This window comes from Triturus cristatus, chromosome 6 (assembly GCF_964204655.1).
Source record: "Triturus cristatus chromosome 6, aTriCri1.1, whole genome shotgun sequence".
Taxonomy (NCBI): domain Eukaryota; kingdom Metazoa; phylum Chordata; class Amphibia; order Caudata; family Salamandridae; genus Triturus; species Triturus cristatus.
Window position 1 is genome coordinate 1,910,856,583 of NC_140589.1, and position 144,179 is coordinate 1,911,000,761.

Consider the following 144,179-nt stretch of genomic DNA (forward strand, 5'->3'; position numbering starts at 1 on the left):
TCACTGCCCGTACCAGTACTATCTCTCTCAACAGTACTGCTGCCAGTGCTGCAAGCTTCGCTGTCACTACTCCTGCTGCCAAAGGCATCACTGCCAGTACCAATTCCTTTCCAATCTCTCTTAACAGTACTACCGCCAGTACTGCAACTATTGCTGTCACTACCCTTGCTGCCAAAAGCGTCACTGCCAGTACCATTACGGTATCTCCCAACAGTACTGCCGCCAGTGCTGCAAGCATCGCTGTCACTACTCTTGCTGCCAAAAGCAACACTACCCGTACCACTGCCCTTACGATCTCTCCCAACAGTACTGCCGCCAGTGCTGCAAACAACGCTGTCACTACTCTTGCTGTGAAAAGCGTCACTTCCAGTACCATTACGATCTCTCTCAACTGTACTGCTGCCAGTTCTGCAAGCATCGCTGTCACTACTATTGCTGCCAAAAGCAACACTACCCGTACCACTGCCCCTACGATCTCTCACAACAGTACTGCCGCCAGTGCTGCAAACAACGCTGTCACTACTCTTGCTGCCAAAAGCAACACTACCCGTACTACTGCCCTTACGATCTCTCCCAACAGTACTGCCGCCAGTGCTGCAAGCATCGCTGTCACTACTCTTGCTGCAAAAAGCATCACTGCCAGTACCACTGCCCCTACGATCTCTCCCAACAGTACTGCCGCCAGTGCTGCAAACAACGCTGTCACTACTCTTGCTGCCAAAAGCAACACTACCCGTACCACTGCCCTTACGATCTCTCCCAACAGTACTGCCGCCAGTGCTGCAAGCATCGCTGTCACTATTCTTGCTGCAAAAAGCGTCACTTCCAGTACCATTACAATCTCTCTCAACTGTACTGCTGCCAGTTCTGCAAGCATCGCTGTCACTACTATTGCTGCCAAAAGCATCATGGCCAGTACCATGACGATCCCTCTCAACAGTACTGCCGCCAGTGCTGCAAGCATCGCTGTCACTACTCTTGCTGCCAAAAGCGTCACCTCCAGTACCATTACGATCTCTCTCAACTGTACTGCCGCCAGTGCTGCAAGCATCGCTGTCACTACTCTTGCTGCCAAAAGCGTCACTGCCAGTACCACTGCCCCTACGATCTCTCTCAACAGAACTGCCGCCAGTGCTGCAAGCAACGCTGTCACTACTCTTGCTGCCAAAAGCGTCACTGCCCGTACCACTGCCCTTACCATCTGTATCAGCAGTGCTACTGCCACCAGCATGCAGGCACCACTACTACTAATCTCGCTGCCAAAAGCATCACTGCCCGTACGAATGCCCTTACGATCTCTCTCAACTGTACTTCCGCCAGTGCTGCAAGCATCGCAGTCACTACTCTTGCAGCCAAAAGCATCACTACCAGTACCGCTGCCCTTACGACCTCTCTCAACATTACTGCCGCCAGTGTTGCAAGCATCGCTGTCAGCATTCTTGCTGCCAAAAGAGTTACTGCCCGTAAAACTGCCCTTACGATCTCTCTCAACAGTACTGCCGCCAGTGCTGCAAGCATCGCTGTCACTACTCTTGCTGCCAAAAGCGTCACTGCCAGTACCATTACGATCTCTCTCAACAGTACTGCTGCCAGTTCTGCAAACATTGCTGTCACTACTCTTGCTTAAAAGTGTCACTGCCCGTACCATTACGATCTCTCTCAACAGTACTGCCGCCAGTGCTGCAAGCTTCGCTGTCACTACTCTTGCTGCCAAAAGCGTCACCGCCAGTACCATTCCGATCTCTCTCAGCAGTACTGCCGCCAGTGATGCAAGCATCGCTCTCACTACTCCTGGTGCAAAAGGCGTCACTGCCCGGAAAAATGCCCTTACGATCTCTCTCAACAGTACTGCTGCCAGTGCTGCAAACATTGCTGTCACTACTCTTGCTGCCAAAAGCGTCACTGCCCGTACCACTGCCCTTACCATCTGTATCAGCAGTGCTACTTCGGGGGCCGGAGCCCAGACCGAAGAGCAGGGGTGAACAATATCGCTTGGATTAAACGTGAAAGGAGTGTTGGTTGACAGAGCGTCTGGTACCAGAGAGGCTACTTTCTTAGCCTTTTTCTTTGGGGGATGTTCCTCATCTGAGGCATCAGTGTCTGTGGTATCGGTATCAGCGTATACCCTCTGCTTACTATCTACCTACGTTATCCGTGGAGTAGTCATGTTCTTGCGCCTTGTCCTGCGGCATAGCTGCCAAACCATCCGCATGAGGCCATTGCCTCATCTTTGCCCTACTTTTATCTGTAGGTGTAGCAAGCTTGGGGTCTATTAGGCCGTAGCCATGGCGCTTAGCAAACTTTTCATGTTGTTTGGTTATGGGTTTTAATGCGGCCACCAAAGATTGTTGCACAGTGCCTGGGACTGTGCTCTCTATAGCCTTATTTACGGACTGCTGGACGGAGGCATCCAGAGCCTCCACAATATTGTCCTTCAGGACAGTCTCTTCTTGTCCCTCATAGTAGGGTTCCTCCTCGTCTTCATACGTCATCCAATCCTCCATGTTAGCTTTGTGAGGATGAGCAACAAAAATAATAATACTGAGGGTAGGTAACAGAGGGTAAGGGGGGCTAGCCCACGTGCACACTTACTGAAGTTGTCCTGCCAAGTACCAAGCCCCCTCCGCCAAGCTGTGATCCATGATTATTGCAGCACCCACAAGGGCGTAAGAGCCAAAACACCTGTTTATGGAGCGTGTGCACACTCCTGTGTATATATAGTTTATTGCAGCCGATCAGGCGTCATGCATGGGGAAGCTCCGTGACTTTCCCCATAATTGCTGCCGAAATCGAAACTCCCAAGGCATTCTCGACATGCGCAGCCCAAAGAGAGCCCAAAAGTAACCCAATTGGGCTACGCACGTCGAACGCTAAGGCTCAGCCTTGCCGGGCGTACAAGGGAAGCTGCGACAGAGCGCATGCGACCGTAGAATGGTCCACAACCAAAGCATATGCAGTGCAGTACTCAGCCCTCCTTCCAGAAGCCGCACGGGCAGCTCTACTCTCGCTGCAATGCGCGTATGCCTTGGGCGCGAAGCGCTCCACTAGTGTAAGTCAATCGCTGATCTACAGCTCACATATAAAATACGGGCGCACAACGCTCCACAGCTAAAATTGCTCAACATTTATTAATACAATTATATATAACATTCAAATAATCATCGTCACTATGCGTATGCACATCAACCAGTACACAAGTAATTAATGCGAAGAGAAATCAAAGAGCACTTAACTCTGCTGTGAGCAGCAAGGAAAGAGACTCATGGGATCGTGTTGATGGCTCTTATTGGGGCTGATGGGACATTAATGGTGCAAGAGCATCATGGGAAATGTAGTTTTTGTACACACATAAAATGTTTTCATTGGCTGCTGTGTTGACAGTAAAGAAAAGAGGAAGCATAATCCGAACCCTCCGGTCCTGTAATAGAATTCACAAGACTTAATTCGCTAATTTATTTCTAAATCCAATTTACTTGGGGTGGGGGAGGGTTGAAACAGACACGAGATAATGCCGGGTTAAAGTGATTGAAAGCAGGCGGCCATGCTGCTTAAAAAAACACAAGCGGTTTCAGCTGAAGCAGCGCATGTTTGGCCTGCAGTAAGAGAAACTCAATAAAGTAAATAAGGCTCACAGACTAAATAACAGGTCCCGTGTAACAACCGAAGTAAAAAGGCCAGTCGCCATGGGAGGGAGCAAATGAAGACAAGGCCGTACTCAGGAGGGACTAACAAGCCTATTAACCAATCCGAAGGCAGCATTTACGAAAGACAATGACACAAGCCAATGAAAAATATGGGAGGAGAGAGGGCGCAGCTTCTCTCTAATACTCTGCTACAGTAGTCTTTTAGCGCGAGCAGTGTGTGCGTGCTGCCGCTAGGCTCGACCTAAAAAACAATGTTTCCTTCAAACTCATTTTCCATTTATTAGATGTTGCCATATGAACTGCTGCATTGTTGGTACACAATGAAAAATCCTTATAAGCTGCAGCTGTGTTGTTGTCTCAGGGTATCTTGTGTTTTTGGAAAACCTAGAACCCCTATATATCCCTGCAAAAAGTAGGCTCTGATAGATTTGATATTATATTGCTTTTATAAATCGGCCATAGTGCTAAAAAAAATGACAGATGAAAACATTGTCACCAAGTGTTTATATTTTTTTTTAAACTTATTTTCAATATATTTTTAACTCAACAATTAGTTTCTTTGGGAAAGCTTTGAGGGATCTACACAATGACCCCTTTCTGAATTAAGAATTTTGTCAGCTTGGGGTCCTGGCCACGACCGCTACCAAGATGGCCGCACACTTGTGAGGCTCCAGCTCAGCGTTTCCCTACTGGCTGTTTGCTGCTGCCGAAACCCTTACATATCAGCATGAACAACTAGCTGGGAAGCCAGGGACCAGAGGACCGTGGAAATGGTGCCCGGTCGAAGGAATAAAGCCCGCATTTGAAGGAGGGGGGAAAGGCAGTCCTGTGGAGCCGACACAGCCTCGGAGGCCCCGCGGCGACAGGTGCGGCTGGTGAGCCTGAGGCAGAGGTCACCCAACCTCGTCGGTTACTGGCATCCTCCCTACCTTCATCTATACTTCGAGCTGCAGGAATGGGCAGCCCCTCCCTGGGGGCACAAGAACTGCCCTCTCGAGACCCCGAGGTAGGAGACAGCCGCGGCCTACCGGGAGATGCAGCCAGATTCAACCGGGTCCTGTGTGGGAGTGTTGGGCTAACACCAGCCAGAATTTGAATGAAGCCAAGACCCACTCCCTGTCGATGCACCAGGCCACAGAGAGACCGCTTGGTGGACAGAGCCCCACACCTATAAAATTGGTGTGAGTGTTCTGCCGCACACAGGCACAAATCAGACTACGCAACTGCCCAGCGCCATTGGGTGTGGCAGGGATAAGATCGCGGCGGACTGAAACTACCTGCAGAGGCCCGACCAGTGCTACAAGGCCCTTACGGCCCTGGCAACCATGCTGCAGCACTGGCTGCAAGTGTAACTTTCTGCTGCCCCCGCTGTCTCAACCATATGACCACGTGCAATACATGCTGCATCTACCTACTGCCACTCTCCATTAACACCCCCCAACTGGGGGGACAAGATAGTTGAACCCCCGGGCAGGATAGCATCTCATCAGAGTTGCACTCCTTTGAACATCGGGGGCTAGGCTCATGGCCTGGCCCCCCATTTTTTTTTTTTGCGCAGGCAGGGGAGGAGAGTAAAAACCTGACACTACCCATGGGCCGTTGCCTGTACTGTGAGGGCGCTGCTTTGTTGGGACCCCAGAATTCACCGCTCAGACCGTAAACAGAGAAGGGTCACTTTTGACTACGTGGGCATTGCCGGAAACCGGTGTTGCCAGTCTGAGTCTGAAGAGGCTCATAGCCGTGACACTGAAGAGGCCCATGTGTGATATATCTGCAGTAATGACTGAACTAAGGGCTGGCTTTGGTGCCATTGAAGCACGGTTTGACACATTAGCGGGCTGCATGGATAGGATGGGTGAGCGGGTGAACAGAGAGGGGGGCCGTATCGATGCAGCAGAAGAAAGACTTTCCAACCTGGAAGATAACACCACAAAAATGCCTAGATAAAATGGAGTGGATACTGAAACAGGTGGCAATCAAAAATGAAGATTTGGAGGCCCGCTCCAGAAGGAACAATATCCGTATCTGTGGTATAGCGGAAACTACCAACATGGGACGACTAGAGGACTTTGTAGAGCGATTCCTAACTACCCTCTGCAAGCACTCTAGCTTCTCAGCAACCTTTGTCGTAGAGTGGGCGCATCGCTCCTTGGGGCAGCGTCCCCCTGAAGGAGCACCTCCAAGATATCTTATATCCTGCCTCCTAAAGTATAGAGACAGAGATATCGCACTCCGGATGGCCTGGGAAAAGGAGCCCTTGCAGTACCAGGGCTTAAACATCTCTAAGTTACCAGACTTCACCCCAACTGTACAAGGAGCTAGGAGGATAGGAGGAAATACAACAAAGAGAAATGCACTTCGCATGCAAGGTGTACACTATTCCATGCTCTAACCGGCTCGCTTGAGGGTGGAACATGAGGGGCATGTTAAGATCCTTGATATCTCCAGCAGCTGCAGAGACTTTCTGTGAATCTATTCGTGCTAGATACCCCACAACCAGTGTCTGTGATGGACCCGAGAGATGTGAGAGCCCTCCATCGACCTCTCGATATGAAGCTACAAGAAACGGCCTGACTCTATTTTGAGAAACGGGACATGTTGAAGATATAGGCATGAGTGCAGGACACTGTTGCTCACGATATTGACCCCAGCCAAAGTTAACGTACCCTACAACGGCGACTACAGTATAACTGTTCTTTTTGGGACTGCTGATGTCCGTGTTGTCACCACGACTTCATGATGTTTACCAACTCTTACTACCTGGGGTTATGATTTCTTTTTTCTAACTGGTTAAATGGGATTCACTGGATGTTCTTAAATCTGTTGCGGGTGGGGAACTGTTAGAGGGTTACTTCATTGGGTTTGAAAAGTTAACTGATGATGCACATCACTTTTTTATACACAATGCCCTCAACGCCACATATTGCTCGGGCTTAAGGCCTGAGATACATCTCTATAAATCTGCTTTATAGTATGGCTAAAACAATTGACTTATCAGTCATCTCATGGAGCACACATGGTATCAATAACCAGCGAAAACGGTAGCAAGTACTGTCCTATCTTAATAGACAGTCCATTAAAATTGCCTTTCTCCAGGACACACATCTTCTCCAAGTCTCTCAGCACACCTTCGCCAAGAATTAGGGCACACCCTGCTATTTTTCATGTTCTAGCTCATACTCCCGAGGTACCTGTATTCTATTCCACAGAACAATACCATTCCTCTGTCATTCCCACTACTCAGAACCAGCAGGCCGATATTTGTTATTGCAGGGAACACTCGGAGACAAAAGGATTTTGTTCGTAAACATTTATGCTCCAAACACTGATGACCCCGATTTTTTTCCAGAGACCTCTATACCCGACTGGATGGTTTCGAAGTGAACCATCTAATAATAGACGGGGACCTTAATATGCCACACCGCCTGCGAACTGACTCCATTAGCACACAACCAACAGATAAACCTCGGGCTAGGGAGGTATTTAGGCATATCTTTGATACTTATGCACTATGTGACATATGGCGGACCCATCACCCTACTACCCCCAGCTTCACATTTTACTCAGCGCCCAATCGGTTTAGTCATGGTTAGATTAGTGGTTCCTGTCGGCCACTGCCCACATGTGGGTGTCTGAGATCACAGTGCTTCCCCGGACATTTCGGACCACAACTCTGTCCTTTTGAAACTCCGGATCCCACATGGCTGCTGCCTTGAGTACAGCTGGCGATTCCATGGCGATGCGCTCTGGGACCAGGTGTTCCATAGCGAACTGCAAAGCTCCATCCTTGAATACAGCTGGTGATTCCATGGCGATGCGCTCTGGGACCAGGTGTTCCATAGCGAACTGCAAAGCTTCATCCTTGAATACAGCTGGTGATTCCATGGCGATGCGCTCTGGGACCAGGTGTTCCATAGCAAACTGCAAAGCTCCATCCTTGAATACAGCTGGCGATTCCATGGCGATGCGCTCTGGTACCAGGTGTTTCATAGTGAACTGCAAAGCTCCATCCTTGAATACAGCTGGCGATTCCATGGCGATGCGCTCTGGGACCAGGTGTTCCATAGCGAACTGCAAAGCTCCATCCTTGAATACAGCTGGCGATTCCATGGCGATGCGCTCTGGGACCAGGTGTTCCATAGTGAACTGCAAAGCTCCATCCTTGAATACTTTGAGATTAACGCTGGAACTGTGTCCACACAGGTCACCCTGTGGGAGGCCTTCAGCGCATATGTCCGCGGGGAGGGGGGGTATGTTTTTCCAAGCATGTGGGTATCCTAAGGGATCAACGGAGTTCCGATGCGACCGGACTAGGTATGGAGGTGGGTCCCTGATCTTGATGCAAGTGTGACAATAGGTCTGGCCCCCACACGGAACTTTTGGGGCATTTTCCAGAGATTTTCTGAGAATGCGCCGCTAGTGGAAACCATCCTCTATCACTTAAACGCACCTTAGCGAGTGCGCCACATAGATGGTCTCAAATGCACTAATTTTTAGAGCACCTTTTTAATTCACACACACATAAGTTTCTGAAGACAGCCAGCCTAATAGAGAGAATCTGGCTGAAACATGTCGACCACGAAGGATATCGGAGCCTAATTACCTCTACGTATATCCACCTCTCGTTTTTAATTACTGCCAGGGGTCCACACATTAAAAATAGCCTTTTGTTGTTAACTGGGACCCCGTGGACACCTTTTTAAAATCACATTCATTTTACTTCACTGCACACTCACTGCACAAAACCAGCTCCATTGTATCCAGGCGTTGTAGCACACCCAAGGTACACTCTGTGCCTGGGGTGAGACCCAATGATGAAGCATGTCACCAACTAGGTTGGTGAGTGAGGGTCTTCTTACAAAACAATTGTTTTGTCCCGCAAACACACACTAGGAAGTCCTTGCGAGTAGCTAGTTCTCTGATATTTGTATTTATCCCTGGGGAAGCGAACTGGCTCCAACCTCTTCCTCTCTCTCCACTATTGATTTTGATCTTTATCCTAAGGGATATCCACACACAACTCAGCTGAGTTCAGGGGAGAAATATGGGACCTGGAGCTTAATGCAATAGCCGACGGGGATCACCAGTTGCATAAATGGGTGGAGCTCCTGGCCAAATACTGGGACTTTACAATAAGCAAATGATCACAATAGCAACAATTTAAAAAAAGAAGTATCCGCATTCACGGGACAAAACTCACATTAAATGCAAAAAATGCAATTTATTATCAAAATGGTTGGCAATGAATGCAATTATTATTCAAATCATTGATCACATAAGGCAACTCAGTTGCTCATATATCTGGAAACATCGTCATATTTATAGTGCTCTTGGGGTAGGAAGGGGGAGAGGTAAGTGGGTTCTGGGTTCAAGTGAGTGAGGGTGGTGGACAGGGAAGAGCTAGCGTGACCTATATACATCAATTATACAAGGTATGACCTTTCCGGCCTATATCGGGTCAACTGCTCCCATATGTACACATAGCAATGAAGGACATCAAATAATGAGGATTTTGTAGTCACAGCTTGTCAGATGTGTATAGTCAACGTTTCAACCCCTGGAATGCAGGGTGTGTTCAGTCCTCAGGGTGGGGTCTTCATCAGGACAAAACGCATACTCATTCCTGAGCCGGAGTTCCACGACGGAGTGAATACAATTTTTCGACTGTGAGGGATATTGTGACCCACAGTCTTGTTAACGGATGAGGATGCGTGCATTGTTGGCCGTGTTGGTTCCTGTTCATTAGAACCCACTTCTTTTGACTGCACAGCCCAGTCCACGTGCTGTTGACCAGAGTGCTCTTCTCAGTTTTGTCCTGATGAAGAGATCACAAACCTCTACGAGTGCCTTTAAGCTAAAAAATCAATCACAACCCGGGGCATTGCTCCAACCCGTGGTTACATCCATGTTAAAAACGGTCCTCCATGTAACCAGGCGACCAGCGTGTAAATGTCAGCCTCGCTGTATGCCTGAGTGCAAAGAATACAGAACGGTCATACAGTTCCTTGTGATGAATCCCCGTGCTATACAAGGCACTCCCCCCGCGTGCAGGAATGAGAGGCGTGTAGATGCCATTTGGAAATCTGAACTAAAGAGTCTTACCTGATTAAGCAGATATGCCATGTCGGGGAGGGCCGCAGATGTCAGCCGGTCGTGATGGAGGAGGGCAGTGATGCATCTTTCTCCCCCGCAGAAGATTCTGCAATGAGTCAATTGCCGGAGCGCACGTGCTTCTTGCTAATTAGGAAGCCACGCTAAAAGGCCTGTGTGGAGTGACGTGTCACCGTCCATTGCGGTATGGGGATGGGATAAATTCTATCCAGAACCCAGAATGAAGGAAGCATAGAAAAATGAGTAGAGTTTATAGTAAAGTCTTGAGCCATAAGACAATATTTGTACAAGAGAGAGGTTTTTTGGGATAGACGGAGGTATGATAGAATAATAGGGGGATGAGGGGGTACATTATGTCTAATAAAAACAAAAACGTTTAGTTCTAGATTACAAAACATTTAAATGTTTAAAACATCATCATTAAGTTTTCATATGATGATGAAAGCCAGTGTGTTTGCGTAATCAGAATTTTGCATATTTCAAATACTTGGGTAGGTTTGTTTATAAGCAGGTTGTATACAGTTAGTATTTGTTATGCTTATCAGATGGTGAATCTTCTGTTACAATATTGTGTTCACAGCCTGTGACCAGAGAAGACTTATCATGATGCTGTTGTCATAATTTACATATTGCACATATCAGAGTAGAGCTATTTTTAGGCAGGTTGTGCACACTAAGTAGGAGCCGAACTTATCAGATCGTAAATCTTCTGCCATTTTGTTGGATCCATATCAGGGAAGAGGGGATGAAAAAGGGGGGAAAAGGGAGAGAGAGAAGGGGAGGTACATGATGATTTGGAATTGTCCATCTGGTAAGTGTATCTAATTGTTCAGAGTTGTCACAAAACCACACCATTCTTCAACAGTATTGATTCCACAGTGTATTGCCTTGCCCACTTGCGTAATCTAAACTTACGCACACCACTTACTCACACAGAAACTCCGACACTCCTCTGGAGGTAAAATGAGCTTTATTAGTATCGTGGACAAGGGCAATAAGTCACTAAAGCTAGTAGGTTCTTAGGCACCAAGTGAAACAATGAATACACCACACTATATATATTGTAATACATACAAATAGGAGGTCTTGAATATAGATATATATACAGTTAATGTACAAAGCACCTCACCAGATGCGTCTGCACCGGAGTCTTCAACATCCCTGGCCAAGCACCGAAAACACCAAGTCGGGAACCCTGTAGAGACTAGGGCAAAGGAAGTAATCTCTCCGGGTCCAAGACTGAGTTCCTGAGCTCCACCCCACAGACACCGCTTTTTATAGTTAAATCAACACGTTCGAGAACCCTCTAGTAGGCGCCCATCTATCCATCATAGGTGCTGGCCGCATCTCTGCGTCAGATCCACCCATACAGACCTGGCCAGATTCTGTCTGGGTGCGCCGAGGCAAAAGACATTCCTTTCCCTATCTCCGGCCTTGGAGAGCCTTGCACAGCGCATCCACCCTCTGTCCTAGAGATAAGCATAGTATGCACAAAAACAAGCTTAAGGTACAAAATAACTTCACAAGATATGTCTCGCACCAGCCTGTACTGGTTTACGTGAAAAACATGTTTATGTTACTGCTGAAGTGTAACTACAGGGCAAAGCAGTACAAAATGGAAATGCAATGCAACAAAATGGAAGACCAGAGCATCACATGGAATCGAGGTCAATATGCAGTTTAGCACGTGTAAAATGCCAATGCAGTACACACGGGTAATAGAATCCACGTGTTCTATCCAGCGGAATTCTATTCTTGGGGAATCTCAGTAATATTACCACCTCAATCTGGTATGGTGGCAACGTCAATCACCTGCCATTTGATGTCATCAGCAGTGTGGCCCATTGTCTGAAAGTGTGTGACCAAGGGTGCGTTCAGTTCTCCGCATCTTATTCTGCTGCCACGTTGACTGATCCTCATCTTGATTGGCTGCGAAGTCTGACCAATATACATCAAATCACAAGGACACCAAATGCAATAAATTACATTTTGAGAGTTACAATTAGAGAAAAAATCAAGTTCCTGTTTCTTGTTAGCATACTCATTGACCCTTTTATCAAATGAAAAAAATACAAGCTGTACAATGTCCATATTTGATGTGACCCTTTATTTGTGGGAGGCCCCATGTACTTTCTATAGTTCTCATCTTGTTCCCGGATGCACTTGATGTTGATGAGTGTACCAGAAGATCTTCAATGTTTTTGCCACATTTGAAGGCAAAAAGAGGGTTTTCCATAGAGGGATCAATGTTCGTCATCAAGTGCCAGTTTTGGTTAAAGTGCTTGCGCACTTTGTTGGTATGGGGGCCAAAGGTGGTAATACAAATTAGTTTGCTACATGGGGTCTTTTCTTTGGTGGCCAACAGTTCTTACCTAGGGCAAAACCGTGCAGGTTTCATAGAGTTCCTCACTCTTTTGTTTGGGTAGCCTCTACTGATCAATTTTGTTTTCAGAACTATTGCTTCTTGCATATAGTCATTTCTAGAGCAGTTTCTGCATAGCCTTAAAAACTGATCAAAAGGTAGCTCATCACATAGTGCTCTGGGATGGTTGCTTTTATACGAGCGAAGGGTATTCCTTTCGGTTGGTTTTCTATGAAGGCTTTACTCCTCATGTCTGATGGATAAGTCAAGGAAAGCAATTTCAGATATTTTTATGGTGGCAGTAAAGGTGAGGTGTTTTTGGACGTTGTTGATGTACAGCACGAAGTCGTGAGAAACGGCTTCACTCCCAGACCAAATCAGGAAAACATCATCTATATACCCCTTCCACAGAGAATTTGGAACAATATCTATTCTGATGAGAAAGGGCATATCTGTGTTCAACAAGATCCATGTGAATATTCGCTAAGTTTGGAGCATAAACTGCCCCCATCGGGGGGCGTGGCTTGGACGGCAGTGGAAATGGCCACCTGATCCTGTTGCTCCGTGCTAGGAGGAGCGATATGTGTGTCATCCTGCAACCACAGTGAGGGTATGACGGAGGGAGCACAGGATTCTCACCCATAAAAGGATGCGGCGTTCGATAGGACTTGGGGAACTTGTGCCTATAGCCCAGTCTGCCTGAATATCCAAGTTGAAGACAGCGGGGCCCTCCAGGCTCGAACCCACCAAAATGGCAGCGACCGGGACGGCTGAGAGCTGAAAGGAAATGAGGCTGTGTTGTTGAGACTTCTCCCCGGCTTCACCACACAACAATCCCGGACTCTGAAGGTGGGTGTATATACCTATCGATGCACACCTTGCTGGCACGAAGAGTCTAATTTGAGCAGCCAATGCGACCGAATTCGATCTGACTGACCCTGTAATGGCGCATGTATGACCCACTCAACTTCCTGCTAACATTGACCAGCGACGCCCTCAACAGAGGTAAAATCCACGGGTGACCTCATTATTCCTTGTGGTGCGTGTGCTGCGTAAACTGTCTACTCAGTGCCCCACTCAAACCTGACCAAGTACTGCCATTTTAGTTGCTTTTATTCACCTGCTCACTGTGAGTGGTAACGTTCCTTGCTGACCGACCCCAGTTTGGTAGTCGTATTGCTATCTTCCTGCCTGCAGACGCCGGTCTACTTCTACCACAGATCCTTTACACCGGTGTAAGATGGCACACAAGGAGTCCAGAGCTCAATTCAAAAAGTGTAAAGCCAAACCGACGATCTCGGACTCTCCAATAAAAGTCAAATCGGATATAAACAGCACAATGGACATGATCTTAAAGAAATCGGCCGATGTACATGACCTGCCAAAGTCTACTAAACAAAACACTGACTCCATGCAGCTGGAATTTACTGCCATCCGGGTAGACATGAGCACAATTAACTAAAAAATCACTGACGCAGAACAGAGGATAAGTGATATTGAAGATGTAGCCTCTCAAACCAGCAAAGAACTTAAGTATCTCCGAGACACCACCAGCGAGCTTAAAAGACCTATAATATGCAAACCATTGCAATATAACACACGGAGGCCATCCTTAACTTTGCTAGGAAAAACCATCAGGTCTCCTGGGAAGGCCTACGAATAACTTTCATGCAGGTCTATTCAAAAACAACGGTGGATACAAGGAAGGGGTTCCTGTCACTAAGGGATAAATTGAGAGAAAAAACCATCCAATTTTCCTTTGCAGGCGCAGCAAAGTTCAGTATCTTTGAAAATGGCAAGCCGCACTTCTTCATAAATCCCAAAGATCTGGCAAAGCACTTAGAAGCATCGCCAGTACAAGAAATGGAACTCTCTGCAGGGGCCTAGAATAAATGGAAGACATGATAGCCTTTGGTTTTCTGTAATGTTTCACTCTGCTCTTACATTCTTATATTCGTAAATGTAAATGTTCTACAAGCGTTCTATGGTTGCTGATATAGCCTGGCACTGTTATCACAGGCGTAAATGTAAATGTTACACAAGTGCCTCGATTATACTATACATAGGCGGGTTGTGGCTCGTCGTACTTTGGCTAATTTTCACGCTGGTCACAGGTTATGAGTGCGAGTAGTACTTCGTTCACCACTTCTATGAGTGAATCTGCATCTTAGTTCGATGGTTTTATGCATAACTTGCACGTAATTGATGCAGCAATCAGGCACAAATGTTTGTTTCAATAGACCATGTTCTTCATGAAAATTACAGATACTCTATACTCTGATATTTTAGTTCCCTGGACAGGGCCTAATTCTGTCTTTACTGGTTAACAAGACATATTGACCCTAATTGACCCTAGTGGCTAAATATTACATACACTAATAGCGGTAACTGATACCTACTGAGTATAAGCCGCAATTACTATTATTGTTACACAAGTAATGGATCTGTGCTAACTCAGTTTGAGTTACTCCAGGTTAGAATCAATACAGGTTAATACCCTCCCGCCTGCCAATTGACGGACCTGCCGTTGCAGCTCCTACATCCAAATCTCTCAGGTAGGGGTGGGAGGGAGGGGTGGGGGGAGGAGAGAATGTGGGTAAAAATATATGTGGTTGTTTTCATTCTTTTGTATGTTTCCTTTATCTTTTTTCATATTTATCTTGAAATTACAGTTATGCTCTACTCTTGTTAGAATGTCAAGGACAGGACCCTTGTGGGACAAAAGAGAGACGTTCCTACCAGCTGTCGTCATTTATGAAACTAAATACATTATTGTGGGATTTGCAAGTGGTGTTTCACGCCTACTATATGGGTATAGCTGATTCTGTAACCATCAATAGATCAGTCGACGTCTCAAGTTAAAAATATTGCAGAGGACCTCAATATAGTCTCCCTAAATATCATGGGGCTCAACCACCCAGTTAAACGTAGGAAAACCTTCGACTACTTGGCTAAAACCAAAGGTGACATCATACTCCTTCAGGAAACGAAACTCTCAAAGGAGGATGTTGGTTTTATCAATCACAACTGGATCTCCCAGATCTCCTGCTCTTCAGCAGACCATAAGAAAAAAGGAGTTATTACCCTTAAAACCAGAAATTCCAATATCACCACTGTCTCACACACACATGATGATGAAGGGAGGTGGTTAGTCACACACCTGAATAAAGGGGATGACTCAATCCATGTTCTCAATATTTATGGCCCCAATTCCTATGAACCCAACTTCTGGGAAACGATCTCAGATACTATAGGAAGCTTTCCCCAAGATGATCTCATCATAGTGGGCAGTGACTTCAATCTGACTCTAGACCCCCTAATCGACCGTCAATCCAAGTGAAGATATCAAACCACTCGCTCCCATGAGGTTGTCCATAAAATCTGCTCCAAGTTCAACCTAAGGACTCATGGCGCCTTCAACACCCGGACACACGCGACTATATATTTTATTCAGCCACGCACAATTCATGCACTAGGATTGACTATATCTTAATATCAGGATCCTATACATATCTTATCGACCAAACGGACATTGCTCCTAAACTAGTGTCAGACCACTCTTGCATTAATACCAAACTAGCAGGTACTCATTCCACACTTCCTCCTAAAAGGTGGCGATTTAATGAGGAGCTCCTCTCCGATCCAGTAGACAAAGAAAAGATTGAGAATGCTATCCAGGACTACATTATATATATATAGATCTCCCAGATACAGACACTTTCCCCCTATGGGACGCGCTAAAGGCAACCATAAGGGGGAGTAATCATAGGGATTAAAGCAAACATCAATAAAAAATTAAACTCGGAATTATGTTGTTATGTTATAACAATTTTTATAGCGCACTAATACCCGTAGGTGTCTAGGCGCTGCGGACATCATACTGTAGAAGGAGACTAGTTTCTAAAGAGCCATGTTTCGAGATGTTTCCTAAACTCAAGTAATGAGGGAGTCCTCCGAAGCTCAAGCGGAAGTGAGGTCCACAGCCTAATGGTGCTAAGTCTGAAACTCCTCCCACCCCAGTTCATCGTCCAGACTCTAGAGGTGGGCATCAGAAAGGCATTGGTTGAACGTAACAGTCTGGTAGGGGAGTACCAGCTGAAACAGTGCCATAGAAAAAGTGGACCTTGTCTATAGAGTGCTTTATGTGCTATACAAAGAGCCTTAAATTTAACGCGTTTGGCAACTGGCAGCCAGTGCAATTCTCGAATCCCGTCCCTAATAGATTGATATTTAGGGACGTCCAGCACCACTCTAGCAGCAGCGTTCTGTACCGCTTGTAGTCTTCCGAGTTGGTTCCGCTGTAGATTTATATATAAAGAATTACAGTAGTCCAACTTAGATAGAACCAAAGAGGACAGAACAATTTTCCTCGTGTTTTTCGGGATGAAAGGAAGAATTTTTCCTAATGGTCAGGAACGCGAAAGACACCACGTTTGAGACCTGGGATTTGAAATTAAGTTTTTCATCTATTATAACTCCCAAGTTTTTAGCCTTTTCTACTGGTGTGGGAAGGGAGCCCAATGAACTTGGCCACCAAACAGGGGACCAAAGAGGGGAAAGCTTTCCAAATAGTACCACCCTGGTTTTGTTCGAGTAGAGCTTCAAGCAATGCCTGCTCATCCAATTGCTTAGAGCGACCATGCAATCATGCAGTTTGCTGGAGTGGTCAACATCTTTGTCTATAGATGAAATGACCAATTGGGTGTCGTCGGCATACGAGGTTGAAGTGAGGTCAAAGCTTCTAATCAAAGGGGCTAGCTCGGATACATATATGTTAAAAAGCGTGGGACTCAATGAAGAGCCCTGTGGGACCCCAAAAGGCGTAGAAAAAGATGTATATTTAAAATTGCCTAGTTGCACTGTCTGTGTTCTGTCTGTTAAAAAAGATGTTAGCAACGATAAGGCTTTTCCTCCTTGACCAATGGCCCTCAGACGTTCGATCAGTAAAGTGTGGTCCACGGTGTCAAACGCTGTGGTCCGGTCCAGGAGGATAAGGGCTGCTGATCCCCCACCATCCAATGCCGTGCGGATTTCCTCAGTTGTTTTTATAAGAGCTGTCTCTGTACTATGACAGGACCGGAAGCCAAATTGACTGTGATCTAGGGTATTGTTATCTAAAATGTAGGTGGAAAGTTCCTTATTAACAATTTTCTCTAGTATTTTTGTAGGGAGCGGGAGCCTTGCAATCGGTCTGTAGTTTGCTGGATCTGCTGCATCAAGGCTGTTTTTCTTTTAATATCGGTAGTATGCAGGCTTGTTTCCACCCTTTTGGAAAAATTCCTTCTAACAGCATCTGATTGAAAATGCCAGATAATTGGGGATTGATGATATGTGCATTGGAAAAAGAAATTAAGCTCCTAGAAACCTCACATGCCAAGGCACTAGAAAGTAACGATATCCTTGACCAACTAGTAAAGAAAAAATACAAATAGGATAAAATTGTGAGTAAGCGGGCGGGAGTGTGGGTCAACAAATTTAAGGCCCTCAAACACTGCAAAGGCAACAGAGCGGGCAAACTATTTGCCTCTTACCTCAAAAATAAGCAGAGACAGTTCACTATCTCTTCAATAAAAGACCCCAATAATAATATCCAAACTAAACAAAGAGAGATACTGAACGCCTTTAAATTCTTCTATGAGGACCTATACAAAAGCAAACAAACATTACACTCGGAAGAGTGTGCCAGATACTTAGAATCACTAAACCTACCAACCCTATCGGAGACAGAAAGTGCAGCGCTATGTAAACCCATTTCTGATACGGAATTAGCCAACTCTATCAGATCCTTAAAAAGTAAGGAGGCTCCGGGCCCAGACGGTTTCTCAGCTTCCTTCTATAAGGCATTCGGGGTGTCTCTACTACCAACCATGTTAAAAGTTTTTAATACCATAGCCAGGGAGGGACGCACATCCAATTCAATGAAAGAAGCCAATATTATCGTTATACCTAAGGAGGGGAAGGATCCCTTATTACCTAAAAATTATAGACCAATCTCACTGATCAATGTGGACTGTAAAATCTATGCAAATATTCTAGCCACAAGACTGAATGGGGTTCTTCCAAAGCTTATCAGTAATTACCAAGTTGGATTCCTCAAAAACCGAATGTCTAATGATAATACTCGCTTATTATGTCACATACTTGAGCAAGCAAAGATGAAGCCTGACCCATCTGTAGCCATCACCCTAGACGCAGAAAAGGCGTTTGACAGAGTTTCGTGGTCATTTTGGAACACTGTATGTTGTCTTTTAATCTAAGTAGTCCGTACATCAACATGGTTAATGCTATGTATTCAGCACCTACATCCCGCATAGCAATCAATGGAAATCTTTTGGATGCCTTTACACTCGAGCAAGGAACTAGACAGGGTTGTCCTCTTTCCCCTTCCCTCATTCTCCTAGCCCTAGAGCCACTAATTCAGGACATTAAATGTAGCAAAGAGATAAAAGGTATACAATTTTAGGGACTCTCAGGTTAAAATGGCCACTTATGCGGATGATATTCTTATTATTACGGAGGATCGGAGCTCCTACATTAAGGGTCTAATGCGATCTATAGAAGTTTATTCATCCCATTCCGGATAGAAGCTAAACAGGGATAAATCTGAAGTTAAGCCCCTTAACATTCACTGCACCAGGGAGGTACAGGGCGAATCAGGCCTTGCATGGAGTTCGGCAATAATATCCTTGAGTCTCTTCAACAGAATGAATCAGTCACCCTGGGAAAAATTAAAAATCTCCTAGACGCATGGTCCCCATGATTCATCACGTGATCGGGTAGAATTGAAACCATCAAGATGATGATCGCACCCTTAGAGAATTACCTAATAACTATGCTCCCTCTATTACTGTATGAGCATTTCCACCGTAAATTAGATATAATCTTATCCAAATTTCTATGGCTTGGTAAAAAGGCCAGAATTGGACTGAAACAAACTTAGATTAGACAAATCCCTTTGGGGGCGGGGGGGTCAACCTAGCAGACTTAACTTTAACAAACAGCATTCTTGGCTAAACAGAGATCATATTGGTTCATAACACACGCGGATATACCCCAGTTTGGCTAGAAATGGAAAAATCCTTGCTCAATAATACAGCCCCAGCAACCCTTCTTACCTCCAAATTCACGAATGTCAGCTGCTCAAAATCCATATTTAGAAACAGAAAACCTGCCCTACTGAAATTGGATAACAAATTAGATATCAGCATAAGACGATCTAACTTGGAGTCCCTATGGGACAACGATAATATTTTATATAAAGGGAGGACTCTACATAATGAGGCATGGATTGATAGAGGTATCTTGTTCCCGCACCAACTGGTCGACTCAGCATACCCCATTACCTTCAAAGACCTACAGTCCAAATATAATCTGGACACCCTGGAATTTTACAACTTTTTAAAGGTTTCGGCGGCACTAACGAAAGCTAAACTACTGCCCTCACCCCCTTCCCTTTCACAATACACAGAGAGAATAAATAAGTTGGGTCACCGAGTTTCTTGGATTTACAAACTTCTCCGCCCAAAACAATCTGCCTTGAATAAGAATCTTATCTCTTTTTGGGATTCACACTCCTCTTCCCTGATCTCCAAAGCTGAATGGTCCAAAACGTGGAGCTCTGTCTCCAGGAATAAAATCTCCCCAGCCCTTTCACAGACAAAATTCTGGCTCCTACATAAGGCTTATTGGGCACCAGCCCGGCTACTCCTATACAAGATTTGTGAGGACCCTAGCTGCTGGAACTGTAAGGAGGGAATAGGGGACCTCGCCCATCTGATACTATACTGCAAATGTGAGGAACCTTTTTGGGACAGGGTATTCGGCTTCATCTCTACACTATTCTCCTGTTCTCTTAAAAGGGAACTTTCCACACTAACATTCGTCTTCTTCAGAGTGGATTCATTAAACTATAAGGATAGTGCCCTACTGGACCTACTCCTGACAGCAGCGGTTAAAGCTATCCTAAATAACTGGAAGGACACACAAAAAAGAGCCTTTTAACTGCTGTCTAAACTGGGTCTCCCATCTTAGGGGCGCTGACAACATAGCTCTCCAAAATTCACCATGGAAACCCCCCCTTAGACATATGTGGGATAGCCTTGATCTATATTTAAAATCACATAAGCCGCCATGAACCGCAAATCTCAGTGAGGAGGGTAGGTCCTCCGTCTGACCACACCCTGTTATTATCTGCTCGGCTAAATATTCCCTCAAAAGGGACGCATTTGAACAATGTTGACGTATAATATTGATAGATGCATTCTGTCTATTTATAATATGTTTTATAATATGTATTGGTGTATTCTTATTCATTATGTATTTTGCGTAATGTGGTTTAGTATATATCATGAGACTAGTTTTGAGGTGGTCTCTACAGCCCTTCATGTACCCTACAAAAGGGGTTGTCACAGTTCGAAGAACGCAACGCTTAGAATGGATTGCTACCACCACACCTACCAGGGTAATATGTCCTTTTTTATGGTTTTTCATGTCGTATTTTGTTTTTATCTGATTTTGGTATTTGTATTAATTTTTATGAAAACAACCAATTAAAACTTTTGAACATCATAAAAAAAAAAATGCCCCCATCGAAGTGCCAGAACATTGTTGATAAAACTGGCCTTCGGAAAGAATATAGTTGTGTTGAAGTGCTATCGTTAATAATTATATGATAAAGTTTGTTGGCACTTGTGCGAGTTGTGTGCACGTGTCTAGTAAATTCTTTATTAGCATGGTGCTCTCCTCCTGTGGTGTGTTTGTGTACAATGAAGTGATATCCTACGTAGCAAGCCCATCTGTGTCGATGCTGAAGGGCATATCTTCAACCAGGTTTCTCATAAATGTGCTGTCTTTCACATAGGTTTCTTGTATAGGTACAGAGTCTTTGAGAATGAAATAGATGTATTGGCCAATTGGTTCGAGAGCTGACCCACAGCCTGATAGTATTGGGCGACCTGGTGGATTGGTGAAATTTTTATGTATTTTGGGTAAGTTGTATAAGACTGGGGTACAGGGTGTCTCAATGTTGAGGTATTCAAATTCTTTCTTTAAGAATCCCTGTTCTTTGCCCTCAGTGGTCACTTTCAAAATTTCATTTTTAATAGTTGAGTAGGGATTTGATGTCAATTTCCGGTAATGTTTGGGGTCTGCAATCCGTGTCATACTCTGTACGATCTTGGATAGCGAACCCACCCCCTTTATCTGCTTGTTTTAGATTTCTTGACTGGTCTTTTTTTTAAAATTTTTTAGTCCTTCTCTTTCGGCTAAAGAAATATTGCTAGGAATGAAGCTTTGTTCAGATTTTAGTTTATCTATACCGCTGAGAATCATTTTCTCGAAAGTTATTATTTTCGGTGGCATCATGGCATTGGTAGGGTAAAAGGTGGATGGTGGTTTTAAACCAGAGACCGAGTCTTGTTTAGATTAATCGTTATCCATAAAGTAAAGTCTTAGCTTTTGGAAAAATAAGCCATTCACAATGCCTCCTTCCCCTTATTGCTGTTTTGGCAGTTCAAGTAACTTTCCCTGATCACTTTATTCCAGGTGTTCCATATCATAAGGTGCAGATGAGACCCCCTCATTGCTCGTGGCATCAAAACGTCGTCAACACACTCTACAAACAAACCACCTTCACAGACTCTTAGCATTGTTCTAGAGGACTGATTGATGATCTGAACATATTGTATTGTGGTCGTTTGTTGTACATAGAAACCTTCTTACCACTCAGTCACACCCATTTCAATTATGAGGTTCTATTTCACTTGGGATACCGCACACTTATGTACATTTTTTGAGAAAAATATCACTCAGTAAAACAGTCTGTTTTAATAACTATATCAGTATGTGACTGATTCCCCTTCTGACATTCACCGCCCGCAGAAATATTTGCCATTGGGTGTCCTACCTATAAAGTATCGGATTGCAGAACAAATCAAAACATTCACCCCCAGTCAAGAGATCGGGGTTAAATCCATCATTCTTTTGCTCACCATGCCACCCCAGTTTAGACCCGGCCATATGCAAATCCGTCTTGACCCTGCGCCCAATGGGAAGAGTCCAGTCCGAACTGCCAGGCCAGGTGCTCCCTGGACTGGAAACAAGCATCCTAGGACCGGTTTGGGGCTTTCAGTCCTCATCAGCCAGGATGGCGCTGAGCAGGTGTGAGTGTAGCTTAATCTAAGGCTAGTGGGACTACTCAAAAGGCCAGGTCTTCAGTTTCTGCAGAATAAAAGTGAGGAGGCTCTTATGTGCAGTGGAAGGTCGTTCCACTCTTCAGGAGGGAGGTAGGATCTTTGATAGGATCTTTGGGGCCCGCTACATTGGCCTGTCGAGATGGGTGCTCTCCCTCGGCCTTCCAGCCATGTCCGTAACTTGGGCGTAACTATTGACGACTCATTGACCATGCACCATCAAGCAGTCAAGGTTACTGCCATTTGTTTCACCATCCTGAAATGGCTTAGGAAGATCATCTGGATGCTGCCAGATGCCATCCAGAAAACAGTGGTCCAAGCCTTTATCACCTCACGGCTTGACTATGGAAACGTCCTATATCTTGGCTCCAACAAGGCGGTGACCCGTAGACTGCAGCTGGTACAGAACTCTGCAGAAAGACTACTCTGCAGGGTTCCCAGAGCCACTTCCATTTCCAGCCACCTCCGTGACCTACATTGGCTCAGGGTGGAGAACCGTATTAAGTTCAAAGCCCTGAGCTTTATGTTCAAAATCAAAACAGGCACGGCACCACAGTATCTGCAATCTCTTGTTTGCCCTTACGCTCCCACTCGCCATCTCCGGTCAGCAACTCACAAAAACTTCACGGTACCCAGGTGCAAACATTCCAGGATGGGTAGAAGATCTTTTGCCTATCTCGGCCCTTCCCTCTGGAACTCTCTTCCCCTTACTATTCGCAAAGAAACTATTTACACCCGTTTCCGCAGATCCCTGAAGACCTGGTTATTCAACCAATAATCTGAACCCACTGCCGCTCTGTTTCTCACCCAGTCCATCCTGGCGCCGGGAAACCCTTTTTGTGTAGCTGTTGCGCCTTAAAAATTCAATAAATAAATAAAATAAATAAATAGGAGAAGGATCTACCACCAGATCTGGTTTTCTGTATGCATGGGATGTGGACAAGTTGGAGGCCATACAAGCAGAAGTGTCTGGAAAGTTTGTGAGGTATGCTTGATCAGTGTTATGCAGTGCCTAGAAAGTGTGGGTGAGGAGGTTAAAGTGTGATTTTTTGTGTATTGAGACCCAGTAAAACTCCTTCAGGTGTTGTGTGATGTGATTTCAACGTGGGAGGTTGAGAATGATTTTGGCCACTAAGTTTTAAATGGTATGGAGCCTTCTAGTGAGGTTTTTGTTGATCCCGGCATAGAGGGTATTTCCATAGTCCAGCTTGCTTGTGACGAGGGCGTGCATGATATTTTTCCATGTGCTGATTGGGAGCCATTTGAAAATCTTACCCAGCATCTTCGGTGTATGGAAGTATGAGGTGTTGACGGCATTGACTTGGTCAGTCATGTCGAGTCTGGTGTCAATGTCGAGTCTGGTGTCGATGATGATCCGAGGTGCTTGGTGTTATCGGTCCTGGCTCTGTTGGCTACTGGGTGGAATCCCACAGTGAAGTGCTCTTCCTGAAGATTACAATTTCGGTCTTGTCAGTGTTCGGCTTTAGACAGATGGTCTGCATCCAGTGGGCAATTTCAATCATGCGGGCATTGAACTTGATTGGGGACTGGGAGTCTTGTCCATAAGGGAGAGAATGAGTTGGTAGTAGGAGAGGATGTTGACGTTGTGAGATGATGCTGGCTAGAGGGATCATGCATGCGTTGAAGAGAGTCTGGTTCATGGAGGATCCATGTGGATCCCTGCAGATGAGGTCATGGATGTTCAAGATGTATAGTGCCAGGCTGATATTTGAGCAGGTTCGTCTCACCCGAAGAGCCAAGTCTTGAGGCTCTTCCTGAAAGCTTGCAGTGTGGGGGTTCATCTAATGCTGAGTGGGAGTTCGTTCCAGGTCTTGGCTGCGATATAGGAGAAGGATTGCCCCCCTTCCCCACTCTGCGGATGTGTGTGATTTCAGCAGGGCACGCTCGGCAGAGCAGTGGCTACTATTGGGTGTGTAGAAGGAGATTCTTTTGTTGCGGTATTGTGGTCCAATGTTGTGGAGGAATTTGTTGGCATGAGTGAGGAGCTTGAAGGTCACTCTCTTTTCGACAGGGACCCAGTGGAGTGCTCGTAGGTGCTGGGTGATGTGGTGTTGTCGTGGGATGCCGAGGACCAGTCTAGCTGCGGCGTTCTGGATTGTCTGGAGTTTGAGGAGTAGAGATTTGTTTATTCTGGCATAGAGGGCTTTCCCATAGCCCAGTCTGTTGGTTATGAGTGAGTGGGTGGTGACCTTTCTGGATTCGGGGGGATCCATTTGAAGTTCTAGCGGAGAATGCAGAGGGTGTTGAAGCATGCAGAAGATATGGCATTGATCTGTCGGTTCATGGGGAGGGTGGAGTTGAGTATAATGCTGAGGTTGTGAGTGTGGTCTGTGGATGGGTTGCCAAAGGTGGTGAGACACCAGGTGTTGCCCCATGCAGAGTGGGTGGATCTGAGGATGAGGACTTCTGTTTTCTCTGAGTTGAGCTTTAGGCAGCTGTTGCTCATCCAGGAGGCGATGTCTTTCATACCTTCCTGGTAGCTGTGTTTGGTGCTTTCGTATTCGTTGGTGAGGGAGAGGATGAGTTGGGTGTCATTGGTGTAAGATACAATGCGGAGTCCGTATTTTCTGACGATGGTGGTGAGAGGAGCCATGTAGAAGTTGAAAAGCATGGGGCTGAGTGAGCATCCTTGGGGTACTCCGCAGCGGATATCTGTGGGTTCGGAGAGGAAGGGCGGAGTCTGATTCTTTGGGTTCGGCTGGCGAGGAAGGAGCGGAACCAGTCGAGGGCAGTTCCCCGGATGCCGACTTTGTGGAGTCTGGCAGTTAGTGTGCGGTGGGAGACAGTGTTGAAGGCTGCTGAAAGGTTTAGTAGGATGAGGGCAGCCGTGTGGCACAGTTCGAAGAGGGTGCAGATGTCGTCCGTGGCGGCTAGGAGGCCAGTCTCGGTGCTGTGATTGGTGCGGAATCCGGATTTTGCTGTGTTGTAGTAAAACATACTCCACTTTCCACAGGGGACACAACCTTAAAGATAATTGCAGTGTCCACAATCTGTTGGGGTGTAATTGAGATTCAGAACAAACAAAATCTGTTATTTTATTTCTCTTGAAATCATTCCCGAGCCAACCCTGCCCACTTTTTCAGTATTTTATGTTTGCGCACTGAAGACCGACCCAAAATGCCATGTGTCAAGGTATTTTCAAGATGCCAAAAGTCTTCAGCCTAAACCAGGGCCGCGAGGCTGGGGGTGTGACTGGGGAATTATCTGTGGTATTTCTAGTGTCTTCCCACATGTAAACACTAAAATCCAGTTTTAAGCAGGCACTGTGCTCACAACAAACCTACAGACAGAAGTCTGGTAGTACAAAAAGCAGGGGTCTTCAGCAACCAAGCAGGGGCTCCACAAAAATTGTCTTGGCATCCACTTCTGTCACTTTGAAGTGCACTCCGAGTGTTACTGATAGTACAACAGATCTGCCAAGCAGGATTTGACACTAAGCTGTCAAGTCAATAGGTCCAGGTGGCCACTGCAGGTTTACACTGCAGCAGTAAGGTTACATGGTGTAGGCCTGTAGCGATGTTCACTGCCATGTTAGTAGATGGCACAATGTGTGCTCCAGTCCACATATGCCACTTACCTTCCAGGCCCTGAGTGCAATTTTCTACATCATACACTAGTGACTCACAGGCAAGTTAAATGTGCCAATTGGGAATAAGCCAATCTAACCAAGGTTAAGGGGGGAGCCTACTGGTTTCGAGGGTATTGTGCACAGAGTTCTAAATCCAACAAAGATATAGAGTCCGGCAAAAGGTAAAAAACTCCAGGGTGATCATGCAATAAAGGCAAATTGCCTTCCAAGGCCTATTAGCTCACCCATGTAAAGTTCCTCTTCTTTGTGGTTACCCAGTCCTTCATGCTAACATTGTGAGTGTATTAAATGTGCTGTTTATGTGCCCAGTGTAGCACATGAATGCTGTGCGTGAGTGAGCCAGAGAAATGGAGGGTAGCGGTATCAGTCTTGAATGCTCCTGGTCTTGCACAAGATGGAATTGTGAGTTCTCTGGTCCCAGACAGCAGAAGTGTATTGCTCACACCCCTGTATCTTGGGTGAGGAGACTGTAGTATCCTGTGTGCTGTTTTTCCCGGTGTCTGAACTGGTTTCTGGAAAGCTAAGAGTGGAATACCTAGACAGAATGTTGGTGTGTGGTCTGCAGTGGCAGCTGCGGGGATAGGCACAGTTGGTGAGGGATCGAGCCCTAACTGGACCTGCTAGTTAGCAACAACCTAGTTGTCTTGTTTCTCTGTTTGGTATGAGGTGTCTTAGTCTGTCACACATTTTATACAAAGGCCATTTGTTGTTGAGGAATCCATTTTGATTTGGTTAGGAGTCCATTTTGCAAATGACTTGCTCTGTGATACTCAATGATGGCAGGACATGCAGAACGTGTGCAAAAGGCAAGGGACCTTCAGTGAGCCCTTGTACCCTTTTGTTATAAACAGCTTATACGCAAGGCTAGCTCGGAAAATTAAACTTATGACACACCGCATTTAGAGAGCCTAGCACCAGCTATCAGTGTTGCACCATAGACTATGTTTAACATTCCTCCCTGATTGGGTAAAAGAATGTGGCACAATATGCTATTTTTAAAATACTTTGGAAAGTACAGGTCTGAATCATTGAGCATGTGGAAATCACGAAGGCCACCATCTTGTAGCATGCCGGTGGCACAAGCCATTGCCTTTCTCTGATTGGTTATGTTCTTGATAATCATGCGGAACTATTCTCCTGATCAACAGCATAAGATGCAATTGTGCATGATATGTAGAAATGCTCCTTGTGACTGTTTGTTCATTGGATGTATATTAAAATGCCCTTTGTGGTTTACAACAATAAAAGACCGCACTGGACTTCTGCAAACTGGGTTGCTTAGCCTATGGCCCCGTGTACATGTATATAAAATGTATTGATAAAGTCTAGGTCTATTTTTATTCCAGCGTCTACATTGTCATGGAGTGTCTTCGTGGGTACTGCAGAGTTTTAGAGATTGGTGTTGGGTGAATGTGTAAACGAGACATGTTGGAGATGGAGTGGTTGTAAATGATCATTAGAGTTGCTTTTATGCAATGGAATAGCTGTTTTTTGTTTTGTTAGTAATGAAGAGAGGTCTGTTGTATCCTCTGCTCCCATTCCCTGTATGGCTGATCCGGTGTGTGGAATATGTGGCGTATCCTGTATGCTCCCATTTTCTTTATGCCTTATCTGGGGTCATGAATGTATGTTGTATCCTGTACTCCTATTCCCTGTATGGCTGAGCTGGTGTCTAGAATGTGTGTCGTATCCTGTGCTCCCATTCTATGACCTTGCCATTTTTGGCCACAAGAATTTAAACACAACCAAAAGTGTTAAATATAGGATTGACATTGTTTAACCTTATTTCTGTGGTTTTTACAAAAAGCTTTTATGATTCTTTTTGAATGTATTTGGAGAATTAAGTTTTTGTATGTTTCTGATTGCGTGAATGGGAATAAATGATTGAGATGTATGAATTGAATGTTTGGAGTGAAAGAATGAATGTGCTGGTCTGAAAGTTGTCACAGTATTGTTCATTAAGTGTTTTTTCGAGGTTTCAGATTGATTTACCAATTGGAAGGTTAACAAAATGGAAATTAAAGAATTGATTGATTTATTCGACAAAATATATGGTCTAAGGTTCATTTTGTTGGTTTCAAGATGCCTACTCATAATTGATAGTGAGTTTCAAGGATAGTTGCAGTACTAGCAATTTGTTATTTACCCATTCTATGTATGTCTCAGCTGGTGTCTGAAATGTGTATCATATCCTGTGCTCCCATTCCCTGTATGTCTGAGCTGGTGTCCGGAATGTGTGTTGCATCCTGTGCTCACATTCCCTGTAGGTCTAAGCTGTTGTCTAGAATGTGTGTTGTATCCTGTGTGCTCCCATTCCCTGTATGTCTGAGCTGGTGTCCGGAATGTGTGTTGCATCCTGTGCTCACATTACCTGTACGTCTCAGCTGGTATATAGAATTTGTGACGTATCCTGTGCTCGCATTCACTGTATGTCTGAGCCAGTGTTTGGAATGCGTGCCGCAACCTATGTGTCCATACCATGTATGTGTGAACCAGAGTGTGAAATGTCTTGTATCCTGTGCTCCCTTTCCCTGTATGTCTGAGCAAGTGCCTGGAATGCTGTGAGTGAAGGTTGTAAAAGAATATTGGTGTGTGGTTGTGAGGAAATGGGGTATATTCTATGGTATGGTTGTGTTTCTGTGACCTCACCATGTAATACACCTACCAACCCTTTTAGGATCAGTAGGTTTAGTTTGTTAAACGTTAGCTCAACCGTGGGTAGCTGTGGCTCTTAACAGCAAGGTTTACACAAAGGTACAAGTGTGAAGCATTTAAGAAACCACCAAAATAATTGATGAAGAAATAACTTTTTTTTATATTTTATTATATTTTTTATATATTTCTAGAAACCACATGATGAAAAAGATCCACTGGAGGGATCTGGAATTTACAAGGTACAGTAAATCAGAAAATATCACTTAACCGCAAATAACGGCAAATCTAACGAATTAGGCACTTTTCACCAAAAAGTTGAACTAGTTGTAATGTGGTCAGTTAGAGTTACTTTGGGCAACAAACTTCAGCAGGGAGCCAGTCAAGGGGACCTGCAAGGCGCTCAGAAACCATTCCCTTCACAAAAGAAGCAGTCTTCCGACAGTCCCAGGCACTTTATCCTCGTTGCGATGGATTCCTAAGGCAGTGGTTCTGATGCAAAGGATCCAGCATGCTGAAAATGCTCAAGGGTGGTGTGGATATGATGTGGTTGAAGGAGGTCTTCCTGCAGCTGCTCCCTGGTCTGCAGGTTTGGTGAGGTGATCCTAGCTACATGGTCAATGTCCCTTGAGGTCTTCGCGGGCCTGGCAGAAGTCCTGTTGCCATGAACTGCCAGCTGTCCTGTGTCACTGTCACAGCCAAATCCTTCCCTGGGCTGTAGCTTCTCCGCCAACCTTCCCAGGTCCAGCAGACCCAGATGCAACTTCTGACAGCCAGGTCCTGGTCCTTGGTCCTGCACAGCAATTAGGATCTACGATCAGGGAGATCACTCGCCCTTAGCAGATTTCTTTAACTGTTGTGTTACTATGCTGCGAACAGGAGGTCTGCCAGCTGCTCCTTTGCGTCTCTTGCCTTGGCTGGGCCTGGAAACCAACTTCTCCACTAGCAGGACACAGCAGGCTGCCTTAGGGTGCACCATTCAATCCACTCCCAAAAAGGCACAACCCTTTTCTTGGCGCCCAGAACTCCTTGGCCCAAGGGAGCTAAATTCCCCTGAAAAACTGGTTTGGCAACTGGTTCTCCCTTTCCTGTCTCTAGTGCAAGCCTGTCTATCCAGACAATACAGCAGCCCCTCTCAAATGTGGTTCCCATTTGCCCTTCAAAGGTGGTTTCTGCGTTGAAGCTCGACTTTTGGACCAACATCCTTGCGACTTCCTAGAGGAGGTAGAATACCTACTTCCAGTGAAGGCCCCTATTGTATCCTTTCCTGGGAGTCGTTAACACGTCTCCCATGGAAAGTGGAAAGCTGACTCAATGACAAGACTTCATGTGCAACAGTTAAGGGCACGGGGGATTAAAAGCAACACAGTGGGTTCAGAGCTCCCACATTCTCACTCTAGCAATGATGTCTCTTGCTCTGGATGTGACATTGTATCTCTCAGCAATATTAATATCCTGTGACTTTTAGGTATGTATTCACCCCTAATCACTCTTTAAACACTTCCCACAACGTAGCCACAGAGGTAAGAGAGCCCTGGTTCAAAATGTAGTAGGATAAAATCCCTTGGTGGGTTTCTGTTTAAAGACTGGGTCTAACAGCTCAGATGGTCGCAGCTGCTACATTATAAGTATCCCTGCGTTGCTGGCGATGGTCAAAGCCATCAGAACCGGAGAATGATCGGACAGAGTCCTAGGTAAATGTGTTAGAATTTCAAAGTTGCAAAATCCCCAGCACACAATTAAAATATGGTACAAATGTCTTAGTGCAAAGTGTGAGCACAAATTCGACACCAGTATATGGATTCTTGTTCTCCTTTCTTTTTTATTATTTTCTCAGGTCTTCAAACAGCCAACACGTGTTTCGTCGGGAAATTGTCCCGCGACTTTATCAAGGCTTTGTGGATAAAATGAGAAACATGTTGGGTCACCTAGTGACTTGCTTAATTGTGCAAAGTTGTTCATTTAAAACATCACCCTGTGGTTGGTGATACAACATGTGTATAGTTACAGACATGCACAAGGACTGTACAAAGTGAAGAAGATGAATGTCCAAAATGAAAGAGGGATTAAGAATCCAATCCCAAAGACCACAAGTGGAAATGGTATGAGAGAAGTGAATCCCATGTGGGGAGAAAATAACTATATATAAGAAAAATTATAATGCTCCTAGTGTCCGCACCTGTACGCTGTGCGTGCTATGAGTTAACATCAAGTGAGTTAGTGAGTCCTGATGGCTACGAAGTGACAGTGTTTAGTGGAAGTTTAGATCCCAATGAAGACATTTGTCAGGTCTATATCTGCCTTTCTTCTTCGTTAATCTATCCCTATTGTGAGAAAGACAAGATAGTATCACTATTGTGTCCATACCTTAATCTGCCTCAAAATACCTGCAAAATCATGCAGGCAAGGAAAATTCACCTACGTTGTCTGTGGTGATCCTTCCGACCCACAGAGGGGTGCTGTTATCCTAGAGGTCCGCCGGTGTGAGTTATACGTCTTCCAAAGTTCTGGCTTGACGTCAAAATCTATATTGACATGACAAAATATATTTATGTATAAGTATATCTCTGTGGAAGCGTCATCCTAAGTACCAAGATTGAAGGAACTGACTAACATGAAAAGGCATCTCGGTGTCCCAAATGTGCATAATCTATCAATGCGCTACTCTAATTCCAAAGATTCCAATCTGAAACAAAATGCCTGTATATTAAGGTTATCATAAAGGTGCCCCACATATAAACGCTATCCCTGTGCCAAAATATATGCAATATTGTTATTCTGACATACAACACGGTAAGTTCTTAGTACTATATTGCAGTCCACCCCTTATCAGTGCTGCCAGCGTATAAACAGTACAACTGTGAGCCCTTTAATTCTCCTCATAGCGTCTGGTTTAAAATGTAACAGTCCCACATTGGATCTGAATCGTAAATACCATGACCTCAACATTTGAAGTACAAATTAATTTTCAAAATCCTTACGGTTCCCGTTAAGTATTAACGAAGCATGCCACAATCCGGTCTAGCTCTTACCGTAATTACACATGAATCCTAATCCCCAATCCGCGGACGTCCATACTAGTGCTTTTCCGAGTGCGGAATACTCAAAACCCGTCTCGTTGCTGTGTAGTTAAGCCGGCATCTACTTCCGGGTATTGAAGAGAAGACTGACTAGATCTAAGAGGTTAAGTCCGGAGACCAGTGATCATGGCAGTTTCCTATTGCAAACAAACTAATTTGGCGGCCATCTTAAAGTTAAAACCGCTTTGTGATAAACCTCCCTTGTACAATTATAACGCAGGTTGAATCTTACCCGTCCCGAGTTCAACTTTGCCATATATTGTCGATTGCACATATCCCTAAATCTGCAACTCCAATATTAAATTCTTAGCTTTCAATAATCTCCCCAAATTATACGAGTAAGGTATGTCATTCCTAATAATAGAGGTTAGACGGTTCAAAATTGTGTATAGTAGAGCTCTGTGATATTCATGCAGCGCGCTCGTGTCGCGTCAATAGTGCTGTGTGAATTTCTCTGTAAGAATACTAATTATCATCATTAAAAGTAAATTTATAAGTCATATGATCATGCCTTGATTCATGTTTTTAAGGGTAAACATGCAATTGTCCTTCTCTCATGTATTACTACCAATAATAATATTGCTGATGTGCCAAGCAAAATGGAGAGCACGGCACATGTGAGAATGTGTTCATGATATTAGAGGCATCTATACAGAATGACAAATAAGCAGATCAATGAATATGGCATCACATACGTTTACAGATATGTGCAGTAATATAGGTAGACAGTTTCTCTATATAATTATCTTCCTAAAAAATAATGAAGTTCTGAATCGACATTTAACCCTATCTCTGTGCTGCGCAGTCTGAGAATCCAAAGTCAACACTCTGTTCCCACCCCTGGGATGTCTCTGAATATGTTCTATGCCAAAAAACTCAAATCGTTTATGTAGTGTCTGTGCTTGGCAATGGGTTATATGTGCAGCAATAGGATATCTGACATCACCTTGTTTTACCGCTCTTATGTGTTCCCCCATTCTCTCCCGTAATGTCTTGATTGTACTCCCAACATAACTTTTTTTGCATTTGCATTCAATGATATAAACCACAAATTTCGTCATGCAGTTGATGTTGGTCACTATTTTGTAAATTCTATCACCTGGTCCTGTAAAGTCTGCCTTTTTGTTAATCGCCCAATTGCAGGTGCCACAATGTCCACACCCATAAAAGCCCTTAGATAGGTATGTAAGCCAGGTGACATTCGGCTCGGTCCTAGGATAACTTGGACGTAGCAAATTTCTGAGGGAAACACCTCGTCTATATGTAATAGTTGGTCTGTCAGTGATATGGTCCTTGAATGTTTTGTCAGCCTGGAGCAAGTGCCAATGTCTATTGAGACTCCGTCTCAGGACATTAGACCAATCATTGTAGCCAGTGATCATGCGTATCTTGTCTGGTTTTTGTATTGATACAGTGTATTAATTAAGTGTATCTTGTCTGCTAATCATCTGTATTCTTCGGTCTGCTTTAGACAGAGTAGCACTGTCATAGCCCCTCCTCTTAAAGCGTGCTAATGTTCCTTTTTTAAATTCTTCAAATCAGGTTCAAAACTGCAATTGCGTCTTAACCTGACAAGTTCACCATAAGGTATTGACTTGATCTGGTGGGCGCTAGACGCATGGAGAAATGCGTTGCACAATGTTTTTTTGTGAAAGAGTCTGCTATGCATTTTGTTGTCTCTTATGTACAGCTCAACATCAAGAAAGGAAATCTTATCACAGCTGTGTTCAAAAGTGAACCTAATGTTGCACTCATTGCTATTAAGATATTGGTAAAATCAGGTTAGTTTCTTACGGGTGCCAGTCCAGATCATCAGACAGTCGTCGATGTATCTGCCCCAGTATAAAATGGAATCATTTCAATGTGATCGCCTTGGGCCCCAGATCATCACCTCCTCAAACCAGCCCATAAACAGATTCGCGTATGAGGGTGAAAATCTGGAGCCCATGGCAACTCTCTGTTTCTGTCTGTACCACTGATCATTAAAAAGAAACCTATACTTCCACTAGGCACCGTCACTTCGTAGCCATCACGCCCCACTAACTCACTTGATGTTAACTCATAGCATGCACAGCATATAGGTGCAAACACTAGAGCATTATAATTTTTCTTATATATAGTTATTTTCTCCCCACGTGTGATTCACTTCTCTCATACCATTTCCACTTGTGGTCTTTGGGATTGGATTCTTAATCCCTCTTTCATTTTGGACATTCATCGTCTTCACTTTGTACAGTCCTTGTGCATGTCTGTAACTATACATGTTGTATTACCAACCACAGGGTGATGTTTTAAATGAACAACATGTTTCTCATTTTATCCACACAGCCTTGATAAAGTCGCGGGACAATTTCCCATGTTAGCGGCGAAACACGTGTCAGCTGTTTGAAGACCTGAGGAAATAATAAAAAAGAAATGAGAACAAGAATCCATATACTGGTGTCGAATTTGTGCTCACACTTTGCACTAAGACATTTGTACCATATTTTAATTGTGTGCTGGGGATTTGGTAATTTTGTATTGAAGTGACCCGGATCACTGATTTGGGGAGACGGGTGGTTCTCCCAACCTTGCAGCACAGAGTTCAAGATATTTCTCGATGTAATACCAGTGTTACTCTCCTGAGTGGCGCCACTAGCCCTATCAAACAATACCACTGAAGCTTACTACAACGTGTTAGAATTTCAACCCAGCCCATCGCATCTCTAGATCCTAACCAGAAATCGATTCTGGAAGATATTGCATCCTCTTCGTAATGGAATGTATACAGTCTGGAATAAGGGCATTCAACATAATACAAGTCTAGCAGTTTGCACTGGTGCCTAATATCCCATAGCTCTTCCTGCGCTTAGGTGTGTCAGCTGGACCTGTTGCCGGTGGTAGCCAAATCAGCTTGCAGCATTAAACTATTTTCCATATATTACAAAGCGAGGGGGGGTGAAGCGTCAACAAGCCTGTTTCTAACATTAGTGGGAAAAAAACAAAAAAAGCAGGGTCGAAGTTCGGCCCATATGTACTGATCAGCGTAATGTGTACCGAACCCAACAACCCCTGTACAACCACATACCGGTACTCTTTATCACAGAACATGTCCACAGACCTGAACCATAAGCTTTGTTTAACCAATATAACCACTTCCGTAGTGGAGGAAAGAAATGGAGGTACGAGCTCCAGATTTTGGAGAAATGATTCACCCCCGCATAACCAGCATGCATCTCCGGAACTAATGAAAAATACACACCTTAGGCCTAATGAGGTATGCAGTTACCAGTCGGACCTTGTGATGGTCATTCACCCCTCTCACATTACATAAGAGCAGCCTAGCCTTACATCCAGAGCTTGCTCCAGTCATGTGTGTTGTGTCTGCAATTTTGACCACCCCTCTTTCTTCTAAGCTTTTCTGTCAAATCAGAACTATTTGATTAGAAGTATTTCTCCCATCAAAACACTGTGTCACCTGTGTTCTAGTAAAAGTAGCCCAAACGGCCCTCCCAACTAACCCCTACCCACATTGTAGGAGTAACCTTAGCAGAGCTTTACAGTCTAGCCTCAAGGTGGCTAAACTGGCATCAATCACATTGATGCCCAGACTCATGTGATGCTCCGCAGTGTTAGATTTAACAGCAGTGTTAGAATACTGTCCTTGCATATAAATGAGAGATATAACTTATCTTGACACTGGGTGGATATTTGAGGATTAGTAGCTGGTGAATTGTGGGCGGGGGAGACCTTTTCTAACTCTCACACTCCGCATACTCCAGCAAACTCAAAAACTACTGGCCAATCTCCCTGCTCCCATCCCCAGCGAAGGAAATGGAAAAGATCATCAACAATCAACTCATGACTCACACGGAGCAGAACCAGCTACTTGACGCCTCCCAATCCGACTTCCACATGCAATCACAGCTACGAAACCGTCCTGATCGCAGCCACTGACGACATCCAAACCCTCCTCAACCAAGGGGAAACAGCAGCTTTGATCCTCCTCGACTGCTCAGCAGCCCTTGACATCATATCCCACCACACACTGATCTAAAGATTCCACCACATCGGCATCCAAGGAGACGCTCTCAGATGGATCACCTCCTTCCTCACCGGATGAATCCAGAGGATCCACCTCTCGCCTTTCACCTCTGGACCCGAGGAGGTCACCTGCCGTGTCCCTCAGGGCTCATCCTTCAGCCCAACGCTCTGCAATGCATATATGGCCCCGCTGGTCAACATAGTCAGATCCCATAGTCTCAACATAATTTCCTACGCAGACGACACCCAACTCATTCTCTCACTCAACGATGTCCCTACCACCACCAGAACCAACTTACACATAGGTATGGCAAAAATCGCCGAATGGATGAAGAAAAATTGCCAGCAGCTAAACACAGACAAGACGGAAGTACTGAACTTTGGCAACAGCAGCAACACATGAAATGACTCCTGGTGGAAATCAGACCTAGGACCCGCACCCACTCCTTCCAACCACGCCAGAAACCTTGGAATCATCATGTACAACAACCTCACCACAAATCAACGCCACCTCCTCTGCCTACTTCCACACTCTGTGCATATACAGAAGATGTTCAAGTGGCTACCCCTCCACATGAGGTGCACCGTGACACAGACCCTCATCACCAGCCGACGGGACTATGGCAACGCCCTCTATGTAGGAATTGCCGCACACCTCCTACTGAGACTTTAAACCATACCTAATGCCACAGCCAAACTCATCCTCTGCCTTCCCCGACAAACCCACATCACACCCCTCCTCAGGCAACTCCACTGGCTCCCTGTACAGAAGAGATGACAATTCAAGCTACTGACCCACGCACACAAGGCTCTAAACAACCAAGGACCCATATACATTAACCACTGCCTGAACTTCCACCAACCGTTGACAAGACTACACTCCGCCTCCCTTTCACTTACCCATACTTCCCGCATCGACCCAAGCAGAAGTGGAGGACCCTCCTTCTCACACATTGCATCAAATACCTGGAACAGCCTCTCCACACACGCACCTCCGGACCATCACCTCACTTCTGGAATTCCGAACAGCCCTCAAGACCTGGCTGTTTGAAAAAGCCTACGGGACCTGCAAGTGCCTGGACACCATAACGGGTGATTAGCCATGCTTTATAAATCCTTCTCGACTGAAGCCTTGATCACTGTGGAATTATCAGTTAGCCTTTCATAAACAACTGAAGCAAAGCTTCCAGTTTTTTATAGCCTCTATCCAAATATCAATGTCTTCAGGATGATGAAACACTGACGTATCAATTGCCCCTTCTGTCCATTCAAGTACTGAGGATTTACTTTCGTATACTTCCCACTGTTGCTCTTCGGTCACCAATTAGGCCCATACAGTTCAGTAGTATTATGTTTGTAATAATTGTTACTTGGTGGGAGCCCAGTCGGAGAGGAGCGTGGTATAGAGATATTGCCTTTTTTCATGACAATTTATCATGGTAGACTCTGGAACAGGAAAAGGGCTTTGTCAAGCTGCTTAGTGACTATGAGTCGGTTTTGTAAACAGGACACATCACTGGATGTGTCATCCCGTCACCACAACCAGCAGTGACATCGAAGACCATTTCAATCTAAGTATGCGGGAATAGAGTTGATAAAATTGATACAATGTCTCTTGCGTTTTGTTGCTGGTTTAAAATGTGTATTGTTCTTATATACTTAATCAAAAGAATCACAAATGATAGATGGAATTCGGAATAAATGAAATACTCACCCCCAGTCTGTCGTATAGTTCCTATTTCCCTAAATAGGTTCTGCGCGTCGGGATAACATACACTACAGGTTTGACAGAGGACGGAGTCAGTCTGCCCCTATCGAGAATGCTAACCTTGCTTACCGTGTACCAGCTAGCTCAGAGTCCACTAGAAACTTCTTGACGAAAAGAAGGGAATAGTTTCTGGCAACCACATGAACATGAAAAACCCTGGTCCCTCAGAATCGTGGAAACACTAGATAACGTTTTGCTCAGCTAATCGCGCAAGTTTGGTTTCTCAGAGTTACACAGAAATAACAGACGGGCATTTCAATAAGTATTTATTGAACAGTCAGTTTTCTCGTGTAAGAGATATGAGCTGTTACAATCAGAAGACAGTATGCGAGATATATAATCACAGCGTTATCAACATAAAGAAATAGTATAGTTCTAGCATTGTTCAATACTTATGAATACATTCGTATACATAAAAACATGTGGCTAAAAGTACGGATACTCATGAGATGCGTTCCTAATTCTACCCAAGTGCACCTAACCTAAGTGTAGGACAAGGAGAGAAGTAGGTGCTGTATGCTATAGGCTGATATGCTATAGTATAGGATGCCAAGAGTCCCCTCTAGGTTCTAGTCCGCTCCATACCTTAGAATGAGAGAGTTGTGGAATCTCTTCCCTGGTCTCAAATTCCAACACACCACGAAGGGAGTCAGAACACTGGGAGCTGGATCTCTGCGTGCAGGATGGCAGCGTCTCTGGTCAGTGCGTCAGGCTGGGAAGAATGGGCTCCTCTGAAGTTGAGCTCTCCTCTACTTTGCTTGGGCAAAGGGTGAATATTTATACCCAAAAGGTGCTATTGTTTGTTAGCATTGACGTAATGTTGTGCAGAGGAAGACGTCAGGAATGAACCCTAAGGGATTAGTGGTTCATGCATAATATATGAGTTCTTGTAGAAATCAATAATCCTGTACGGGGGAGAATCCCTGGAGTGTAAGGGTCTGTTTCCAAGAACTAGTTGTCACGTGGAAGGTGGTCGAATATAGGTGAAAGACCATGCCTATACTTGGAGTGCATGGCTCATGCCTAAATAAGGGTTGAGATTTCTAAGCCTAAATAAGGATAATATGAGTTATGCCTATATAAGGGCCTGTTTAGATATTAGGACCCTTATGAGGGATACAACAGCCACTCCTCAATCCAAGAACGATATATACATAAATGCTATACATAAAATAAAGTACCGTACAGGTAAAACGTAACACATGTAAAAGCAGTTTAAAACAATTCTAAAAACCATTTCAAGCATGTAATTTATATTGTAATGCAAACATGTAAAACATTTATCTTCCCAATAATTTATAAACCATTATAAGTGAAACGATGTATAGTTGTTTCTGAATTCTATTAGGAATATTTGTTTCAGTTCATTTTATAAGAATTGTTCTACTGTAAGCAGATAGCTGTGCCATGAAAAAAAAGTTGTTAATTTTGAAAATGTTCCAAGTTTCTGTTCTTTTGTTTTGAGAACATGGAAGCCGAATTCTTTTTTTTTTTTTCCCAGTACACTGTGAGCCAATTCAAAAGTCAGTGTCTGGGCTAGGGGTAAACATGAGATCATCTACTGTTGCAGACATAATATCGTCTACTATTGGTGACAGTTGGAATACCTCGTTTAGTAGGTCAACCACACATAGATGTGAGTCGTTGCTTTCAGCATCGGATGCCTCAGCAAGTTGTGCAGTCGTTGTTACCTGTGTGCCTGTTGATCCATCTCGTACCTCTGCAGCAGGACATGGCATTTGTGAGGTCTCAATGAATGCCATCATCAGTATTGGAAGCCATTGGGAAAACACAGAGCATGGGCCCTAAGCGGGTCCAGCAGAGTATCAACGTCCATTGGCGTGACCGATGGTAATGTCAGACAGATGTCCAGCACGCATTCTATACCACAAAACAGGCAGCAGAATACAGGTATGATGCAATCCTTCATCCTTGGTCAAAAAGTCAGGACGCAGTATTTATTACGCTCCCTTAGTCGAGGTGTTCCCAGCTGGATTGCTATGCGCTTGCGGCACTTCCGTTCCAGGAGAGCTTTCTCCAGGTCGCTGGGAGGGACGCTGTTTGATAGGCCATCCATAGCGTAGCAGTAGGAATAGAATCAGAACCCCTGCAACAATAGCAAGAATTAAGGGCAGTCCACCAAACACCGAATGGACGAAGTTTGGAACGATTCCGAGGACTGTCTGGAAAGTGTTTAATAGTCAGGAAACTATGGTCTTAAATACATGTACAATTCCGCTCGTATCAGAAATGTTGAAGATACGTACCATTATTTGTGCGAAATGTGTAGGGCAGTTTGTACCTATCAGAGCCTGTATCTCAGCCGAAGTCCTTGCGACTTGAAGATCATAAGTTTCTCTGGCGGTGGTCAAAAATATGCTCTGTTGAAAAAGCATGGCTTTCATTCTGCTTAGAGTATCAAAACGTATAAAAGAAGCATTCAGTGAAGGCCATTGTGGTAACTCCCTGACTGTGTTTGTTGGTGGAAACAAAACTTGCATACAACAAGTAACCCTGGAGTTGACGGTCACTAGATATGGGATGCCTGGTAACATGCCACAGCAACCTTGATCATTCAACATGAGGTAACTCCCTTTAGAGAGCAGGCCGAATGCTGGATTAATCACGGCAGCTGGTGCGCCTTGCAGGTGGCAGGACAAGTTTGCCACAGAACCATTATAAGCCCCGTGTAAAACAATGTCTTCACATATAAGTGAACCGCTAAGTGCATTTTTACAGTTGGTACCGCTTAGAAACACTACACGTCCCCCATGCCTACATGTGTAAGTGTAAGGTAAAACCCATAATGTCCTAATGTATTCCTTACCCAACCTTTCATATTTGCCAGCTTGCTTTTGGTTAAGGCAATACTGAAATTGGAAAGTTGTGACCGGTAAATTGATACGGCCATGAATTAGCCATTCAGTAGCTGGGTTTTCTGCTACCGTGAATGGTAATTTTGCCAGTTTTTCAATGCACAGAATTGTATACTTTGCTCCCCTTTGTGCCATTTCGATCTGTTTATCTGTGAGATTGTATTCAGAGAATAGAGATTACGTGTTGATAAAACGCCAAGACACATAGCCTGCACGCAATGATTGCAGCGTCCAGCCTAATGACATTACCGAACGGAACAGGGACTGGCCTTGTTGTAGCATGGCTAAATCCTGTTTGAGTATGTCAATGGCAGAGGATACAATGTTGCCCAGAGAGTAAATTCTGGATGACAGAGTTGTTAAACCATTATCGATCACGGTGAGAGATTTTTCTACATTAATACGATCAAGTTTACGTATTCTCTCTGCGGCCTCTGCCTGTGAAACTTTCCAAACTCTATTATAAGCCGCATAGATGCCAGCATATATGAAACATTTTTTACGTGGTTTTCTTGGACCTAGCAAGAAATCCCTAAGGTCTGCGTCTTCTTTAAGTAAAGATAAGTGTTGTTTCACTTCGTCTAGTGTGGATGTTTGTAACCAATCTAGCCACAATTTCCCTACACTGTATGTTGTAACTACCCCCGGGTGCTGTCGTTGTAAATAACGGGGATCGGCCTGTGGATGGTAAAACCATGTGTTTTATTCAGGAATATTTCCTGACAGCGGTTAGTGTCTGTGGACCAGATTAACCATTTCTCCCAATCGGGGTCTGATCTGTTGTATTGTAATACTGTATCTATGGTAACTGTTCCCGGCGTAGTGCTATTACTCTTGGTATTTGCAGGTGTTGGTACACTAGGCAAGTTCAGGTCTTTGATTTTGGCTAGGCCAAGGCAAGATGTTTGTTGCACAGTGTCATTCAAAAACATTAATTTGCTGTGGGATGATGCAAGCTCTAAATAACGCTTAATTTCCCTGCACTTGCCAGTCTCTAGAACCCCAGACAGATTTTGTATCAACAGTGTCTTTCCAAAAGTCAAACCCTTGTCTAGACAGCAGGCAATAAAGACTGCAGAATAGATCTGTTTGGTATTAGTTAACATATTTTTCTGTGCAGTTTTGTTCACATTCCTATAGTAATAAGAAGCTGGATCTGATGTAATAAATCCTGAAAAATATGGAAACTTATTTACAAAAGGTTTTGAACTGCCCTTAGGTGGTGTTGGACAATGTTCCCATTGATTAAACAAACATTTCCAGGCATTGCAGATCTATGCAAAAAATGAGGACCATAGTGGTTGTGGCAGTACATTTGATCATAGTCTGATGAACCTTCCAAGTTTTCAGACATCAGATTACTGACAGTCTCAAAGTGCCAATCATCAGAATAGGTACTGGAGGTTATAAAATCACTTAATGAAATTTTGAATAAATGTGGAATTTTTCAAAGTTCCGTCGAGCCAAATAAATCAAAATCGACTTTGTCCCAAACTATACCATCTGGTATAGGAACAGCTTTGATGTTCACTGCAGACGAGTCTCTTCTTTCACAATGTGATGATTTCTGTGGTTTTAAAATTAAGTTCACCTTTTCACTTGCAAAGTCTTACGAATGTATTTTCCATTTACAAGCATGCTCATAGTTATTACTAAAACTAGCCAGAAAAGAAAGAAAAATATCCCGGATATTATCCATAGTTTTGTCCATGGTGAAACCAGATACGTCTCTTTCAGAAAGTGAAGAAAGTCTTGAACTTGCTGTTTGTAAGTTGTTTTGGCTGGCGTTGTTTCAGGTTCACTTGGATCCTCGGAAAACGTATCAAAGTCAATGAAATAGCCAGAAGCAGTTCAATCAGTTGTTGGAATTGCAGCTGAATTTGATGACAGTGTCCTTGTTTTTAGGTCTCGCCTACGCAGCGCGCATGCGTTGCTTAGGAAAGAGACCTTTAGTAAATCGGCACAGCTTTCCCAGCACAAACATTCACGCGTTGCATTGCTTCCAATGGCAACGCGTGCACATCTGGCGATTCACTTGCGGGAGCGAGCTGCTGGCGCCATTTGTCATCAATTATCACGCGTTGCTGCTCACTCCCGCAAGGGACTCGCGCAGGCCCCCTCCTCTCTCCCCTCCCCCTGCTACCGTACGAGGCACACGCACTTGTGCTTGTTAAAGTTAACTATTTCCTTTCCTGCTGCCCAGTAACGTTTTACTACCGTATTATGTAAGCAGCTTTTTGACGAGGGTAATAATAATCATGCGCAGCATGAATGGTTGTGACTACATGTTCTTGACATTTACTTCTTATATTGCATTCTTTTGTGGTTTTTTCTATTGCTGAATTTTTGCGCTGCATACCTTCCTTACTGTAATGTGATGTACTGCGGTTGTTGTGATGTGCTCTGTTTTAACTGTTTAATGTTGTGTTTTTTAAATTGCGTTGTTTTGCTGCATTGTGAGTTATTGTGTTATGTTCTCTTTCTTACTTTTAATATGTCTACAAATGATGCTACATTTTCAGTTAGGAGCAGCACATTCATTTATAACTCCACTGACAATTCTATATCTCCATCTAAGGTGATAAGCTGCTCGAGCTCTTCAGCTGTTTAACATACCTGTTAGGCTAATATCGAGCAGAAACCTGTGTTAAATTAGCACTTTCAGGACTTGCTCTGTGTGTTATGCCTCCTACTCCCTAAATAAGGTTCTCCAATTGACCCTCCTTTTAGGCATCAGGAGATTTTCAGAGGCAGTTAATGACTCAGACCTAAGGTTGCCATCAGGAAAGCAGCTAACTACCCACTCTGTGAAAGTGCCATATGCTCCAGTGACAGAAACAAATACAACTGTCTACCCCTGCGGACATTTCTGTAATCACAGGGCAATAGGCTACTTACACACACATATTCCTAAATTGGGAAACTATTAGGGAGGACTTACATCAAGAGAGCTATTGTATTAAGTTCTGTGAAAACATGCGAGGAAGGGGTGGGGCTACTGTGGTGTATGAGGATATACACTGGGATTAGACTGGTGGCATTGGTATTTATTTATATATATATATATATTTAATCTTTATTTCGGCCAATTTGGCCATAAAAGATATACAAAAGAAGCACATATGAACATATAAAACCATCAGAGAAAATAATCAGGAAACACATCAGATAAAAGACCATACAATTAAAATTAGAACTTAAAATTAGGTGGGAGCCTGCGACTTTAAAATACGGGTGCGAATATGCCAGACATTAGTAAGAAATTTGGCTAGTGCAAACACAATTGGACCTGAAACGTCAGTTTTTAAAATTCTATACACCGGGAGGTACTCCCTAGAACCAAGGTTTCTAATGAGTGGTAGGAGCCAATAATTCCTGGCGACCTTGTAAGTTGGACAAAACAAGACCACGTGCAGATCGCTTTCCTCTGCTCCCACACATGCCGGACAAAGCTTAGTAGATGGCAGTGTTGACCAGGAGCAGGTGTAAGTTCGCAGAGGCAATGTGCCATACCTCCATTGGAGAAATAGCTTCCTGGCCAACACAGGAGACATAGCGTCCAGAACCCTCTCCAGCCGGTATGAGTCCTTGCTTTGCGCGAATACAAATGTTAATGACCCCTCATCCTTGCAGTCTAGGGCCATAGATAATTTCTGCTCGTGGTAAGCATTAACCGAAGCTCTTCGTGGGATCCTTAGTGAGGCGTTAGCTGGATCCGACCACAGGTCGGGGAGCCCCAATCCCGTACAGGACTTTTTTATATATTTTATCCACGGGATCTGTAGAGCCTTAGGGTGGGTTAGAAACTCCCTCAGTTCCGCCCTATAAGAAGAAAGTTCTTCGCTGCTCCATAGCCTTCGCCAGAAGACTATGGGTCTGAGACCTAGTTCATCTGCTATTGGTCTCAGCCCCAGGTCCATCCTCAGGGGGAGGAGCGGGGTACTGGACGGGAGTGCTACTATCTGTCTAATGAAGTTGTTCTCAGTAATAGACAAGCTGCAGGAAGCTGTGTGACCCCACATTTCCGCCCCGTACATCAGAGCTCCTCTTGCCTGAGCCTTATATATCTGAATAAGCGGCCCCAGCGGTCGATATGTCGAGCTTTTCATCAACCGGACGATGCCGCCAGTGGCCTGCACTAATTTAAGATTAGCCCTAGTCTGGTGAGTTCCCCACGACATGGTTTCATTCAACGTTACACCTAGATATTCAAAGGTGGAGACGCTCTCTAAACGTGATGCTCCCAGTAAAGGGTTCGGGCGTGATCTTGGTGTTGGGTTCAGGACCATAAACTTGGTTTTGGTAGAATTGATTTCTAACCCCCTATCTGTGCAGAAAGCCACAAAAGAATCAAGGATCCTCTGTATCCCCATAGGGGTTTTGGACAGCAGCAGGGTGTCATCTGCAAACATGATTGCAGGCACCCTGCTGCCATTCAATTTTGGGGCATCAGTGTATTCAGTTCCATTGAGATGGGCGATTACCCCGTTGACGAAGAGGCAGAACAGGGTCGGTGCCAATACACAGCCCTGTCTAACCCCCCTGTCAACGGGGAATCTGTCCGTTGGTTCCCCAAGTTTCCCGCACCTGACCCGGGCATAGTTATTATGGTGCAATCTCTTTAAAATTATCAGGATGTCTGGGGGGACCCCCATCTCAGCCAGAACACTCCAGAGTTTTCCTCTGGGCACGAGGTCAAAGGCAGCCCTCAGATCCACAAATATGGTGTATAAGCTACCCCCTTCCAATATTGCTGCCCTCCAGTAGATAACGTTCAGACGAAAAACCTGATCCACTGTGGAAACTCCCTTTCTAAATCCCGCCTGGTACGGGCTGAGGGCGCCTATTTCCTCCACCCAGTCCTGAAGCCGATTCAGCAGTATCCTGCCAAACAGCTTCTGTGACACGTCAATTAAACTGATTGGTCTGTAGTTGGCTGGGAGCAGGGGCGAGCCCTTTTAAAATATAGGAACCACCTCTGCCCCCAGCCAAGTACTCGGGATTTCCATGCCACGCAAAACTCCATTAAACACAGCAGCCAGCTAGGGGGCCCAGACACCGGGCTCCTGCTTGAACAGGTCCCCGGGCAGGCCATCCAGTCCTGGCGCCTTTCCGCCTTTGAGTCCCAATAATGCTACCTTCACCTCGCCCACTGTTATCAAATCCCCGCCATACTCTGCCAGTCCAGTACCGATGTCAATCTTAGTTACTCCCAGCTCAGAACTGTAGAGAGACTGGAAGTGTGCCTGCCACACCCCTGCTGCAATATTTGGCTCTATTGCCGAAAGGAGGTTCCCCGACCCCCCGTTTACTACTCTCCAAAACATTCGGTGGTCTCTAGCTGCGAGGGAAGTGGTGAGCTCCTCCCACTGCTTCTCCTCCCATTCGGTTTTAGCATGGGTAACCAGTTTTTTATAAGCCCGTCTATTTTATCGCAGCTTCTCTCTGCCTGTACCCTCCTTGATGCTTCTAAGGAGTTCTCCCTTTGCCTTCCTGCAGGCTGCATTATACCATAGGGACTTGTGTTGCTGGGTCCTCCTCTGATTCTGAACCCTGCTAAAAAGCTCAGAGGCCGCTCCCTTTATAAGGTCCTCATGAGCCTGATATAATTTCTCATGGTGGTCTATATTGCCCACGTCATTGGCTAGCTCTCCCACTTTTTCCAAAATAGGGATTAAACCTGCGTAGAGCTTCGAAAGTTTCACTTGGCTCGAAGCTAGTTTATCCCACTTGATTCTTCTCCTGTTATTATCTAATAGTAGTTCAGGTTTGAACTCCTCCATAGTTGTTGTGGAGGCCTTTAGCCCAGGATGGCTAAGATCGAGTTCAAGGGCGTTATGGTCACTATCCAATCTCTCCACAACCCTAAAGTCCAAGATAGAAGACCAGTTCACTATCTGCACAAGGGCATAATCCAAGCGGGACTCTCTTCCCACTCTGTTGTACGTGGTTTTGCTTGGTACATCAGACTTAATACGTCCATTGCAGGCTCTAATTCCATACTTTAAGGTAAGGGCAGTAATCTGCAATGCCACAGGCGTCCATACCTTTGGGGAAGGTGCTACAACAGAGGGTACTGACCACCTGGACTCTTCTTCCATGGGGAATCCCTCTACAAGGCCGACCAGCGGCTCGAAATGGGAATTTAAATCCCCTCCCACTATGTAAGGAATGTCTCTTGGCATTTCCGCTAAGTATACTGAAAGCTCCTCTATAGTGGGAGATTCACGCGAAGCTCCCACTGGCCTGGAGTAAATATTTATCAGGGCAAGTTTCGCTAGGTTTGGCCAGGCTAATAAAACCACTAGGATATCCTCTGATGGCACCGGTAGGCGTGAAGCCTGGCATCCTAAGTGGGATGCCACCCAAGTTGTAAGTCCACCAGAGGGGCGGCCCTTACCCTCCCACCTAGCCGGGATGGAAAATGACTTGTAACCTTGATGGTTGTAATCTTCCCTTGCCCAAGTCTCTTGGAGCATACAAACATCCCCGGACTTGATGTAAGTTATCCAGTCTTGAGTGCCCAGTTTGCTGGCTAGGCCAGCCACATTCCACCAAATTAGTCTCATGTACGCTGGAGAAGCCACAGAACAGATTGCAGAGGTGGAAGAGCCAGCGCCAGAGCCAGAAACTACGCCAATTGCTCTAACAGGGTCATTTTCAGAGGTGGGTTCAGCCGGATCAGGAAGTTTACTGGGACCGTTACCCAAGGTCACAGGATTTGAGTCCGGGTTTGGGGGCAGTCAGTCCACACCATCCAAACCGTTCAGGCAGTTAAAACGATTGTGGTCCAAAAAGGGAGTCTCCGGAGGTCGATAAACTGGACGTGGAGCATATCCCCTATGTCTAGATCTTCGTTCCACCCTTGACCAGTTACCTTGTGGCAAATCATGGTGCATGCGAATGGGAGGGAAAAAGAAGGAAACTGGCAAAGTCTGTATGGTAGAATCCAGTGATCTATTTGACCCAGCACAAATGTGTAATACTGTTCCAGGGTCTCGAAAAGACACAATGATACAGTCCCCTGCTATTGATTTCCCCGACTTCCCCAACCAAGGTACCCTTCTTACCATAATGATCTCATTGTTGAGGTGGACTGGGAGAGGTCTGTTCCAATTCAACCATTTAATGGTTTTCCTCTTGAGTGAGTGAAAGTTCTCATTTTCACCCAGTTCTAAAGAAGGAACACCAGCCAAAACCACCATGAGGCTGTTAGCCTCTGGTAGTAGGTCTGGTCCCCGTGGTCTAGGGGCAGGCTTACCAGGGAATAGAGGGGCAGTACCAGCATTAGGTAAGACCCGAGGGTTTGAGCCAGTATCTGTACTTTGGAAAGCTGGGCCATCTGTCTGTGGTGGTAGGATGTTAGGAATGCTAGAAGGAATTGGAACTGAGATAGCCATAAGTGGCTGTAAAAGAGGAGCGGCAGTGGAACCCAGAGGAGGCCCCGTGTGGATCGGTGCGTTTTGAATATTGGGGAAGGTTCCTATTGGTAGGTTGGACTCGGTGGTTCTACTCTGTTTGTTGTCCGAGGTTTTCAGGGTGGTTAAGGTTGCCTCCAGAGTGGTCAGCCTGAGTTCTATTTTCTGCAAGCTCTTGCTAATGGGCAACAGGAGTGATCTAATTAGGGATTCAATGCTCCCCAAAGAGATGCCAGGAAGTAATGTGTTAAGTGGACTCTTCCCTTTGTCGATGGTAGACGCAGTGGTAATAGTGTTAGTACCCTTAAGGGGAGTAGCCTTGTGCACATTAGCTAATGGCCTATCCAACATAGGTACGGACTTAAGTGACTTTCCAAAATCAGAGTGGGGAGTCTTGGTCTTCCCCTGACCACCCCTCAACTTCCTACTGCGCTTATTTGGTGGTGGGTCATGCACCTCTGCCACCACAGTTTGCTTTGGCTTGTTAGTCCTGGTTTTAGCTCTGGTGTGCGTTTGGGTGAGTAAATCAACTACCGTACTACTGGCAACTAGTAGTGGAGTGGTGTCCGTAGTTTGTTTAGGAAGTGGGCCAGGAATGGAAGAACTATCCCGTAGTAATAGGGGAACATCTTCTTGGGATAAAAGATCCTGGCTAGCATTAAGGGAACCTTCCTCTTGAGAGATAGGATAGGGAGTTATATCACTGAGGGGCCCATTTTTCAGGTGTTCAATCGAGCGACGTCGCTCTGCCCTGCGCGTCTCCAGAGAAGTTTCGTTACCCCCGTCACCCTTTACCGATTTAAAATAATTGTCCAGAGTCCCGGTGTTGCCTCCCCCCTCCTTCGCTGGTGTTCCACCTAGGGCCGATGATGGCATACCCAGAACCTATTTCGCAAACCAAATAGAATCAAGGAAATGCAGGTGAAAGAGAGTGGGCCCAGCCCAGCCTCCTGCGGCCCCTGACGGCCACAGACTGTCCCGCCCTTGTCCCGGGCTTATCCCCGGGCGCTCCCGCAACGCGGAAGTAGCTGTTTAAATTTGTAGGGGGAGGGTTAAGCTGTGAGTGGGGCGGGGCTTGCAGGGAGAGCGGCCAGGTGGCAGGAGGCGCGGGTTAACAGGACTGCTGGGAGACGTAGTCCTGTCCCGCCGCTCGCAGCCCTGCACTCGTCCAGTCCTTCACTGAAACAATCCGCAGGTTTTGCACAAACGGCTCTCACGCCGCACCGGGACCCGCGAAGCGGGTTCCGCAAGGAGTGGTAGAGGGTCCAAAAAAAACGCCAGCAGCAAACAGCAAGTCCACAGGTATCCCGGGGCAGTGGAGCTCAGAAGGGCTTTTTCAGGCTGTGAGTGGGGCGGGGCTTGCAGGGAGAGCAGCCAGGTGGCAGGAGGCGCGGGTTAACAGGACTGCTGGAAGACGTAGTCCTGTCCCGCCGCTCGCAGCCCTGCACTCGTCCAGTCCCTCACTGAAACAATCCGCAGGTTTTGCACAAACTGCTCTCACGCCGCAGCGGGACCTGCGAAGCGGGTTCCGCAAGGAGTGGTAGAGGGTCCAAAGAAAACGCCAGCAGCAAACAGCAAGTCCACAGGTATCCCGGGGCAGTGGAGCTCAGAAGGGCTTTTTCAGGCTGTGAGTGGGGCGGGGCTTGCAGGGAGAGCGGCCAGGTGGCAGGAGGCACGGGTTAACAGGACTGCTGGGAGACGTAGTCCTGTCCCGCGCTCGCAGCCCTGCACTCGTCCAGTCCCTCACTGAAACAATCCACAGGTTTTGCACAAACGGCTCTCACGCCGCAGCGGGACCCGCGAAGCGGGTTCCGCAAGGAGTGGTAGAGGGTCCAAAGAAAACGCCAGCAGCAAGTCCACAGGTATTTATTTATTTTTTGCAGTTTATTATAGCGTGAACTCGACCCGAAGGTATTGAAGCGCTTTACTTGAGTGCCAGTTACATTAAACAAGGACAAAGACTAGGGGAGGGGGCCATGTGCTGTAATCATATTCCAGAATCAAAACTGATGCAGCGTACTGCATTAGAGTTGCCACTGTGTTAAGAACATTGTATCTTCTTCTGTGTGATACTGGAGTGTGCACGTGCCAAGATTTCATTAAAATATGTTCCGGAATTTCACATAGGAGTGGATTTTACTTTCAGGGTAACATAAAAAGGAGGATCATTTGTAAAAAAAAAAATTAAAAAAAAACTGAAATAGTAAATTAAGTGATCAATAAAAATAACTAGTTTTACTTGACACAAGTTCCCTGTTCAGTGTGCACACAAACCTGCATGAGGGAGCCATTTTCGTAATAAGTTGTAACAAGAGATTCCCCAGACTATACATGAAACGCGGCTACTGATGATTTACATCAACAGCGCTACCGTATTAGTTTTGTGAAAATATTTGCATGGTAATGGAGGGGCTACTGTGGTGTCCGGTGACATGTGGCATTGTTTTCACCAAGATCTCAGAGCAAGAGGTTAAAGTTCCACAGTTGTAGTTACTGTGTTTAAAAGTTTATTGTGAAAGCAGCTAGCTACCCATTCAGTGAAAGTGCCATATGCTTCAGTGCAGGGCTTTAAGAGGGATGAACAAGCTGGGGGGTCTCTCAAATGGGCGTGACCGATGAAGTTAAGGGCGTGGCTTAAAAAGACATAAGCTAAAAATGTGTGCTTAGCATAGTGCACCGCCTGACCTGTATTTTGCTGTTTGTCATTGCATCCAGATATATGATACAACTATTCACATCATACCTACAACAAGTCAGGACTATTGGCCTTGTCAATGGTTGTTAGTTGCTTAAAGATAAATTAGCAGCAACTATGGCTTGTATATAATATTGAAAGCTTCCACTTAAAGCTCAGGTGACATCCCAACAATGTTGCTGCTCCTGAGTCTCAAAAAGAGAAGGGAAATCCAGAGAGAAAATGACTCTGTAAATGATTTCCCTTCTTCTACAACTTCAGCGGGCATGACGTCATGCCGTAACTTCCCCACTAGTAAGAAGTGAGCAGTGTGAGCACACGCACATCGATGTGCCTGTCACTGCAGACCAGAAAAATACGGTCTTCCGGTGCCAGGCCCCCTTTAAAAAACTGCTGGTGCTCAGCACCGCTGAGGCCCGGACCACTTAAAGCTCTGCTCCAGTGACAGAACCAAACAATTGTGTTCCCCTACAGACATTTTAAACAAGCATTGGAACTGCAATAGGCCTCGCCTTTGATTAAGTTAAAGCCATTTGCATTGCTAATGGTATTGTATAGCAAAGCAAATGGCTTTAACTTAAGGAAAGGTGAGACCTATTGCATTTTTAATGCTGGTTTCATTTTCTCGCTGAATCAGATTCACTTGTTACATTTGTGGAGACCGGTGTGTCTGGGCGAACGGTTACTTGAGTTTCAAGAGGGAAAAGTTCCATAGCATTGTTGCTTAGTCCTTCATTTCTCACTGGTGACTCTTCGATGGTGATAAGTCTTTCAGTTTGAACCTCTTGGATAGTAGCAAGAGGAGGGCGCCTGCTACTATGTTGGAGACCACGAGGCCCACTATGTAGTATGGGCCACATAGTGTGGTTTGATGAGGTCGATTAACACAAATCTTTCCTTCTTTCTTCCGGCAAGGGCAGGCAGAAGTACTGTTCTTGTTCCATGGATTGCTAGTACAGGTACTGTGTTTCTGTAGGAAGGGACGAACTCCTTATCCGTGATCTTCTCTCAGACTTGATCCCCAACTTTTGGGATCCAGACAGGCCTTGCCGGGACTGCCGATTGTTCCCCAGTGGCGATTGGCTTCAGGTCCACGTTGCTTAGTTTCGAACTTAGTTCATTCAGGTCCTGTAAAACAGCCAAACTATCTTTGATGTCAAAGGGTTTATTATCCGCCACTGTGCCTTCACAGTCTAGATCAGATACCCACATTCTTGACCCAAAAAGAACCTCATATGGAGTGACCCCCCTAGAGAAGCTCTTGGCATGTTGTTAAGTGCATGTTGAACCCCATAAATGTGTTTGACCCAGCCATCTCCCGAACCCAATACCCTAGCTGTTATCGATTGCTTTATGTCCTGGTTTTTCCTTTCCACAACAGAATTTCCCTCAGGATGATATGGAGAGGAGTACCGCAATACCACGCACATTCCTTCCACGGCCTCCTTGTAAGCCCGAGAGCTAAATGCGGGTCCATGGTCAGAATGGATCGTGCCTACTGCGTATGTGTCGATAAAGACTAACAAATCTTTTATAACAGTTTGAGCGTCAGCTGAGCGCTGAGGCCACATCCATAGGAACCTTTGGCACGAGTCCACTGCAACCATTAAGTATTAATAATTGCCATCCCTTTGCAAGGAACCGCAGTGGTCCAGATAAACGCAAGCTAAAGGTTTGTTTGAAATTAACAGGGGCGTCTGCGCAGGATGTTTCACTGTGGAGAATTTCATCTGCTGGCATACATCACATGCCAAGACATAGTTCTTGGTCTGTTTTCTCATGCCTGGCCACCAATATCGTTGTTTTAATAGTGAAACAGTTGCAGAAACACCTGCATGAGCAGAGCCTATCCCCTCGTGTGCTGCTAGGATTAGTCCTAATCTACGTTCCGCGTTTGGAATTACTCTATCCACCACTCCTGGGATTCGAGCAAAAGGAACGTTGTTTGCATTAATTAAATAGGAGTATTTGAGTGGAAATTTCTTTGGTAACATTGTGCCACTGTCTTTGCTTAAAGCATTGACAGCCAACATTATCTCACTATCTATTCTCATTTTTTGAACGAGTGATTGCGGCTTCATCAGCCAATGAATTTCCTGCAACGTGAACGCCATCACGCTGGTGACTCAGTGTATGGATCACGTGAGCCTTTGGTAGTGCGTTTTTCAACAAAGCTACCTGTTCCCAAAGTGTTTTATGCTTAATTGTACCATCTTTGGCATCTTTCAATCCATTTTTAAGACAATTTTGTAAATATTCATGTATGACTGGACACAGTAATATGAATCACACACTATGAGTGTGGGAAATTCTCGATCCGTGCTTACTAGGGCCAATATGAATGCTTTTAGTTCAGCTAACTGAGCTGTGCAGTCACCTAGAGACTGTGTTTTAGTGATCATTGGAGGAAATTTACCATCGCGCATGCGACCTTAAACGATTGCACACACCACTATAGGCTTACTTACTCCCCGTTGGGGTTGCGCTGAGCCGTCACTATAAATTATAAATTCATACCGATCTAGAGGCAGGATTTCAGTGGGCAGAGGATATTCTTGTTTATATTGCAGGAATACTTGCGGTTTCAAATTTGGATCAAATCTGTATTCTACATCCGTTGCAGCAAGAGAATTAACCCATTGTATCCATCTGGGATGTAAGGTTTTTGAATTTGGAATGCAAGCCTTTGTAACAGTCTCTAAGGCTGGTTACGACAATAATATGTTTCTCCTGAGCCAGAGCTCTTTCTCTTGCTACTGCGGTCTGCACTGCTGTCAGAATTTTCTCTGTTGAAGTGAAATGCATTTCTGCTGTTGTGAACAAGTGTGATTTGTATGCAATAGGTACTGTTTCCCCTTCATTGAAAGTTAAATATGTGTACCCGCATTGACCCGGAATTATTCGGATCACCAAATTGCATACATTTACGCGCGTTTTTAAATGATTTGTTGCTAACATGTTAGCTTGAAGTGAACGCAGGATTTCTGTGTGTTCCTGTGTCCAATGATTTGCTGAGAAATCAGATTTAATTTGCTTGTAGAGAGGTTTAACACTTTCTGCGTAATCCAAAATGTATGTTCTGCCAAAATTCAGGAATCTCAGTATTGATTGCAAGTTCTTCAACATTTTTTGTGATTGTAGCAGCGCACACTTTTCTAAAAAGTTAGCTGCCAGGCTCTTGCCTTCACGTGAAAGTTCATATCCTAAAAATAGGACGTTAAGGTGGGTAATTCTTGATTTTTTAAAGTTGAATTTGTAACCCTCAGAGGTGATTCTCAGTATTACGGGGCTCACTCTGTTCAAGTGCCTATTTAAGTCATCGTCTGTTAGGTATATGTCATCGACATATGACAATGCTTCATCATCATAAATTTGTAGTAACTCTGTTATTCTCGCTGAGAATAACCCCGGGCTGTTCTTGAACCCTTGAGGTAAACGACAACATTGACGCGGAGTCCCCATTGTTGAGAATGCTGTTAAGTACCTACTTTCACACGCTATATTTTGGCAACAGAATGCCTTTGAGATATCTAATGTTGTTTTGTATTTTTAGCGCACAATGTTATTCATTAATGCTGCACTGTGTGCATTTGGCAGGCAAGTGTTTAACATGCGTTTAAATCTCTGTAATCCAAAACTAGAAGCTATGTATTGTCTGGTTTTGCCACAGGAAACAAAGGATTGTTCATTGATGAGGTGCAAATTTCAATCACCCCTGGGATTCAAATTGATCTAAGATCTCCCTGACCTGCTTTTTAGCTTCTTGCTTTATTGGGTACTGCCTTTGTGCAGTTGGTTCATTTTTTTAATGATATTATGTGGTGGGATGAATCCTCATCCCATCCAACATGGTTTTTGTATTATGCTAGGGCCTGGGCAATTGCCCATTTCCTGGCATGTGTGTATTTAAGGGAATTGGGATTAGGTCGGAGAAGGCTGGCATAATTATGTCCTCGCCATGTGGGCACTCCTTGACAAATACTGGTGGCCAATCACATTCAGCTAGCAGGATATTATAACCCTTTGATAGTCTTTCCCAGAATACCCCTTTAATTTTCCTGGGCTTTCTCCCTCGATTCGGAGTTTTATTTCATATAACCTTTGTGGAGCAGTAACCCTGGTATCAGCAGTATGTACTGTGACGCATTCATTCAGGTCCACTATCTCCAGAAGTTCCTTCAGGTTCTGGCGAGCTATTGAGATTTCTGCCACACTGTCCAGCCTCGTCTGAGCCCATTCCCCGTTCAGTAGCTGTGTCCTCAGGATTCTCTGCATGTCTGATTTTCAGACCTGCTACCCTTTTCCTGTTGAATTGAGGTTTTGTTTTATTCTCCTGAATGTGCTGTTTGTCTTTTGACTTGGTGTTTTCTCCTTTGTGGTCTGACTTTGCTCCTCTTTCGGATGTCTTTGATGAGATCTCAAAGGAATGAGAAGAACGTGTATCCCTATCCTGATACCTGTCCGGTTTCTTCAAATTATCCCTATTCCTCCAGAGGGCTCCCTTTGAGGAGACCTACCTCGGGATTGAAATCTAATCTTTTTAGTATTTTGTATATAAGTTTCCCACTTCTTTTTAGAAGAAGCAGTATTTTGTTTAAAAATGTCCTTCTCAGGACTTTCTGCCAATTGTGGTTTTGATGCTTTTCCACCCAAATTGTCTCCAGTCTATTGTTCTATAATTCTGGGTAGTTCTTGTGGTTGTTCGATTAAGTCGAACTCCCTTAGGTGTTGGCGGATCCCCACTGATGCTGCTTCTCTTTTAACCCGTTGACCGCGGCGCGAATTCCGCCGTGGTGTGGGTGATTTATGAGTGGGCGTGGTTAAAACGGTCGGGGGCCGTCCGACGCACACGCCCACCGTTACGTCGGACTGCTGTGGGCCGTCCGATGCACGCAAAGGGTTAATATTGGTTAATATTATGGTGGATACCTGGTCAAAATTATTTAGTAATTTCATACCTAAATTCAGGGCAGGTTCTGCCCTGTATTAGTTTTGAATTTGTTTTAGGACATCTGGTATCACTGCTAGAGAGGGTCTACCATGAGTTTTAGTATATATTGCGGCAAAGACTTTTCCCCCAAGTGGTGCAGTCCAGCAGATGTGGTGTGATCCCCATTGGCAAGCAGATTGTTAAAATTCTTAGTTTTTCATAAAGGTTGGTATTTGGAAATACAGTTTCAATCTGTGTAATTTTTTGGACTATTCAGAATGGAATTTGTTCACGTGTTGTGGGGATTTACCCATGACTGAGTGTAAAGTCTGTGGAGTCTTTTTGAGTGTACTCCCATATTGAGGGGCAGCATTTGGTATAACCAATGGTGGCTGAACTGTTAATGTCCTAATGACATATAGTACTATTTGTCTACAGATTTTTATTAATTCTTTAATTTGAATTAGTAATTCACCTGGTGTAATTGTTTCAGTGTCCGGATGTGGTGTGTAGCCGGCTAGAATTGGCCATGTATCCCTGGTCTTCCTAATGGACCGAGCCTTGTTATGTCTTTTGTATGTGTTAGGGTGCCATTAAACCAGGTAAAATGTTCCTGGTATGTAAGTGGAACTTCAATATCCTCGTAAGGAGTATATTCCGCGGGTGCTTCATCCTCTTTGAAGTGATGAAAGCAATGTGTTACTGCATTCGCTGCTGGGAATGTAACCAACAGTAGAATACCTCTGTCTGAAATGCCTCGTGTGTCTCTATCACAAAGACTACTCTACCACCCCTAGATGATAGACCATATTTTATAAGTTTAACCGTGAGGGCTTTTCTTATATTTTGAGGTATTACTTCATACCCATCGTCTCCTTCCTCTAACCTTCTGTCTTGTGCGGCAGCTTGGAGGATGAGATCTCTTTTTTTTTTGTCTCCCGACATTGTGTTTAGTACACAAACTGGGTTTCAAGGAAACAAAGATAAGGTGTACAATTTTTGGAACACTGTGTCCTTCAATATTGATAAAAACCAACAGCCAATACATAGGATTTTCCCACTAAGCTGCGGCGGACCTTTCTTTACCCACTCCAGACGTCTTTGGAGTATGTGAGTAAGGGTCTCTGAGAAAAGCCCGACTGAGCTACCATGTCGTGTAGTTCCTATTTCCCTAAATAGGTTCTGCGCGTCGGGATAACATACACTACAGGTTTGGCAGAGGTATGAGTCAGTCTGCCCCTATCGAGAATGCTAACCTCGCTTACCGTGTACCAGCTAGCTCAGAGTCCACTAGAAACTTCTTGACGACAAGAAGGGAATAGTTTCTGGCAACCACAGGAACATGAAAAACCCTGATCCCTCAGAATCGTGGAAACACTAGATAACGTTTTGCTCAGCTAATCGTGCAAGCTTGGTTTCTCAGAGTTACATGAAAATAACAGACGAGTGTTTCAATAAGTATTTATTGAAGTCAGTTTTCTCGTGTAAAAGATATGAGCTATTACAATCAGAAGACAGTATGCAAGATACAATCAGAAGACAGTATGCAAGATATATAATCACAGCGTGATCAGCATAAAAAAAATAGTATAGCTCTAGCATTGTTCAATACTTATGAATACATTTGTATACATAAAAACATGTAGCTAAAAGTGCGGATGCTCATGAGATGCATTCCTAATTCTACCCAAGTGTACCTAACCTAAGTATAGGACAAGGAGAGAAGTAGGTGCTGTATGCTATAGGATGATATTGTATAGTATAGGATGCCAAGAGTCCCCTCTAGGTTCTAGTCAGCTCCATACCTAGGAATGAGAGAGTTGTGGAATCTCTTCCCTGGTCTCGAACCCCAACACCACGTGAAGGGAGTCAGAACACAGGGAGTTGGATCTCTGCGTGCAGGATGGCAGTGTCTCTGGTCAGTGCATCAGGCCGGAAATAACGGGCTCCTCTGAAGTCGAGCTCTCCTCTAATTTCCTTGGGCAAAGGGTGAATATGTATACCCAAAAGGTGCTATTGTTTGTTAGCATTGACGTAATGTTGTGCAGAGGAAGACGTCAGGAATGAACCCTAAGGGATTAGTGGTTCATGCATGATACATAAGTTCTTGGAGAAATCAATAATCCTGTGCGGGGGAGAATCCCTGGAGTGTAAGTGTCTGATTCCAAGAACTAGTTGTCACGTGGAAAGTGGTCGAATATAGGTGAAAGACCATGCCTATATTTGGAGTGCATGGCTCGTGCCTAAATAAGGATTGGGATTTCTAAGCCTAAATAAGGATAATATGAGTTATGCCTATACAAGGGCATGTTTAGATACAACCTATATTAGGATCCTTATGAGGGATACAACAAGTCAAGAGATCTGGTTTAAATCCATTGTTCTTTTGCTCACCATGCCACACCAGTTAAGACCTAGCCATATGGAAATCATTTTCTTTGCTCCTCATGGGAACAGTCCAGCTCGAACTGCAAAGCCAGGTCCTCCCTTGACCAGAAACAAGCATCCTGGGACTGGTTTCGGGGTATCACCCCTCATCAGTTAGATTGAATCCAGAGCAAAGTGAGCCCGGGACCCACAACTGGGCATACCCATGGCCCTTTATATGGTTGCTCCCCAGGGTGGGCTTTCCTATGGTACATTGGCTGTGCGGTGCCCTTCTAATAAATGCCTTGTCACTTTCTGTACATTCATACAGTTACTTCATTAAGCACACTGTCACATTCTCCAGCAACTTGCCCCGGGTTCTGCAAAGCCATCCCTTGCTTCATCACCCAATTTGCCATAGCCTCCGAACACTATATATTCTTAGCAGATCTCAACTACCACATGGAAGACCTTAGCGATGCCAGCACTGACCACCTAATAGAAAGCATGAGCAACATTGGCCTCATCCAACTCATCATCGACCCAATGCACATCGTAGGGAACATGCTTGACTCCAGCTTCATCTCCAGCAAAACAATAGAGTACCACCATGTCACAGAACTCACCTGGACTGACCACTCCATTGTCCACTTCGCCATCACAGGTCCCAATGCTACAGAAACCAAAGCCAAACCACCCAGCACACCTCAGCGCAACTTGAAAACTGTCTCAGACGAGAACTGAACAACACTCTCCATGCCAACTGACCGGACACAGCTCCAGACCTTAAACAGGCCATCAAGAATTTCACAGCCTGGATCCCAGACTATATAACCCCCCCACTGAGCCGAACAAGATCAGAGAATCCACAAAGTCTGTCAACTTGTTTACCCCAGAACTTCAGACCTCTCAATGAGACTTATTGGCTAGAAAGAAGATGGAGTGCCAGTAAGGATCCAGTGCACTACACCACCTTCAGGACATCGATCAACCACTACCACCTCCTCCTTAAAAAAGAGAGCCCTTACATGCTGCATAGAGATCAGCTCAAACCACAGCAATGAACTCTTCACCATCATTAGGAAATTCAGCCACCCTGCGTCCACCGAGAATATCATAACTCCCTTCTGGGATCGGTGCTACATGCTTGCTGACTACTTCCATTAGAAGATCGCCATCATCTACAGGAACTTTGAATCTCAGCTCTCCGCCAGTGACAGCCTCGACCTCCTCACACACACTGGCACTAACTCTGACCTCCGGCCGTTTCTGGCCGTTTCCTGGGACCTCCTCATCGTACAAGACACCACCTCTATAATTAAGTCGATGCACTCTGGGGTACCCACTGATCCATGCCCCCACCTAATCTTTAACCTTAGGAGCAAGGTGATCAGCTTAGCGCTCACAAAACCACTGAACAGATCCATCGCCATGGCCTCCTTTCCAGGAGAGTGGTAACACGCAGAAGTGCAACCATTCCTAAAAAAACCTTCAGCAGACATAGAGCAGACTGATACCCCTGCTCTGGTTTCCGGAAAAAGTCTTCAAGAGGTCGATCCAGAGGCAGCTGACCAGACTCTTGGAGCACAACAACCTCCTGGACTCCTCCCAGTTTGGCTTCCGAGCAAATCAAAGCACAGAGACCGCCCTGATAGCAGCCATAGATGACACCAGAGCCCTCCTGGACAGCAGTGAGACTGCAGCCCTCATCTTCCTTGACCTCTCAGCTGCCTTCAACATGGTCTCCCACCAGATCCTCATCGACAAGGTCCACCACATCGGAATCCAAAGAAATGACCTCAAATGGATCTGCTCCTACCTCACCAGAAAAACTCAATCTGACTATCGCCCTACTCCTGAATCCAAGGACATCATCTGTGGTGCCCCACAAGGATCCTCCGTTAGTCCCCCCCTTCTTCTACATTTACATGAAACCCCTAGCCAACATTGTCAGTTCGTACGGTCTGAAGGTCATCTTCTACACAGACTAGACCAACCTCACCAACTCCAGACAACTTACATAGGTGCACTGCCAACATCACGACTGGATGAAGCACAACTGCCTAAAACTGAACACAGACAAGACTTCAGTACCCATGCATCACCTTGAAGCAACGCATGGCTCCAGCATTATCATGGACAACAAGCTCTCCATGAAGAAGCAAATCAACATGATCTCCGCCATCTGCTTCCTCACAATGCGCATGCGCCGCAAGATCTTTAGATGGCTCCCCACCAGACACCTGTGTAACGCCCTGAACGTCTCAGGATCGTTTAACAGACACGACAATGAGGACGCAACCACTTGTGAAGGGTTAGTTCTTTTAATGAAGGCAAATAAAATACAAAGAACAAACAAAAGTTATAGTCACTGGAATCCTCCAGGCTAAGTACGTTACCAGCCCACAGCACGGATGGTCCTAACCGTCCTCTGCATATACGCCGATCCCGGCGTATGCCAACAGAGGGCAGAAATGTAATGGCCGACAATGCCAATCGGTAGGCTGTGAGGGGCACGAAGAGTGTTGGGGAGAATCGAGGAGTCAGGGAAACACCCAGCCGGGGTCTCTACCTGAAGGGAGCAGCCGCTCAACCTCTTCCTCAGACTGCACCGGGACGCGGAGTCACCTCCTGGTGATGCGTCACCGATACCCCAATCACAAGCAAGAAGACTGAACCGAGAGCAGCCGCTCGATCGATCCTGTGGACTTCCGAGTCTGTAACGCGGCAAACACCTCCTGGTGTGCGTTACAGCTGGCAGTCCCTGTGTCTCTGGTCGGGCTGGGAGTTACGACTCCAACCAGCAAAAGCGCCACTGCGCTTGGACTCAGCCGAGTCAAAAAGCGAAGCTCAATGGTTGACCGGTAGAGCTTCCGGGTCCTTCACAGGTGACGATGGGGCAAGACACGGCCCAGGGAGTAACGACTCGACCTACCTCCGTTCTTGCCTTACTGGAGCACCACTCCTGAACACTGCTCTTCACGAAGCAGGTACGTCGGTGTAAACACAATATCCGACAGCCTTGTACCTCCCGGTTCCTCCCTTTATAGGGCGTGTTTTCCTTGAGTTATGTAACAGCTCTCCTGTTTACATAAGGCGTGTTTCCCTTGAGTTATGTAACAGCTCTCCTGTTTACATAAGGGCGTGTTTCCCTTGAGTTATGTAACAGCTCTCCTGTTTACATAAGGGCGTGTTTCCCTTGAGTTATGTAACAGCTCTCCTGTTTACATAAGGGCGTGTTTCCCTTGTATGACAGGAATTCTTGACAACCTGCATTCCGCCTCCCTCTTCCTCGCTTAAACTTCTAGAGTCTAAAGCACCTGGCACAGAGGCCACTCTTACTCCCACCTGGCAGCAAAGACCTGGAATGAACTCCTTTGCACCTGAGATCTGCCTCATCACTGAATCTGGAAAGGTCAAGACCTGGCTGTTCAACTGATCGGCCTATCCGGACAACAACACCTCACCCAGCGCCTTGAGAACCTCACTGATGATTTGCCGAGCTTAATACCCATTGATTGATTCTGTACAGTCATATAGATTTTTCTCAGTGGAGACTTTCTGATGCAGTTTTAACTCACACTTGCCAATAAATGCCTTGCTAAATTCAGTGCGGTCTTCAAGGTTGACTTTTGATGTCAAGTTAGCTCTCAATTTATGAGTGCATGGTCACATTCACTACATTTATAGTTTCTTCCCTGTGTGAACATTCTGACATATTACATTTTGTTTTGTCATCGATCCCTTGTCACATTATATTCATTAATAGGGTTTCTCCCTGGTGTGGATTTGTTTATGCTGCATTAGCTTAATTTTCTTGTGGAAGTCTTTATGAAACTCTATACATACATTGGATTTCTTTCCATGTAGATTTTCGGATGTCGCTTCCATTTATTATGAATGCTTTGTGGCATTCAGTACATACATATGTTTTCTCCCCTGTGTGAACTTCCTGATCTTGTATTACATTTTGCTTTGTAATATATCAATCATAGGCTTGTTGAGCGCGACTACTCACCCGTAAGGGTCTCAAGGCGCTGGGGGTAGAGGTTCCAGTCCATCAAGGAGGGGGTCAGTCAAAGAGCCAGGTTTTGAGGTTTCTTGCGAAGATGGGGAGTGATGTCTATCTGAGGTGGAGCGGAAGAGCGTTCCAGGCTTTGGCCACGAGGAAGGCGAAGCAGCGGCCTCCCAATCTGGCCTTTCTGGTGCGGGGGTCCACGGCGTAGGAGAGCTGGGCTGATCATATGGTCCCTTGGGGTGAATGGAATTTGAGTCGGCTGTTCAGATATGCTGGTATGGTGTTGTGGAGGGCCTTGTGTGCATGGGTGAGCATCTTGAAGGTGACTCTAGCCTCGATGGGGAGCCAGTGGAGTGTGTGCAGGTGCTGGGAGATGTGGCAGTGTCTTGGCAGGTGGAGGACCAGTCTTGCAGTAGCTTTCTGGATGTTCTGTAGCTTGCGGGTGAGGTTTTTGTTTATTCTGGCATAAAATGCGTTGCCATAGTCGAGTCTGCTGGTGACCAGGGCGTGAGTGGCGGTCTTTCTGTGTTCGAGGGGGATTCATTTGAAGGTCTTACGTAGAAGGCGGAGGGTGTGGAAGCAGGACGACGAGACGGAGTTGACCTGGCGGTCCATTTTGAGCTCAGAGTCCAGGATGATTCCCAGGTTGCGTGCATGGTCCGTGGGGGTGGGCAGGCTTCAAAGGGCGGGAGGCCACCAGGTGTCATTCTAGGCATCGGGGTTTGGGCCCATGATGAGTACTTCTGTTTTGTTGGCGTTTAGTTGTAGGCAGCTGTTTTTCATCCATTTGGCGACGGCTTCCATGCCTTCTCGAAAGTTGTGTGTGGTGGTGTTGGGTTCATTGGATAGGGAGAGGATGAGTTGGGTGTCATCTGCGTATGACACAATGTTGAGTACGTAGGTTCTGATGATGGGGTGAGTGGAACCATGTAGACGAAGAGCGTAGGGCTGAGGGAGGACTCCTGGGGGACTCCACAGGTGGTTGGTGTAGGGTCAGGGAGGAAAGGGGGGTGGGGAGTCCAACCCACTGCGTTCTTCTGGACAGAAGCGGATCCAGTTGAGGGCCTTGTCCTGGATCCCTGCGTTAGAGAGTCTGCATATTACTGTGCGGTGAGACTGTTGAATGCCGCTGAGAGGTCAAGGGCTACCGTTTCTCCTTTGTCTAGTAGAGTGCGGATGTCTGTTGCGGCGAGGAGGGCGGTTTCCATACTGTGGTGTTTTCTGAAGCCGGATTGGGAGGAATCTAGGTCGTGTACTTCGATGAATGTGGCGACTTGTCTGTCGATTGCTTTCTCAAGGACTTTCGAAAAGGGAAGGGGACTTGGAGATGGGTCTGTAGTTTGAGGTCAGTGGGTCAGCCGAGGGTTTGTTCAGGAGGGGGTTGATCTCTGCATGTTTCCAGTCATCGGGGAACGAGGCGGTTGCCAGGGAGCGGTTGATGGTATGGCGGAGCATGGGTGCGATGGTGTCGGCGGCTCTGTTGAAGATGTGGTGGGAGCAGGGGTCTGTGGGGGCTTCGGAGTGGATTGACTTCATTGTCTTCAGTGGTGAGGGCTGTCCAGTTGTCAATCGCTGACTTTAGGTCGTCGGGGGTGGTTGGTGAGGGTTCAGTGTGTTGGTTCTCCTCGTCGAAGTTGTCATAGATGCTCTTGATTTTGTGGTGGAAAAAGGTGCTGAGTTTGTCGCAGAGGTCTTGTGAGGAAGGGATGTCGGTGGACTCGCTGGTGGGTTGGGCGAACTCCTTGATGATGTTGAAGTATTATTTGCTGTTGTGCGCATGAGTGGAGATTCTGTCTTCAATCACTTTTTTCCTCGTTTTTCTGATGAGTTGGTGGTGGGCATTGTTGGCGGCTCTTAAGTCGTTGTGGACTTCTGTGGATTTGGTGTTCCTCCAGGCCATTTCGAGGCGGCGGCAAGTGCGTCTGGAGTCTCGAAGTTTGATGGTAAACCATCTGGCTTTCTTGGCCTGGGTGTTTTACTTGAGGGGGCTATGGTGATGTATCTGTGCAGTGTTTGAGGTGCGATGTTCGGGTCGTCGTTTTCCACGATGGTTGGGGTGGAGTTGCTGAGTGAGGAGGTGAGCTGGTCGTCTGTGATTCTGGTCCAGTTTCTTTGTGGGAGGAGGAGCTGGTGTCTGTGGATGGTGGGTGTTCTGAAGGTGAAGTGGATGCATCAATGGTCAGTCCAAGGGAGTTCGGTGGTGTGGCTGAAAGTGATGGATGTTCCTGTTGTGAAGAGGTGGTCAAGGGTGTGTCCTGCTGAGTGCGTGGGTTCGGTCACGATCTGGCGGAGTCCGGTGTCACATTCTGTAAATTCATGTGGTTTCTCCCCAGTGTGGACACTGATATTGCTTTAACTCTCCCTTTATAATACCTTGTCACATGCGATGCAGTTGAATTGTCACCCTCCATTTGGAATAAATGTTTTGTCACATTTTGTACAATTATATGGTTTCTTTTATGTGTGAACATTCTGATGTATTTTTAAACTTTGCTTTCTAATAACTGCTAAGTCGCATTCAGTACAGCCATATCATTTCTCACCAGTGTGGAATTTCTGATGTAGTATTTATCTTTGCCTAGTAATAAATGTCTTGTTGCATTATGTACATTCATAGGGTTTCTCTCCTACGTGGACGATCTGATGTCACATAAGATGAGACTTTCTAATAAATGCCTTTGCACATTCAGTGCAGTTGAATGCTCTCTCTCCAGTGGGGATTTTCTAATGCGGTCTATATTTTATAAATGCTTTGCCACCTTCTGTACATGGATATGATTTATCCCCAGTGTGGAATTTCTGATGTAGTATTTATCTTTGTCTAGTAATAAATGTCTTGTTGCATTATGTACATTCATAGGGTTTCTCTCCTACGTGGACGATCTGATGTCACATAAGATGAGACTTTCTAATAAATGCCTTTGCACATTCAGTGCAGTTGAATGCTCTCTCTCCAGTGGGGATTTTCTAATGCGGTCTATATTTTATAAATGCTTTGCCACCTTCTGTACATGGATATGATTTATCCCCAGTGTGGAATTTCTGATGTCGTTTTAGATGTCCATTTGTTACAAATGCTTTGTCACATTCTGTACATTTATATGGTTTCTCCCCAGTGTGGATTCTGCGATGTCGTTTTATGTATTCATTTGTTACAAATGCTTTGTCACATTCTGTACATTTATATGGTTTCTCTCCAGTGTGGATTTTCAGATGTAGCTTTAGTTCTCCATTTGTTATAAATGATTTGTCACATTCTGTACATGGATATGATCTCTCTCCAGTGTGGGATTTCTGATGTCGCTTCATCGCTCCATTTGTTATATATGCTTTGTCACACTCTGTACATTTATACGGTTTCTCCCCAGTGTGTAAGTACTGGTGTCTCATAAGGGTTCCACCAGTAATAAATGCCTGATCACATTCCGTACATTTATATGGTTTCTCCCCAGTGTGGATTCTGTGATGTCGTTTTAGGTATTCATTTGTTACAAATGCTTTGTCACATTCTGTACATTGATGTGGTTTCTCCCCAGTGTGGATTTTCTGATGTCGCTTTAGCTGTCTATTTCTAATAAATGCTTTGTCGCACTCTGTACATTTATACGGTTTCTCCCCAGTGTGTACTTTCTGGTGATTTATTAGGTCTCCACTAGTAATAAATGCCGTGTCACATTCTATACATTTATATGGTTTCTCCCCAGTGTGGATTTTGTGATGTTGTCTTAGGTTTCCATTTGTTACAAATGCTTTGTCACATTCTGTACATTTATATGGTTTCTCCCCAGTGTGGATTCTGTGATGTTGTTTTAGCGTTTCATTTGTTACAAATGCTTTGTCACATTCTGTACATTTAAAAGGTTTCTCTCCAGTGTGGATTTTCTGATGTCGTTTTAGCTGTCCAAGTGTTATAAATGCTTTGTCACATTCTGTACATTTATATGGTTTCTCTCCAGTGTGGATTTTGTGATGTTGTTTTAGCTGGTCATTTCTTACAAATGCTTTGTCACATTCTGTACATTTATGTGATTTCTCCCCAGTGTGGATTTTGTGATGTCGTTTTAGCCGTCCAATTGTTATAAATGCTTTGTCACATTCTGTACATTTATATGGTTTCTCCTCTACGTGGACACTCTGATGCTGCATTAGGTCTTTCTTTGCAAAGAACACTTTTCCAGTCAGTCATTGAAATATGGTTCTTCTCCAGTATGGTTTTCTGATGTTGCACTTGCTCTTTCTCTCCCTAATAAATGTGTTGTCACTTTCTAGATATTCATACGGTTTCTCTTCTGTGTCTTCTTTCTGATCCAGTTTAGCTCTTCCTTCGTAATGAGAACCTTATCAGACTGGCTTCAGTATGTCAGTGTGTTATTTCGTCAATATAGTTCAGGTGATCCCTAAGTGCCAAGTGTAGACCACATTGGGCAGTTTGGGTTTCCTGCAGTAAAATAAGACTTTGGCGAGGCATTAGCCTTCAAGGGAAGACATTTCGAGGTGTACTGTTTTTACATCACTTCCTACACAAGTGTGTTTAAGGCCTTCGCCTTTTTTGTTCATTACTGCATTTATTTCACCTGTTGGAAAAAAGAAAAACACTGGATAAGCTTAAATGCTGGGTCCATCATGAAAATCTATTGCCATTTAATGAGACATTTAATTGACTACATAGACAAGTGCAATGAAGAAATTCTAGATTGCACTTTCAATGTAAAGATGCAATAGGCAGAGCAAGGGCATACGATCCTTCCTTGACGCCCTCCTATCGCGGAGTGTGGAATCAAGGAGTAACCAAGACTCCAGTTGAGTCTTTTATGTAGCACCACAATTCTTCTGACAGCGGTTCTATGTAGATCCATAAGTGTCGGTTTTGATGGGGCCAGAGACTCAGCACTTACGTTTAAATGTGCCTTTGATTTGAGCAAAACTTCAAAGAGTGGTTTTGAAGTGCACCAGTATCTCTTTGAATCCCCGCGCTCACTCCAGACTATCAAAGGGAGTTAACATTGCTTTGTATGGGGTCAGTCTACTACCCCGTGAAGGCTAAGAGTGGGCCTCTTCCTCCCATCTGCCCAGAAAGACCCATCGGGATGCAGATACGTGCAAAATCACACTCCACCCTTGCAGTGTCTGTGGCTTTCTAAAATAGTAATGTTAACTTCGACTTTACCAGGAAAGAGGATTTATCATTACTATAGAAAATATATGAAACATGAAAAGGCTACTCCTTTCCAATCAGGAATTACAGCTTAAAGGTATTCTAAGGAATTCCCAGTTGTAGCCAATGAGAGGAGTGGGCCTTACAGCAGTGAAAAAGTCATTGAGCTGTTTGTCACTACCAGGACATGTAAAACATAGAAGTATATGTTCTGCCTTTTACTCACATAGCGTCCTGTCCTTTGGGTTACCAAGGGCCTTCCTTAGGGGCGACTTATAGGTAATAAAAGAGGAGTTTTAGGCATGGATAGTAGCTTTCAATGCCAAGTCGATGGGGCGGTAAACTTCACACACAAGCACTACAGTGGCAGGCCTGAGACATGGTTTCAGGCTGCATTTGTGGGTGGCAGTCAGTGTTGTAGCCCACTAGCAGCAAATAATTTGCAGGCCCTGGGACATGTAGTGCACTTTACTAGGGACTTATAAGCAAATTAAATAGGCCAACTGAGTATGAGCCCATGTTACCATGTTTAGGGGAGCACTTTAGCACTAGGAGTGGTAACGCGGCTGCAGAGTCCTAAAGCCATAAAAACAAGCACAGAAAATGGAGGGAGGCAGGTAGAAAGTTGGGGAAAGACCGCCCTAAGACTGTCAGGTCTAACAGAGCCTTTTCCAGTGAATGGACCACGCAACACAGAGCATCACAATAACAGTGGGAAACATTATCAATTGCTGCAAGGGAGTCCTTAATACTATCAGAGCCCGTGATAGGACCTGGACAATATTCTGAGCATCTTTCACATAGTGTAACTCCAGAGATCAGAGGCTCTGACCAGAGCTACAGAAGTAAAAGGAGGTTTACAACCACAATAAACACACATTGGCAAAGTCAAGTAGTCTCACTTTTTCGACATATAAGCTTTCCCAATGCTGCACAACATCGAGAAAGAACAAGCATTTGCAATGCAATAGGTCTCGCATTTGTTAGAGTTGGAGCTATAAGTATAAATATAAATATGTTTTACTTATGCGTTTAGTAGTGGATGGATGTGATGGCAATTGTGTGATTTACAATTAATTTATAAGCAAGCGTATCGATTGTGTTTCTGGTGTATGGTGCATACTGGGATACAGTTTAAAGCAATCCTGGATTTGTTTTAGCAAATGAATACTATACAGTTAATAAGGACACGATGAGAATGCTTTACTACATAAAGGGAAATGCTGGGTATGGACATACTGAACCCAAGAGAATAAGTCACCTGATTATTTTATTTGTTGGTTTTTAATAAACGTTAAGCAGTATGATGGTGCTCATTTTACCTGGTTTTTAACACCCCGTTGAATGTCTGCTATGAATCTGGTGCGATTATCCCTAGGGGCCACAACAAGCAGGATAAAGAGAAATTTCAAGGTTGTAACTGGTAGGTTTGTGCACAGACTAATGAAGCATAGCCAGAGGTAGTAAAGATAGGATGAGCATGGAGACAGAACCCTGGGGATGCACTGAATGCATAGGCACGGGGAGCAGAGACACAATGAGCAGGGCTACAGTAGACAATGTGGGCTGAAGCAGAAACAGGAATTACAGGTTATGAAGGCAGCCAAAGGGGGTGCATTTGGGGGGTGGACACACACACATTGGAGCACGCGGTATCAACCAGGCATAAGGTAAGAAGAGGAGTGTTAGAATCCGGGTTCTCTGGTTGGCACAGGTAGGTACTTGTGTCAAGCAGGGAACCTTTCCTCTAGTCAGGGTAAGGGGGTACACTCCAATAATAACCCCTGCTCACTCTCTAGGTAGCTTGGCACGAGCAGACAAGGCGTTCTCAGGGCGTTTAGGTTAAGCATTTGTAAATACCCACACAGTAATACAGTGAACCTCCACAAATGGACTCCACACAGGATATATATCAAAAATACTTTATATAGAATTATCAGGCTTAGCACAAGACCAAAATGACGTTTAAGCAGGCCACAATACTTATTTTCAAAGAATTCTTAAGTTCTAGCGTAATTTTAAAGTTCTGTGCGCTTCGTTCCTGTCCGTACGTGTTAAAAACTGCTTGGGAACGGGTCTCACACGCACTGTAGGCGCTTCGGGATGAAGCATACACCCTACGGTGCGAACAGCCACAGTACCTTTACTTGATGAGTTCGTCATGGATGCTGCGCGGACATCAGGCGCAATGTACGGTGCGTTGTCCTCCTGGTGCGATGCGTACTACGGTACGTTAGACCATGGGCGTGCAGGGCTTCAGGGGACGGTGCATAGGTACAGTGCGTTCAAAGTTCGTCGCGGCGTTCGTGCCGTACCAAGAGATCGGCAATCTTGATTCGAAGCGCAGGATACAAGCGAACAGTACGCTCCGCACAGGGGAGACGTGTGCAACTACCGTACGCGCCGCAGCCTTTCCAAAGCAGGGGAAAGGAACGTATGCCGGCAGTACGGTTCGTAGGGGGTTGCGAGCTGGTACGGTGATGTCCTTCAGTCACGGTGCGAGCTACGGCTCGTAGGGGCAATTACTCGCGTTGCTTGGGCTGGCAGTACCTTCCTTCGCGGTGCGAGCTACAGCTCGTAGAGGGGCAAAAGACACGTTGTTCGTGCCGGACAGCGGGTTATCAGCTCACAGGGAGTACGCTGCGATCAGCAAGATGTACACACCAGTTCGAAGCGAAGATGTGAGGAAAACGGTCCGTTTTCCTCAGCGATTCCACGGCGGTGAAGTCCACTGTTCCTGGGACTTCGTTCAGGGGGCAAGCTCACTCACAAGCCCTTGGAGATCTTAAGCACAAGTCAAATAAAAGTCTTTGGGGTCTTTTCTTCCTCTTCTTCAGCACCAAGGGAACCACTGCAGGCCAATCCCCCAGGTCAGAGACAGTACTCCTCCATGCAGCTTTCCCGGTTCCTCCTCGTCGGACAGAGGTTTCTTCTTGGCAGGACAGGATCTAATTTCTTGGGAGCAGGGCTCCTACATTTATACAGCAATTCTTTTGTTCTGCCAGGCCAGGGGGGCCCTTGCCTAGTCCAGTCCAGTTTCTGAACACTTTGTTTATGCGATGCAGGCTGCTTCTTTCAGGGTGCAGGGCAGAGCCATCAGACGCTCCACAGGGGGCGGAGCCAGCATTGTGATGGCAGAGCACAGCCCTATTCAGAGTCCAGGTGTACTCCTCCCACCCATCTATCTGCCAATCTTCCTATTCACCACCAGGCTACCTAGCCCTGCCCATCTGGGTTTCCCCAGCCCTGTCACTCACACAAGCCAGAAAGCAGATACACATCACGCAGAGGCGGGCTGAGATGTTTAGGCAAGCAAAGGCCAACTTTCTAAAAGTGGCATTTGCAAACGCAGAATAATAAAATAAACCTTACTAAAAGATGTACCTTATTATTCTGAGTTCAGGCATACTAAATTCGAATTTCTACCATGTTCCCTGGGTCTGTTAGGATCATAGAATGTAACAATTCTGACAGCCCGTTCTGGCCTATGGGAACAGGTAGCCTTCCAATAGTGAAAAACGAAAATGGCTGTAATTCACTATTAGGACATGCCACACACAACAGGGCTTGTCCTACCTTATGCTTACAATACACCCTGCCCTTGGGCCTACCATAGGGGTGACTAATATGAAGTTAAGGGAAGGTTTAGGGACTGGCAAGTGGGTGCACTTGCGCAGTCAGCATGACAGTACCAGACTGCACGCAGGTTCTGCAATGGCAGACCTAGACACATTTTACCAGGCCGCTTCTGTGGGTGGCACAACCAGTGCCGCAATCCCACCAGCGGCATTTGTATTTACACGCCCTGGCACTCCTGGTGCACTTTACTGGGGTCTGATAGTAAACCAGATAAGCCAATCATGGAATCCAACCAACAGATACACTTTACATAGGGAGCACTTGCACTGTGGCACTGGTTGGCAGTGGTACAGTGCTCTGAGCGGCCAACACCATAAAAACACGAGAGGCACAGCGACAAAAAGTGGAAGGGAGACTTACGCCAAGGTGCCAGGTCTAACAAGTGTCCCCTCCAGCTGAAACGTGGGGAGAACTACCCTACCCCAGGGAATTCCTCATCACTAAGGCAGAAAAATCTGGACAGACCGTCAGCATTGGCGTGATCTGTACCAGGGCGATGTTCCACCGTGAAATCCATACCCTGTAGGGAAATGGACCTCAACAGCTTTGGATTTTCACCCCTCATTTGCATCAACCATCTGAGGGGCCTGTGGACTGTCTGAACCCGGAAGTGAGACCCAAACAGGTAGGGTCTTAGCTTCTTCAGCGCCCAGACCACAGCAAATGCCTCACACTCAATAGCACTCCATCTTTGTTCCCGTGGTAGTAACCTCCTGCTAAGAAAGGCTACAGGTTGATCTAGGCCCTCTTCATTAATCTGTGAAAGAACAGCCCCCACACCATGCTCTGAAGTGTCTGTCTGAATTGTGGTAAATAAAATATCACGCTGTCATAATTTTTCAGATATCAATAAGATCATGCATAAAGCAAGAGGCTGAGTCTGTGGTATCAGATTCATAAAGGGCTTTATTCCAATAACTCGAGTCAAAGGGAGAATATCACCATCACCAAAAAAGGATCTGGACGGGACTGAAAAGTATTCTCAATATTCTCAAAACATTATTCACAGAGTACAGTATATATACATTTCTCAATTGTACGTAAGCAAGAGAGCAAGAGAGAATGAGATAAGAGCATGTGGGCGTGTAAGTAGGCGTGAAGGTGGGCGTCCATGTGGGCGTCCACTTGATGATAATGGGTAAATTGTCATGTGTGGGTGGATACCTGGAGATGATTTCGCAATGTCAGCAGAAATACTTGGCAGAGATGCGCGCGCAGCAGCATGACGTGTAATTGACGTGCAACTAGGGGGAGAAAGGGACTTGACATTTAGCTCTACATGTGGAGACAAAAGTCTGGGGTTATGTCAACCTAATCCCAAATCATATCTAATATCCTATGTTTAAAGAACTGTGTTATCCACAAGGAAGGACTCTCGGACAGAATCTATTCTATACTGACTGTGTGTGCGTGCACAAGCGTCTAAGTGTCTATATGAGATGCGAGGGGCAGAAAACTTTCCATGGCAACAGGGCTATGAATTACTTGCATGAGAACAGAGAAGCCAAACCCTTTGCTTGGGAGCTAAAGGAAATGTTTACCTAAACTACTAGACAGGAATGCATCGGCTGAAGAGCAAAGTAGATAATTCGAAGGTGAAATACAGCTTCTTGGCAGGCAGGCGAAACTGGCCGAGGCAGGCACCGTTAGCTGCACAGGAAATAGGACAAAGTTCATGGATACAGATGCGAGCTCAAGCTGAAGCTTGTCAGAGACAGAGAGCAGGGAAAGGCTTTGAGGACAGAATCGGGCCTACTCGCCTGAACTGTAAAAATGGAGTAACTGAGCCATATAAAGTCGGTGGCCTTTCATATTTAGGAATGGAATATCCGGCCTGTTCATGGCGGATCTGACAGAGGACATGTTGACGGTGGACGCACATGTATTTGCGTCTTCATAACTGGAACTGGAGGGAACATACATGTACTTGTGACATGCACATAGAACCGTTGGGGTCCAAGATAGGGGACATAACTGACCAGGAAAATCCACATTTCCACATTCCCTCCTTGTCCCCTACTTGCCCTTCAAGAGATATCAATCTTCATCAATTCATTGATCTGTTCATATAGCATCATTTGTTCTTCTTTCTTCTTCCGTGATCTTGAATGAAATCTTGGTGGTGGAATACACGATGTGGCACACAGACCACAGATCGCTGGTCCACATTGTAGACATAGACAGCAACTGAATAGTATGAGAAGGCCAATACCTAGGAAGGATAGGACCCTCCATCCAAAGGTAGATAATACACTCCAAAACCAACCGGACCAAGTCCAGGTGCCTGGATTCTGGTGTATCTGGCTTACAATCTTATGAAGGCGAGTTATGGCTTTATATACAGATGGCGAATTTTCTGGTATGAAAAATGCAATAGCTTGATCCGATGACCCTACAAGCTCCGCCCCTATCGGCCAGGATAACGTCAAGGACAAGACTATTTTGAAGCACAACAATCCGCATAGCAGACTGCTCTTCTGTTAAATTGCCTAAGGCGGAAATAGTTTCGTTCACTACTGCTTCAAGGGTTCTGGTTAATCTACGTATCAGCTTACTATTGGTAACTGTACCTATATAGGGAAAGAAACCTTTATTGAAATCTGTGTATTTTTCCCATGCTGCTTCAGTGTAATCGACAATTGGGAGATCTCTCTGCTGTCTATTGTGTACTAAATGAGTATTTTTATGATAATCAGGAGGAGCTAGGAAAACAGGTGGTAGGAGGAATGCTATGTAACAGGTACCATCCCAATCTAGAGGTAGGCGTATATATGCGGTCTGGCCACATATAAAGTAGGAATGACGAGAAGCTCTAAATGTAGACTTGCCTTGATCACTGAATTTTATTACAGTGGTGCATTTACTATGGCCCATGTGTATGGAGCCATTCTTTCTTATACATAATTCCCCTTTTACTGGGAATACGGACATGGCGGGCAAGATTGGTGTAGCTTCACATTCAACGTTCAGGATCATGAGGTTAAGTGTAAAATTACCTAATCCGTATACTTCATTTCTTAGATCAGTTCCTGTTCTTTTGGGAAGTCCCTCCTTGTTAGGGTAGCAGACTTTAAGCAAAACTAAGTTCAGGTTTCCCCATACCCAGTTATCTTGATAAACTGCGGAATTCGAATCTAGGGAATTAATCAAACTAAACCATGCTCCACAGGAGCCATTGTGTGTGAACGGATAGAGAAAGAGGGGCAAAACTCCCTTATAGTTCTGATAGGGGGGGGGAGTCGGCCACAGACCCAGCAGTCTGTAGCATTGCTAGTCTGATGTGAATGGTGCAGCATCTGAATAAAGGTATTGTTGCGTAAGGCAAGTCGATATGATAGCTCATAGGATGGCAGATCACTAAATGTGTGCTTTATGGTGTGCTTTATGGTATCATTAGTGGAGGAGTATAAGAGTGAGGCAATAGGAGGAAAAATAGCATGTAGTATTAAGCTGATACATATTATCATGATGCACATAAGAGATTGAAAAATTACAGTCACTATACATCTATTTGCTTCTTATCTAGCTCTCTTATTTTTGCTTTATGTTATTGTCCAAGATCTTATGCGAGCCAGAATACATGTTCAACCGCTTCACCACCTAGTGGACTTAATTGATCAAACGGGTTCTGACTTTTTGAATCAAGGTTTAGCTTTGTGGAAACTTCTGGGCATTCTCCTCTAGAAAATGTTGTTCAAAATCCAAAATCATAGTTCAAAGTTTTTTTTTTTTTTCCTTTGTAAAAGAGTGGTGAAGGTGCAATCATCCTTTCCGCCTTTTGACTTTAACGGCCGTCCCCGTGGTCCAGAGCACTGACTTTGGCGCCTTCCATCCAGGAGCGATGGAGTATTCTTTGACCTGGGTGTTGTCAGGGAAGGCGGCAGCAACCTGCGAACAACAAGAGAGTAGTGCAGACATCAAGGAAGCCAGGTAATCTGTCAGCATGTTACTGTCAACATAAGTAATCTTTTAGGCATTGTAGTGCCCACATATTTTGGTGGTCTACCAAAGACCACTTCATAGGGAGATAAGCCTGTTCTAGAATGAGCTACCATTCGCATGTAGAAGAGGGCAACCGGCAGGGCTACCATCCAGTCTATACCTTTGTCTGCGCAAAATTTTAATGTCTGATTATGTCTTTCTACAAGGCCTGCTGCTTCAGGATGTCGCACACAATGGAATTTCCAGGTATACCCTAACAGAAGGGACACCTGCTTCATTAGTACCAGGACATATTTGTAACCTCTACATCTGTTTATTTGGATATAATCCATTTGGAGCACTTCAAAAGGGTGGTCAGGTGGATGGAATCCACCTTGTTCCATCGGAATGCCTTTACCTGGATTGAATTGGCAACAGATCATACATGTTCTGACCTTTTGTTTCGCTGCTGCACGCAGGTGCTTGTTGAACCATATATTCTGTAAGCTATCTATCATTGCTTTCTCTCCTAAGTGTGCAGGACTATGTGCGGTATTTATAATCACTTGTGCCCTTGAATCAGAAAGAAACCATGTGGATTTGCCCTTTGTCATCCAACCTTGATCAGTCAGTACCCCTCCTTGTTCCGATCATTTCTTTAATTCGTCTACAGTAGCATGTGTCTGAATGTCTTGTACATCCCTGGAAGGATCCCTAACTGTCATGGCTTTGGACAGTGATAGTATCTGTGATTTTGTCATGTCTAGTGGGGTCTGAGCTGTCTGTTTAGCAGTTCGGTCTGCCAGATCATTGCCTTGGGAAATGGGATCTGTGGCTCTAGTATGTGCTTTACATTTTAGGATAGCTATGGCTGTTAGTAAATGTATCGCTTCCAGAAGGGCTTGAATATGGGGGCCATGCTGTATCTTGGCCCCATGAGAGGTCAAGAAACCTCTTTCTCGCCAGAAAATCGGTGTAAATGTTTACTCTCAGGTGCTTAGCTCTTATGCACGCTTGTGTCAGGGCGATGAGCTCTGCTGCTTGTGCTGACAATATGTCTATTCTTTTAGTCTCTATTATTACAGTATCAGCAGTCACTGCATATGCTGCCACTAATTCTCCCGCCCCTGTCCTCATGCATGAGCCGTCAACATATAGTGTTAGGTCGGGGTCTGGGAGTGCAACATCTGTCAAGTCTTGTCTTGGTTTAGTCACGGTATGTATTACTTCAACACAGTTGTGTGGTGAAACGCTTTCTGTACTGGAGGGCAAAAGGGTAGCAGGATTCAGTATGTTGCATCGTCTGATCTCTATGTGTGGTTGAAATAACGTTGGCTCATAGCCTGTCAGTCTAGCTACAGTCAGGTGTCGTGTTTGTGTCCGGTTCAAGAGAACCTCTACTGCGTGTGGTACTTGTACTGTCAGAGGGTGGCCCAGCACTATCAAGTCACTTTGTCTTATGGCTAAGGCCGTTGCTGCAACTGATTTTAGGCACGCAGGCAAAGCCTGTGCTACTGGGTCTAATGTACTAGAAAAATAAGCACAGGGCTCGTGTTTTCCTGCATGATCTTGTGTTAGGACAGATAGTGCTGTTCCATCCCGCTCTGTCACAAAAAACATAAACGATTTGTTGTAATCAGGGTTTGCTAAAACTGGTGCTTGGCATAAAACTCTCTTTAATTCTTCAAATGCCACAGTGTGTTCTTGAGGACTTTAGTCTTTTTGTGTCTTGGGCTGTGAAAAACCAGAAATCAATTGAATACGTTCCGGTGCCCACAACTAATTCCCCTGAAAGATCACAATAAAACATGAGAAAAAGGGGAAAACACCATACCTATTTCCTTGGCTTAATTTCTAAGGGGGCTAATTTCTAAGGGGCTTAATTTCTTAAGGGGCTAGCGGGAAGCGAACCTCCTCAGGGGCCAGCAGAAAACCAATATTCTCCTCCTTCCCCCCCTTTTTGACAGGAGGAAATCTGAAACAGATTTCACTGCTGTCAAACACTATCAAACCCTGTGTCTTGTCAACACTATTAATCCCTGTGTGTAGCTACTGGGCGTAAGCAAAATTATAGGAGATACACAGCGTATTTGAAACGGCGAGAAATCCTTCAAATTAATGTACAAACCTCATTGTGTTAGCTCATAAGCTGGCCAAATGACATCTCATATGCAAATGTCCCTATTACATGAACCTACACCAACCTGAAGTCAATATTAATGCTAGGAGGCCCTAATAGGAATGCTAAATTACCTAAATATTCGGAAAACCAAGTTTAAGAACAGTTGTTAATGTTGATAATTAATAATTTATCTGCTAAAGAAATCAGTCATTGTGCAATAATTTCCACCTATACAATAAATAGCCTAATTCAAAAACAAGTCAACTTTTGGGGCCACCACTCACAAGAATGAGCTTACTAAAGCAAACTTTAAAAAGGAAATTCTGTCAGATATTTTCTCATTACCCTAAATACCGGGCCTCATTTGTCACTCTGTGGTGGCAGTCCTTATTTAAAACAGGCCTTCAAGAGTTAAGATGCAAGTGCACAGATCATAATTGTTCCTTAATGTCCAATCTGGAAACATATGACCGAGGCTGCCTGTCTATAAGAGAAAGGCAGTCATGTGATACATATTTTAGTCTTGCATAACTTTTCCTTCTTTTATTCATCTCCAATACCAATTAGACATACACTGATAACGTGTTGTCTGCTATTTTGACAGCATGATAAAGGTAATATCATGTCTGTGAAATTTAGTAATTTAGTAACGCTAAACAGACTGGTCAATACAACACAAAAACAAAACATATATAAAATACATATGCCAAGCCATCAGTATACCAGGCACAGAAAGCATAGACAATTACACTAACATATATAAATGAGCAGCGATGCGCAATTACAGTACCTACAGCTCAGATGCGAACATTCTGGCCTGCTTAATTTGTCAGGCTTATAATCAATAACTTATTTACCTGCCCTATACAACCCCATCTGGCAGTGGGTCATCCCAATGATGACCGCGTCAAGTCTGACACACAGGATCAGCAACAATAATCAAAAAATGACGAACACACGAACCTGTCTCTTTTTTTTTTTTTTTTTATAAAAATGTGCTATGCTTCTTTGTACACAATGTACCCTCATGTCCTAGTCGAAGATGCATCTCACATCTTTCCTCACAGACCCGTAACCACTGGATCATTTATCCAATGCAACTGGTGGCAGCTTGTGGCCACAATTCAAAAATGTCTGAATTTGAAAATCGTTTTTATATAGGCACATAGCCCTTAAAATTCCAAACAAGAGCAACATTTTACTTTCTGGCCAGAAGCAATATAACAATTGCTAAAAAATAAAACAAATCTTCTCCATAGACATTTCCTCGGGGCACTTGTTTTGCACAGAATAGAACAAGGGAATCTTTCTCGACTTACATTTCTCAGCTGCCCTGTCTTATCAGAGAAGTTAAAAATAGCCCCTCAGCGCGGCCTGAGCCTGGGCTGCCAGCCATCTTTTTTTTTGTTTTTCCTACTCCTGGCCCCAAGGCTCTCCAGCTGCAGGCATTACACAGATGCGATGTCAGAGAAGCCTTCTAAGCAGTGCCCTGTTCTGCTCCTCTCATCGGCCCCCACCTACACTGGCTACAAGGTCAGAATCTGTCTCCGATTTCTGTATCACATTCTGCTCTACACAGCCCCCACCTTCTCCTCACTCTGAAGCTGTCAAAGACAAAAAGACTACTCAATTCCATAAAAACTGCAATAATTCGCTCAATTGAAAAATTATTTTTACATACAATTTGCACTCAGGGGGTCATAATCTTACCGACTTGACCCAGCACATTGGCTCACTGGACCACCAAGAACACAAACCTGTATTCATGAACAATTTGCAAATTCGAAATACCCACAATTCTTTTTTCAAGCTAAACTTTTCACTAATTATTTTTCCGTTAACACTTTGTACATTAGGGGTGTCATCAAATCACAGGAGTTGCTCCTTCTCTAGCTGCACCCCTCTCAATTTCCTTTTGACAACGTAGTCAAATGTTGGACCATGTAAACACCAGCTATGCGCTGTTCATCTGGTGGGTGGCTCAAGAACCTTTGGGCTACTATGTAATTAATATATGTATTATAACTGGTCTTTTTACTGGGGCCACTCTTGCTAGGTCCTCTGAAAGGACGGGATAAATACCAGCAACGTCAGTATTTCTTTTTCTGTCAGCCTACGCTCATTTTACCAGCTCTAATTCCTCCTGTAACATCTCATCCTTGGCTTTTCCAGACTCCAGTCCACTTCTCTCTGCTTCGTGAAACACTTACTCTGTCCTTCTATGTGACGCCTTGCGCCAAAAACTCAATGGCATCCTTCCAAGCTGGTCTACATTTCCTCTTTCATAAGAGTGTTTCGTTGTCTGTCTACTTGTTCTGCTTTTACTCAGATACCTTCCTCAACTAACACGCTTTCTCGGGCTTTGTCTGAATCCTCCCTACTTTTTCTCTATTTTTCTGAGCGCTTACTCTGTGCGTCTATGCTATTCTTTACGCCATAATTCAACAGCGTCTGTCTGTGACTGTCTAGCTTTCCTCTTCCACAACTCTTCTTCGACTTTCATGATACATTCGGCATCCCAGGTCCCAGCTACGGGCCATCTCTGACTTTCTGGTAACTCTTTGGTGTAGTCCACCCATAGATCAAGGAATAATATGGCGTCTAAGCCATGCTTGTGATACATAAAGTGCCCTGGAGTGTCCCTAGGAGGAATAGGAACTGCTTCTTCAAGCACCCCTTTTCTAGTAGTAATCTGTCTTAACTTCGAAAAGAGCGGCATATTGACAACTGATCTGACACCTGGTCTTGAACACACTTAATACAAAAACGCACAATAATGAACAATCATTCATACCACAATATGCAGGACATTTTAACACATTAAACATTGAACATTAAACATTTTAACCTTTAAAAATGACCAACAATGATGACAGTCTGCATAACTAATCACCAAGCAGAATTCTTGACAATAACTAGATACTTCGGAATACTTGATATACTGCTAAACAGTACATATACACTGCTAAACAGTGCAGACCGGATTTGTGTACCCAAATCCGTCTTGACCGGCACAACCTATGTGCGCGTCAACACGCCTCCCCGGCGATGGTACTCACCGGGTAGCTCCTTGAAACGGAAGGCCTCGGAGAATGAACTGGACTCGACTACTGCGGACATCGGACCCTCTGGACATCGGGACTTCGAAAACCTGGTTGGCCTCTGTATACCTCGGACACAGCTCTCTCGCAGGTGGGCTCTGGGTAGACAATCTGCGTTCCTCACCGCCTCGTATGGATGCCTGGTCGCAGTCTGTCCCCTTCATTGGCCTGAGGGAGTTGGCGGGAAAACCCGCGACGTGCACGCTTGAAGTCCATCACGGCCATGGAAGGGGGCAAAACTGGACCTTCATCTCCGGCGTGTGGGGAAAGAGATTAAACTGTTCGGGCGCCATTCTGTGGTAAATAAAATATCACGCTGTCATAATTTTTCAGATATCAATAAGATCATGCATAAAGCAAGAGGCTGAGTCTGTGGTATCAGATTCATAAAGGGCTTTATTCCAATAACTCGAGTCAAAGGGAGAATATCACCATCACCAAAAAAGGATCTGGACGGGACTGAAAAGTATTCTCAATATTCTCAAAACATTATTCACAGAGTACAGTATATATACATTTCTCAATTGTACGTAAGCAAGAGAGCAAGAGAGAATGAGATAAGAGCATGTGGGCGTGTAAGTAGGCGTGAAGGTGGGCGTCCATGTGGGCGTCCACTTGATGATAATGGGTAAATTGTCATGTGTGGGTGGATACCTGGAGATGATTTCGCAATGTCAGCAGAAATACTTGGCAGAGATGCGCGCGCAGCAGCATGACGTGTAATTGACGTGCAACTAGGGGGAGAAAGGGACTTGACATTTAGCTCTACATGTGGAGACAAAAGTCTGGGGTTATGTCAACCTAATCCCAAATCATATCTAATATCCTATGTTTAAAGAACTGTGTTATCCACAAGGAAGGACTCTCGGACAGAATCTATTCTATACTGACTGTGTGTGCGTGCACAAGCGTCTAAGTGTCTATATGAGATGCGAGGGGCAGAAAACTTTCCATGGCAACAGGGCTATGAATTACTTGCATGAGAACAGAGAAGCCAAACCCTTTGCTTGGGAGCTAAAGGAAATGTTTACCTAAACTACTAGACAGGAATGCATCGGCTGAAGAGCAAAGTAGATAATTCGAAGGTGAAATACAGCTTCTTGGCAGGCAGGCGAAACTGGCCGAGGCAGGCACCGTTAGCTGCACAGGAAATAGGACAAAGTTCATGGATACAGATGCGAGCTCAAGCTGAAGCTTGTCAGAGACAGAGAGCAGGGAAAGGCTTTGAGGACAGAATCGGGCCTACTCGCCTGAACTGTAAAAATGGAGTAACTGAGCCATATAAAGTCGGTGGCCTTTCATATTTAGGAATGGAATATCCGGCCTGTTCATGGCGGATCTGACAGAGGACATGTTGACGGTGGACGCACATGTATTTGCGTCTTCATAACTGGAACTGGAGGGAACATACATGTACTTGTGACATGCACATAGAACCGTTGGGGTCCAAGATAGGGGACATAACTGACCAGGAAAATCCACATTTCCACAGAATGATAAACTCTTTGGAGAAGTTGGGAGCCAAAAGCACGGGCACCGTGCACATAGCAGCTTTCAGGGCCTCAAAAGCTTTCTGACAGGTGTCAGTCCAAATCACATTCCTGGGATGCTTCCTTGAAGTGAGCGCTGTCAAGGGGGCACCAATGTTGCCATACCCCTTGACAAACCTCCTGTAGTACCCGGTGAGACCTAGGAAGGCTCTCACCTCTGTCTGGGTTTTGGGCGACTCCCAATTCAGGATTGTTTCTATCTTGGGTTGAAGGGGTGCCACCTGGCCACTCCCAACTTGGTGCCCCAAGTACACCACTGAACCCTGCCCGATCTGGAACTTACTCGCCTTGATCGTGAGGCCTGTGCTCTGAGCGGACAACACCATAAAAACAGATGAGGCACAGCGACAAAAAGTGGAAGGGAGACTTACGCCAAGGTGCCAGGTCTAACAAGGAGGATGAACACCCGTCAAGGCACAGAAACTGGGGTTGCATGCAATGGACACACAGTGGGAGCGAAGGTGACTAGTGAGAGCATATTGCAGGGATACAGTTAGCACATACAGCTGCAGAAAAAACAAAGTGATGTATCTCTGTGAGAACCCATTAGGAGGTAGCAAAGAAGTGTCCTGAATTTTTACACTTATCGTCCTAAATTTACACCAATGACAGTTGGTCACCTAGCTGATCGAGATGCTTAGAGTGCATTGGTGGGCCAAGGAGAAGGGGCAAAGGCTAGTGCCCGAGAGGAGGGAAAGGAAAGGCAAGCAGAGTGCTTTAGGTGAAGGAGACAAAGAAAGTGCTCAGGGGAGAAGGGGCAGTGAGGATTGCTTCAAAGGAAGGGCATTGTAAAAGAAAAACCCAGCGCTGGTAAATCACATTCTCAATGACATTGAGTCATCATGTAAACCTACCTGGTCAGTAAAGCCTTTGAGGGTGGAGCCATGCCAGGTTTTCACAATATCCACCTGAATCTTATTTACATGCGCTAATGAAAATGGGAACCAGAATGGGTGCGTAGTCTGGCCCTCGTCAACCTGCGTTGGATGACCCTGATGTATAAACAATTACAAAGCATTATCACTATGCTTCCACAAGAAGAGCAGGCATCGTTTTGATGCTAATAATCATATCCAAAATTAAACTCACATTTATAAAAAATAAATGCTCTCTAGCTAGGAAGGCATGTGTTATTGATATGTATGAATGACTAGATAATTGTCTTATTAAAAATACAAACATTTTGAGAAGACAAGCTGCCTGCCAAGAGTGCTGGTTATTCTTTCCTCCTCAAGTGTCACACATGGCTTGCCAGTCAGTCAGTCAATTTGGTCTTTCTTTCGATTATCAAAATCATTAAAGACATCGTACATCAATAAAGAAAAGTCTAACAAGTTCATATAAAACCGTTTGTTACATTCATAAAAACTTGTAGCAAAAATAGATCACAAGAATAAAACAGCGTTAAAACTAGTCGAGCAAGATAAATATCAATGTACATGAGCCACTAGTGTGCCACATAAGGGGGCTTTCACAATTTGGAAAACTACAACACTCAATTTTTAATTAGAAGGAGAATTTATATAAATGAGCAGTAAGATTAAGTTATTATAAACTCATATGTATTAAAGCTATCATTAAAAAAAGTTGTCACGACCATGGTGCCCTCAATTTTTGCTCAAATGAACCACATCCATCCCAAAAATGTAGCAACGGCAATCGATATGGGCTCACATGTGTCTGACATTAGAATCCTTGGCGCCTCTACGCCCGACCTTGTGCCGAGAATTGAACAGATTGGTTTGAGCCATCTCTTCCTGGGAAGCTGGTAAGCGGGGCAAACAAACAGAACATGTGCTATTGTTTCCTTCTGTAATGGACACACAGTGCATTTGTCTTCATTCATGGAGTGCCATTTGCAAGTGAAGAATTTAATAGGAGGGGAACCCACACTAAACTGATGGTATAATTTCCTATTGTTAGGTACAGTAATGAAATCCCAATAGCATTCATACTTGTGCTCTTGTTTATGGTCCAGAAATTCCCTCGTCAGCGTATGCCTTGTTAGAGTTGAGAATCGCTTCAGCATAATCATGTTCCAGTAGGCAGCCTTAAATTCTTTCTTAGATGGAAAAAGGTTTCTTGCGGGATTCTCCCATAAGCTACTCATCCCCATATCATTCAGGGTATCTTTTAACCTTCTTAACCAGGTGATCTTATATGAGCTATCAGACCCCTGGTTTCAAGAAGTGCTTGGGCGTACAGGGACAGTTCAAGAGTAACCCAGAGCCTCCTCTAATATGCCACGGGTCTGTAGTGAGCTATATCCTCGATTTTATGGCAGCCCAAGTCTAGATAAAGAGGCATCAAAGGTGTTGATTGTGGGAGACCTAACAGGGCCTTCGGAAATTTGTTTTGGGCTGTAATCAAGGGGCTAGATCCTCAAAGCCCCACAACTCCGCCCCGTATAATACAGAGGTGCTGATTTTGGTTTTATAAATCTTTATAACAGGCGCCACTGGCTTTGTATGGGAAAGTCGCTGCTCCTTCATGAGTACTGTCAGTTGGGCGTGTTTAAGAGCCAGCATATCGATCTGGGGTTTCCAATTTAGTTTTCTTCCTAAAGTGATTCCCAGTAAAAACGTCAGTCTGCTCTAGTTGATCTTTGTTCATTGAGACACTCCCTTTGATGACTTTACGGTTGTGGAGAACCATAAACTTGGTCTTCTCCACATTTAACACAAGGTCATGATCGTGGCAAAATACCTCAAACCTAGTAAGGGCTGACTGCAGCCCCTTCTGGGTCTTGGAAATTATCAGAGTGTCGTTCGGGAACAATAGCAGTGGTATCTTCATGCCTGCCAGGCAAGGGGCATCTGTGGGGTAGAGTAACACTGCACGACCTTGTTAATGAATAGAGAAAACAGGGTAGGTGTGAGAACACACCCCTTACGGACCCCCTTCGAAATGGGGAACTTGTCCGTAACTTCCCCATTTGTTCCCCAGCGAACCTGAGCGAAATTGGAATCATGTAGGGTGATTAGGATAGCCAGTATTTCCATAAAAGCTCTCCACATTTTTGCACGGGACACCAAGTCGAAAGCCAATTTAAAAATCGATGAAGGCTGCGTACAATGTACCCCATTCTATAATAACCACCCGCCAGTAAATAATCATAAACCTAAAAATATGGTCTATAGTGCCAGTATGTGGCCAAAACCCTGCCTGTAATGGTGACACAACCTCGGTTTCATCCATCCACGTCTGGATTCTACATAGTAACAGCCTGGCTATGATTTTTTGGATGCAGTCAATGAGGCTTATTGGCCTATAGTTCCCAGGTTTAGATCGATACCCCTTTTTAAAAATCGGGATGATCTCTGCTCCAGACCACGTTTCCGGGATGGGGGCGCTTCTAGCTATAGCATTAGCTAGTAGCTGAATATTGGTCACCCAATTATCCCCATCGTGCATAAACAGATCCGCTGGTATGCAATCTAGGCCAGGAGCCCTGCCTTTCGGGATTAATATGAGGGCATTTTGGACCTCTAACCCAGAAAAATGCAGATTGGCGGTAGGGTTGGACATAATGAAATGGTCGGTGCTATCATCACTAGCAGCAAACTGGCCCTCAAAATGTGAGGTCCATAGCTCGGGAGCAACAGGATTGGCAGGGGCTTGGTTTGATACGCCACTGCCCCATTTGACAAGATGCCAAAAGTTGGCCATATTTTTTTCCCTACTGGCCCTAAGCAGATCTTGACAATGGTTTTCATCCAAGGTCCTTTTGGCTCGAGTTACCGTTAGCTTGTACCCAGCCCTTGCCTTTCTAATGGTGTATATGTTCTTTAATTTAATGGCTCTTGATAGTGTCCTGTAGGCCTCTCTGCAGGATTTATAGTACCACGGGGCTGCCTTTGGGCAATGTTCTTTCCTAGATGTTTTTATCTTTTGAGTAAAAAAAAAGTGAGTTTTGTGAACAGCTCATTGTGAACCTGTAAATTGGTTGAATCTATGTCCTCCTGGGTATTGCCATTAAGGAGGGTGGCTGTCGAGCGCTCAACCAGCGCCTTTATCTGTTCTAGGTGCCCTTCGTTAGCAATGACCTTAGCCCTTTTGAATCTCCTGGAGTCATTAGTGAGCTTAACTTCAACAATAGCCTTCACAGTTCCGTGGTAGTTGTAGATTGGAAGACCTGGAAGCTGCAGTGATACGACTAGGGGATTGTGGTCACTTTCAGTCCGTTCCTGTACTACCATGTCTTATAGGGAGTACCAGAACTCCAGGTTAAGAAAAATATAATCAATACGGCTGCTCCTCAACCCATTATTGAAAGTATGAGAGCCCCGCCTGTCTGACTTAGACCTCCCATTCACTGCCCCTACTCCCCATTCCAGGCATAACCCTTTCAACTGTAATGCAGACATTACCTTGTCTAACGCTGCCACCGCCAGGAGTCATTCAAACGACGTAAGCAGCGCCGCCACCGCCAGGAGTCACCAGCAGCCACAAACAACGTCGCCGCCGCCACGGGGCTCCGATTCCCGGCAGCCCCAGCGGCGGCGCATTCCATCGACGCAGCGCCAGGAGGCGCATCTAAGCAGCATTGAGCCCCGCTTCGCGGAACGCGTGCGGGCAGCGCCGGGCTAAGCCCGGGCAAAGGGTGGGCCGTCTGTGGCCGTCAGGGGCCGGAAGAGGCCGGGCTGGGCCACCCCTCCGACATTGATGGTGAGTTAAGGTTCTGCTGTCGTGGATAGGCAGTTGAAAATGGTGAAAAGGAAAGTTGCCGTACCTAAGCATAATGGGGGAACAGGGGCAACCCTCGACTCATATCTAGTCCGAGCTGCAAGTGTGTTAACTGCAGAGATTGCGTGAACTGAAAGGAGACCGTCTATGGAGGTAGCGAATGTTACAACGGCTTTAATTCACAACACCAGCACGATCCCCGATGCCCAAGTGCGAATTCCAACAGCTTCATTCTCGCCGGGGATACCTAGAGATTTTGTAGATGGGTCCGTAGCAGTGTCTTCCTCCATTTTTCCCCTTGAAGAGCTGACGGAGCAAAGGCCCTTGATCGCTCTCCCTAATGATTTGCCTAATGTCGTTCCCTCCCCAACTGCACCTACCTTAGGCAGGCGCACAAGGGGGGGTGATACCAGCTACGAAAAAGCAACAATTGGGAAAGGCCTCTAAAGTTGGGACGGCTTTTTCATCATACCCCGAGGTCTTATCTAAAAAACTTTGGGCAAGCATCAAAGAGAAAATTGACACTATCATGGCACCATGGATTATTAGACTTGACTCTATTGTTGACACGGTTATTGTACTAGAACAAAAAAATCAACCGTATTTTTCCATCTGCCCAACCTCCTATAGATCCTTTGGTTACTTCTAGTGCTTCTGTTCAGCCGGGGTTGTTAGAGCCTACATTGACCACGGAGCCATCTCTTATTAGTAACGCTACATTGATACCTTCCATAGCGGACAGTTCCAGTGATGTCCTAAAAGCTAATCATCCTGCTCGAGAATTTAATTCTCCAAATGCTTTTGCCCCTAAGATAGGTAACACGATCACTGCTCTAAAACCTGATACCGGGACTTGTTGTGAACCAATTCCAGGTAAAAGGTTCACATTGGTAAAGGAAGCCTCGCACTTGGTTCTTGTCCTCGCTAATGTCCCTCGCTTGCGACCAGATCAAGTAGAGACATCTACTACCCTGATGGATAAAGTTCTACATTGGTTAACTAATAATATGAACATCAATGAATGGGGTGGTTTTCAACTAGCTAAAGAAATTATCATGGCTAGACGTGTTCCATGGGTGGGCGTTGGTGTGAAGAAGTTCAATGGGGATTGCATTGTTGTCAACTTTTCCAATGTGAATGTGCTTCCTAATGTACTAGCCAACTTGTTGCCCCCCCAGAAGAGGGCCCCTGGTATTATCCCTCCAACGATGGGTTTCTTTCAATCTAGTCCCATTAAACCGAATGCGAGCTCAAAGTTTGCTTACACACGGAATGGTCCGCCACATATGTTATGTTATTTTAATTTATTCAGCGCACAGCTACTCGGAAGTGTCCCGGCGCTATAGACCGCTGGGGAACACGTCCTGGCTATCCCTGTGAGATGGTCCCTTTCTGGGTATCTCCAAGGTGAAACCAGGCATCCCCGGCGTCTGTGGGGGGCCGTTGTAGAGATGAGGCAAGCTTAATGCCCAGAGTTGCCGAGTGTGTTCCTGGTTAGAGTAGGTACCGAGGCGAGAATTATCAAGTCCGTTTTGACCCTGGTCCACGACCCTGCCGCGTCGGGAATTGAACCCTGGTCCCTGGCCGATTCTCTGCTTACGGATCTGCCGCCTCTAACCAGTGAGCCACACCTCTCCACTTAGGAAGGTATTACCAGGTTATGTGAGTGAACTTAGTCTAGACAACAGATTCACAGCTCTCACTGATCTGGAAGAGTGCGATTGACACAGGGAGGTTGGCAGGGTTGTAGCGTTGGACCCCCCTGTAAGCAATTCACTGACTGAGGACCCATTAAAAAATCCACATAGAAGTAGTTTATTATCTACCCCTCTACTGAATAAAGGGAACTTAGTCTCACAAACGCAATTAGGTCATAGCACAGGTCGTGAGATCACTAGTCCCCCCATGCTCGTAAAAGCAAATCCTTCACTCACTAGCACTAGTAGAGAAGGTAAACTGTCTCTATTATCCTGGAATATTGCAGGTATCGGGCAAAAATCTGTGTCAGAGAATTGGGGTAATTTCATAGACAAATATGATATATGCCTGTTTCAAGAGACCTGGGCAGTGGACCCAGTTCACCGGGTGGGGTATCTTAACTTCTATATCCCCACCATTAAAAAAAACCAAGGGCGACCAGCTGGTGGGCTGGTGGTATGGGTTCGTCAGAATTTATGCTGTGGTATTGTCCCCATACTATCCCCGAATAGCGATATCTTAGCCCATGAGGCCAAACAAGTTTAACAGCTAACAGTGGCCCTATTTAATGTCTATGCTAGAGGCAGCAGGGGTGGTACAAGGTCAGAGGTAGTAGCCGCCCTGGATACCCAGCTGGATGCCCTCCCTAATTCTATTTTGTCAATTGTGGGGGGGGGGTTTAACACCACCTTCGAACCATTAGGGGTCGAGGAGCAGGAGATAGCAGCGGAACAGGATTTGATATGGGGCATTCACAAGCTCAAGATCCCCGCTGTTAAATAATGGACCGACGCTGCCATCCAGTTAAAGGTATTGTGTCTAGAAAGAGGTCTTAGAGCTGCTAATGGGCGCACTAGATCGGACCCTTCAGGAGCCAATACCTTTGATAACGGACGCAACTCCAGCCGGATCGACTACCTATTGGTAGACGTAAGACTCTGGCGGTGCCTCGAGGATATGGAGATCATATGGCGCATGGAAAGTGATCACAACCCTCTCTGTTCGGTTTTCTTAATATCATCCACAGAGACTGAGGGTCTTGTATCATGTAACTTGGTACTATCTAATAATAAGCGCCGGGTGAAATGGAACAAGATCTGTGAACTTCCTATAAAGTTGGCCGCTCTTAAATCAGAGGTTGTGGAACATACGGCCTCTATAGGGTCCAGAGTTAATAGCCCAGATTTCCCACTAATCATGTATGAATCTCATTTATCCTTATTTGCCATGTTAAAAACCTATTTTTTGCACGATGCTAGGTCCAGTAAGCAGTCCCATAAATCGAATAGGGCTGGCTGGTTTAATGCCAAATGCAAAATGGCTCGTAAAAAACTGAGTGAAGCGCTTAAATTCAAAGATCTCTCTGGGGTAAGGGAGGCCAGGGATTCCTATTGGCGGGAGCAAAGGGAGCTTAAAGAGAATGGGACAACGACAAGTGGCAAGATCTAAGAAGAGCCTGTGCAGCCAAAGATTCCAAGCAATTTTGGAACATTGCTCACTGGGACCGGGGAGGGAGCCCAGATACTCCTCAAAACAATGTAGCACAGACACAATGGCTTGCCTTCTTTAAACCACAATATGCGTGTGCCCCCTTGGGAGAAGTCCCACCTTTGTTTCCTTTTAAATTTTATCAAGGTACGGTGTTTTCCCCCAAAGATGTAGATATAGCACTTGATTGTGTGTTGGGAGAGAAGGCCCCTGGAATGGATGGCATTCCAGCCGATGTCTTTCTAAGTGACAGACTAACCTGGTGCCAGTATATTGCCTTTTTGGCCAACGCAGTGGCTAATGGGTCCCCAGTGCCACCTTCTTGGAAGGGAGCGGAGATTATCCCCGTATTTAAGAAGGGAGACAAATCTCTCCCATGTAATTATAGGCCCATTAGCCTCATAGATTTGATACAGAAGGTAGTGGGCCGTTTGGTGCTTAACAAAGTTCAAATGTGGGCGGAGCAAGCAAAAATCTTATCCCCATTTCAAGCTGGGTTCCGTCCCTGCATTAGCACCATAGACCAGGTTTTCCGGTTTATTACAATTTACTGGAAAACCGTGGTCTTGGGGGAAGGTTCATTATACGCTGTCTTCGTTGACCTTAAGTCGGCGTTTGATTTAGTATCACGTGGGAAACTATGGAGAGTGCTAGGGGACATGGGGATTGAGCAGGAATTGCTAACCTTACTCGTCCGCTTACATGAGGACAATTTTGCCAGGATCAGATGGGGGATGCAGGGTGAGGTTACCGACACCTTCCCAGTCGAGCGTGGTGTTCGACAGGGATGTGTGCTGGCCCCCACCCTGTTTTCGCTGTACATCAACGGAGTGGTAAAGTACCTCTCTCGAACGCCATCTGATGCCCCCACACTGGCGGGAACTTATGTCCCAGTCCTCATGTTTGCGGACGATACACTGATTATCTCCAAGACCCCGAGTGGGTTACAAAAGGCTGTGAATTCATTCGGTAATTTCTGTATTCAGCGAGGACTTGAGATTAACACTTCAAAAACCAAGTTTCTTTCTTTTAATCAGCATAAGTCCTTTAAGGGAAGGATATTTTTAAATAATATCCCCCTGGAACAGATGGATGTTTTCATGTATCTAGGCATCTCCCTCCAAAAAGATATGGGCTGGAAAAATCATCTGAACCTTACAGTACTAAAACATCACCAGCATACAGGTGCCCTGCTGATGAAACACAAAACGTAGTTTACTAAACCTGTAACTCCGGCCTTGGAAATTTATGACATCAAAGTGTTGAGCTAAGCTCTATATGGAGCTGAGCTATGGGGATTTAGCGATTTAAGATGTCTACCTGTGGCAGAAAGTAAGTTTCTTCGCAGCCTGGTCGGGGTTCCTCAAAGTACACCGATGACCCCACTTCGTTTAGATCTAGGTAGGAAGAAAATTGAGGATTTGGCAAAGTTACGTCCACTGTTATACTGGAGGCGACTATGGTCCACTCCGGAGCTCTCACATTTTGTTCAGGGCCTAAAAGATGTGATTGCTCTGGACCGCTTTCACAAAATAGGTTGGCTCAAATATTAGAACCATACTCACTAAACTTGATTTATTGTGTTTATGGGATTCCCCAGCTACTTCTGCCTTTCCATCCAAGTCGGAACTAAAGAAAAAATATTGGGACATGCTATTTACGTCATCATTTAGTGTGTTCACAGCCACTAGCTTGTCAGGCCGGTTTTTGGATTTCAAAACCAGGCCTGTTTGTGAGTTGTTTTGGGATCTAATAGAGAAGCCACTTGATCGGAAACTATATTTACAATTCAGGATAGGCTCCCTCCCTACAAAATCCTTTACATGCAAATGGGACTCATCTACGAGTAGTAAGTGCCACCATTGTCGGGCTGAGGACGAAACTATTCCTCACATATTTTTTGCATGCCCGCTATATCTGGCTCCACGCCGTAAATGGCTGAGACCAGCTTGTTCCTCCTTGGGCACACGGAGCTGTATGTCTGCTTTAAGAATTTTAGATTCCGATTGTGCTCCTAACTTAGCTATTGCTGTTGCTAAGTGTCTGGGTTGGTCATGGGCCATTCGCACTTGCACTTTAAAATCCCCTGCTGTTGATCAAACTTAAACATTGATATTTTACCTATGTTATGTGAGTTTTATAACTTTTTTTATTAAGGTTTTATCACGGTTTTGGACCTTTATTGGAATTTAATACTATCTTATATTGTTTAGTGTAAAGGTTATATTTATATTGTCTTGTGTTGTATGTTGTACATGTTTTCTTTGTGCTTTTATGACAATTGTCGAAATAAAGCTTCTGAAACTGTAATGCAGACTCAGTCCATCTTTTTATAGGCAGGAGATCAAGGGACAGAATGTCCCATTGTGAGTCCTCCTCAATACTGAGGTTGCCATCCTCGTGGTCAAGGGGCTCAAAGGTGCAGTTGAAATCCCCTACTATTATCAAATTACTGTGTCCCCTGTGCTGATCTAAAAGCTATCTAAGAGCACCACTGTACTAGAACCTCTACCCCCTGTGGTCCCTCTAGCGTAGACATTGATAACCAATATATCCGGAACATTAGCCATCCGGAGTCTGCTGATTATTATATCCCTACTGTCGATCTGGACTTCCTCCACTTTGTAGCCTGCTTGCGGTCTGACCCAGAAGACGAGTCCCCCTATGGGTCTACCCCTCTGTCCCTCCATGGACGGTTTATTAATAATGAAGGAACCCTGGGTGATAAGTTTGTTCTAGTGTCCAGGTTTCCTGAAATGCCCAAATGTCGTGGTTGTCAATAAATGCTGACCATTCAGATGAGGATTTTTTGGAAGAAAAACCAGCATTATTCCAACCAACTAAGGATAAATTTGGTTTATTTGGCCCTTGATTTGGAATGTTGGGAGTAATCAAGGGGTTGGGAGCGTAGGCATTATCCAAATCAATCTCACCTGATCCGCTAATGGGCATGGGAAACTCTGCATGAAGAGATGTAAAAAATTGGTCCAACATCACTGCACTACTCCTGTCCACCCCACCTTGTCCTTTGTCCCCCCCGAGATGTCAATGCCTCCCACATATCCTACCCCTACCTGTTTAGTGTTCCTGTTTGGAGTAAATTCCATGATGTTGGTAGAATTAGGTTCTAAAACATTATCACAAATTTCCCTTAGATCGTATGTGCCTGTGGAGGATAGACCGGTATTAGAACCAAGTCAATCGATGTCATCTAAGGAGGCAAAAATGTCAAAACGGTTATATGTAGGGACTGAATAATTATGTTTGCCATACACTTGTAATACCACCCCGTGTGCTGCACCTGAAGGTGGGTGATGAAAAAAAGCCTAGCGGGAGGATGTTAACATCATTCATCTTGATTTCCTGCCCTTTCCATAATATGTTGAACCAGACCCGGAGACCCAAAACTTAGAACCACACAGTCCCCAGCCAGGGATTTGTGTGATTTACCGATCCATGGTACTCTTCGAGCCATTTTAAAATTGCGGAAGAGGTCTTGCTATATACCTGTCCCATTCGTCAACAGATGTAGTGCCCTGTTCCTCAATGTAGACCAGTGTTCCTGCTTGGTAGACGGTAACACTGGGACATTGGCCAAGACAACTGTGTAGGGTGTCGAGTCCGGAGGGAGATGTAAGGACATGTTGGCATTGGTATTGCTAATAGCACATTGCTGGGGAGCCCAAATACATGAATCACCCACTGTCTGAGCTAATGGAGGAGGTACACTGCTATGAGTGGGATGCAGTGATAGGTTGGCCACAGATACTGTAGCTGCGGGGGTTACGGGGCAATGAACAGTATTTGTGAGTGCCCTGGTGTGTGATACATTCACTAGCTGGGAGTCTGACCCTTCCCCCCTGCCGCACATTGGGATTGGTTAGCAGGGTGCTCGAAATACACTGCTCTATTTTAGCCAGCCTTCCTTCTATCAGATTCAATTTGTCTAAGAGCGGGTTGTTCAGGGCTAGGAGTTTGTTCTCTATCCGTGTTCAAAATGCAGCCTCAGTTGGGCATGATAATAGGTCAGTTATTGCAGAAGTGGAGGTGGTTATACAAACATTGCTGGGAAAAGTATTGGTCTTTAAATTTGCTTCTCTCCCATTTTCACCCGCCTTACGATTGGTTGCTCTAGGTACCTGCTGGTTGGATTCGATGGGACCTCAGGCTTACCTTTATTTTGAAGGCAGTCCCCCGCGGACCAGACTAGTCTTCTGGCTCTGTGTGTGTACCATGGGGGTCTCCGAGGTGTGGGCTGTGCTCCCCAAGATGGAGAATGGAGAATGTGGTGGTGCCAATGACGTCTGACTAGACAGTGGATTTACATAATCGGTGGCAATGCAGTCAGGGAGAGACGATGGCGCTGTACCACTCGGGGGTAGTTGGGGTTCCAGTGACAATCTGCGTTCGGTCAGCTGAATCTCATGAATCAATGCTTTTTCAGCCCTAGAAAGGAACGCATCAAGTGTCTCCACAACACCAGAACCCACCAACGCCTTGCGCTTATTCATTATAAATTGAGAACACAGGGAGACAGAGTACTTGTAAAAGTTGCAATTCGCAGATGAAAGAAGAAAAGAATGGAAGTCATAGTAGGCTCTATCTAACTGTTAGAATTTTGATGAACTGTTTAGTGATGAGGGTAATAGGGTGAAAAATTAACGGAATGCGTTTTTGAAAAAATAGGGGAAAAAAGAAGGAAAACATTTGGTTAACGTATTAGAGAAGTTAGTGGCAACCAAAGGGGTGCAAAACAAATGTTTATGGTGGGATATCGCATATTAAGTCATGAGAACAATTGAAGTATGATGGCAATAAGTGTAAGTAGTAACTGGTCATTTTATCGTTGTTTATAGTGACCCCTGACGAAGGGCACTGCGTTGCCCGAAATGCATTGGGTTTTTATCGAATAAACACTGTCTGACGAACCTCGCATCTGTTCATGTTTTTACAAGAGGCCGGAGGAGCACAGTTTAAACATTAAGAAATTTGGAAAACGGCGTATTGGATTCCGTGTGGGGACAAAATTGGAGAAAATAGAGGACAAACTGAGAACACTGAGAGAAAAGTTTATGATTAAGATTGGATTAACTTTATATATGATCGCTAACAAGGCGCTTTCACGCAGTGCGTTTGGTTGGGGCGGAATCTAGCCCCATTTCATATGCTCATGTTTACCTGGGTGTCATTTGGGCAGGGCACCCTCCAAGCTGCACGCAGCAATAGAAACAAAACTGAATTTAGAATACTATATTGGAGTGCATCCCGCCATTACTGATGTATGCTCTACAAATTTGGCCCAACCGACGGGAATGCACCCACTCGAAGTATGGATAAAAATGTTTGGTTAAAGTTGATGACAGAAGTATTTTACTCACACGGTTTGTTTAACATCTAGGTTCGTTACAATTGTTGGTGTTATATTCTTTTGAGAAACAGTGTTACAACGTTCATTAATAAACAACTGTTTTTATATAAAATTTAAAGATCGGGTCAGCTTAGCTGAGTGCCAATACATTTGAAGTGCATCATGGGAGTTGCTGTATGTTTAACTTTTCACGCAATCTCAGTAACATCGCGATAACGGGAAATGTTGAATTGTGGGTATTTAAATGTGGGAGGAGTAACGAGGGACATAAAGACTTTTTTAAAATGGGGAAGAGGACCGGTGGTCGTATGGATTTGTGACAGGTATGAATAACAGCGAAACAGTTCACATTTGTTGAAATGAGTATACAATTTTGACGAGTTTAAATTGAGAACACAGGGAGACAGAGTACTTGTAAAAGTTGCAATTCGCAGATGAAAGAAGAAAAGAATGGAAGTCATAGTAGGCTCTATCTAACTGTTAGAATTTTGATGAACTGTTTAGTGATGAGGGTAATAGGGTGAAAAATTAACGGAATGCGTTTTTGAAAAAATAGGGGAAAAAAGAAGGAAAACATTTGGTTAACGTATTAGAGAAGTTAGTGGCAACCAAAGGGGTGCAAAACAAATGTTTATGGTGGGATATCGCATATTAAGTCATGAGAACAATTGAAGTATGATGGCAATAAGTGTAAGTAGTAACTGGTCATTTTATCGTTGTTTATAGTGACCCCTGACGAAGGGCACTGCGTTGCCCGAAATGCATTGGGTTTTTATCGAATAAACACTGTCTGACGAACCTCGCATCTGTTCATGTTTTTACAAGAGGCCGGAGGAGCACAGTTTAAACATTAAGAAATTTGGAAAACGGCGTATTGGATTCCGTGTGGGGACAAAATTGGAGAAAATAGAGGACAAACTGAGAACACTGAGAGAAAAGTTTATGATTAAGATTGGATTAACTTTATATATGATCGCTAACAAGGCGCTTTCACGCAGTGCGTTTGGTTGGCGCGGAATCTAGCCCCATTTCATATGCTCATGTTTACCTGGGTGTCATTTGGGCAGGGCACCCTCCAAGCTGCACGCAGCAATAGAAACAAAACTGAATTTAGAATACTATATTGGAGTGCATCCCGCCATTACTGATGTATGCTCTACAAATTTGGCCCAACCGACGGGAATGCACCCACTCGAAGTATGGATAAAAATGTTTGGTTAAAGTTGATGACAGAAGTATTTTACTCACACGGTTTGTTTAACATCTAGGTTCGTTACAATTGTTGGTGTTATATTCTTTTGAGAAACAGTGTTACAACGTTCATTAATAAACAACTGTTTTTATATAAAATTTAAAGATCGGGTCAGCTTAGCTGAGTGCCAATACATTTGAAGTGCATCATGGGAGTTGCTGTATGTTTAACTTTTCACGCAATCTCAGTAACATCGCGATAACGGGAAATGTTGAATTGTGGGTATTTAAATGTGGGAGGAGTAACGAGGGACATAAAGACTTTTTTAAAATGGGGAAGAGGACCGGTGGTCGTATGGATTTGTGACAGGTATGAATAACAGCGAAACAGTTCACATTTGTTGAAATGAGTATACAATTTTGACGAGTTTAAATTGAGAACACAGGGAGACAGAGTACTTGTAAAAGTTGCAATTCGCAGATGAAAGAAGAAAAGAATGGAAGTCATAGTAGGCTCTATCTAACTGTTAGAATTTTGATGAACTGTTTAGTGATGAGGGTAATAGGGTGAAAAATTAACGGAATGCGTTTTTGAAAAAATAGGGGAAAAAAGAAGGAAAACATTTGGTTAACGTATTAGAGAAGTTAGTGGCAACCAAAGGGGTGCAAAACAAATGTTTATGGTGGGATATCGCATATTAAGTCATGAGAACAATTGAAGTATGATGGCAATAAGTGTAAGTAGTAACTGGTCATTTTATCGTTGTTTATAGTGACCCCTGACGAAGGGCACTGCGTTGCCCGAAATGCATTGGGTTTTTATCGAATAAACACTGTCTGACGAACCTCGCATCTGTTCATGTTTTTACAAGAGGCCGGAGGAGCACAGTTTAAACATTAAGAAATTTGGAAACGGCGTATTGGATTCCGTGTGGGGACAAAATTGGAGAAAATAGAGGACAAACTGAGAACACTGAGAGAAAAGTTTATGATTAAGATTGGATTCACTTTATATATGATCGCTAACAAGGCGCTTTCACGCAGTGCGTTTGGTTGGGGCGGAATCTAGCCCCATTTCATATGCTTATTCATTATAGCCATAGTTTGTAATTCAGCAACAACAAGGATTGGTAGTTACAATGCTTACAGTGGAACATTAGGGGGGTGGTCCAGCCCAGGCTCTGCCAATCTCTGACAGGCAGAGACGGGCCCGCCCTTGGGCCGGGCTTTGTCCCGCACGCATCCTTTGTCACGGGTGGAGAGAGGCAGTGCTTTTATGCGCAGTGACCACGCCTCCCCCTCACTCACGGCAGGTGCGTTTTTAATGGTGCACCCTGGGGGTTGTAGTCTTCTCCGAGGGTGATCAGGCAGTTCCCAACGGGAGTGGCGGCACACGAGCGTCCCGCGTGCCGAGAAACGGCATTGGAAGGTCTCCCAGTGGTGCAGATAGCAAGGTAAAACAGGGACAGCTGTGAGAAGGTGGCCTGATATATGCTGTCCACTAGTTCTAGTGGGCACCTTGTATCAGTCCAAACAACCCCTTATGGTGAATGGTTAAAGACAACCTTAATTGAAAGCTATCCTAGTGGTAGCTATGGAGAGCAGCCTTCAGGCGAAGTCTTGAAGGAATGTAAAGCAGCTTGTTTTACCAGTCTTTAATCTCTTGAATGATCAAATGAAAAAAGTCAACCACAACAGGTATATATTTAAAATATATGTATTTAGGTTAACACACACCCCTCTAGTCTTTTAATGAGACTGGAGTTCAAAGTACTTAAGTTACAAGATAGCAATCCTCAGTAATAGCACAACTACACGTTTGGGCCCAAGGGGCGTACCAAACCATAAAGTGATATAAGAACCACGACTGGGATAGACACTAGGCCTATAGCCTGTAGAATTGCTGGGACCCCAAGGAACCACCCAAGGTAGTGACACAGGTAAACACAACCAGGGGTTCCCGTTATCTTCTATGGGCAAAAATTTAAAAATTAGGGACACTTCTAATCGAGTCAGGACCAAACCCTTTTGGACTTAAGAAGTTCTAGGGCTAGCACCCACGTGAGCACCGGAGTACTCGAGTTACCTCACCCAGGAAAGCCAGGTGCATAGGTGTCTTTTGGTGTCGGGTTACGTCGATTTCAATGGGAGCCTGTAAAGAACTGCTGCTGCCGTGAAGAGGAGAAGTGTCTGCAGAGATCCAAGCCTGGATCTGGGGTGGAAGGAACCTGAAAGCAGAGGGGACAGAGTCTGGGTCACTTGCCAGTGACCTAGGGCAGGATGGACCAATACCCACAAATGTCGGGAGCTTCAGGTGAGTTGATGGGTGTCTTGACTCTTCAGCCACGTGGTCCAGGAGGAGTTGACGAAGTCCACGAGCCGGACTCGAGCTGTCCCACGAAGTCTGTCGAGTGCTGCGGTGTCAGTGACCAGAATGGACCCCACAAACCATGGCAACGGTAAGTCACTGGAATTTAGAGAAAGGACTGCGGTGCAGACCAGCAAGGTCTGGGGGACTCACACAGCGAGGGTAAGTCAGGGTACGTCTGGGGCAACCAGGAAAGCCCAATCAGAAAAGGAGTTGCCTTCGTGGGGACCTGCTAGCCAACGGGCTAGTGATCGCGAAGGAGCCTCGAGCAGTCGCACTTTGAGCTGGCCCACGGGTCACTCGTGGAGTGGAGGCCAACAATCGTCGGTGCAGGAGGTGCTCAAGGCTGGGGTTACTCGCAGCCCAAAGCACAACTTCGAGGAGGACCAGGAAGATAGTGTTGCTGCAAAGGTTCACGGTGTCCAGGGGTCACGGTTCCATGTCACCCACTATAGCCACGGGCCTCAGCTTTGCTGTGGACTCATGGTAGCCTCGGGGAAGTCTGGAAATCCACCTCTGGTGATGCAAAGACTTCGGCTTCCGGCGGGAGCTTCAGCGATGCAGACCGGTCAGTTGCTTCTTTGGTGCCTGCCAAGCAGGGGAGTCACTCCTTGACCCCAAGGGAGATCTCTTCAGTCTTCTAGTCAGGATAGAACGTCAAAGGTCCAGGATGTACGTTGCAGAGTTTCGTCCAGGGTATTCTAAAGTCCTAGGGACTGGATTCCTATACTTATAGTAAGTTTAGGGGATGGACTAACTAAGGCCCCACCTACGGGTGGGCCTGGAAAGAGGAGTGGTTACACCCATTTCCTTTGTCCAGTTTCGCGCCAGAGCAGGGGCAGGTAGCCCCTGCAACCGGTTTGAACTGGGCTATGCACAGGGATAGCTAACGGTCCCCTAGTGCAGGACTTCAAAGCACCAGAGAGTGCTCCCGCCCAGCCCCAATACACATCTGCCTGTCTGGGGTGGTGGTCACACCTCCCTTCGACAGGAAACCTATGGTCCAGGCCTCCCCTGCCGGAGTTTCGGTCAGCAGCAGGAGGCCAGACCGGTGTCTGTTGCAGAGGCATCCATTTTGCGATGCCAGGGCTCAGGAAATGCTACCCCCGCCACCAGAATTGGTGGTGGGGGTAGTATTCCAAAGTGTTTGACACCAAACACAATATGTTTTGATGCAGCCATCCCAAAGTTAGCATTTACAGCGAGGTTATAATGCACTTAAGAGTATATGGTATGGCTGTATCACAAAAGAGCCATAAGGAAGTATTTCCGAAAGCTGCAGAGGGGCTCAGATCATGCTTGGGCACCCTCTCACATAAAACCAAGCACTCTGCCTTCAGGATTGTCAAGGCCTGCCATAGGAGTGGCTTATAGGTTCATATGTGTCTGTATAGAGTAGTGCTATAGGTAGTCTATACCACTGCAAGGGGTGCAAGCACACCCTTACCCAGGCTGCAATAGCAGACCTGTGGTGCCATTTTGGAGTGCTTCCCAGGGGTGGCATAATATATGCTGCCCTGGTAGGCCTCTGAGGTACCTATGTCCTAAGTACATAGTATACCATATACTAGGGGCTTATAAGGCACTCCAGAGTCCATTTAGATATGTACCTAATGTACATGAAAACCATTTTAGAGAGGAAGCAGCTAGGCTGTGGTCCCGATTAGCAGGGCCACAGCCAGACTAAGGTCGAAAAACAGTGAAACACCAGCAAAAAGTGGGGGTACCCATGTGAAGCGGATCCTACTCTCCTACAGCAGCTAATACTAGAAAAGTCTCCCACGCCGCGGGGGAAAGGCAGCGCTTTTATACGCTGTGACCACGCCTCCCCTTCACTGGCGGCAGCTGCATTGTGGGCTGTAGTCCTCTCCCAGGGTGATCAGGCAGTTCCCAACGTGAGTGGCAGCACAAGAGCGTCCCGCGCGGCCGACTGCCTGCAGAGCGGAAAAACGGCAATGGAAGGTCTCCCAGTGGTGCGGATAGCAAGGTAAAACAGTGGCAGCTAATACAAGAAAGGTCTCCCACTGTTGCCACTAATAGAAAAGTACCTGACTCCTGGAACTGGAAGGGATTTAGCGTATGACAACTCTACAGAGGGTTCATTTTACAAAGTTGAGTTTTTAACACACCAGTGGGGTATAAGAGGCCACTTCAGAGAACGGAGTATACTTCAGAGGTCAAAAGATTCGAACACCAGTGTGGCTGACTAAGACCCTCGTTTCAAAGATCGTGCAAATTTAGCTGTGATAATAATGCCTATATATCAAAGGGAGGGGGGGGGGGGGGGAGTAGAAGCGTTCTGGGGGCCCCACTCAGCTTCTGGATATATATCACTAAATCAAAAAGGAGTGGAGCCAAGAGGCCTCGAAGGATCTGGCACAAATATGTAGAAGACCCTCAACGGCCATTATCCTCCATTGGTATGTTTGTTGCCCTTGGTGTAATCTTGGCTGATAGCATCATCTTTGGGTCTTTCGTTGGCCTCCACTAGGAGGAGATCCTGAAAAACTGGTTAGGATCTAGTTTGTGCAGAATACAAAATTTAAAATGACCTCTTTATCATGTGGTGCAATTTATTCTAAAAAATGATAGGGTAAGATTAAAAACGGTGGATGTGAAATATGTGACGTTCAATGTGTCCTTCACATCACTTTGTCAACATGTTTCAGCCTGCAGGCGCCCTTGCCGGTTCAATGGCTTTCGTCAAGACCTTCTTGGGGAGAAAAACTAATCCCTCTTTAAATTTCTTACTCCCGTCAGGTGGAGTACTATCCCCTGGGTTTGGTGATACCACTGGTTATAATAATTCCGGTATCAACAATCAGTAATGGGGAGAACGCACAGGAAGCTAGCGTCTGCATCACAAGAGTGCAGCCAACGCCTCTCTCCAACAACCCTATGGGGAACTCCTAAAAATCTTAAAAGCAGAGGAGAAATGCTTCCTTCGTACCCAAAAAAATGTGATACCGCAGGGTGCAGTATTTATTGGATATAATGTTACAAGACTAGAGTGATATTTGGATGTATGAACGGGATAACTTATAAATAGCACACGTTTACCACAATTCTGAGTTCCTCAGTCTCGGAGCTCGGGAAACGTGTCAATTCAAAGTCTAAAATAGGAATTCAACTGTTCGAGAATAACACTTATTTTACAAAAGACAATTACATTCTATGCACAATATAGATATGTGATTAAACTCGGCATCTGTTTTCTTTTAGCTAGCCATAATTCACATTAGCCAAATCCACAGAAGTCGGTGCTGTAAAATAAAGATTTCATGAGAATTTTTATGCTTGTGGGAGAATGTACGTTCATCATATGACTGAGAAATAAAAACGTCATATTTGTTTTTTATTCTCGGAGGGACAGATTAAGGAATGAGTAAGGGCGCAATCACACAACGCGAGCTAATGGAAAATAATTTTTTAATTAAGAACATGCGGAAAACGGTCTGTAAATTCAAACATATGTTGTGCTGAGGTTTTTTTTCTGAAATAGAAAAAAAACCACATCTGCGCGCGCATCCAAAAGGGGACCATTTTTAGAAAATCCCGAAGGTTTTTCAAATTAAGCACAAAAAACACATGGATTGTGTTTCGATGCCACCCGGCATTTATTTGCGGTTCAATCTCGCCATTTCTCCCGTGCATTTTATGCCAAGGGAGAATGACATTTTTTGGGAACAGCGCTTGGTATTTTCACACTTGACTGCCACAGCCAGTCAGGCTTTTAACAGCCATTCATGGCCTCCAGATAACTGTGCGGCTCAGGGGAGGGTGATGCGAGCAGATCCCAGCCTTTGGTGGACTGGGAATGGAGAGGGGACCATGTGCCTGGAACCCTGGCCCCAAAATTGCAGCCAGGCGAGCCCAGTGGTAAGTCAGTGCAGGCAGACAGAGAGTACACAGTATACTCATCTGCTGTCCGTCGGTCCTGTAAGAGCAGCTGATGTCTAGATGTCTCTTCAACCCACTGCCAACTCACTGGGGAGTTGGTGCAAGGTTCATTCCTGCCGTAGCTCTCTGGCCAAGACTCATTCAATGTTTACTCACAAGGGTCATCCCTGCTGTAGCTCTCTGGCCGAGACTCATTCAATGTTAACTCACAAGGTTCCTTCCCTGCTGTAGCTCTCTGGCCGAGACTCATTCAATGTTTACTCACAAGGTTCCTTCCCTGCTGTAGCTCTCTGGCCGATACTCATTCAATGTTTACTCACGCTCTGCCTTGAAGCCGCACATGTAGCGACCACCGGGTTTGCACAACTCTGCCGTTATCCCAGCTGAAGCGGCGGTGCTGCTCAAATTAAACAGTATAGAAAAAACCACAGGAGTGTAACCCGTAGACCAAACTGAGATCAGGGTAATAACAATGTAATTGCAACAATATCTCAGCAGGAATTATTGGATTATATGCAATCGTATGTACAAGACATTACTAACACACAGAGAGAAAAAGAGGCTGCAAATACTTTGATTAATGCGCCCATAGGCGTCATATATTTAGACAAGAATAACGAAAGAGTCAACAAATTGTAACAGCACTGTTTGGTCTAAATACCAAAACAACCCTAAGGGAAAAGGTGTACAATGTGCTCGTGACATAGGTGTGACGGCGCAAGTGACAACGTGAAGAAAACCATAGCAAGGGGCGCAACACAGTATATACAGAATATGTACAAGATAAAGGTTCCAAACAACAATTTCAATTGTTCATCTGAAAATTTTCAAGGAGTTTTTTCTGAGGGAACCAAAAGATCAAAGAGCGCCAAAAGGATTTAGAGCTGATGGACACAGGTCGACGACGTTTCGATCCTTATTAATTTAGGATCATCCTCAGGACCAGGGTCGCAAATTTCAGGGAGTGCTGAGGCCCGGGGGAGGGGGATTCTGTCATAGAGGGTTCCGGGTAGACAGATGAGTAGATCACGAAGTGTCCAGGTGAGACTTCAGAGGGGACTGGAGTGAATTTAAGCGAAACTCGGTTGAGCTCCGCACACGTCCGTGGCGGCTTGGTGTACCTTCGTGAAGTTTGGACCACGACTCCCCTGACCTGCTTAATCTAAAATACTGAAGCGCCTTTCTGCGCTCCCTCCCCGGTTCCGCAGCTCCGCTCCTGCTAGCGAGACGCTTAAATTCACTCCAGTCCCCTCTGAAGTCTCACCTGGACACTTCGTGATCTACTCATCTGTCTACCCGGAACCCTCTATGACAGAATCCCCCTCCCCGGGCCTCAGCACTCCCTGAAATTTGCGACCCTGGTCCTGAGGATGATCCTAAATTAATAAGGATCGAAACGTCGTCGACCTGTGTCCATCAACTCTAAATCCTTTTGGCGCTCTTTGATCTTTTGGTTCCCTCAGAAAAAACTCCTTGAAAACTTTCAGATGAACAATTGAAATTGTTGTTTGGAACCTTTATCTTGTACATATTCTGTATATACTGTGTTGCACCCCTTGCTATGGTTTTCTTCACGTTGTCACTTGCGCCGTCACACCTATGTCACGAGCACATTGTACACCTTTTCCCTTAGGGTTGTTTTGGTATTTAGACCAAACAGTGCTGTTACAATTTGTTGACTCTTTCGTTATTCTTGTCTAAATATATGACGCCTATGGGCGCATTAATCAAAGTATTTGCAGCCTCTTTTTCTCTCTGTGTGTTAGTAATGTCTTGTACATACGATTGCAAATAATCCAATAATTCCTGCTGAGATATTGTTGCAATTACACAGCTCAAATTAAACAAGCATTTGCAATGCAATAGGTAATGCATTTGCGAGAGTTTAAGCTATTAGCATTGTAAATGACAGTGCCTGTTATTTATCGGTTTTGATAATTAACACATAAATAAAAGGCAGTGTCATTTAAAATGCCGATAGCTCAAACTCTTGTAAATGCGAAACCTATTTCGTTTCAAAGAAGCGGCCGCCATTATCCCGGGCTGCTTGGAAAGTGAAAGAGTGCATGGTTCGCTGAATGTTGCAGGAAAGCATGTCGTGGCTGTAGTATGAGAAACTCATTAAAGTAGTGTTTACAGACTAAATAAGACATACCATGTAACAACAGAAGTAAAAGTGTAAGTCCTCATGGGAGGTTACAAACTAAGACAAGGGGGTACTAAGGAGGCACAAACAAGCCTGTTAACGAATCAGAAGTCAGCACTTACGGGGAACATTGACACAAGCCAATGACAAATATGGGCAAACAGTGGGCAGGGCTTCACGTCTATTCTCGAATACAGCATGCCTCGCAGAGCAGCACATGCACTCCCCAAGTTCAACCTAAAAAGGCAGTTCTCCTTTTCTTTGTTTAAACTGCACCTGCTATGGTGCTCTTTGACCTGCCTTTCACCCTGGCTGTTGCTCTGGCAGCAGACACCATGTCACAACTCAACTGTAATAAGTTATTACTGTCTAATTGTGGCCAACCGTAATAAGAAAACAAGAGATCTACTCTACTGTAATAATGTATTAGATTCCAGCCGAGACGTCACGGTGCCCCCAGCAACATACTGTAGAGAATATGAAAGGCGGGTCGCTGGACAGAAATGTCGCTGCCACCTAAATAAAGTGAGACTTGACATATCCCTCTCTCTTTCTTCAGATCTTTTTCCCCTGGAAATTCTTCTTCAATAGCTGATAAGGATGCACTTATTGAAACAGGTTTACTTACTGCACCGCTTGAGTTGCTATACGACAACATGAATATATCTAGGTCTTACCAGACATCATATACACGGTTTTGATACTGGAGCTACATAACATTTTGGCTACAAGTGAAAAACAACTGATTGTCAATACTAATGATTTCAAATTTTTCATTAAAAAGGTGCCACAAAAGTTTAAAAGAGCACTGAGAGAAAGAAGATGGAGTGCCTGACCAAGAACTATAACATAAGTAAAATATCCCTACCATATGTAAACAGCATATGGCAAGTCACTGGGAGGTCCATGACTTTATCTTGCAACATCCTTATAAAGTAAAACGGGGGTAGTTTATACCTTATATTATTCACACATTTCTAAATATGTCAGCAAATGTGTTCTGGTATATTCTGTTGCAAATTCCTTTACCGCAATAAGTAGTTCTGTCTTCTACATGGTACAGTCGTGTACAGCACCCAAAGAGATGAATGCCTCATATTAAAAAAAACCATACCACAGAATGATTGAATCACATGTTTTAAAAAAACAAAACGCAGATAGGAATTCCTTTTGACAGCTGATTGACTCAGAAAGGAAGCTTCAGATCTGGGGGTAAAGCAAATGGACGTTAACCGTGTCAGTTAATATAAGCAGGGGCAATTGCAGATGTGCCAGGTGGTCCATACACCCAAGTAAATAAATAAATAAATCTGCAGGTCTTCAAGAATAAGGCTCGTTTTCATAGTTGCTCCTATTTATTTGCAAGACTTGTTTTCCTGCTAGTGAGCAGCTGATTGCACAAACGTGTTAAGAGGGTGCTGTAATTAGCACACGCACACATGCAAACGCTTTGGGGACCGGTCTTCATAGCACGCTAGTCCTCACAGTGGTGTGTGTCTTGTTTTGTCAGTTTTATCCAACACTGGGAGGAGCTACCAGTGTATGTGAAAAAAAGAAAACACACACACACTAAAAATACTTAGATTTTGAAATGTACTGATTTATGCAAAGAAGAGGAATCCAAAAATGACCCAGTGCAGGTTTGCATTTCTGCGCATATTTGGAATGTATCATGTGGAAGGTCAATGAAGGCCCTTGAGGGAGTTAAACGCTGGATGTCAACAAGCAGCATTTCAGTCTGGCAGAATGAGTGACGTGCCTTGGAATTCCTGCCACGGACGCCAGAGTCTCAAGACAACACACAGATGCACCTCTGACCCACATATGAATGTGAGGGGAGGCTACCAGCAGCGCAACATGAGACAGACAGGGAACCCATTACCGGAAACTCCGTGTAAACATAGATTTGAGGGACGCTGCAGGACTGCGCCACAGCAGATGCTCAATCTCCAACAAGATATCCCCACCCCAGTTCTTTTAATACTTGATTTTTAAAAAAATATTGCCCAAGGCATCAGATGCGTGCCAGGATTCCCACAACGTACACCAAGCCAAACATAACAGCATTTAGACGAGAAGCAGAGAGTAGCCTGTCCACATGTTGACAGAGGGCACACTATACGTCTCCCTGCTACAATTAGGTTAATAAAAAAATGAGACAATTGTTGCCTCTGGCCAAGAAATAGCGCAGAGATTTGAAACAGAAAAATAACAGTAGAGATGAACCCTGGCGTTTCCAGAGGTACGTAGTAAATTAGACTCCATTATAGCTATAAACCAAAAAGGAAGCACCACAGAGATGAGTCCATCTTTACACGCCAGGCCGAGGCAGCAGTGACAGCATGCGGCCTCCTCTGAATTCACGCAACTGACAGGCAAGAGAAGCTACACCCACCCTCCCTTCAAGCAAACGCACACAAGAAAAAGAAAATGAATCTACAGCAGACAACTTTTATTTTATGTGACAGTGGGACAGTAAATCTTATTTTGATAAAATTAAATTAAAACGCAATCACTGTATCTGTATTCTAATATATATAGTGCTGGGTCTTGGTGGTGGGCGCTCCTTGACAGATTCGCAATAGAAAATGTAACAAAAAACAGAATACGGATAAGCGCCGTCAATAACCTGATGGGTTATTACCAATAGTCTTCTCCACTTTCCCTTGCCCCCTCCCCCATCAACCCCCTACATGTTGAAACAAGCACCCCTGTCCCTTTGAAGACCTTTAAACTATGGCTTCACTTTGATCTTTAACACATTTTAACAACCGTTCTTGCTGCTGACATCACCCTCTGATAAAAACAGAGCCTGGCAATGAATCAGAGCATTTCCTCTAAGCAGCGAGCACCAGTAACATTACCCAATGACATATTCATATTTTTTGAAGCCATGAGGAGATTAATCGGCAGCTCTGCTAAAGACAAGGAATGTCCTGAGCTGCCAAGTAATCTCCCGTGTGTACCAAAAATATGAAACTGAAATGTGTAATGTAGCTGGTGCTTTTGCAAAGCACTACGGAATGAAACAACAAGCCCGAGAGCGAGCTGCTGCTAAAGCGTGGCTTGAGGCGAACAAAGAGCGACTCCAGAAGGGATCCCCAGAGCGAGAGGACGTGGCTCAGCAGTCAGAGCTGCAGACGTCGGAGCTGGGGATTCGTGTTTGAGCCTCGGCAGTCGGTTCAACATCCTGTGAATGATCCTGGAAATGTTCTTCTCCCTAAAGTGCACTAAAAAAACAACTAAAAAGCATTGATCGATATTGGAGGGGGTGGTGGGGGCCCACACAAGCACCATCGTGGGAGGGGTTGGGGGGTGGAGAGCACAGGAATATTAAGTGCACAGGCAAATGATAAGTGAGCAGGCAGCAAAAAGTTTTTGTTTTTTTTAAAAAGCCAAATCCCACCTTAGAAGGAAGCCCACACCAAGCTATCCTACCAAAACAAAGCCCAACTGACGGCAAACTTCTACAAGTGTCGCAAGTTAAATAAACCTAAATAAAATTCAAGCAACAGAGCGGGAAGCACGGCAGGGGAGGCAGCAGTTATGTAACTGTGGCATTGAGAGGGGATAGGACTAACACATATTTAAAATATAAGCAGGTAGAGAGCTGAAGTTGAACACTAACAAACAATAACAGGGCAGGAATCGAAAGCAAAAAAATAGTCCCTCAAGAACAGATAAAGAACCATAGTGGAATGAGACAGTACTAATTCCCTGCTCTGTGGGAGGAACAGAAGAGAGAAAGGAGGGACAAAGAGGCAGGACTGACCACTAGCAAGCAGGGATTTTTGAAGGACGCTGAAATAGACAAATGAACAGCAATGTCAAGAAAGGGGATGGACTTTATGTCCACAGACCGATTACAGCAGGTCTCAAAGAGACAGCTGCGCTTTCTAGCTCGACCTTAAAAAAAGCATTGAGAGAGAGAGCGTTTCCTGCCTGCAACAGCAGGCAGTAGAAAACCAATTAAGAAAATAGTGCTCCCCGGCTCCAATTAAAGCATACATGTAACAACCGAAGTAAAATGGCCAGTCGCCATGGGAGGTTACAATTCAGGACAAAGGAGGTACTAACAAGCCTATTAACCAACCAGAACCCATATTAACTAAGGACAATGACAAATATGGGTGGGGCGTCAATTACATACAACAATACAGCATGCCTCCTGGAGCAGCGTATGCGCTGCCCAGGCTCGACCTAAAAACATTAAACATTTCACTGGGACTCATGCAAGATGGCTTCATCGCCGTGACCGTTCCTCACAATTCTGGTGAGATTTACTGTTTAATCAACACTACGTTAATCAGAACCTTAAAACTCTAGACCCAATCAGCACAACTTGCGGGAAACCGATTGAAGAATGTCTCCCTTCAAAATAATGGGTGGGTATTTAACAAAGGAAACTTGATCTAAATGTTTTGTTCTAGCAATAACATTTAGTATTTATTCTTCATTACAGATAAACAGGACAGTCTATGATTTCACTTACAATTTTCAGTAAACAAGTTTTCCCTGGGGGTGGGGAGGGCGGCCTACTTAAAGTAAACAAACTCAAAGTAAACTTGACTTAACTAAAAAGCAAAAGACACGCAATTGGACTGAATGCAGAACAAATCAAAACATTCACCACCAGTCAGTAAAAAGGTCACAAAGTGATGCCTCCATTATTAAAACAATGGAGTGTGTACACAACCAGGCAAGTGATGGACAACCGTCCAACGACACAAACAGCAGAGAATGCATGCAAGACCCGACAAGAACACACCCCTAGTCCTCACAGCCAACCTACTGCCACGATCAATGTGCACTACTCAGGCAATATATAGCTTGGGTGGAGGGAACTCCATTAAAAAAGGCTGACATCAAAGTATGTGCTCCGAGTGGGAGTAGGGTGCTCCTAATATGTGATCCGAGTGGTCACTCTAGAGACCTGTTACTAAGTGAGAGGCACAAGGATTGAACCAATGCCCCACACGCAGGAACAAAGGTGATGGACAAAGTGCCAAGGAGAGCCTCAGAGGTGGAGGCATGTGAGCGTGGAAATAAGACACAACATTAACAAATGGAGCACAATTGTGCCAAAGACACAAGAGCAGCAAATAATACGTGTGTGCGAGCATGCAAGACTTGGAACAAGTGCCCCTAGAGATTAACAACCAACTAAAACCGCCCCCTCCTCAGAACAGCAATCAGACTCGAGGCCCCGAAATCTGCACAGACCCTGGCTTGTAAAGCCTGCCTGTGAACGGGCCCCTCAAACTCCGCTTGTGTTAGTGGGGGCCCTTTTTAAGTGTGAAAGAGTCCCTCACACATTGAAATGAAAGTACTGCATGATGGGGGTGGAAGAGTGATAGAAGGGGTGGCACTGCCATGCTCGCGGGCACACAGCTGGTACACTTTATCCACTTAGTGCCCATGGATGCACACGTCACGTGTGCCCTCATGCCAGACCAATGAAGAGGGGGGGCGTGCTCTCATGCCAGACCAATGAAGAGGGGGGGGGCGTGCTGTCATGCCAGACCAATGAAGAGGGGGGGGGGCGTGCTGTCATGCCAGACCAATGAAGAGGGGGGGGGGCGTGCTGTCATGCCAGACCAATGAAGAGGGGGGGGGCGTGCTGTCATGCCAGACCAATGAAGAGGGGGGTGGGGCGTGCTGTCATGCCAGACCAATGAAGAGGGGGGTGGGGCGTGAATAGGACGTGATGCCGCTCACTGGAAGGAAAGCGGACTGGCACAAGGGAAGGAGCCCTCTGACACGAGGACGTATTGAGTGCAGAATCCACACATGTGGCACGGGGCATCAGCTGTAAACAGAGGTCAGCAGCAGGGGTCACACGGTCAGGTTGAATGCAAGAGAGTCCGAAGAATGAACTAAGACCACGACCCCTGGCTCGCCTGTGAAAGGGGGGCCGTGGTAACCCAGTGCCCACATCTATAAATTAAAACATTACACTTCGGCTTGGAACACGCAGCTGAAAACTGCACGAAGTACAAGCACAGCACCTCCGGGTGAAAGTAATGCGAGTGTCAGTGTCTGCCACCCACAACTCACCTGCAGCAGATCACACGGCGCGCTCACCTCACACAGCACCACAACTCACCTGCAGCAGATCACACGGCGCGCTCACTTCACACAGCACCACAACTCACCTGCAGCGATCACACGGCGCGCTCACCTCACACAGCACCACAACTCACCTGCAGCAGATCACACGGCGCGCTCAACTCACACAGCACCACAACTCACCTGCATCAGAGCACACGGCGCGCTCACCTAACACAGCACCACAACTCACCTGCCGCAGATCACACGGCCCGCTCACCTCACACAGCACCTTCGGATGAAAATAATCCGAGTGTCAGTGTCTACCACCCACAACTCACCTGCATCAGATCACACGGCGCGCTCACCTCACACAACACTGCCGGGTGAAAATAACTCGCCTGTCTGTGTCTTCCACCCCACAACTCACCTGCAGCAGATCACACAGCACCTCCGGGTGAAAATAATCCGAGTGTCTCCCACCACACAACTCCAATGCAGCAGATCACACGGCGCGCTCAGTTGACACAGCGCTTCCTGCGTTGAAAATAACTCGCCTGCCGGAGTCTGGCATTCAGGACTCATGTGGTCCCCCCGCCATTACCAGTGGCGTCAGAGGTGCGTCATCCAGGGGGAGTGGTCAGACGGGGGGGGGGGTGGGCAGTCCCAAAACACCCTCTAGTCACCCCCACCCGAAGGAAACTTGTTTGTTATGCCCCTTGGTTCGGCGCCCCTCCCCCAAGGGAGGGGGGTGTGTCTGGACTGGGGGCGGGGGGGCTTACTGGACCTTCCCCCCTCCCCTCCCCGAGCAGAACCGGCCTGGACTGGGCGGGGAATGGGGAGTGAAGGCGGGGAAGGGACGGGAGCAGGGTTCAGCCCAGTCATAAAGTTGAGCACAGGAATGTGGGGGGTTATTTATTTTGTTTGCATATTTACATAGCGCGAACTCGACCCGAAGGTATTGGAGCGCTACACGAGCACCGTTTTTACATCACACATTCAAGCTCGGGGAGATTACGGGATTTGCCCTGAATCACGGGGTGTGGACGCGACCCCGAGGCTCGAACCCAGGCTTCCAGCACCAAGGTCGGCAGTCTAGCCCATGCGGGAGGGCCCCCCTCTTCTACAGAGAGGATGGAGGGCTAGGGATGGAGGAGGTGCAGATCATGGCCGCCGCCGCTACCTGCCTGCATCAGTGGTCACGGGATGGTGTACCACTAGAGCGCTACACCTCATATCTCCCCCTTTTATAACGCCTTAACAACAAGTGCTGCGTGAACTGGAATTGCCAACTAAAGTCCGGGCCCTGGAGTTACAATGTGTGTCCGTAACTACTAACCAACAGACAGGGGTAGGGTGAAGGGGAGACTCAGGGAAGGAGACAAACACGTTGTGATTACATGTCATATTCTCTGTATCTTTTGGGTAACACTGCTGCTCTGCCAGTGCGGGTGCGTGTAGTGGGTACCTGTGCCGTGCGTGTCTCCCTCGTGCATGCTCTGGTTTCTCTTGTACTCCTGTGCTGGTGTTTTTTGGGAGCTGTGGAGGTCTTTGGTGTGGTGTCTGATTCATGGACATTGTCGTCTTCTTGTGGTCTGAGTTGTCGTGTGTCCTCCCGACTCCTCTGTTCCTGTGCATCCCCTCTTTCCTCTCCATTGTCTCCTATGTCGCCGTTTCTGTGTGTGTGTCTGTCTCTTGTTCATACTTTGCCATCACTTAGTAAGGCAGAATGTGCGTAGGTTTCACTGAACTTGCTGTCGCCTTTTTACCGTAATTGTGCCCGCTTCACTCGGACCCACTCCCCTCTTTCCAACGCAACATCTCGTACTCCATGCTTCTTGTTGTAGTGGACTGCGTACATTTTCTGGGCCTTCTCCAAGTTGCTACGGACCACCGCCGGGAACCACTTACTTTGAGGCGTCAGATTCATCCATACTGTGTTGTCTCGTGTAAACGGGTCACGGCCACTTAGGATCTTGAACGGGCTATATAACGTCGACGTGAACGTAATACAATAAGCCCATACGGTATGTCTAATTTCCGTCTCCCAATTCTTTCCTGCGCTGATGGCTGCTTGCACGGACCCTATGAGCACACGGTTAAACCTTTCTGCTAGGCCATTTCCAGCTGGATGGTACACCAAGGTATGTTTGGTCGTGATGCCGTTCCGTTTCGTGAATGCTGTCCATTTCTCTGATGTGAACTGGGGGCCGTTGTCACACGTGTTGACTTTCGGAATGCCCTCTCTCAAGAATGTGGCCGTGAGGAAGGTCACAATCCTCTCTGCATCAGCCTTTTCACACAGTTCTACTTCTCGCCACTTGTAGTATCGATCGATCAACACAATGGCATATTCGGGTACACCCCACGAGTCGAGAATGGGACCCAGAATGTCGACCGCCAATTCTTCCCATGGGCTGGTGGGGTTTGTGAACTTCCCCAGAGGTGGTCGTAGCATGGTTTGTGTTTTGTCTGCGTTGCTGCATTGTGCGCAGGCCCTCACGTGGTTTTCCACCTGGCTGTCGACAGCGGGCCACCAATAAGAGTTTTTGACTCGGCTCTCCGTCTTAACGATGCCTAAATGGACTTCGTGCAGGATCGTGAGTAGGCGGTTCACCAAGTGTTGTGGAGGGATCACTTTGTCCCCTCTTAAGAGGAATATGGCATTCTCACTGATGGATAGTTCCTCTCTTACTTCCCAGAATTTTTGGAGGTCGGCGTCCAAGTGTTTCTTCTCCGGCCACCCCTGCGTGACACACCTTTTTACGGTCTCGAGATGAGGGTCTGCCTCATACGCTGCCTTCCATTCTTGCGCGCTTATGACCTCTTCCTGGTCATTGGTGAAGGCAATCATGTACTTGTCCCATTCCGTTTTTGTGGGTGCCCCTTTCCTACAGGAGGGGTGTAGTGAGATTTGGTGGTACGCCGCTGTGAGGTCGATTGTTGAGAACCATTTGATCCCCTTGGTCTGGGCCAACATTTCATTTATTTTGGGTAATGGGAATTTGTCCACTATGATGTTTTTGTTGAGTTCTCTAAGGTCAATGCAAAGACGCACCTTATCATTAGGCTTGCGCACGACAACCAAGGGCGCCAATCATTCCGCTCTCTCAATTGGCTCGATCACCCCATTGTCTTCCAGGTGTTGTAGTTCCGTTTGTACCGCCTCCCTGCAGTTTAAAGGGATGCTCCTCACTTTGTGGCATACTGGGACGGCTCCTTCTTTGAGACCAATCCTGTGCGTGAATTTTGTGAACTTGCCTATGGAGCCGCCGAAGACCACTGGAATCTCTTCTTTCCATGTTCTTCCTTCAAGGGTCTGAGGGTTGTCATTCATGAGTACTTGTGTGGTACCACCCGGGTTCAATTGAATCCGTAATGCCCCTTGGTCTGCCCACCCCAACACCGAGGGACCTTTTTCGGCTACGTACAGTTTTCCCTCTGAGGTCCTCCCCTTAAACTCAAATTGGAGGGGGCGGAAGCCTACTATGGGGATCTTCTCTCCCGTGAAGGTGACAGGGTGGACATCTGTGGGGTATAGGTGAGTGCCTAAGGTGCGCACGAAGTCCCTCTCCCAGATATGGCGCTAAATGATGGTGTATGGGGAACCTGAGTCTGCCACCATGGAAACCTGTATTCCCCCGATAGACAATACACAAGAGGGTTTCTTGGTGCTGTAACAATCAATACCTAGAATCTGGTCATTTACGCATAAAATGCAGTCAAGTCAAGTATTTCTTTATTCGGTTTTTAGTAGATAGAAAACCATAAAAGCAATCACAAGAAACATTTACAATTCATAACAATTTTAAAAACGAAATACTGACAATTTATAAAAATACAAATATAAAAATACTATTTCCAATTTTCCTTATAAAAAACCATAAAAATCGCTTAATTGCTTCACTATGTTTTATATCTAGTGTCAGCAGAAGTTCATTACTAATATGTACAATATAGTAGCGATATAACACTATCGCTTTGCTCAGATAGGTTACCCTAGGGTGGGCACGTTTACAAATTTAGTCGATGTCGGAAGATGCATTTCAGAAATTTAACTATGCACTTCGACATCCACTCCTCCGCCAATGATTGTAACAATAACATAGCCGGATGGCACTGTCTTATTCCAACATGTTTTAATAGCGGGATTAGCCAGATCTTTCTATGCTCTCTGTAGAATTTACAAAAGAAAAAGGTATGAATAGTGGTCTGAATTGAGGTCTCATCACACGGGCACATTGATGGTACTGTAGCCCATTTGTTCCTTTCCGGAAAAGCAACCGGACGATGGAAAATATTCAACCTAAATCTTATTAAGAGAAATCTCTCAAAAGTGGTAAGATCATAGGTTAAGTATGGTTGAATTGATAAGGTTGTTTGGACAGCAACACAGTGTTGCACAGATGGTTTGAAGGCTTCTTTCGTTAATCGAATTTCTTCTAAATGGGCCAATGAAAGCGCCTGTAATGCCTTTCTTGATAGTGACCCGATTGTAGCGGGGGCCAAATAATATTTTTCCAGTCCCAAATCAAGTAAGAACCCTTTAATATAAGCCAACAATCCAATTTTAAGTGAGTGATCCAAAGCCATACAATCTACAATAATTTGCTGGGTGAGTGTATTTTTATCCACGGACCATATACGATGCCAAAGAAGAAGTGGCTGAATTTTTACTAGGTCCGTTAAATATGGGATTCCCAGTTCTGTGTGGCATGCAAAGGTAGATGTGCTTTTGGGTACTGCTAAAAGGAAGCGGAAGAATGTATTTTCTGCCATTTGTAAGTTTTTAATATTTGCATACCCCCACACTCCTGCTCCGTATAATGGTACTGACTGACACTTACCTCTGTATATCTTTATGAGCTCTGCTGGTGGTCTTCTGCCCAATTTTTTGAGAAGTTCACAAGAGCCATAGTAGTTCTTACTAGGTGAAATTTTCTAGACTCTATTGCGGGGGACCAATTTAACTTGTGGTCAATAGTAATGCCCAAATAGGGATATTGTGCTGTTACATCCAACTTCTCATTATATAGAAATATACTTTTTGACCTTAGTTTCGCCAAAACTACACTCATAACAAAAGTCTTTTTGATGTTGATGCGTAGATTCAGCTCTCCCATAAAATGGGAATACCTGTTTAGGGCCTTCTGAAGTTCTAGGGGGGTGCGTGCCAATATCACGGCGTTATCCGCATAGAGCAACGCCGGAATCGGACGGTTGTTAACTTGGGGAAGGTCCTGGCTCCCGTTCAACATGGCCTGCTCCAGGCCGTTGGTGTAAAGCGTGAAGAGAAAGGGAGCCAGGACACATCCCTGTCTCACACCCCTCTCCACTTTGAACGGCGCCGATAACTCCCCATTTGCCCCGTACCTCACCCTAGCTGATGCATTTGTGTACATTTCACGCAGAAAATTTACTATAGGTAGTTCCACCCCCATATCCAACAGTACTGACCACAATTTAGCATGGCAAACTCAGTCAAAAGCAGTGGACAGATCCACGTAAACCATGTGGACACTGCCTGCTTTTGCACATACGTATTTCTCCAGGGGCAGGGTTAGATTCAGGGCCTGTTCAACTGTCCCCGACCCTCACGGAATCCAAACTGGATATCCGAAAGTATCCCGCCGTCCTCCGCCCACTGATGGAGACGCTCCAAGATGATCCTACCTGCAACTTTACCCAGAGAATCCAACAAGGAGATTGGGCGGTAGCACGATGCCTCCTGGCGATCCCCCTTTTTAAAAATTGGGATCAAAATTGATTTTGACCATGAGTCCAGTAATCCCACCTCACAGGCTGCCCGAAGTACCCTTGTAAGTAGTGGTGCCCAAAGCTCTTCATTTGACTTAAATAAGTCTATCGGGACGCAGTCGGGGCCTGGGGCTTTGCCGTTTTTACTGGTTTTAATGGCTCGTTGAACTTCGCCGATGTCCATATCTATTTCTAGTGGATAGGTGGTATTGGATGAAAGAGCAGTTGAGTCTGTGCTTATGTCTACTCGGCCCTCTCCGAATATTTTTGAGAAGTAATCTACCCAGGTCAATTCATCGATTGCCACCTCAATGGATGGTTGATTCTTTTGTTCTAACAGAAATGGGGATTTTACCACGGCCCAAAACGCAGAGCTATCGTTGAGTAAACAGCTTTTGTGCAATTGGTCCCATATGGCCTGTTTGAGTTCTAATTTCCTATCCTTTAAAGCTTTGTTATATTCCCGCCTTAAATTTGCTATTTTGTGGGGCACCCTATTTGGGTTTTGTAAGGCGACTTTCAATTTAGAATGCGCCACAGTACAACAGTGGTTAAACCATCCCACTTTCTTCTTTTGGGTGTTATGTATTTTTACAAACAATACTGCTTTTATTGCTTTTGTAACCTCCTCAAAGTTGCTTATTATTTCTTTACTGTTTACTGACAGATCTAGGCTTTTAAGGATGGAGCTGTGAGCCATTTGAATGACTTTTCTTATAATTTTTTGTGGATCAATTTTTCCCCATTTCAGTGAGAAACCATTAAGTCTATCCAGGTTACTTTGTGTGCTGACGAGGGTTTGAAAGTTGGTAACTCGGTTCATTGAGGAATTAGAAATCAAAATAAAATCTATGGTAGTTTGGCAGCCTCTTCCAATGTAAGTTGGATCTAACCTCTGAGTCAGAGCGTTAGTTTTATTTACAATTTTTAAATCCAGATTGAGCAAGGATTCATTTAGGCAGTTTCCAGTACTTGAGTGGGAGAAATGGACCAATGGTTCTTCATTCTCATCTGTTAGCCCACACAAGTTGTGTGACAGAATTCACAGGGATGTTGATTAAAATCGCCCCCCCATAAGATAGTGGCCCCTTTTGCAAAATCCCTAGTCAAAGTCGATAATTGGGAATACAACTGTCGCATAACAGTTTGAAATTCCCTATCTGACAAATTGTTGTAAAAATTCACTAATAGGACCTGCTCGTCTTTACTAAAACGGAGGAGCAAGACTTGATAATTTGTTTCCAAAGCTAGTGGACTAATGGCCAAGCCCCCTATGGTATTTGAAATAAATACTATCAGCCCACCTTTTGCTCTACCTGAAGTTGAGTGTATTGCAGGGGAAAAAAAGGTTTTATAACCTACCAGATGAATTTCGGTTGTTAACCAGGTCTCCTGGAGAGAAATAATATTACATTTCTCCAGGAGACTTATCCCCGTATCGTTTTCTAATTTCCGGCGTAATCCAGCAATATTCCAAAATAGGAATTCGATCGAGGAGTCTATCTTGGCTGGGGAAGTTTCCACTAACTCTAAAGGTTGTTCCGTTGAAAACTCTTCAGTAGATTCCACAACATCTTCTAAGCCATCCGTGTTAATGCCCAATAATGGCTTTACTGCCAAGGTAGATTGATTTTTTTACTTTATTGTGGCTAATCGGTCTATTTAGAATAGGTTTCGGGGTTTCGGTCTGTTTATCGGGGTTTGAATTAACTTTTAGAGTTGGTAAAGTTTCTGTGCGTCTTAAAACATAATTCTCCCCGATATCTCGTTTGGACAGTCAGTCAACTCCTTCCAGCCCTGAGAGCAAGGAGAAATGGTTAAATGTGGGAACATCGAAACCAAGGCCATTTAGACAAAGGTTTTCCCTCCTGCACCCATAAAGGACACTGGATCTTGAGGGGTGGGCAGAAGGGATTGTGGGTAGAAGTAGTTAAGATCATGGGTAGAAATTTCTTCCCCTCTTTTCTCAGAGTACCAGTCAACAATATGTTTAGTTGCCCTACGGTCCCTAAAATTTATTATGACTACGTCCCCTCTAATGTCTTTTGGTCTTCATCCTACCCACCCTAACCTTCTAACATGAAGAATTTCTCCGTTTATGTTAGGGGGCAGCGGCCTGTTATTCCTCAACCAAAATATGACTTTATTTTTAAGTCCCTGTTGGCCCTCAGTTTTTTCCCACTGGTAGTTCCGGGACCCCAGTTAAGACTACGACGTAGGGTACCGCTTCTGGTGGTAAGTCAATTTTTTGCTGATGTGACATATGAAATTCAGCGGCAAGGGGCTTCCTAGCTGCACTAGTCTGAGTATTGTGTGTCATATAAATTGGCTGCTCCGCTTTATCGTCCCTGTTCGTCATTTGTGGGTCAGTATGGGAAAACTTCTTGAGGGCATTGAGCTTAGACTTATCTTTTAGCGTTGCCTGGCTCTCCGAGCTCACTTCCTGAAGTCTAGAGTGACTATTGTTTATTATCGGGGAAACTACAGTTTTCTTAACTTGTGTTGTTGACATGATATACAAGATGTTTTCGCCGGTGTTTTTGGGCCATTTAGTATCATGCGATCTTGTTGGTGGGGCCTGGCCTTAACAAATTCATTAAGTAGATCTGTATTGATTGTGGTTGCTTTTTCTATGCTCGACAATTGGTCAGTCATTCTTTTAATTCGCTCTATTAATGGTAATATTAGCGATTTAACTAATTTCTCCATTGTGCCCACTAAATCATTAGTAAGGGTGGTAGGTTGAATGTGATTATCTTGTGTTCCCTTTCCCACGGTATTCTCGATATTTTTTAAGTTGTTCCTAGCTAATTTAGGCGTTTTTGTGTGTTTACGAGCCTGATGTGTCCCCCCACTTTTCCTTTTACCTATTATTTGCCTAGGGGCAGTTGTATTGCTGTGCATTTCCTTGTACGTGGAATCCTTAGAAGAAATAGTGGTAATTAGCTCCTCTGGGGTAGAATCTAAAGTCATGTCAGTAGATGTATCATTCATATGTGATGGCGTTAAGGAGGTTCGATCTTGAAGTTGACGTGGGATACTGGTGTCAGTCTCTTGGGAGTTGTCAAGGATCTGGGACGTTGGAGTTATTGCTGACTGTATTTTACCCAGGGATGAACGTTTACTATGCGAAAGTTCGAAAGATAAACGCCTTTCCGTGTTTTCGATCTCACGTTCGAGCACGGAGGCAGCCCTTGTAATAAAAAGATCAAGAGTGCCTTGAACCGAGCCTCCCACCAGAGATTTCCTAGTTTTACTATGTCGACCAGTCATGCTCCTAAGAGAGTTAAGAAAGATACAATTTAATAAAAAAATAACTAACAAACCGGTGTAAACGATTGCTAAATTTAACACTATGGTATGGCACTGAGTAGTTCTGGCATGGACATAAACATTTAATCGAACTGCTAACAAAAGTCTTACTTCGTGTGTCTAGAAGTCAGTGTCAAGGGAGGTACCCCAGCCAGCCTCGTCCAACCTCGTCCTGCCCCGGACGGCCACAGACGGTCCCGCCCTTATCCCGGGCTTCTCCCAACGCGTCCCGCGCCCGACCTCACGGGGCGAGGGAGCATGCTATCCTTTATGTGCCTACTGGCGCTAGGGTGGCGGCCTGGCCCAGGGGATCCTGGGTGATATAGTTTAGGAGACCGGCGGAGCCAAGCCCAGCTGGTCCCTCAATCCCGAGTTGTTCGTTGGATGGATGGGGGCGGAACCAAGCCCGTCCACAGACACAGCAGCAGGAATCCAAGCGGGGGCAGGAAAACACCAGTGGAAGACAGATGACCTGGAGTTGGTCCGGAATTGATCTGGGCGCGGGGACTGGCACAGGCGCCGGCGCAGGTGCAGGCGCAGGCACGGGGACGTGCTCTTCCGGGTACAGAGATCAGCACAGATTGCGAGGGACTCCGGGCAGCTCCCGTTTCTTGCCCACTCGCTCAGCATAGCTCAGCCTGCTTCGGCACTGAGGCACAGAGTTCAGGGCACGGCAGGATTTCAAACTTCAGGGCACAGGTCGCGGTTGTGGTATCTCTGGTCACGCTGCCCACTCGCTATGCCTACCTGCTCCTCACCCGCTCAGTCTCAATTCAGGGTACAGGTCAAGGTCGCGGGTACCTCCAGGCACTCACTTTCTGTTCCTTGCGGGATTTTAACTTCAGGGCACAGGTCACGGTCGTAGGTACCTCCACGCACGCTCACTCCGCCTGCTCCTTGCTCCTCACCCGCTCGATTACAACCTGCAATCTGCTCAACGCCGCCCAACCTGCTTACGGCTTCAGCTTTGGGTTTCAGTCATTCAAGCCGCTCAAACCACACATCATTAACCACCACAAGGGCAGCCCAAACCACCTGAACCAGGGGCATTCAATAGTTATTCCAAACAAAAGGTTCAGAGTGTACAATTCAAAAACAAATATCCAAAAACAATGAAAGCATGAATTTATGTAAACGAGAGAAAAAGAAAAAGGAAGAAAAAGAAAAAAGAGAGAGACCCTAATAGAAAAACATACAGAGTTTATTTAATAAAACAGCTCAGTGTATTAAGCTGGTACATATAACATTAAAAACATATACATGACCAGACAAGTGGCAGACAAGGAGAAAAGTACATAACATGGGAGTTTATACTATTTTTCATAAAACTCCAGTAGACAAAGAAGTATGTCCTCCAATAGTTGCAGCCACAATAGCGTCGACGGCATTTCGACCTGTGGTGTTAATCCATGGTCATCTTCAGGACGATAAATGTACTGAGCATCCTAAGAAAGTGATTTCTGTGTTAAACAAATTTAGATAGCAATGTTATTTTGCTCCAGCGGTCTAAACTTCAGAAACCGCTTGAAATGCAAACGTCAGGAAGACTTCAACAACCTCAGTTTGAAGAGCCGATCGTGAACAATTATGAATTCAGGGGGTCATGGAGCGAACAAATCGTCCTCAACTTCACCCTATTTAATCCAAGCGGGAGTAAAGCACCGCACGATATATCACGGAACCAGTGACCGGGGTATGTGTGGCGGGGACACGCTGCACCTCGACCCCTTGGTTCACGTGAGGTACTCTGGAGAGAAGCACTGTCAGGCCGCAAGCTGGGGTGATCCCTGTAGGCGATCAGGTGCAGTCTTGTGCTAGGAGCAGGGCACCTGGGACAGCTGGAGGCTGGCAAGAGGAGGGGTAGCGCTGGAGTAGTGTCCCTGTGGAAAGGCTCTGCTGGGAATGGCGAGTAAGCCCTGCAGGCACTTACTGCGAAAGCGCTGCATGTCTGGGGCTCCATGTGCCGGTTACTGGATCCTGGCAATGCTCAGTTCCAGGCTTGAGTGCTGTATCCTTCCTGTTTGGGGCAGCACTGCCAAATGCCTGCTTCCTAGCGCTGTCTGCACGTGGGTGCACGGGATCACTGGTGGGGGGCGCCTCTCTTGCCCCACGTCCCTCAGCCGTGCTCTCTCTCATTTTTTGTTTGTTTGAAGGTGTGAGCGCGAAGCGCGGTAATTCGAATGCCCAGTGCACATGCTGGGATCGGTGGCGGTAGCGCGATGCGCTCACCATCCTCGTTGCCAATTTGTAAAGGTAGCGGTTTCCCCAAATAACGACGTGAGGCTCTGCAAGTGCTTCATCTTGTGGTTTATTCACAATTAGGGAGAGAGCGCCGGGGACACCTCCGCACGATAAGCTCCAGTGCAGATCATGTCCGCCGCCACTCCCGGCAAGCATCAGTGGTCATGTGATGGTGTACCACTAGAGCGCTACACCACATCGAGGACTGGTGCTCCCCCACCAAGGAAGGCCTGTGGGTGGGGTGACCAGATCTTGAGAACCAAAAACCGGGACATTTTGCAAAAATAGAAGACGGACTACAATTTTACATCAACAATGCTGCGCAGAATGACAACTCTTATCAACATTGGAATCCAGAAGAAGCACTAAGAAAATAAATAAAATGTAATTTCTAAAACCAGCAGCATACCTGTTAATTAAATTGCTTCCTTTTAACAGCTGCTAACTAGCACAACTTTAGAACACTCAATCTCACTTCTCACTGGTTTCAGTCGACTCCCTTTAAAACGTAGGACATGAGCCAAAATTGCAAAAATCTGCCAGGACAGCTGGTGAAAACCCGGGACTGTCCGGGCAAATCCAGGACACCTGGTCACCCCACCTGTGGGGCTGGCTCTCCATCCGCGGGCCACGTGGGAAAGGCGCCTCCCAGCCCCTGCATCCCCTTCTTCTGTCAACTTTCTTAGTGTGTGTGTGTGGATACAGGCTCAATGTAGTGCTAGAAGGTGGGGTTTTGTAGCGCTCAGAGGTTGCAGGCTGCGGCACTGAGCGCTTGGTGGAGTGGGGTTGAGATTCATGGCTCATGGCGGACTCTGACTTCCCCGGGGGTGGGACGCGTCGACGCCTTGGTTCCGTGGAGTGTTTCCGTCAACTTTTTTGAAATTTATTTTGTAGAGTTTTTTTTAATGCTTTTTAAAAAATATAGCTCTAACTCGACCCGAAGATATCAGGTGTCATATCGCTTTACATGAGCACCAGTTTCATTACGGATGGACTCATTCATTTGTTTTAGGCACAGGGAGATTAAGTGATTTGCCCAGAATCACAGGATGTTGAGCGTTGTTGCTGAGACTCAAACCCGGTTCCCCAGCTTCGAGGTCGACCGCTCTAGCGGTAAGGTCACATTCTGACTTGAGCTGAAGGCATTAGAGTGCTTCACAGAATTGGCATAGAATCCATGACGTGAGCTGTATTAGGTGTAGATAAAGACACATGGCGACAATATTTAAAGGGCGTGGACAGTAGACATGAGGGTATGTTGATGACACTCCTTGGAGATAAGTAAGGTATATATTTGTAAATCGCTAGACATAATTAGACCAGCAGCGAAAATAAAGGCTACATGAGGAGTAGACAAGAGTCTATAATAACAATAAATAGAGGAATTTAATCTTCCTTGTAGACGACGAACAGTAGTGTAGATGACCAATGAAAGGTCTGAGGTAACCAAGGTATGGTGTAGTGGAGGTGGGGAGAGCGGGGCTTTGTCCTACCCGAAGGTAGTAATGCTCAGATTTGTTTAGAGGGTGTGGGATGGAGGCAAACAGTTTGGACTGATGCTTTAAGGGGGGAGTTTAGGTATTAGTAGAAGAGTAGCAGTTTGAGTTTCTTCTTCACGTGAGGGAATGACGGATTGTCCCGTAAATCTTGAGGTTGTGAGTTACAAATTCTGGGGGCGTTTCCGGAGAAACAACGTGTGCAGGATTTCTCTCTCTTAAATTTTGGTGGAATCAGGAGTAGACAGAGCTTCGGAGGGTTCTCTTTTGTACAGCTTTTATTAATTTATGTGTAAGGTAGATTGGGTTTTCAGTGTGGAGCGCTTTGTGGGTTATGTACACAGCTTTGAATCTAGCTCTTGCCTTAGTTCGTAGCCAGGATTCCTGAGAGCGGGAGTGATGTGGTCGAAGCGACTCTCCCCGAGAAAAGTCTGGCCGCTGCGTGGAGTGTGACTTTCAAGGGTGCAAGGTCTGTTTTTGGGGTGCCCATGATCGTTGCGCTGCCGTAGTCTAACTTGTGAGGGCGAAGGATTGCACCACAGTCTGTAGGTCTTCTGAGGGGGATGAAGGGTTTGACTTTTTATAGGGATTTTAGCATCCAAGAGGTACCTTTTGGCTGAGGCGTTTATATGCTCCTTCATGCTGAGATGGCGGTCAAGTGTAATCCCCAGGGATTTCACAGAATTGGAGGTTGATAGTTTGCAGTTTTATGTGGTAAAATTGTCAGGTCAGAGATCTACGGGAAAGGATTTTTCTTTGGGTTGAATGAAAAGGAGTTTGGTTTTGTTGTGGATGAGTTTAAGGTGGTTGGTTGTCAGCCAGGACTGAACTGTGGTAAGGGTGCTAATTACGTGCTGGATATCTTTAAATGGCAAGATTTTTAGGTAGAGTAGAGTGTCGTCTGCATAGAGATGATAAGCAATTTTGGCTTGTTTTAGGATCATTGTTCTGTATAGAGGTTGCATAAGGCTGGATTGACCCTTCGGGCACTCCTTGTGGGACTGGTGTTTCTTTGAAGTCGAGTTGTTAAGTTTGATTATCTGTAATCGCTGCCTCAAGAAAAGATGTGAACCATTTAAGGATCTTATCATTGATGCCTGCACGCTGTGCGAGGATGTTTATGAGGGTGCCATGGCGGACAGTGTCAAAGGCAGCCAATAGGTCCAGGAGGACTAGAAGGCAGGCCTGGCCATCATTTGGGTATCTGTGTAGGTTGCCTATGATGCTCAGTATCGCAGTCTCGTTGCTGCAGCCTTTCCTGACTCCCGATTGCAAGCTGTCGTGCAGATTGTATTTTTCTATGTGGCTGTTGAGTTGTGCAAGTCCACATTTTTCAATGACTTTGGCGAGGAGAGGGAGGTTAGCTATAGGTCTGTAGTTATTAAGGTCGTTGTGGTCCCCGTCTGTTTTTTTGATGAGGGGTGTGACTTGGCTGAGTTTAAGGGGGGGTGGCATGGAGCTGCTCGATAGGGAGGAGTTTATGATTTTAGTCCAAATAGGAGAGATGATGTTGCTGAGTTTTTTAAACCAGCGTCGCAGGGAAGCGGTCCGAGATGTGCGAGTTCGGCTTTATGCTAGCGAGTAACTCAGGGGTTTCTTCTTCCGGGATAAGGTCGAATTCGGTCCAGGTTGCGTCATTTTTCAATTGCAAGGGATTGGCGTTGGTGGACTGTGCTGCTGAGAGGGGGACAGCTGCGCTTTGAATGTAGGGCTTTGGTTAGGCCCTTTGTGTGAAGGGGGCATCCTTGGTGCAGGGTAAAGGGTTGGGAGGCTCAAGGGAGTGTTCGATGTTAGAGATTTTATTATAGAAATATTTTAAGAATTCTTTGCAGCGCGTAGCAGTCATTAGTTGAGTGTTGCGGGTGAGAGGAGATTTTTTGTTTGTTGATTTTGAAGAGGTCTTTGGGTCTATTTCTAGACCTGTCAAGTTGGTCTCAGAAAAACAAGGCTTTTTCTCTGAAGGCTAGGGATAGTTGGTGAACTCCACTTCACTGACAGACCACGCAAAGTTTTTTTAATCCGCGCTCTACTTGAAACATGGAGTTCAGAGAAAAACTCTGCCTCCTGCGTAGTGGAACAGAGTTTACTGGCACCAGCCCAAAACACCGCACTACCGCTGTTTCCCAGGCATTATTACATTTGTTAGAAGTTACAAACACCGTTTGTCACAGTGAGTCATTTGCATATGCCCATGCTTAATTTTGTAATCTACATTCATTTTGTGCAGAGCTGGGCTTGCATTGATCTTTATTTACAGATTGTGCTTGGGTTTGTGTTTGTTTGGATGGGGCATGGCACTTGTTTCACCCAGGCCAGCTAAGGGAGGCATTGAGACGAGCTGCAGCTGCAGGAAGACCGGACAGAGCTTGTGGTCCGAGGACCGGCTGCACGAGGCCAGTCCCTCACTTGTGGTTACAGCAGACCAGTCCCTCACTTGTGGCTGCGCCATGCTAGTCCCTTAAACATGGTTGCACCATGCCAGTCCCTCCCTCACTCATGGATGCACTGCGAGGGACAGGTGACCTCCGAGGCGCAGGCTATGGTAGGGAAAGAACAGCAAGGGCCATCCAGGGGCTGCCACAGCGGGAGCAGATCACACACCTGGAGCAGCAAGAGGGACGAAGTAAGGGCGGGAAAACAGAGGCATGAAAATCTTCATTAATCCATGTAGCAGGGCCTCTGTGAGCCCTACGGCGGAGCAGAATTCCATGGAGTTTTATTCATCTCCACAGAATTCCACATAGTGTATCTCCGCAAAGTCCACCCACCCCTACTGAAGATGTTTTTTTTGTATTTTAGGCATTCAGCCTGTAGGATCGAATGATTGGTTAGCGAGGGCTGCTGTATCCAATTTCTTTAGACCAATTGGAGTTGTCGCCTCTCCTTGTTAGTTTCTGTGTTGAACCAAGATCTGGAGGGGATGTGTCTTGGTTTCTTGAGTTTTAGAGGGGCGAATGCCTCGACAAGTTTTTCCATATTGTAGTAGTCGGTAAGGTCTTCGGCAGAAGAGAAGATGGGTGAAGGTGTGATTTGGGAACGGACCAATTTTTCTAATTCAGTATGTGGAATTCGACGCATGTTTCTCACCCAGTGCTTGGGACGGCTAGATTGGGGGGGCCTTTGGTTGGTTGGTATTGAGATTGAATAGAATTAGATGATGATCAGTCCAGTAGGATGGGTGGATAGAGTGGAGGGCTAGAGTGTTGTGTTTAGAGATGACGGCGTCAAGTTTCGAGCCCTTATTGTGCATTTGTTTGTTGTAGTGTTGGATAAGATTGTTCGCTTCCAGGAGGGTGAATAGGGCTTGAATTGTAGGGTCTTCCGGAATATTTAGGTGCAGGTTTAGGCGTCCTTGTATAATGTCAGATTAATCTGACTACCCACAGTCCTTTGCAACATCACCCTCATTTAGTTGGCGGCAAATGGAGCAGCCGCCTTTCAATACAAAAACATGCAAAGAGCTTTCAACCCTGAAAGGTCAAGTGATGTTTTGCAGTTTTCACTCTTTAAAATAGGTTTTCTTGTCTGCCTGCACTGGTTTATGCCCTTCACTTAGATAAATAACCCTACATATGTTTCCAGCCCACAGGCAAAGCAGACAATTCAAAACACTCTTTTCATGTATAACAAACACCATGTTCTTGTTTTCTCTCTTTCTCGCTCTCTTTTTCTCTCTCTCTCGTTCTCCCTCTCTTTCTTCTCTCTAGCACCCAGCCGCTCACAGATATCGTGTCTTGTCCTAAGACGCCAGCACAGGATAGAATTTCTGAACCACTTCTGGAAATTTTAGTTTAATAAAGTCTGCCACTTGTTAATGCTTCCGATAAACTCCTCTAGGTAAGTGCACTGCATCGTGTGTTTGGTGCTTGCATGCTGAGAGCCTTACATGCTGACATGTCATACGCTACGTCTCGCTGCAAAAAATCAAAAGGCATCCATTTAGTTTGGGAGAAAATCCATCTGTGCAGATGGCACTCATTATTATTATTGTATGAACTTGTTTTTTAATCCATGGCCACAAGATTATTCAGATGCACATGGCCTGCACTTTGAAACACACTTTACTCTTCGACTCTGCACTAAATATGATAGTCATTGGGGTACGTTTAGAAAAAGCTATTTCCAGGGAATAGTAGTTCCTTCTATATTCTTTTCATATAGATCTCCAATTTGGAAATACAGAAATACAAAATATCCGTTTTTTTGGGGAGGGAGGGTCAGTGGTAGAATTTACAACAGCTTGAGCTCCAAACAGTTCAGCCCAGTTTGAGGTTTGTAAGGCCTCCTGGTAAAAGAAAACAGTGGGATCCACACGTCACACCAACCTGAATTACCCAGGGTGTCTACGTTTCATGAATGTCTGCGCTTGATAGGTTTCCCTGGGTGGGATTTGAGCTAGGGCTCGAATTCCGCAGACACACACCACAATAAAGGGTGGATTTTAAAAGGCAACCAGTGATTTCTTCAGATCGCTTTTTGGGGCATTTTTAGTTGTGGGTGCTAGCTCCATCCAAGCAAGTGGGGTATCGGGAGATGTGTGGGAACACTAAGTGGTAGGAAGTTTGTCGGTCTCCACAGCTCCTGATAATTTCTCTCACATAAATCTGAGCAAAATGGGTGTTTGCAGCCAATGTTTGAGGTTTGCAAGGCCTTCGGTACAAAAGCATCATGGGATCAATGCAAATCACACCTCCCTGTACTCCCCAGGGCGTCTACATTCAAAAATGTCTGGGTTTGGTAAGTTAGTGGGTGGGTGCCAGGTGAGCAAGGGCCCAAATTCTGCAGGTACACACTTTGCAAAAAAACCCCTCAGTTTTGATTGGTGAAATGGAATAGCATTACTTCTCGTTTTCGGATGTTGTATCTCGAGTGTACTAGGCCCAGTGACACAAGTGTTTGTTTCAGGAGTTGTGTGCGAACATAGACTAGTGGAAGTTTTGGTATCACCAAATCACACATATAGATCCTGAACCACATGATAATTTTGCTACCCCAAAATCAATGGTCTGTTAATAACCACTATTCATAAACTCGGCAACTTAGGCACATTTCAGAAAAAACAAGCTTTCCTTCAAACCCATTTTCCATTGATTAGATGTTGCTATATGAATTGCTGCATTGTTGGTACACATTGAAAAACCATTATAAGCTGCAGCTGTGTTGTTGGCTCTGGGTATCTTGTGTTTTTGGAAAACCTACAACCCCTATAAATGCCTGCGAAAAGTAGTGTCTGACAGATTTAATATTCTATTGCTTTTGTAAATCGGCCATTGTGTTAAAAAAAATAACAGATGAAAACATTGTCATCAAGTGTTTATATATTTTTTAAACTTATTTTCAATATGTTTTTAATTCAACAACTAGTTTCTTTGGGAAAGCTTTAAGGGATCTACACAATGACCCCTTTCTGAATTAAGAATTTTGTCTACTTGGGGGCTCAAACATCTCTATGTTCCCAGATTTTACCCCAACTATTCAAGAAGCTAGGAGGAAATACAACAACGTGAAAAATGCACTTTGCAAGCAAGGGGTTCGTTATTCCATGCTCAAACCGGCTCGCTTAAGGGTGGGACACGAGGGGCCTGTTAGGATCCTTGGTACCCCAGCTGCTGCAGAGTCTTTCTGTAAATCTATTCATGCTAGATACCCCGCAACCACTGGCTGTGACGGACCCGGAAGATGTGACAGCCCTCCATCGACCTCTTGAGATGAAGCTATAAGAAATGGCCTGACTCGATATTGAGGAACGGGAGATGTTGAAGAAATAGACACGTGTGCCGGACACTGTTGCTCACGATATTGCACCGAGCCAAAGTTCACGTACCCTACAACGGTAACTACACTATACTAGCGTATATAACTGTTCTTTTTGGGACTGCCGATGTCCATGTTGTCAGCATGCCTTCATGGTGTTTACCAACTCTTACTACTTGGGGTTATGATTTCTTTTTTCTAACTGGTTAAATGGGATTCATGTGATGTTCTTAAATCTCGTGTTGGTGAGGGGGGAACTGTTAGAGGGTAACTTCATTGGGGTTGAAAAGTTAACTGACGATGCACATCACGTTTTTATACACAATGCCCTCATCGCCACATACTGCTCGGGCTTAAGGCCTGAGATACATCTCTATAAATCTGCTTTATAGTATGGCTAAAACAATTGACTTATCAGTCATCTCATGGAACACATGTGGCATCAATAGCCAGCGAAAAGGGAAGCAAGTACTGTCCTGCTTAATAGACACTCCATTAAAAGTGCCTTTCTCCAAGAGACACATCTTCTCCAGCTCTCCGAGCACACCTTCGCCAAGGATTGGGGCACACACCGCTATTTTTCATGTTATAGCTCATACTCCTGAGGTACCTGTATTCTAATCCACAGAACAATACCATTCCTTGGTCATTCCCACTACTCAGAACCAGGAGGCTGATATTTGTTATTGCATGGAACACTCGGGGACTAAAGCATTTTGTTCGTAAACATTTATGCTCCAAACACTGATGACCCCGATTTTCTTCAGAGACCTCTATACCCGACTAGCCATTGTGGGCTCGCACACATTATTGAGTCCCGGCTCAGAGTCCCTGCTGCCAACAGCCCCGGGCCTCGCTGTACTGGTGACTCGCACCTCCTCATCCTAATTGTGACCCATCCTGCACAGCTACTGGAGAAGACGCGGGAGGCGGTGGTGAATGCCTATGGTTGTGCAGGGTAGAAGCGTCAGGGGCAGAGTGAATGAGATATTCGGCGGTGGTGGACTTCGACGGCACTGACGGCGCAGAGGGGCAACACGGATTTATAGGGGCAGGCCCTACCCAGCACTAACAACCCATCTGAAGCACCACCCCACATCCTGTGGAATCCTGTCTGCAGGGAGTGAGGGAGTGTGCTGTGGGATCGTGGACACCAGGTGGTACTGGAAGCAGCAACCCTCGCGCTCCAACTACCAGACTGGCGCTGCCACTCGCATAACTGAATGTGTGTGCAGGACAGCGGTGGTGCCCTACCTGCCGCCTGACCCCTTGCGTGGACACCCGGAGGTCCTTGTCACATGGAGGACGTACGAAGACCAGAGTTGGGGGCTCAATAGCCCCACCCCCACAAACTTGAGCCCAGACAGACAAGATGGCAGAGGGGGACCGACCGATCCAATGTCCCATAAGTTGGATGCAGTACTGGCAGTGGTGGAGAAGCTTGGGGAAAAAATTAACCAGATCCGTACCTCCCTGGAAGGCAAAATAGACAAGGTAGCCGTCGATCTCACTTTGCTCCATGCGGACCACCGGAAGCTCGCAGACAGCACCACCACTGCTGAAAGTACCATTACTGACGTCTCTCCATGATTGGCCATGGCGGAGAAGCACATACAGGGCCTTCTTAACCGAGTGGAGTACTTGGAAGACAGGGCAGAGGATGCTGAAGGCCGGGCTCGGCGCAACAATAACCGCATGGTGGGCCTGCCGGAGGGGACGGAGGACAAATACCCAGTGGCCTACACCGAACACTTGGTCCTCACACTGCTACCTGGGGAAGCCCTCTCTCCTCATTTCGTAGTCTAATTGGCGCACAGAGTGCCGGCTAGGCCCCCACCTCCGGCCTCCAATCCAAGACTGCTTTTAATCCGCCTGTTGAACTACAGGGACAGAGATGCAGTACTCCAAGAAACCAGGAAGATACAAGTTATTCAAGTAGACAATCACAAAGTCATGTTTTTCCCAGACTGCACACTGCACGTTCAGAAACAATGATACTCATTAATAGCAGTAAAAAAGCTACTCCGGCAAAACAACCTCATGTACTCTCTGCTGTTTCCGGCAAAGCTAAGGGTGAAAGCAAAGGGAAAAACCCACTTCTTTAACACCTCAGAGGGGGCGGAGGACTGGCTCGACACTTACGACTCCACGGGCGGCAAGACCCAGACCACTGGAATGAGAGAGTTGAATCCCACTATCTCCCCACGCCGTCGCCGTAGGGTAAAGAACAAACCACATCCCTCGAACCTCTCGGACCCCAGGACCAGTCTCGGAGCTGATACTGAGTTGCCAGTTCCAGGACCTCCAGGCGGTGGCGGCCATCAGCGGGGCACAAGATGAAGAGACTAACTCGACTTCTGACCAGCAAGGACTGGTTAGTGACGATGATAACTCAGGTAGCTTTTTGGCCTCACAAGACTCATGTGAACTGCCTCAGGTTACTCCAAAGATCTCTAACGATATTAGATAGACTTCTGAATTTTCTTATACACCTCCTGCCAAATACAAAGATGACTAAGACACTGCATACGCAAGTATTATTGAACTGTGTTTGGATTGCATGACATACTCGTTTGCTCTCAGTGTCGGAAATGTGTATTAGTGCTAGGGCTTTAGCTGTAAGCGGGAGGTGGGAATCAAGGTTGCAGACAGATCCCAGTGATACCAGGTGGGGACTCCTTCACCCCCCCCAAAGAGAACATCATACTTGTCATTTGAGCTACAGCCCTGATCCGTGCGCATCTGGCCAGAGGTTGGGCAGCCGCCAGAGACAGACTCCCATTATCCGGGGCCTCGTAAATTGCAGAGTGCTGTAGTCCCCCTAGACATTAGTTAAATGTTGCTTCTATTTCTTGTTTGGATGACTGCCTGCTGCGCGCTCGCCCTTTTGGTATTTTTCTTTGTATACAGTTTGTGTTTATTATGCCATTGTTCATGCACAGGGGTATGGAAATCAGGGTATTAGCTCAATGGGGGCACAGGATTTGCAACCGCTGTTACACACCATACTTCAATCTTGCGCAATCATCGGCCTGTCAGGGCTGTGCGCGATAGCAAGAACTACATACGATGGCACCCATTAGGATAGGCACCTGGAATATGAGAGGCATACACAGCCCATCGCGTAGGTACCCCCATGGTGTTAAGAGGTGACTACAATAGCGTCTTAGACGTTACACTGGATCACTCCTTCCCCCCCCCCCTACCTGGCACAGCCACACACACTGCAATGAAAGTGCTAAGTAACTGGGTGACACAATGGCATTTGACAGACGCCTTGAGAAATAGAAACCCGCAAGATAGAATATATTCTTATTACTCAGGGGCACACGGTCTTCATGTACACTTAGACCGATTTATGGTATCCAGCGATCTTTTGCCATGTATTTCTGGGTCACACTACATGGGGCGCACACACTCGGACCATGACCCGCATGTACTGGAGCTTGAGTGGGAGGGTGATGTGCCACCGATCCCTGTCTGGCGCCTCCAACCGGACACATTACTAGACGCACCATTTTGTGACTTGTTAGCAACTACCATAGCACAATACTTTGATGAAAATGCAGGCACAGCCTCATCATCACTGTTGGAATGGGACGCCCTCAAAGTGGTAATGAGGAGACATTGAATGGGAACACAAGCAGGGATACGAGTACAGCTAGAGAAAGACCTCACTACTATAGAGAGAAAACTGGCGCCCTGTGAGCAAGCAGCGGTTGAGGGATCCACTAGACAACTTGCACGACACAGGGAGGAACATGCTCGATTACTAGAATGGCTCTGGTGCCTCAATTATGCACCGCATTCGGCAGGCACACATCATATGGGGGATAAAGCAGGGAAACTGCTCTTGTGGTTAATCCGTCAAGACGATACGACACTCCCTGTGGCATCAGTATGCACGGCGCGAGGGTCACAGTATACACACAGCAAGACATACATCACAAGTTCACGGCTCATTATCGGGAATTATACAAATCTCACACACAAGCTACCCCAATAGAGCTGCAGCTCTATCTCGAGGGGATCTCCCTGCCACATCCTACGTGTGAGCAGAGAACAGAATTGAATGATCCTATCCTTCTAGCGGAGGTCCGAGACAGCATATTCTCTTTGTCTAACGGCAAATCACCTGGACCTGACGGTTTACAAAGCCTATGCACATATATTAGCGCCGCATCTGCTAAAAATGTATGAGACAGCTGTAGATGACTCCACACTCACCGGCACTCAAAATGAAGCGCTAGTAATCTCTCTCCCCAAACCCGGCAGAAACCCTGAAGCTCTGAGTTCTTATCGTCCACTAGCCCTCTTAAACACTGACTACAAGATCCTCGCATCGACCGTGGCTAAACGCTTAGCGCCGTTGGTAAAAACACTGGTGCGCCCTGACCAGAATGGTTTTGTCCCCGCTAGAAGCACCTCACTTAATATACGTAGGTTTTTCAAGGTACAGAAATATGCACAGCATAGATGGCTGCGCTCTGGCTGCCTAGTGCTGGACCTGGAGAAGGCCTTCGACTCCCTGGAGTGGCCCTACTTAGCGGCAGTATTGCATAAATATGAACTAGGGGACCATTACATGTGCTTGGTCCAATTGCTATACCAGCGCTCTATTGTTCGAGTTCGGACTGGTCGGCTCATTTCGGACCCAATCCAGGTGAGAAGAGGCACGCGTCAGGGATGTCCCCTGTCCCAGTTGCTCTTCTCGCTAGCTATGGAACCATTAGCGATGCTACTTCGCAGAGATGGAGATACATGGGGCATACAATTAGGTGATGAGATGTATGCCGTTTCTTTGTTTGCCGATGGTCTGCTACTGTATGTGCGCGATCTACATGATATTCCCACGACCATAGCGGACACGCTCAGGGACTTTCAGAAAGACTTTGGGTAAATTGGGCAAAATCGGGTGTCTACTACTTTAGTGGAGACGGATGTGCTTATAAATGGCTTCACGCTCACGTGGTATCCCACTACGTTCCCTTATCTTGGGGTCTTCATATATCGTTCGCCTGCCGACATATTGGAAGGAAACTCAACCAGAGCTATCTCAGCTGTCGGGCCCATGTGCAATTTTGGAAGTCACTCCTATTATGAGCTGCATCACCTTGATTAAGATGATAGTCCTACCAAAATTATTATATTATTTTTTGAACCTCCCGATCTATGTCCCGTCCAAAATCTTCCGTGAGTTGGAACGTATGTTCCGTGACTTAATCTGGAATAAAGGCAGACCCCGGGTGGCATTGTGGAAACTGTATGCCCCCACCAGCCAACTAGGACTGGCAGTCCCAAACATGGAGCTATACTATTTAGCAGCCCAGCTGCAATGGGTAGCGAGGTGGTTGAGTGGCAGGGGATTGGAAGATACGGCAACCCTGCAACAGTCATGGACACATCTGTTGCACCCCATTGCTATACTCCCACGCCTATCCCAGATACATGTGGAACTGGCGTACAAATGCTACAAGAGAAGCCTATACCTTACCCGTGCAGTGACCCCCTATGCCCTGATACTGCCACTCATTGGGACACCCAGAGGGAGGGCAGGCACCCCCGAAGGGATTCTTACACATTGGCACACGGCGGGCGTAGACACCCTGGGCGACCTTTATACAGATGGCTCCCTGCTCTCCTTTGAGGCACTTGCTGCAGACCATGACTTGCCGGCAGGACAATTTCTTCTACACACCTCTATTACAAGAGCCCTTGTGGCAGCATGGGGGGATATAACAACAGAACCGGCAACACACCTGTTGCTGCAGTACTTGCACGTAATAGGTGCAGGTTCACACATAGTACATTGGTTGGTGGAAGCACTACTTACACATACATTGAAGCCCATGCTGAGCCTTCGTATATGATGCAAAACGGATAAAGGGCAACCGTGGAAAGACAGGGAGTGGGGCGCTGTCCTTGCTAGCTCCACATCCATACCGCGCAGCTCAACACTCAAACTCATACAAACCTATATTATACAGAGAGCATACCTCTCGCCCGATAACATAAATAAGTATTTCAACATTGCCACCTCTGCATGCCTGCGATGTCAGCAGGTAAACGCAAACCTTTTGCACATGCTCTTCTGCATTACCCTTCAACTTCATTGGAACGCAGTAACAACAACACATGCACAATGCACTGGTGTGCCCCTACCGCATACATGGGAGATCTGTATACTGGGTCTATATGCCAGGTCCAAAAAGAATAAAGCCACCTCTAGGTTTAGAGATCTAGGGCTGATTGTAGCGAAGCGTCTTAATCACGATGAGGTGGAAACACAATGCCCCCCCAGAAATAACCAGCTGGGAATAATCACTTACGGTGTGGGCACAGGCAGAAAGTACAGCACTGCATAAGAAGGAAACTGCAGGACTCCGTAAGTATCCTCACAGCACTCACACACGGGAATAACATGTTCACAGCAGCGCTCACCTCGAAGAAAGCTAACACAAGCACCTGCACCCCAAGCACACGAGCGCGCGTCACCTAATATTTCAGCTGTGACTCATAACAAAATACACTTGCGGCCTGAACCCACCACCGTGAACTCACCCAGGCCACCAACCAAACACCTAGAGTGCCCGGATCTTAACTAAAAGCATGAGACAAAGTGCCACCCTGAGTTAACATAAGTACACCTATATAAGATACACATATCCAGGCCCAGCTGCGATATGTTCCTAATGGCAGTTTGTTTAGTAAGTTACCAGTTTAGAGGATTAAAAATATATATCTCTTATTAGCATATTTCATAGACTTATTAGTTACATGCAGAGGTAATCACACATGCGCAGCCCTCAAGTGATAAACGATTGCACACTCTACACGATAACTGAATGCAACTATGTTTAGTGCTATTTTGAATCTCACAGACGCGATCATCTGTAACCAACGGAAAGAAGTGATGCAGAACAAGAAAGATGTAGTGTACAACTGTTTGCTTTAATATAACGAATAGAGAGGAGCACACATGCATAGTATGTAAATGTACTCCTGCTATGAACCCTAGATGCGATACTTGTTCATATATATATGTATATTGTTTTCAATGACCTCATAATGTTGCTTTAAAAAATTCAATAAAGATATTTAAAAAAATAATAATTTACATATTGCACATATCAGAGTACAGCTATTTTTGGCAGGTTGTGCACACTAAGTATGAGCCACACTGATCAGATCGTAAATCTTCTGCCACATTGTTGGATCCATATCAGGGAAGAGGGGAAGAAAAAGGGGTAAAAAGGGAGAGAGGTGGAGAGGTACATGATGATTTGGAATTGTCCATCTGGTAAGTATATCTAATTGTTCAGAGTGGTCACAAAACCACGCCATTCTTCAACGGTATTGAGGCCACGGGTAATAGAATCCACCCGTCTATCGAGCGGCATTCTAGGCTTCGGAGAATCTCTGTAATATTATCACCTCTTTCCGGTATGGTGGCCAGGTCGATCACCTGCCATTTGATGTCATCAGCAGTGTGGCCCATTGTCTGAAAGTGTGTGGCCCATTGTCTGAAAGTGTGTGACCAAGGGTGCGTTGAGTTCTCCGCATCTTATTCTGCTGCCACGTTGACTGATCCGTATCTTGATTGGATGCGAAGTCTGACCAATATACATCAAATCTCAAGGACAACAAATGCAATAAATTACATTTCGAGAGTTACAATTAGAGAATAAATCAAGTTACTGTTTCTTGTTAGCGTACTCAAAGACCCTTGTATCAAATGAAAAAAATACAAGCTGTACAATATCCACACTTGAAGCGACCCTTTATTTGTGGGAGGCCCCATATACTTTCCATAGTTCTCATCTTGTTCCCTGATGTACTTGATGTTAACGAGTGTACCAGAAGATCTTCAATGTTTTTGCCACATTTGAAGGCAAAAAGAGTGTTTACTTTTCGTGATCAAGTGCCAGTTTTGGTTAAATTGCTTGCGCACTTTGTTGGTACGGGGGCCAAAGTGGTAATACAAATTAGTTTGCTACATGGGGTCTTTTCTTTGGTGGCCATCAGTTCTTCCCTAGGGCAAAACCACGCACGCTTCATGAAGTTCCTCACTATTTTGTTCGGGTAGCCTCAACTGATCAATTTTGTTTTCAGAACTAGGGCCTCTGGAATATAGTCTTCTTTTTTAGAGCACTTTTTTAGAGCAGTTTCTGCGTAACCTTAAAAACTGACCAAAAGGTAGCCCATCACGTAGTGCTGTGGGATGGTAGCTTTTATACGAGAGAAGGGTATTCCTTTTGGTTAGTTTTCTATGAAGGCTGGTATATAGTCTACCCTCCTCATGTCTGATGGATAAGCCAAGGAAAGCAATTTCAGAATTTTTTATGGTGGCAGTAAAGGTAAGGTGTTTTTGGACGTTGTTGAGGTACAGCACGAAGTCGTGAGAATCGGCTTCACTCCCGGCCAAATCAGGAGAATATCACCTATATACCGCTTCCACACAGAGATGTTGGAACGATATCTATTCTGATGAGACCGGGCATATCTGTGTTCAACATGATCCATGTGAATATTCGCCAAGTTTGGAGCATAAACTGCCCCCATCGGGGGGCGTGGCTTGACGGCAGTGGTAATGGCCACCTGATCTTATCGCTCGGTGCTAGGAGGAGCGATTTGTGTGTCATCCTGCAACCACAGTGAGGGTATGACGGAGGGAGCACAGGACTCTCACCCATAAAAGGATGCAGCGTTCGATGGGACTGGAGGAACTTGTGCCTATAGCCAAGTCTGCCTGAAAATCCAAGTTAAAGACAGCGGGGCCCTCCAAGCTCAAACCTGCCAAAATGGCGGCGACCGGGACGGCTGAGAGCTGAAAGGAAATGAGGTTGTGTTGTTGAGACTTCTCCCCGGCTTCACCACACAACAATCCCGGACTCTGAAGGTGGGTGTATATACCTATCGATGCACACCTTGCTGGCACGAAGAGCCTAATTTGGGCAGCCAAGTCGACCGAATTCGATCTGACTGACCCTGTAATGGCGCATGTATGACCCACTCAACTTGCAATTTATCACCCCCATGGCGCCGTAAATATAAAGCGGACCCAGAAGAGTGCAGCGCCTACCTGATATGATGCCTTATGCTGTCCCTATTGCTGCTGGTAATGAAGAAAGTAGATTGCCATGAGTAGAGTGATGCCTGTTCCTAAAATGGCGGAGATGCTCACGTAATCCAGAGAGAAGAAACGCGTGCCCTAGTCTCTGTGCGCGATCCCCTGCCTTCACCCTACTGTGCTGACTTCTCCCCAAACGCAAGACGGAACTTTGAGGAGTAGAGCAGACTTGTCAAATTAACTTAGCGCTCCGGTGACACCTGCGGCTCTCACTTGTTCTGTGTACTCGTATAAGGGCAGATTGAGGCTGGAGGTCTGCTGATGGTTGTCTAAACTCGTGCTGCAAACTACGGGCCGGCTCCCTGTGAGGCATGTGACCAGTTCAACTTTATTTTATTACCAGTATCAATGCCAGTATTGCCAGTATTCCCAATACTGCCAATTAATTCATTTCATCATTAGTCCATTAATCCATTTCAGCATTGCCATACCAGCACTGCCATACCAGCACATACCGGCATTGCCACTGCACAGCCACTGCAACTAGAATTGTCTCTAAATCCATATCCATACCGGCTCGTACCCACCGTCTAAGGTCATCAAGCGACAACACCAGTCGGGGGAAAGCTTGGCAGGTTGCTAAACTTGCGCTTCTACCTACGGATCTGGTATCTAGGAGGCAAGTAGCCAGATCAAATATCCACGCAAGAACTACCAATAACTCCATACCGGCTCCTGCCCGGAACCACCTGCTAAGATTGACCAGCGACACCCTCAACAGAGGTAAAATCCACGGGTGACCTCATTATTCCTTGTGGTGCGTGTGGTGCGTGTGCTGCGTAGACTGTCTACTCAGTGCCCCACTCAAACCTGACCAGCCATTTTTGTTGCTTTTATTCACCCGCTCACTGTGAGTGGTAACGTTCCTTGCTGACCGACCTCAGTTTGGTAGTCATATTGCTATCTTCCTGCCTGCAGACGCCGGTCTACTTCTACCACAGTTCCTTTACACCTGTGCAAGATGGCACACAAGGAGTCCAGAGCTCAATTCAAAAAGTCTAAAGCCAAACCGACGATCTCAGACTCTCCAATAAAAGTCAAATCGGATATAAACCTCGCAATGGACATGATCTTAAAGAAATCGGCCGATGTACATGACCTGCCAAAGTCTACTAAACAAAACACTGACTCCATGCAGCTGGAATTTACTGCCATCCGGGTAGACATGAGCACAATTAACTAAAAAATCACTGACGCAGAACAGAGGATAAGTGATATTGAAGATGTAGCCTCTCAAACCAGCAAAGAACTTAAGTATCTCCGAGACACCACCAGCGAGCTTAAAAGACCTATAATATGCAAACCATTGCAATATAACACACGGAGGCCATCCTTAACTTTGCTAGGAAAAACCATCAGGTCTCCTGGGAAGGCCAACGAAGAACTTTCATGCAGGACTATTCAAAAACGACGGTGGATACAAGGAAGGGGTTCCTGTCACTAAGGGACAAATTGAGAGAAGAAACCATCCAATTTTCCTTTGCAGGCGCAGCAAAGTTCAGTATCTTTGAAAATGGCAAGCCGCACTTCTTCATAAATCCCAAAGATCTGGCAAAGCACTTAGAAGCATCGCCAGTACAAGAAATGGAACTCTCTGCAGGGGCCTAGAATAAACGGAAGACATGATAGCCTTTGGTTTTCTGTAAATGTTTCACTCTGCTCTTACCTTCTTATATTCGTAAATGTAAATGTTCTACAAGTGTTCTATGGTTGCTGATATAGCCTGGCACTGTTATCACAGGCGTAAATGTAAATGTTACACAAGTGCCTCGATTATACTATACATAGGCGGGTTGTGGCTCGTCGTACTTTGGCTAATTTTCACGCTGGTCACAGGTTATGAGTGCGAGTAGTACTTCGTTCACCACTTCTATGAGTGAATCTGCATCTTAGTTCGATGGTTTTATTCGTAACTTGCACGTAATTGATGCAGCAATCGGGCACAAATGTTTGTTTCAATAGACCATGTTCTTCATGAAAATTACAGATACTCTATACTCTGATATTTTAGTTCACTGGACAGGGCCTAATTCTGTCTTTACTGGTTAACAAGACATATTGACCCTAATTGACCCTAGTGGCTAAATATTACATACACTAATAGCGGTAACTGATACCTACTGCGTATAAGCCGCAATTACTATTATTGTTACACAAGTAATGGATCTGTGCTAACTCAGTTTGAGTTACTCCAGGTTAGAATCAATACAGGTTAATACCCTCCCGCCTGCCAATTGACGGACCTGCCGTTGCAGCGCCTACATCCAAATCTCTCAGGTAGGGGTGGGGGGGAGGGGTGGGGGGAGGAGGGAATGTGGGTAAAAATATATGTGGTTGTTTTCATTCTTTTGTATGTTTCCTTTATCTTTTTTCATATTTATCTTGAAATGACAGTCATGCTCTACTCTTGTTAGAATGTCAAGGACAGGACCCTTGTGGGACAAAAGAGAGACGTTCCTACCAGCTGTCCTCATTTATGAAACTAAATACATTATTGTGGGATTTGCAAGTGGTGTTTCACGCCTACTATATGGGTATAGCTGATTCTGTAACCATCAATAGATCAGTCGACGTCTCAAGTTAAAAATATCGCAGAGGACCTCAATATAGTCTCCCTAAATGTCATGGGGCTCAACCACCCAGTTAAACGTAGGAAAACCTTCGACTACTTGGCTAAAACCAAAGGTGACATCATACTCCTTCAGGAAACGAAACTCTCAAAGGAGGATGTTGGTTTTATCAATTCAATTTCAATTTCCAATGCTTTATTCGACAGTTTTGTCATAAAAGCAACACATACATACAATAGGTTTAAGACAATAAATATTCTGAATTCTAAAACATTAAAAACAGATTAAACATGATGGCCGTCGAATACATTCCACATAAAAATGATAAGTGAACTTTCCCTTTCTCTTGTTTGTTAAAAACCCAATGTTCAATCAAATAACCTGATCCAATTACAGCAGAAGGTAACTTGCCCGTATAGCCAGGGCCGAGACAGTCAAGCAATCTGAGGCAACGCCCTAGATCTAATAGACCAAGCCCAACCTAGGAACTGAGCCATAGCTATTGCTATAGGCTGTGATGGATCCGTGGTGAGTATTCTTAGGGCCTCTTCATGCTTCCTAAAACCCAAGATCTTACAGATAGGTATAACCCACTTAGCGCGAGGTTTCTTGTATAGTGGACAAAAGAACAACAAATGGCTGGTTGTTTCATCTTTGTCGAAACATTTTGGGCAAGCTTTCTTGTTAACCCCAGACCAGTTGCCAATAAATGATCTAACTGGTAGGGTGCCAATCCTAAGTTGGAAGTATAACTTCCTGTCAAATGGTTTCTCAATGAAGTCCTAATAATCTTCTAAAACAGGCTTAGACTTCAATTCAAGAAACCGACCAGACAGTTCTTTTAAAGCACCCTTAGTACGCATTGATACCATAGCCAAGTCCCAATACAACTCCTTTAGAACCTTCTTAGAGGGAAAGGAAGCATTTTGGGGGTCCTCCCAAAGATCACTCAAGCCTAAATTCACCAACAGTGACCTTATTTCCCTCAACCATTTGATCCTATGGTGATGATCTGAGTCTTTTAGATCTTTTGCATAATGCGAGAGATCGGCTGTGCACCACAATCTTCTCCAATATAAGAGGGGGCGGAGTTTGGCCAAGACCCTTATCGGTTTCCTACCCATGTGAAGTAATAATGGCCACGTGGGAGTACTTTGTGGAACACCAATAACCTTTCGCAAAAAAGAATTTTCAGCTACAGTTAAGGTGGTTAGGTTCTGAAACCCCCAAAGTTCAGCACCATAAAGCGTATAACTTAGAACTTTAAGACCATATATCTCCATTAGTGGGCTTATTGGCTTGGTGAAGGAGGTGTTAAAGTTAGCTGCAAGGATCCCAGCCTGTTGCTTATGCTTCAGAGTAGCTGTGTTAATTTGCTTAGACCAGCTCATATCTGCCTGAAGCAAAACCCCCAGGTAAGTAAAAGCATCTACTTTCTCCAGAGGTACGTTATTCATAAAAACCTTGCCCCGAAAAGACTTGTGTTCGGTCAATGTCATACATTTTGTCTTATCTGTGTTTATTATGAGACCAGACCACGAGATAGACAAAAGGCCTCAAATCTACTCAGGGCCTTTTGTAAACCGCTAGGGGTTTTGGATACTAACAGGGTATCATCCGCAAACATGAGGACTGGCATGCGTTCATTAGCCAACACAGGAGCGTCGGTGGGAAAACAGGGTGGGTGCAAGCACACAGCCCTGCCGTACACCCCTTGCAACGGGGAAGGAGTCAGTGACCTCACCCTTAGAGCCCCACCTAACTCACGCATGATTATCCTCATGTAAGCGGATGATCAAGGACAACAAATCAGCAGGAATTGATAGTTTACTGAGGACGTCCCACAACCTTCGTCGTGGCACCAGGTCGAAAGCTGCCTTCAGGTCTACAAATACCACATATAGGGCTCCTTTTCCCAAGACAACAGTCTTCCAATAGATGTTAATGAACCGGAAAACCTGGTCTATGGTCCTTGTAAAGGGACGAAAACCCGCTTGCAATGGGGTTAGAATGTGTTCCTCATCCATCCATAACTGCATCTTATAAAGAATCAGTCTCCCCATAATCTTTTGAACGGAGTCAATGAGACTTATTGGTCTATAATTTGCCGCAACTGATTTATCCCCCTTTTTGAAAACCGGTATAATCTCGGCCCCTTTCCAGGAGGCCGGGATCGGAGCCCCACAAGCAATAGCATTTGCTAAATATCTTATGTACAGGCGCCAGGATGATCTATAATTTATAAACACATCACCTGGAATATTATCCATTCCGGGAGCACGACCAGGAATGATTGTATTCAAAGCTCTGTCCACGTCACTCAACGTGAATACCTCTCCGGAGAAGAATGTTAATTCGATGGTCCCTAAGGACTGTTCGTGCTCCGAAGATGCGTACTGGGGTTTAAAATATTCCACCCATTGGTATTGGGCAACATTATTCTGCGGGGGGTCCGGGATCCCCCCCCCGGTCCCATTTAAACGTATCCCAGAACGCTTTAGGGTTCCGTGACAAGCAGGCTTCTTTAAGCTCAGACCATCTTGCTTGATCCCAGGATTTTTGGGCGTCTGTAACTGCCTGTTTATAGGAAATGCGTGCCATCCTTACCTTACCTGGGTCACCTTCACCTAACGCTAACCCCAGGTTTCTTCGCAACTGGCGACAATTGTCGGAGAACCATCCCTCAGTCTTTTTTTCTTTCCTCTTACCCTGGCAATGCTTTACAGATTTACAAAAGAACAGTTTTAATTGCTCATACAGGGCTGTATGCATCTCAGTGAATTGGGTCAGGGGAATTGGATTTCCCTCACCTGGAGCCCAGGCATCAAGCACCCTATCCAGCTCAGAATTCATCTCTGATAATATTGCCTGGGATCTAGAGACACTGTCCCACCGCAAATGGCATGTGTCATTAGACACCACTAAATCTATGGGTTCTTGCACTAGGCTAACTGGCGTTACTACACCCAAAAGCCCCTCCAATGTAACTACGAGAGGGTCATGATCACTTTCTACTCGGATAACTACAGCCATATCTTTCACACAATGTCACAGGGGCAGACCTACCAATACATAGTCTATACGGCTTGCCCTACGCCCATTATTAAATGTATTGGCCCCAATTCTGTCAGAGGGTGTATGGCCATTTACGGCCCTCAGCCGATGACCGATGCACAATCCAGTTATTTGAATTGCCGCATATGTCCATTTTTTTATTGGCTCAAGCTCTAACGAGGGTATGCCCCAAAGTTCATCCTCCTCTACTGTTAGATTATGGGCAAAATAACCCAACGGTTCAAACGTGGTGTTAAAATCACCCACGACCATCAAATCAGAATCCCTTTGGATGTTGTCCAACAATCTTTCCAGGGTTGTTATAACATGGGAACAACGACCACCAGGCAATCCTCTTGCATAGACATTAAAAATGCATAGAGTAAGACTTTGATCTATGATAATTTTTATGGCAACAATGTCATTGGAGTTTGTGGGTATTTGGGTAATTTTGCACCTAAGTGCCTGACGTACCCATATAACCAAGCCCCCCATGGGGCGGCCCTTTGCTTGCTTTGTCGCAGTGGCCTGAAAAGATAAATAACCTTGGCGGAAAAGGGGCACTGTTGCCCAAGTTTCTTGAAAGAAACATAGGTCATGCATATCAATATACTCTGACCATTCAGGGTGTGCCAACTTAGAGCCCAACCCTGCAATATTCCAGGATAGGAGTTTTAAAGTTGTGGATCTTTGGGTGGATGAAGCATTTAACGTAGGGAAGCCCCCAGGATTGGGGGAAG

General features: G+C 45.5%; 1 protein-coding gene across 3 annotated transcripts; it reads right to left on the reverse strand.

The window, feature by feature from the left end:
- Positions 1 to 37,754: 37,754 nt before the first annotated feature.
- On the reverse strand, positions 37,755 to 110,795 carry LOC146822429 (uncharacterized). 3 transcript variants are annotated; one of them, XR_014963303.1, is made up of 3 exons: positions 110,556 to 110,795; positions 82,087 to 82,224; positions 37,755 to 39,547 (listed from the first exon to the last, which is right to left on the reverse strand). XR_014963303.1 is itself a non-coding variant. In XM_085613534.1 (3 exons), exon 3 carries the CDS (start codon positions 65,888 to 65,890, stop codon positions 64,712 to 64,714), a length of 1,179 nt encoding a protein of 392 aa, XP_085469660.1. In that variant the 5' UTR covers positions 65,891 to 66,318; positions 82,087 to 82,224; positions 110,556 to 110,795; the 3' UTR covers positions 62,193 to 64,711. The 3 variants fall into 3 exon arrangements, 2 of the variants coding, with proteins under 2 accessions (XP_085469660.1, XP_085469661.1); XM_085613534.1 differs by lacking the exon at positions 37,755 to 39,547 and adding an exon at positions 62,193 to 66,318; XM_085613535.1 differs by lacking the exons at positions 37,755 to 39,547; positions 82,087 to 82,224 and adding an exon at positions 62,193 to 66,318.
- Between the last annotated feature and the right edge of the window lie 33,384 nt (positions 110,796 to 144,179).

Excerpts from the sequence above, each read along its gene's own strand:
- LOC146822429 (XM_085613535.1), bottom strand. The coding sequence starts at position 65,890 with ATGCAGCATCAGAGTGTCCACGTAGAGGAGAAACCATATAAATGTACA.